Genomic DNA, 103,512 nt, shown 5'->3' on the forward strand with positions numbered 1-103,512 from the left:
ACTTACGTGAAGAGAGAAAGACTTGCTATTGCTGGGGAATCGATAAATTTCTTATTTCTCACATAAAATCAACAGAATTTTGAAAAGCTTGGTGTTGTCAATATTTCACTTTTGTTCTTCTATACTTTATTTTGTTGGAAAACAAACCTCAGCTATGTTTTTCAGTGCAGCAGAACAATTTGAGTAGTCATAGGGGTGAGGGTTAGAGGGTGACATGCAATGCCAACAATGCTGTTTCCAGCGGAGTGAGCAGGATGGGATAAAGCAGGTTGTTGCAGTGTCTGCCTAGCAGACCTGAAGTCTGTGAACTGAAGGAAATCGCACAGCTTCTCAGATGATAAGGTACAATTAGTGCCAAATGCAAATGTGCCAATTTTACACTAAATAAACATAACTCTGAATGATGAAGCTACCAATTGAGGAAACTTTACCCAGAGTAGAGAACACAAATGGAAGCAGAACTTTGACTTCTGTTCCTGCTCGTTTGCTGTGGAAGTCAGTTCCTGTGTTAGATATGTGATGCTGTGGTATCTTTATGAAATATTTTAAGACAGATTTTTAAAAATTATTCCTTATAAAAAACATTGCAAAGTAAATGACTAAAAATCATAAGCAGTAAAGCTGAGGATAAAGTAAGCAGGTAGTAAAAAAAAAATGCACCTTCTGAGGAAAATTAATTTCCTCTTAATAGACTGTATGGAGATTTGCTGTGTGTATGCACCTTATTTGTTGGGGCTTTTTTTCCTAATAGAAAACATGTGGACTGACATGAAATAATACTGTGCAGACGCTCTTAAAGAAATCCAATCTGACCCTGGGCTTTTGCCAAGATCTCTGAGAAAGGTCAACATACTAAGTCAAACTGCAGCATTTCACCTGCTCTAGAGGTCAAGGGAAGTGTTGCATAAAATGACAAACATCTGAGAGAAGAGTCTGAAAGTTATTTTCAGCTTTTGATTTCTAGATATTGGCTTGCCTTCCAAATACTGACTTTTCCTTAGCAGCGTAGTTGCGGGGTTTTCACTGAAGATTTGTAAATGTGACTCTTCTGAACACAAGTATTTAATCCTTTGCCCAAATACGCCTGTGTGCATATGAATTTTAGTGCAAATGAATAAAAAAGGCAACAGAAACTTCTCAAAACAACTCAAAAATAAAAGCACGCACTTCTTGAGCAGGTCTTTTTCATATTTGCAACTTGGAAGCCCCTCTGTCAGTAAGATTTCCCAGGAGAAGCTGTTGAAGCACTTTTATTTTTTCCATTGAACTAATCTTCCCATAACCAGTAGCGACACATGAACGTAACTTTGAGCTTCCCAAGACAGAATAACTACAGAGCTGCTGAAAGCATTCAAGCAATTTGAAAGCTTGTGAGTTACACTGTACTTGAAGGCAGTTATTTATGTGAAGTTGGCTTTAAATTGTTCTCACTAGCAATAAACTACATTCCAGACCTAGTATATTTTCAATGTCTTAACCTTGTATACTTAATGATGTTAAGAAGGGGTCTGTTACATTTCCTACCCTGTTACTTTTCTTTACAAGCAATTACAAAGTTTTGAGAGGTGTTTATACAGTTTTAGTGTACCAGTTGCTAAATGACTCAGTTCGGTCATCATCTAAATATAGAGCACTTAATCAAATGCAGCAGTTTCTGGCTGCTTGGCGCTGGGAGCCCCTGTTGTCCAGAACCTGAATATTTATAACTAGGTAAGCCTGCCGTCATCAGAGCTCTTCTATTTACAGGGCTTAGCGCAGTGCCTTACACGGCGGAGCTCGAAATGCCACCCGAGCGCGTCACCGGAGGGCTGCGGGGCGGATCTCTCCGGGAGCCGGCTGCTCCCCCCATCCCACCGAGCTCGGTCCTCCTCCGCTCCCCCTCTCCCCTCGGAGAAGCGCCAGCCGCGGCCGCCCTCGCCGCCGCTTCTCCCCGCCAGCCACCGCCGTGCCCCGGGACGCTGCGGTGGGGCCGGCAGCCGCCGGGCCCGCCTTCCCCCCTCCCGCCGCAGCAGGGCCGAGCCTACCGCAGGCCTCGGGGCGCTTCAGCGAGGCTGAGGGCCGCCGCGGCCCAGGGCCGCCCACCCCCGCTCCGCTCCGGCCGGGCCGCCTCAGCGCTGCCGCCCGCGGGCGGAGCGCCATACCCGCCTCCCCCGAGCTGCGGCGCCGCGGGGTGGGGAAGGAGGGGCGGGAGCGTCCGGCCCGGCAGCCGCACCGCGCTCTCGGCCCGCGGGGCCGGGGCGCCTCACCCACCTCCCACCGCCGCCGCCACCTCGGGCTGCCCCCCTCCAACAACATGGCGCCCGTGACGCCGGGGCCGCCGTCACGTGCCCGCCGTCACGTGCAGCCGCGACCGGAAGCGGCGCGGCTCGGCCTTCCCCCCTGCCCCGGCTGCCGGCCCGGCGCGCTGTGGGGCACCGGCGGCCATGGGCTGGCTGCGGGCGGCCGGGCAGCGGCTGCGGCAGCGGGCGAGGGGCGCCGAGGTGCTGCGGGAGACCTGCCGGCAGTACCCGCTCTTCTGCTGCCTCCTCCTGGGGCTGGGCGCCGCCACACTCCTCCTCAACCGGTAACCCGGCCCGGCCGGGAGGGTTGGGGCTGGGGCGGGGCGGGGGAGCCGGGTCGGGCCCAGTGTAGCACTGGTACCTTGTCAGGCGGTCATATTTCCTTCCTGCTTATTTATAAGGTATCTTCACGTTTTGATGATCTTCTGGTCATTTGTGGCTGGCGTCGTCACCTTCTACTGTTCATTGGGACCGGACTCCCTCTTGCCCAATATTCTTTTTACCATAAAATACAAGCCCAAGGTAAATAAGTCCATTAACATTCTTGTGCTTTCTTTAAATTCGCTAAGAATTTATACTGGGTAGCGATTCTTGTGTAATTCTAGCTGCTTTCAGAAACACTGCACGTCAATACAGCTCTTACCCGCCAACTGATAGATGTTTTGTAGCAAATATGCAATGATTAACTCTTTGGATTTTTCATACGTTTCTGCATAGTCCCATCAAATCTCCATATGGCTGTAAAGCCAGTTGTTGGGAGCGTTCATGGGTGTTATTTTCTGCTTCACTCATTTTTCACTTCTGGCCTTTGAGTAGCAAGTAGTTGTGAAATTATGTAGTTGTATTCCCTTTTATTGAGGCTTTTTCTTCTCTAAAGATGCTGTTCCTTTGGCAAGCCAGTGCTAAGTCTTCTTTGCTGAGTGTAGTCAAAGTTTAAGTAGTACTGCATTTCAAAGAAAAAAAAGCATTCCCAAAGGAAATTGCTGTTTTCTAACTTAAAATGGTTTAATGTAGAATTCCATAGGACTGAAAATGCTGTAGTTATAGTAGTAGTTCAAGGCTATGAGTAAGGCAAGTTTTGTAGAGAAACTGGCTGGTCTGTTATTAGACCAACTGATGTACAGGGAGATGACTGGAGATGTGAAAGGCCATCTATATCCTCAAACTTTGTTTTCAATAGAATCATTAAGGTTGGAAAAGACCCTTAAGATCATCGAGTCCAACCGTTAACCTATCACTGCCAAGTCCATCACTAAACCATGTCCTCGAGCACCACGTCTATCTGTTCTTTAAATAATTCCAGGGATGGAGACTCAACCACTTCCCTGGGCAGCCTGTTTCAATGCCTGACTGCCCTTTCAGTGAAGAAGTTTTTCCTAATATCCAACCTAAACTTCCCCTGGTGCAGCTTGAGGCTGTTTCTTCTCGTCCTATCACTCGTTACTAGGGAGAAGAGACCGACCCCCACCTCGCTACAACCTCCTTTCAGGTAGTTGTAGAGAGCGATAAGGTCTCCCCTCAGCCTCAGCCCTTCTCCAGGCTAAACAACCCCAGTTTTAGTGGAAGTGATCTTTCTGTTTGGTTCAGTTGTTTCTCATACTGTGCCTTGTTACCTTGTTTTCCTGCTGGGAGAGCAACTTGGCCTTTATGCTGGTCAGTGCTCTGTAACTGTATGCTCTAAAAGGAAATTCACGAAGGTATCAGTATATTAAGAGAGTCATCATTTTGAAGAATGTAAACTTGTTCAAATATCTTTTCTTAGCAATTAGAATTGCCGGAGCTATTTCCTCACGGGCACAGTTGTGCTGTATGTGGCAAGGTGAAATGCAAGAGGCACAGGTAAATTAAATACGTGGCACTGGTAAGCTTAGTATTTCTTATATTTTGCACATAGCAGTAGGAAACTTTCAATTAAATATTGTTACATCAACTTTTCCATGCTCTCCTACAGACCTACTTTGCTTCTGGAAAACTATCAGCCATGGCTGGATCTGAAAGTGCCTTCCAAGGTTGATGCATCGCTCTCGGAGGTAACTGCTGCTTCATTTCTTTAGTACGTTGAAATTCAGCGAATTTTTATTACATATATCTTAGACCTATTACTTCTGGTTCAGTAGGTAGTCAGACGTACTTCCCACGTATGCTAACTTGTTCCTGTAAAAGTCAAATGAAAAGAATAAATGCCGGGAGAGAGAGGCGAGATGGCCTACTTGTTAACACAGATGCAACTGTTCCTGTAGTAGTGTGTCCAGAACACAGAAAAAACATCAAGGTAAATTGGGAAGTATATAGGAAAGAACAGTTAGAACTGAACATGTCCAATTCTTGAGAAGTTAAGGATTTCAGCCTGCTTAGTTTGTTGAAGTGGAAGTTAAGAGATGATTTGCTCCAGCTAAAAAAATTCTGTAATGAAGATGGTAATGTGATGGTAGCTATACAAAATAGTCAGACAAAACTAATAAAATCTATCTAGAAAATAAATTAGTGGATTTACTCAAAGAAGAATAGCATAAATACCTGGTTTTTAAGAAGACTGTAAATCAGGAATTTTGTTTTGTTCTTTTCTCTTTAAAAAGAGCTATATGAAGAGCAATTTTTCTTTGGGTTTTTTTTTTTTTTCCTTTGATTGGTAATTGATGAAGTATATTGGCAGTTAAATAGATAATCTTTTGTCCTTTTTTAAAGCTAGGAAAATACACAAGTGCCTATGTAGCTTAATCTCCATTTATTCGGAATTCCAACTTTGGAGTTCTGTGGTAGGAGGATGAACAACTGGCATGTCAGAAGTGAGAATATTCTTGCATGTCAGCTCTCGCAATTAACAACGTGGTGTATGAAGTCAAAGCTGTGTGCGTTTGTGGTATAAGCTAACACTTTAATTCAGCTGTGTGTGATGGTGTCCCGGGCATGGCCCACAGCAAGAGTAGCAAAAGAGTGAAAACCTTACGGAAGGGGAGGGATGGACAATTGAGGAATGTTTTTTAAAAAAATACAGATAACAATGTGTTCACTTCCTTTGGTTTAATGTAGTGACTTCCTCTGCAATTTCAAAAGCAAACATTTATTGTTTTAAAATTACTTAATCTATTAATTTTTTTTAATAAGTTTGGGCTCAAGTGTATTAAAATAACAATATTGCTGAATATCATTTTAACAGGCTAATTTTTTTAAACCTCTTGTTTTAATAGTAGAATGTAAAATAAATGCTTTTACGCATGTAATATTTTTAGAACTTTGGGTAGTAAATAGCTGTGACAGTTTACCAAAGGATGTGGTAAATGCTAAAGAACTGGAGATTTTCCTGTTTAGCTTAAATGGGAATTTAATGCTAAAAAAGCTCTTTGTAGTATGTTATTCATAAGGGATACGAGTAGATACCATAGTTAGCTTCTAAGACTAATCTTTAAAATGTGTTGCTACACATTGGCATTTTGTATTTGATTGCTGTTGCTGTAGTTCTGCTTTTACCAAAGTGGTGTGGGCTCTACTTTGCTGTTTCTTTTTACTTCAGTGGCATGTCCCTGGCCCTGCTTTATTTAGCAGTTAGACATGGCTTTTGTATATCTATGCCGTGTTTCTCATTCCTTTCTTTTCTTTGGGCGCTTAACTAGAGGGGAAGGCCAGACCCAAGTTGTGTACCTTCCTGGGACAGTGAGCCAGCGTAATCATCTCTGATGGACCCAAACGGGCGGTCTGTTTGACCCGCCGTTTTCACTTGTGTAGGATACTATTTGGAATGAGAAATCTCATTGCATTGTTCCCCGTTGCAACTCTTCTGTACTGGTTAAAAGGGTAGCAGGGGTTCTGCCCACACCATATTCCTCTTGCTTGTCTGCTCTGGGGATGCAGCATGTAATGCGTGCCTGGAATTGGATAGCCGGCGTAGGGTTGGAAGGAGAGACTGCTCTTATTTTCTTTTGTGAGTTAGTCATACATTAGAGGGAAGCTGATACAGTGAGAACTGAATTAAGATTAATGAGATTCTGAAGGAGTGTGGAGTGCAGCCTGGTTCTGAAACGCAGATTCTTCAAATACCTGGAATAATTATGGGACTTTTTTTATTCTGGATTAGTTTTCCTTGTTCTTCCTTTGCAGGTTAAAGAATTTTGGCAATGTTCTCATTTCCAAATGTTTCTAATTTGAATCAGTTGTATAGTCTTTAAGCTTGTGTTTTCAAGTGCTTACAGAATAATTTAATACACACTTGAATCAGAAGAAATCCAAGTTTCTCTCACAACTATGGATTTTTCTCTCTTGGATTGTGATGACAGTTTGTTAATCTTTTGCAGCTTTGTTTTAGTTATCTAGCTGCTGTACATTGTCTAGAACAATAAGAAAAACCTGCGCTTGGACTTTCCTCCACCCTTCATTTGTGTTTATTGTTATAGTTGAACTCTAAACTGCCTCAACCATGCATCTATCAATATTCGATAGTTTGTGCTGTATCCTGTGCAAAAATAGTACCGTGACCTAAGTATAATTTTGTTTCCAGTTTCTAATCCATTGTGCTTTCTGTTAGTTTCCCCAATGTTTTCTTTCTTTTTGAATTAGGATGTGATATCTGTTGGCCAATTTTATGTTGTATATAATTTCAGGTGTTACAGATTGTATGAAGGAGAATTTAATTCTATTACTCAGTTAATGAACTGAGCTCTTTCCCTACAATCTCATTTTTGCTATGTGAGGGATGGTTGCAAGACAAATCTGTGGAAAGCTGCTCAGCTACTCTTGATCAGCATCATGAAAGAAATGCCTTAGTGGATCAAGGTGCTGTCTGTTGATCTCACAATTTTTCTCTAATTCTTAAGTTCTCAGGTTCTTGACTTGATTACGGGACCAGAATTTTATCTCTTCTTTTTTTTTTTTTTTTTTTTTCTTAGACTAAGAAATGGACAAATGCATGACAAGAAATCAGTTGTTGTCTGAACGTGCTCCTTGCCAGTCCTGAACTCTTGTAGCAATACAGTGGCCTGCATGCTTTCTTATTGGCAATTGCTTGTTCTACCTTCAGGAAGTGGTCTCGGCGATCTAGTTGTACAGTCTTTTAAGGCTTTTCAAATTGTCCTTGCGATTTACTTAGCAAATCCTTGCTCCTTTCTAATCTGATTCAGCCGGGTAGTTCTGACCTGCTACTAAATCATTCATCGCTCAGCTCTGCAGATCCTCCTCCTGACAACTGGGGTCTGTTCTATGGCAGTCCACAGAAAGCTTGTCTCGGCAGCAATAGACTGACTAGCTTGCAGTGTTGCAGTGCATGCTAGAAAAAAATTTCTCCTTGTTTTTTCTTCAGCTGATGCTTATATTGCTACCTGCTGCATTTGGTTTTACACATGTAATGTCTTTCCAATTCAAAACTGCTCACATGGAGTAGAACCAGTCATTTTGCAAAATGCTTGAAAAATAGGTAGGCTTTAAATGAAATGACTCATCGTTTGTATTTAAAACCAGAGAATAATACTTTGCAGAAAAGGAAATTGCTTATCCTTAGCTGTCATTCTTTGAGATGTCCTGTCTACTCTTTTGGCATGTATGCGTAGGGTGAGCAATTGAGCTTGAATAATATTGTTGGTGTTGCTAGAATGGAAGTGGGTACACATGTCCTTCTTTCCTAGTGCTTTACGAAAGTGCAGTGGCTGATGTGACAGGTTTTTTATGGCTTATGGAATCACACTGATATAGTCTGGAGGGCTCATAGGGTTCATGGGAAAACTGCATGGACTGTACGCCTTGAACTCCAGTTACTGGTACTCAATTGTCTATTATTCCTTGAGTGCTTGTATTTTGCAATGTGGATGATTTCACACTGTAGCTGTCTCTTAGCTTCAGTACAGCACCTTGGTGCAATGGAGCATCATAAGTAACTGCCTCTGCCATGCTATGTATTTAGTAAACGTGCAAAGAGGGACTGCTTTCTGTATGTCCAGGATCAAGGCATTTTTTATTAAGGCCGTATTGAGAACTTGAGTTCTAGTAGAATGTGTCTTGACCTTCGATATTGGGACCAGTGATATGTGGACTTCAAGTGCGTTTTTACTTAGTTGTCTGTGCATACTGCCTCTAGGTCTTTGGCTAGTGGGATTATCTGCATGGCATTGTCCTCTGCATTACCATAAAGCCCTTAATTACAGTGTGGCTGTGGGAGTGGGAGATAACAAGAGAAATACTGGCAAGTCTGTGAAATGGTTCAAGTGGAAGTCAGTTACTACAAACATGGGACGAATCTCAAGGAGTCCTTATCCAGAGTGGGATGGGTCTTGCATCTTTCCTTCTTTCCTTGCTGATTTAATAACCACAGGAGGATGATTCTCAGAACCATTTGTGTTTTGCTCAGATAGCAGTAAGACCGAGATGTCTCACTGTTGGAAACAATTCTTCTAGCAGCTTTAGAAGCCTCTGGACTGCAGGCGAAGAGAGTGCCGCCAAGTTACGTTAGCAGCTGATGCACTGAAATTGCAGTGACACATGCCTGATGGACAGGCTTTCGGTTCCAACGTAGTAGTCATGGATAAAGAAAGCTTTTTCAAGAAGAGTGCATTGTACTCCCTTTGAGTACACTGTCTTGTGCTTGAAGGCTGTCCAAGTGCACTTTCCACTCCAAGCAGAAGATGGCCTGCTGTCATTGCTCTTGATGGGGAGGCACATAGCAAAAGTGGAGATAAAAAGGAGAGGGTTGTTTTTTTTTTTTTTTTTTTTTGTGGGCCTTTGCTTTTGAAAGGCTCTTTTTTGAAAAAGTCTGCAGTTTGAGCCCTGAAAGAGGTTTATTTTGTTAGAGACTCTTCATGAACAAAAATAACACTGCAATACCTGCAAGACTGAGATTTCTATGGAGTAAACTGGTGGTTGGCAGTGCTATGGAAAGCATCAGGGAAATCCTTTTGAGTAGTCTGATCTATTGCTCTTAAGGCCAAAGGTCTGTGTTTGCTGACTGGACCTGGATGTGATCTCCTTCCTTTTGTCTGGAGATTAACTTCCAAAGAAGATTCTCTGGGACTTCTTGATCTCTTCTGGCCTGGGAACTAAAGCATCTGTTGTCATCTCCTACCACCCTTCCACCCTGCTTTTAATGGAAATATGAGATTTAGGGGCAAGGGTGGGGGTGACATTTAGCTTATCCATCCATCATCAACACATGACCATATTACAATTTCAAGATCTATTACTGCTATAGCACATAGGGGTAGGAGAAAGGACATTGATGACTTTGTATGATCCACAACACAGACCTCTAGTTATCCCAAACTGGAAAACATCCCTTCAGAGAGAGGGTGAAGGAACAACTTTTCTGCAAAAAAAGGAGCAAAATCACTGAAATGGAACAATTGCAAAAGGGAGAGTATCTTATAAAATTTGAGGAGGCAATATTCTTAGTAGTGAAGACAGAAAAAGAGTGTTCATCAACTGCTCAAGTCTGAAGAATTGAGAGGAATTAAAAAGGCTGTGGTGTGCATTTTACTGAGCGTGCTTTTATAATCATGAGTAGAGCAGAGGCACGTAGTGCCCTAAAGATACTATAAATTTAGCAAGTCTTGAATTCTTGCAGTGTACACAGTGTGAATGAGTGCAGCAGCAAATCTTGTAAGAGGAGTAATACTTATTCTCATAAATGACACTTGTATATCAGCTGTTACATTCAGCTTTCCTTTCAAACAGATTTGACATTTTTCTTTGAACACAGTGACTTCTTTTGCAAAACCTTTCCTTCTGTAGAATACGGCACAGCAGCCTCACATAGCGACACGCGTATTCTCTTTTACCGCCCTGATCAGCATTGATGCTGCTGAGCACAAACTGATCTCTAAAGCAGTGATTCAAGCTGAGGGATAGGCTGCAACAGGAGAAGATAATGTGGAGTATATCTTGGGGTTACAGTGAAGGAGGAGAAATCTCAAGAAAATTTCATCCTTTTCCTTCCTCATGTTTCTTTTTCTTGGCACTGCCTGATGTTTCCCCTTCCCTTCAGAAGTTTTCTTTTTGCTAATCATGGTGCAAGGACTGTAACAGTTACTTGAAACTTTTGTGTAGGTGTAAGGAGAGGTGCCAGAGCTGCAGTCCAGATAGCAGTACGTCTTGTGTATGTGGTGGTGGCAGCCCGTTGATTGAACAGGGATGGTCACCTCCCCTGCCTCCCTTCCTACTGTGACATTGAAAGCCAAGCTGAACCAGGGTGTGCCTGTGACATGGCTGCAACAGCACTGGTTCTTCCTGATTAACCCAGGTTTTCTGGCATGGAAAAGGCAACCATGGCCTTGGCCTGTCAGGAACAAGTTTGATGGAAAGGGTGGAAAAGATTCTCCTGCAGAGATCCGTGTAGGTGGGATATACAGGAGCTAGGAACAGGAGAGAGAAGGCCGTGAGGATACAGGTAGGACAAGGACTTTGGGAAGTGTGCTCGTTGGGGCTTCAGGAGGTGGCCAGACAATAAGCCAGGCTTTGTTGAAAGCTGTGGTGCAAGATGTGGAGAAAGGAGAATGGCTTTCATAGAAATTGCTTTTTAGGATTCTTCTTTTGCTTTCTTTGTGAGTGGTGAGCATACAAGATCAACTGTCCCACTTGGAGCATAAGGGAGAGTTGGAAAAAGTGGAGGTTTGGATGAAAAAGGATGGAGGTGTGTGTAAGCATAGGTTGGGTAGCTGTGCCTGTGGGAGACTCTACACTATGTCAGAAAAGAACAGGGACTGATCTGAAAAATTAGGGAAGGGCTGTTTAAGGTAAGACTACATTTTTCATAGCATTCGCCTACCAGTGGCTGTGGCACTGTGCTTCACGTTGTCAGTAGTACTAGTGGTAGCTGTTTCACGTTGATACCTCATGGAACAGATCCTCCTCTTGGAACAGATGCTCCTAGAATCTATACTAAGGCACATGGAGGACAGGGAGGTGATTTGGGACAGTCAGCACGGCTTCACCAAGGGCAAGTCCTGCCTGACCAACCTAGTGGCCTTCTATGGTGGAGTAACTACATCAGTGGATGAGGGAAGAGCTACGGATGTCATCTATCTATCTGGACTTCTGTAAGGCCTTTGACGCGGTCCCTCACAATATTCTCCTCTCTAAATTGGAAGGATATGGATTTGATGGGTGGACTGTTCAGTGGATAAGGAATTGGCTGGATGGTTGCATCCAGAGGGTAGTGGTCAATGGCTCAATGTCCAGATGGAGATCAGTGAGGAGTGGTGTCCCTCAGGGGTCCGTTCTGGGGCCAGTGCTGTTCAATATCTTCATAAATAACATAGCTGGATCAAGTGCACCCTCAGCAGGTTTGCAGGTGACACCAAGCTGAGTGGTGCAGTCAACACGCCTGAGAGACAGGATGCCACCCAGAGGGACCTGGACAAGCTGGAGAGGTGGGCCTGTGTGAACCTCATGAGGTTCAACAAGGCCAAGTGCAAGGTCCTGCAGCTGGGTCGGGGCAATCCCTGGTATCAGTACAGGCTGGGGGATGAAGGGATTGAGTGCAGCCCTGAGGAGAAGGACTTGGGGGTACTGGTGGATGAAAAGCTGGACATGAGCCAGCAATGTGCTGGAGTACTGCATCCAGCTCTGGGGTCCTCAATACAAGAAGGACATGGACCTGTTGGAGAGGGTCTAGGGGAGGGCCACAAAAATGATCCGAGGGCTGGAACACCTCTGCTATGAGGAAAGGCTGAGAGAGCTGGGGTTGTTCAGCCTGGAGAAGAGAAGGCTGCGGGGAGACCTTATTGCGGGCTTTCAGTACTTAAAGGGGACTTATAAGAAAGATGGGGACAGACTTTTTAGCAGGGCCAGTAGCGATAAGACAAGGGGTAATGGTGTTAAACGAAAAGAGGGTAGATTCAGACTAGAAATAAGGAAGAAATTTTTTACAGTGAGGTTAGTGAAACACTGGAATGGGTTGCTCAGAGAGGTGGTAGATGCCCCATCCTTGGAAACATTCAAGGCCAGGCTGGATGGGGCTCTGAGCAACCTGATCTAGTTGGAGATGTCCCTGCCCATTGCAGGGGGGTTGGACTAGATGACCTTTAAAGGTCCCTTCCATCCCAAAGCATTCTATGATTCTATGAAACCATCACTTTGTTGCTATTTGCCCAAAGTACTGTTTTTTAATGCAAAATGATTGATCTCACAATAGGATCACAACAGACACGTTTGTACGTTAAAATTTTATGATGTATGAATTATGTTCTGTGAGTTTTGGAAGATGTTTGTGTTTTTAAGTCTTGTAACAAGGATTTATGGTAAACTGTTTATTTTATAATGTGTTCATCTTTGTTCTGCACAGGTGCTTGAGTTGGTGCTGGAAAACTTCATTTATCCATGGTACAGGTATGAGCTTTACCTAAAAGTTACTATTTTTGAATGTCATAAATATCCATTGAAGTGTTTAAGAAATAGTCACCTGAAAATAAACATTTCTGTTTCTTTAATAAAATATAAAGCATACCTTTAAGTGCTACAGTTTCATCATTTTATTGTCTCAGCAGAGTAGAAGAGAGCTTTTAATAATTTAGGCACGATAGAGGTGGTTCTGAAATTTGTATTTCATCCTAAAAACACTTTCAGATTATTTATTTTTATATGCTAATTTTCTAATAACTCTTACTTAGAAGTACATATGGCTTGATTAAAATCTGTGTAAAAACTCACCTTGCCTGAAATTTATTTCCAGATTAGAAGCATACTGATCTTTCATATTGCTTAAAAAAAAATTAGTTTACATTTTTTGAAAAACAAAAATTCCACTTTTAATTGATATGGGAAAGGTATTTTGAATCATGTTGTGGCCACCTTCTTGCAGAACATCTGGTGATTTGCTGAGTTTTAAGGCTGTACGTGGTTATGCTGAGCTGAATAGAGAAGTACTGTGTAAATAACTTAGTGCATAAAGAAAAGGCTATGGCTAATTTTTTTTTTTTGCCTTGTACCTTTAATATATTAATCAGTGCTTCAGAGTACTTTGTAAGAAGATATTAAAAATATTTTTAATTTATCACGCTGGCATCAATGTGTTAAAACAAAATTTTGCCTTAATTCTGAATTTGACTTTTTTATTGGATGGAAATGTTCAGTTTTGCTAAAAGAAATTTACACTTTTTTCTTTTACTCTGCACTGTTTTTTTTCTGTCTCTCTGGGATCTAAAATTTTATGGGCAGACTTCTTTGCCCAATTGATTTTTAATTGTGGCCAATATCTGCATGTCTCGTATCTGTCTTTGTGTTATGAATACTCTGAAGTATAAAACTTAACTACTTATGGAAACAGCAGAGGGAGCTTTAGCACCGTGTATTGTGAATGATCAAGTTGGAAAACTCAAGGTTTTTAACTTCCAAATACAGAAAACTAGAGCATGTTCCCTTGAGCTGTTTGATAAAGTAACAAATGTAAGGGAACAGTCTTCTCTATTTCATAATTTCATAATTTGAAGTTAGATAGGATTTTTTTGGCTGGTGGAAGGTGTCTTCAGTGTCTTTGTTTTGGACTGACAAGGAAACTTGGATTCTGCATATTACTTACATCTCTGACACCCAACACGGTGGAAGTCTGGAATACATCATATAGTGGGGATAGTAATATGCGCTGTTAGAAGTGCAGTGGAAAATATACTTGGTATGGAGCCAGCCAGCCTAGATTCTGCTACATCTTGCCCTCTGGTGAGCTGTATAGATGTTCCTGCACTGTCTGTAGTGTTACATGGCTGCACCTCCGCATTTTGAACTAGCTCCATAAATTCATACCATGCTGATCAGACCTGATAAGCTTTCCATGAACCTGAAGTACTGAGAGTTTAGTGAGCAATAGTGCAGTGGTATCTGAGTAATTCTGCAGGAATTGGTCCTGAAAGGCTTACCAGTTTCAGCTTAACAGTAGTCATGTCAGATTTGGTCTCATTCCTTCTAGACATTCAGGTGTTTCTGTGCTTTCCTGTATTTCCAGCAACAGTCGTGCAGGGAGGCTTGAACTGTGTCTGTGTGTAGCTGTTTGAGGTCTGTCTTGTAGAGCATCTTAGTTCTGACTTTTCCTACTTGGGTGTACCTACACTGTTTGTATAGCTCAGCTCATCCTGGAGAAAGGACTCTTGCATTCATGAGGTGTTTTTTTGTGAGCTAAGAAACCTCACTGACTCCGGATAATTCTTCGCAGAGCCAAATCAGAAGCCTTTGCATCCAGACTATCCTTATTTAGCAGAGTGATTGGTAACCACCAGCAGGCAACTCAGACGTGCCAGATTGCATTGGTAAAACATTTTGCTACTTTCCCTTGCAGAAAAGTCTGGGCATAATTCCTTATAATCCTTAAACTTGTATCAGTTTAGGGGAATGAAGATTAGTGCTTAAAATCAAGTGAACTCTACTGAAATAGGTAGTTATACCTATGTACAGTTATTGTTTGGTATTTTTCATAGTATTTATACTGGCTATATTTTAAATATTTGCTTGTTAAGAATTTTTTCAACTATATGAGAAGAATAGAGCATAGTTGTAAGTAATCCAAGTTTGCAGAGTTACAAAACACTGGTCTGAGTCTATTGCTTATGCTGTACAATAAAACTATATAATATCTTGCTTATACCAACCTCATTTTAAATAGGAGACTTTAAAGTTTGAATGAGTCGCTATGCTTAATGACTTTTTTTGGTCATTGATGCTACTGCAACGCCAGTTCTTTCAGATTAGATTAGAATCCAGTAATTACCACACTTTTATAATGTATTACTGTGAAAACATTTTTCTTTGATAGTGAATAAAACCAGTGTGTTTGCATATAGAGCTGCTTCTGTTTTAAATGCAAGTAATGCAAGAAAAATTCAGGATTTTTGTTGAGTTACAAGCCATAGCTTTACAGTTTTGTCAGCTTGCAGCTTATTTTCTTCATCTTTTTGATAGGAGTTCGCCAAATTTTGTAAGAATAATTGACACATGGGGAAAAAATCACTTTGGTATTTGTATATGGTTTTCATTTATCAGTAGATCCCATAAGACTTTGCATGCAATAGCAGTTGGGTGTATCTCGTTTGGATGTTGGACTTAGTAACTGTTTACAATTAACAGACTGAGCCTTTTTCTTTTAGCAAATCTCTCTGTTATACTGACAGTTGTGTTTTTAAGTTTTTCCTCAAGTTCTGGGAAAACGCAGCCAATTTTAAAAATGTTTCCAAGCGAGTTATTTGGACCTTCCACTGTGTCACTAGAGATTTGAGATTTTACGGATTCTTGATGTTTTTTTCACCAGTCTTCAATCTGCTGATGATTAAAAGAATGTCTCTGCAAAGCTATGGCATGTTGTGAAAGTACGTGGCATAAAGTCACGTCCAAGTAGAATTAACCAAGATACTGGTTATCCAAGTGTCAATAAAATAACAACTTCTTGGTCCAAATTACTTCATGTATCTTGTTGTCTGTCAAATAGTAGTAATACAGCCATACAATTTGTTTGCTAATCCCTTGCTTCCCTTGACAGTGAGGGTATTTGCTAACCATTTTGCTTCCAAAATGTCAGCTGCTGATCTTAAAACAAACCAAAGCTTTCCCTGCAGTATTCTTATCTGCGTATGATTAGCTGTTGGAGGATGGTTGTATTCCTCATGCCAGGCTGCTTTCTTTGAGGTGCTTTTTCATGCAATTAGTTACATACTTTGTCAGGTCACCAGTATCTGTACCTAGCAGTTCATCTTCCACATGCATTTTAGTGCTATATAACCCAGGCTAACATTTCTTTAAAAAATTAGATGCTGAATAATGTAAAATGATGTTATAGACATAACATTTTTATTTTTCAAATGTACTACTGTTGCTTGTACTGATTTTTTTTTTTTAATGCAAATAATGTTTCCATTTACTACATACACAAACCATTTATTACTGAAAACTGTGATGGGTTTTACATATGGTCATTAGCTAAAGCAGGATGTAACTTTGTGTTATTACTCAGCTATTATAATGCAGTTTTACCAATATCTTTAGTCATGCTCTAATGTCCATATATTCTGAAATGCTGGTAGATTTTTATTCTTTCTGTTGCATTTTGTGAAATGCTGTTACCATGGTCTCTTTTTCCACTCAGTTTAGTTGCAGTTTCTGCATCTAAGACTTGGTGTATTTCCTATTTTCATTCAGTTTCCCCAAAAAAGACATGGAATTAGGTATTTTTCTTTCTGAATCAACTTGAAGTATTTTTACTATGATTTTTCACTGAAAATCATTTATTGCAGCAGATGGAAACTGGCAAGCCAGATAATAAGTTTAGATGAGATTTCGGCATAGTGATGTGGGAATCTGTTTAAATTCTTTATTTCTTTGTTTCCAAGCGGAAACCACATTAAATAATTTAAATTCTGGTCCAAGTGACTATAGTTTGAGGTTCTTGTTTTCTTTGTAATTGATGGCTTCACGTTTTATGCTACATCAAAAATAGATCAACTTTTCAAAAAATAAGTTCTGTCATTTGTTCGTTTCCTGTGCTATTCTTTCTTTTCCCTTCTAGGAAATGGCAGTCTTTGTTTAGACCAGAAATAGGCCCACTTTTATATTTAAAAAGAATATTATTGTATTAAATGGCATCTAAGTTTTAGAACTTGTTGAAAAAATACCAGTGAAAGTTTTCTTTTGGAAGAGGCTGAGCTGAAATGCATGGGATGTACCTATTTCATTAAAAGCTGCATGAGAAACTACCAATTTTATTATAAAACTTAAACAAAAGAGGTTAACAAAGCCAGATGTGTAATAAACCAGAAGAAAATTATTTGAAATCTTGGAGTATAGAAGGTCTTGTAGTATGCAATATGGAAAATCCAATTTTGACTGGCTTAACTGGGGTATGTGCTTGCAGTACTCTTTATTCCAAAGGCTCTGCTGATATTAATTCGGTTTCACTTCATGCCACTGAACTAGGAAGCGTTTACATATGTGGAAACAAAGTTAGATTTTAGTCAAAAATAAAAAATTTCAAAATCATACAGACAGTATATTAGAGCAAGAATTGGTATATGAATCCAGTTTACTGACATATTTCTTAAGCCGTTGTTGTGTGCACAAACATAATGGGAATCCTGCGCATTTTACTCAAATAGAAGACTGCTTAATTTGCCCACACTTGGTAGCTTTCATTTCAATTAATACCAGTTGAAGTGTCACTGCTGAACGTTCTTATTCCAGCTTTTAGTAATGCCAAATGTGTTGTGGTTGGAATAATATAAATGTATTTTATTCTGTTTTCTTACATGATGTGCTTTACAACACTGCAGAAATATTACTGATGATGAATCCTCAGTGGATGAACTGAGAGGCACGCTGCGGTTTTTTGCATCTGTATTAGTTCGGAGAATTCACAAGGTAAGGTGACTTAAAGGTATTAACATTTTTTTCCCATCAGAAATAACTGATATCCATCTGTAACGACTTCTTTGATTTTTTTAAAATAGCAATTCCAAAGTCAGTCTTACAGAGAGTATAGGCAGTTTCCATCTAAGTTTCTTCTTTGTGTTATCTGTTTCTTCCTTCTGGAACTTATCCCATTCCTGATTATAAACCATCTTTGAAGATTCATCATTGGAAGTGTTCAACATCAGGTTGGACACGGCTTTGAGCAGCCTGACCTAGTGAAAGATGTCCCTACCTATGGCAGGGGGTTGGGCTAGATGATCTTTGAAGGTCCCTTGCAACCCAACCCATTCTATGATTCTTGCAAATGGATTTATTTTTTACACCAGTGCAAGGCATTATTAAAACCTTAGGATGATCTTTTAGCTGTCTTTTAGTGACTTAATCCAAGTGGCAACAATTTTGAGAATTATTGAAAAAGAACTACTAGAAAATGGTTAGCAGTGTACCTGTCTCATAGCTTCTGCTTGCTTGACTTCTTTAAATGCAGACAAAGTCCTTACATTGTCTATAAAGAATAGACTGTCATTAAACGAGTAACTTACTATAAGAATTAAAACAGGTATGGTTCTTATATTAATGTAGTTCTTAAGAAACATTCTGAAGACTAAAGATTCAAATTTTTTATTTGCTGTGTTTAATATATTAGCACATATACTCTCTTTCCTGGGAACGTGCTTCAAGCCTGTTTTACAGGAACTGCTTCTAAATTTCTGGCTATTCTAAGCAGAAAGAGTTGCTAACTCAGTTTCCAGATTTACTCAGCGCTGGCCCCTCTGTTGGAGCAACTACCATAAATGTGTGTCTTTTTTCCCCTCCTTAGTAACAGCAATATTTTCTGAGTTGCAAGTTGTAGATGTACTCTGTCATGACTGATTAACAGCCTGATTCTGTCTTTGTTATGTATCAAATCCAGATGACTTTTGTGTTTACTCTAACTCAAGCATGTTGCTTTTTAAAGTGAACATGGGGGAAGATCAGGAAATGTCTGTGTAGCGCAGACATTATATGGTGGTGCAAAAATGGAGTAAATCTTTCAAAGTGAAAATCTAGAGCAAGGTCTTAAAATTAATTTGGAGTTGTAATACATGCAGGTGTTAGTTGCACTGTTCGTAGATCCATTGTTGATTCAGAAAATGATATCTCCTTTATTGATCGTGTAATAAGATATTAATCATGTTATCTCAGATCAGCTCTAGCATCTTGAAGTAGAGTATCAATTTATTGTGTCTGCCTTTGACAGTAATGAAGTAAATGTAATATATTCAATTCTATGTATCTGGGTAGACAGTATGTGCAAGAAAAACTCAAGATGTGTGCAAGTATTAAGCACTGTCAGGGGAACTACAAAATAAAGGCCATGACAGAAATGCATTTCTCTTTACAAATGTTTAGATGTACTTGTATCCATCCTACAGAATAATATTATTTATTTTATCTCTGTGTGTACACTCATAGTAACACGTGTGTGTGTGTTTTGTCTCTGTATGTGTACTTGTAGTAACTTTGTGTTTGGAACAAAATTGAAACTTGGCATGTTCAGTCATGCAGGGAAGCATGGTGTCTCATGCTATGCTATTTTTTCAGCTCATGCTTTTTTTTCTGCTGAACAAGTGTTTCTGTGTGCACACACCCACATACAGATTCAGACAACCTGAACTAGTAGCTGTGATACATATATTACTGAAAATGTTGTGCATAGAAACCAAAGTTGATATGCAAGTTGCAAATAAAATACCAGCGTTTTGTTATTTTAGGAATCCTAGGCTAAAACTTTAGTAGTTAGCTGAAAAGGGTTATGACAGAATGTTTTATAGCCTTTCAGCTCTGATACAGTGTGCTTTGTAACCTCATTTGAGGAGAAATTAATCACTGATCGCAAAATAAAATACATATACCTTTATGTATACCTATATATTTATACCTTATACCTTTGCCAAACAGCTGTATGTTGATTTGGATTTATTACTAAATGCTTGAAAGCAATAGTTCTAGCTAATAGAGAGAAATGTTTTTTAAATTCAGGAACTACTATGTGTAAGAAAAAACAGACTTTTTTTTTTTTTTCCTTTTTTTAGGTTATATCTTTATATTTTTTGCCAAAGAATCTACTTTTGAATTAAGACTTAAAATTATGAATTGCTTCAGTGAAAAAAATTCCTTTGTTTTCTGTCAAAGGCTGCCTGGGTGGGTTTTTTGAGGCATGGTTGTTGAACAAAGTACAAGCACTTCAGGCCAGTCAGCTCTGAAGTATAGCATGTTAAAATACTCTCTCTCTCCCTCCCTCCCTCCCTCCCTCCCTCCCTCCTTCTCTTTCTCTGTCACATATCTGGATTTTCCTTATTGTGGCTATTTCTGGGTTGGTTATGGGTTTTGAAGGGAAAGTGAAGGGTTTCCCTTTGTACGGTGTGGTGTAGATAGCCCTGCATCTGGTTGAAATTTTTGTCAAAAGTCAATAGTGTCTACTACAGTGTTGATAACAATTTGCTTGCTGTGCTCTTTGACTTACCTCTGCAGGAATAAGCACTCCCCTATCCCTGTGTTCCATAGGAAACTCTTGATTTATTGAAATTACTGTTGAAATGTGAGTCCCAAAGGACAGGGTTTTCCATTGATGAGCAGAAGCTCCTACTTTCTTGCTTGTAAATAGGAGTTGACCTTCATTTAGTTAGTTACTTTTAGGCAGTTCTAGTCAATTGTACTAGCTTGTCTGGGCTAGCCAGGTCAGGTCATAGCTGTGCACCTCAAATATTACAGGGGAATGTGCAGGAATACATGCTGTTCTCCTTGTATGAATGAATAAAAAACCCAACTTTTCTCTCAGCTCTGGCCTTTGCAATCACACTGTCTCCTTCCTTGTTGGCAGGAACTTTGATGCTTCTGTTTCATTACTTAGGGGCTTTATTTGACTTAGTATTGAGGAGGGACAAACTCCATTAGGAATAAAAAACATGCTCAGAAGTCTTAAATTTTGAACGCTTGTGACTGCATGCTTCTGTTTTTCTGCGACATTATTTGCTCTTGCTTAAAATGAAGGGCATGCAAAGTGTAAACCAGTTTCTAGATAAGTTTCTGTGGAAACTACTGCAGCTGATAAAGAAGAATCCCTTGAAACTGTACAGGCTGAGGACTGACTGGCTGTGGAGAGCACCTCTGCTGCAGAGGACCTGGCCCCATGGTAGACAGTAAGCTGAGTATGAGCCAGCAGTGTGTACTGGCAGGAAAGGTGGCCAACAGTATCCTGGGCTGTATTAACGGGAGCGGAGCCAGTCGATCAAGGAAAGTGATTATCTGCCTTTACTTGGGCTCTTTAGATGGCATCTAGGATACTGCATCCAGTTTTGGGCTCCCCATTACAAAAGAGACATCAATAGAGCGGAGCAAGTTCAACCAAGGGGCCATCAAGATGATTGAGGCCGGAGCATTTGACCTGTGAGCAGGATCACGTGGTATCGTTGGTGGCACTAATGGTCATCTTGACTCAGTAACTCAAATTTTCTTTTGGTTCTGCCATCACCTGAGCTGGGACATTCTTTTTCTGCATATACATAGAGAGGAGGGTTTCGCTTTGCTTTTAGTCCTTGTGGACATGGTTGTTGAGGGTTAAGATACACAAGTACTAGAAGCAGAGCATAATTAACTTGCTTTTGTTGGTTGTCAAATCTTCATGTAGAACTAGGCGTCATATACTGTGACTTGGAAATCGGGTTGTATTACTATAATTATTGCAATGGAAGAATCATAATGGTAACAAGTTGACAATAAATGTGTTAACAGTATTGTTTATGGCATTTAGTGCTACTTGATGTTGTATGCTTTGCCCAGAAGAATGAGCATACTGTCAGTTCACCTACAGAATTCATGGGTTGTTTCTTAAAGGTTCATTTTATGGTTAGAATGGGGACATAGAAGCAAATTAATATGTTTGATAATTGTTGTCTGTAATAAATTTTTGGGGAAAAAAACTAGAACAACTCTGTTTTTGTTTTATAACTATTCTTTAGGTGGATATTCCAACTGTTGTAACAAAGAAAATGCTCAAGGCAGCAATGAAACACATCGAAGTGATAGCCAAGGCCAGGCAGAAAGGTAAAGACTTAATATGTTGTTAGTTTCAAAGGGCAAGTATAAATGTTTGGTTTTGCATGTGTGTTGTTATATCTGCTAAATCTTTTCATCCTTCCTGCCTTCTCAAAAGAAAAAAAAAAAAGCTGTCCTTCTGCATTTTTCTTCTGGAGGTTGCAAAGACAAGTAGTGAAAAAGTTACAGTACAAATAATCTCTCGGTTTTGATTTTCATTTCCCCATGTTGAAAATACTAAATTTCTTTCTCTGTATGGTAAACAGCAATGTGGTTTTTGTCTATTCAGAGCAATCAAGATCATTTAGTAATGCTGCTAGAAGTTTTTCCTCTGTATTCCAGATGAGCAACTATAAAAGAAAGGATTTGCATGTCCGTGCACTGTACTGCAACTGTAACTCTTATAGCTAGAATGATTTCACATCTGCACACTAACATGAGCAGTTAGTGGAGTTGTTCAATATGTTGAAAAGTTAGGTTTATGTTTATAAGCCATGGAGAGACTTTGAGCAGTAGCATATTTAATTATTATCCAAATAAAAATATCTTCACAAGCCTAATGTAAAAATTATATTAAAACTGCACATTGAAGGATTATTTGGAAAACGGAACACTTGCTGTTGGAAAATAGTTATCTTTATTTTTTCACTGGCTGTGTTCCACAGTGCTGTATCTACTAATGTGGTTTCATTCAACTTTCAAGCATAGATATTTACTTTCACTGGAGTCATAAACTTTCCTCCCTCCCCTCAAAACGTCTGTTTGATATCCATAAATACATGCCATTGGTCCTGTGAGTAGTGGGTAACGAATAACATGAATAATGACATAGTGTGATCACATTACATGTTTTTCATGGCACAACAACAGTTTCAAGACACTAGATTATTTTGCAGTGTTGTTTATGCCAAATTTTGTGTTTCCTTTGATTTCCACTGAGTTGGAAACACTTCTCTTTAGCAGCAAAGAAATGTATTTTAAATATATGGCATTGAAAATATAGGCATTTTCTTCAATGTTTTAAAGGAAAAGACTCATTCCCTGAGGACAGATATGTGAAGTAGCAGCTAAAAATGACTTTTAGTAGTGCTTTCTAGTAAATGGTGCTAAACCAGCCACTGTAATACATGATTCAGAGGCAGCTTTCAGGCCTTGCTTTGGTTGCTAGTTGAGCCTAGCCTCTTCTGTTTGTTTATTTTCTAAATCCCTTTTCAAATTATTGCTTTAGGGGGCATTTCCTTTTTTCGTACTCTTCTTACCGTTATGTCTCTGAGTAATTCCTCACTATTTGCACAGACACCTCCATGATTCATTACCTGTCCTTGCCAGAGAGTGCATGCCTTCTCTCTGCTTTTAGTGACATCAACAAGGCAGATTTATCAGGCGATATACATTCCTGCATCCCCCATATCAGCTAATACCACTCATGGTTCTTGGTTCTGAAGGGCAAGCTAGCAGGCTTCTGTACTAAATTCAATATGCTGGAAACAAGCTTTAACCTTCTAGATAACAGGTATGTATTAGTTACCTCACCTGTGCCTGGTGTGATTCTTGCCATGAGGCTGTGCCGGATTGCCAGTGCAGCTAGGTGTGATTTATTACAGCTCAGTTCTTGCCTTTGAAGTGACTTGAAGGAATATAACATTGTTGCTTCTAATTAACATGTATAGTTTTTAATCTAATAATGCAGGTATTCTTTCAACTCCATATAGCTACTTATAAGAGGCAGCACTCTTGCAGATCCCCATGCTGGTTTTGGTTTGATTTGTGCTGTGTTTAAATTATATGTTCCTTCACATTTGTTTCTAAATGTTCTAAGCAGGAAACGGATATAAAAGGATTGAATAAAAGTTTTAAGTTTACATTGATTTCAAATTGTGTTGTAGGCAAGTCAATAGGTAGAAGACCAATAAATGAGAGACCGTGAAGGAGGTCAGGAAAAAAGCAAGTAGAGGCAGACTTCGGGCAATGCAGTTTTTTTAGAAGAATCAAGATGTTGAGTTCTTCAATAATTATAAATGAAAAAACATTCTGGAAACCATGCAAACGGCAATGGTTTGGTGAAGGAATTCTTATTTCAGTGTGAGGTTTTATTTTTACATAGCCAGGCTTCAAAATCTAAGCCAAGGTTCTTTTGTAAAGTTTCAACATTGTATCCCTTTGGCAGTTGTATACCTACTAAAAGTATTAACTTTTTAGGTCAAATGAAAAGCAATTGCCTCTTACTTCATGATAACAAAAAGCTGAAACAACTCATAATACCGTTTTTTACTTGCAGTAAAAAATGCAGAATTCTTACAGCAAGCCGCTTTAGAAGAATATGGACCAGAACTCCATGTTGCTTTGAGAAGCCGAAGAGATGAACTTCACTACTTAAGAAAACTTACGGAACTTCTTTTTCCTTATATTTTGCCCCCAAAGTCAACAGAGTGCAGGTATAGAAATTATTTAGAATAGTGTTCTTTAAAGTATCTGCATACTATGTAGTACAATGATTTTGGGGAGTGAAAGAATGAACTCCAAAGTCATCCTCCTCATCCCTCCTTCATATCCCTTTTCTTATGAGTTTTTTGATTAGTCATAAAAATATTCTAGCACGCTTAAGCTATTATTAAATACTGAAATATTTCCCCGTAAAATATAATGGCATTGGAAACTTCACTTAGAAAATTATGTAATCTAGTATTGGTTCTGATTTTTTCTTTTTTTTTCTTTCCCCCCCCCCCCAGATCCCTGGCTCTTCTGATAAGAGAGATTCTGCCTGGTTCTGTTTTCCTTCCATCAATGGATTTCTTAGCTGATCCTGTAAGACTTTGGAGCACAGGAGTAATCTTGATTTATTGAGTACTACTGTTTTCCTAAGTATATTGTGGTAAAGCAAATGATGCACAATGACTGACTTGCTGTGCATTTTGACTGGATAAAAGAAAAAGAAATCTTGTGGCCAGTGTTTTTGTTTCTTCTTTATAACTGGTGTGAGTGCTTAACTGACTGAACTGACTAAAATACAGTATTGGCATAATCTCTTAAGAATGCATGTTTAATGAAGGACTACAATTCCTGTCAAATGGGAGAATGCTGTGCTAGTCTAAGCACCTTCAAATTGCTATAACTACATTTAAACAAGGGCTCAATTACTTGAACTCTAGCTGTATGTATCTTTATAGCAGTGTAAGTAAACCAGCCTTTTTTGCAGCTGTATTGAAATCAATTCTTTTGTTCTTAATTCTGCAAATAAGAGGGCATTTATTTCTAAAGATGTAACACTGCCATCTTTGATTTTATTTATGCATGTGTTTTAATAGGCAAAATTGCAATACTTACGAAGGTATCACCTAGCTGCAAGCAGAGAGTACTGTAGCTGTGGGAGTATTAGTAGTTCATTAGGTCTGCACTAACAGTAAAAATACTTTGTAGATCTTTCCTCCACTGGGTAAAGAATGTTTCTGTGAATATCTCTTCAGAAATTCCCTGACTTGTAAATACTTGAAGAGACCGTGGAAGGTTAATTCTCAAACGTGTTGCCAGTTTGTTTTTTTTTTAAGTATTAATATATTCAGAGGTTTAAATTTGGGCATAACATAGTACTGAAATGGTTTTCGTCCGATTTGTTGAGTTTCTTTAATAGTAATTTTTATTGTGTTTTCCTGCAGGACACTGTCAACCATTTGCTGCTGATCTTCATTGATGATAGTCCAGTGAGTACTCAGAAAATTAAAACAGTAGTAATTTGTTCACCCATTAAGGAAGCTTTCTTACCCAATTGTCTCTTGTAATTTTTTTCTACAGCCTGAGAAAGCAACTGAACCTACTTCTTCATTGGTTCCATTCCTTCAGAAATTTGCAGAGCCAAGAAATAAAAAGCCGTCCGTAAGCAAAGGCAACATTTATTTCCTTTCCTGTTTTGAATAAGCATTTTAATTTACCTGTTGTTTTCATTCTACAACTCCTTGCGTTCTTTATGTACTCACTGAAAGTTTGAAAATTGGCTGACTGCATTTTTAACCTACTAAGGTCCTGAAACTGGAGCTAAAGGAGATCAGAGATCAGCAAGACCTTTTATTTCGGTTTATGAACTTCCTGAAACAGGAAGGGGCAGTCCATGTGCTGCAGTTCTGCCTGACTGTAGGTAAGATTGCATATGTGCGCTGAGGTATATTTGACAATCTTTAAAAGCTTTAAGCATTTGCACGTTGAAGTGAATATTCAGTCTCAGAACAAGGCAGCATTGTTAAGCAAGAGATTACCTTTCAGGATCTGTGTTCACTTACTTTAATGTGTCCTTATTCTTGAATGCTAATCTTGGCAACATTAATGTTGGCATGTACTGTAGGTCTTAACTGTATTTCTGTTTATTGATAAAGGTTGGACATTTTAAAATAGAATATTCTTGTAAGAAAAAAGTTCTGGCCATTGATACAAAGTACAGCTGCCTTTTTATAATAAGTGGTCACTAAAGTATTAGTAAAATGAGCTGTTCATCATGAAAAGCTTCTCATATTCTTTTAGCTTTAAAATTCTGATTTCTGTAAAGGGCAGAAACATAACAGGAACATTAAAGGTGTTGAAACCTTCTATTCAGTAACCTATACCTTGGTTACGAAGCATGCATTTGGTTTTACCATTACACAGGTGTTGTTTGAAAAGCCTTCTCTTTTTCAAGGATAAGGTTTTCTATGAAGTTTCTGTAAGTGTTAGAGTGGTTTATTTCAAGTTTTTTGGTCAACTAGTAGTTAATTACTGGCTTACCAAAAATAACATTTTTTTGTGTTTTTAGTAAACAAGTATTTCCATGTTGCATGGGAAATAATGGGTGTGTCTTCATATTCCAAGCCCATACATACATCAGGAAGATGTGAAATTAAATTAGACAGACTTTATCTTAAAGTACTGCAGAAATCATTAATCATTACATAAGAGAAATATAAATAATCTCTGTGCATGCAGCTTCTTATGTGCTCATAATCCTTCCAAACATGTTTGCTTTTTGTCAGAAAAACTCCTCACCAAAAAAACAGCAAAGCGATAACCTTTTCAGTGCTGGTGGTACCTGCAGGGGGTTCTAAGCTGCTTCCCCTAGCAGGAAGGTAACTCAGGCTGTGGCTATTGCCCATGATCAATCTTTTTTCTGGGTAAACCTCAGCATTTTCCTCCTTCAAAACTTCTCTTGCGTCCTCATAGGTGGCGAGTCTGTATATTAGCTTATAAAACAAAGAATGAGATTTAGGTCTTTCAAGTTTTGCTGTCCCAAACTGTCAACTGTAGGTGGTTCTTCACTTGATAGAAATATTTTGGATAAGAAGCACTTACTAAGGAAAATAAACCCAAAAAAACCCAGAAGGGTCTTGGTAGACTTTCTCTGAAGAAGTTTGGGTTTGTCTATTAATTGAAAAATTAATGAAACGCTACCTTATTTTCCCTTCTTTCTGGCCAGTAGTCATGCTATTAACGGGACGGGCCAGGCCAATAAATCAAGTAGGATTGCACAATAATTGTGGTGAATAGAATTTCTGTCAGGTGAAGTTCATTCTCAAGTTCATCTGATATTAAAGATATTGAAAATATTATGATGGATTGGGTCTTAGGAATGAAATAGCAGCAGAATAGGCAGATGACTGGTATAAAGGGCTGTTGGGGCTCAGTGTGTGTCTAGCATGAACTGGAAATCATGCTAAAAAGAAAATTACCAAATTCAGTAATCTACAGTTCAGTAATTGAGGAAGAAAAAATTCATTCTTCTGATTCATTCTTCTGCCAGGAACAACTTCACGGATTTATCCTTACTGTCATAAGGAATAATTAGTTTTAATTGCAATATATTTTTAGTAATAATTTTATGAACAAATCTGAATTATAGTTAATAAGAAGGCAGCTACTTTATTACCTGAGATTTTGAGATGTCTTCTGTTTCTATTCATTTTAAAGTTTTACAGATTACTATAGCTGCTGGAAAATGAGTTGATGTTACAGGTTGCTTCAAGGTGCTGTTTGTTAGCCAAGTGGATCAACAAATGCATTTTCTTTCCTTTACTTCTCAGAGGAATTCAATGACCGAATTTTGCGACCAGAACTATCGGATACTGAAAAGGTGTCGCTTCATGAGGAAGTACAGAAAATTTACAAAACTTATTGTTTGGATGAAAGCATTGACAAAATTAGATTTGACCCTTTTATTGTGGAAGAGATTCAAAGAAGTAAGTTTGAATTTGAAGGGAATAATTTATACTGGAATTTAAACAGCATTCTGTAATAAAGTGAAGACTAATTCATCCAAATATGATCACTCTTTACTTCTGTCACAGTTTTAAAAATTGTTACCCCCTTGCTAAATTGTGCTTAAGTCTTGTTTTGTCAGTTTATTTCTATTTATGTCAGACTTATGGTAGCTTGCAAAGCAATCACAAACTCAGACCAGAAAAAAAAAACCCAAACTTTGTATGCCTATATATCTATCTATTTATATTTACAAATTTTTTTATAGTTGCTGAAGGTCCATATGTGGATGTTGTGAAACTCCAAACTATGAGGTGTCTTTTTGAAGCTTATGAGCATGTACTTTCTCTACTTGAGAACGTTTTTACTCCTATGTTCTGTCACAGTGATGAGGTAAGTGTGAAAGATTTAAAGAGTAGTCTTAAAGCAAGATTGTATTTTTTTAGGCTACCCTGTTTACAACAGTCATGTGCATATGGAACTGAAAAATATGTCTCCATTTTCCACTTTAGTTAGCATGCCAGAGCTGGGACCAGTCTCAGTAAGGGAACTGAATTTATTCTAGTTCAACACAACATCAACAGAATACAAAAAACATCTTCATTTTTTGATTTAACAATTTGTGTATATCACTATTACAAAATCCTCTCCACCCATTCTTTTATGATTGTAAATTTGGTGCAAAAGTAATCTGTGTGATAGACATATGACACTTTTAAGAATCTCTTTATTTACTTTTTAAAATATAATGGTGCTTAAAGAAAGATACAAAGGTTGTATTTAGGTACCTTCAGCTGCATTCCAGCAGCTAAAAGTCAGGTGTCTGTTTTCAGGAAGGTAATTCAAAGCAATTTACTAGGCGTTTGAGGTTGTTCTATGATTGCATTCTGAATGCAAGTTAAAAAAAAAATCCCCACACTGGGCCAGTGGCTGCTTAAAACCTTTTTATTGGAAACACTTTAAACGCAGGCAGGGATGAGTCTGAATTCTTGTCCTTTTTAGAGTTTGTGTGTGTAAATCAGGTTGCATGTTAAGCTTCTTGCATTTATTTGAAGCAGAATACGTTGACTTGTCCTGGGAATGGGTATTTCTTACCTTACTTGGTGTTATTCTTAATAAAGTGTATTTCTCAAAAATGGTACTGATGGTCATCTTTCCCGTAATAGCTATAATGCTTCAAATGCTTGATTTTTAACAAGGAGGAGACATGGATTTTGGTGCTTAATTTTAGTTTTATTTCTGTTTTGGTTTTTGTTTTTTAATCCCAAGACTATGTAAAGTAAAATAAGTAGTCCTGGGAGCATGTATTGCAAATTTGGTCTGTCCTTTTCCAGATGAATATTCTAACTGCCAGATTATGAGCAGCTTGCCTTTTACTTCTGTTCTTGTTTCCTGAATTCTGCAATGTCGTTGTCCTTACCTCAGTTAACCCGGTGTTTTCTTTGATACCTTATTTTTCTATTGTAGTACTTCAGGCACCTTTTAAGAGGAGCAGAGTCACCAACACGCAATTCGAAGTTTAACAGGTAGGTATGGTAGAATCTTTAAGTGTTTTTCTTTGTTTTTTTAGTTAAAAGTGTCAAAATATTAAACCATAGCAATTCTGCTACTGCCTGATACTAATTTGACTAAATTTTTAGCTCTTCCTTTTTTTTTTTTTTAAAATGGACAAGATACTGAAGGAGCAAGCAATATTATACAAGATGTATCTTCGCTTTGAAGTGTTTTACGCCAAAGAATTTAAAATGTGATTTAGACCTTAACATTTGAGAAGGGGGAAGGGAAAAATAAATTTACGGTGAGAATAAGATAGCGTGGAAATAAAGTGGTGATTTAATTGACTGTGTATATGAATACCATTTTGTTGGTGCAAAGCTGGGTTGTCTTGGGTTTCAGGTCTTACAGGGATAGGTACAGCGTACCCTGCATCTAACCAATCTGGTCATGCAATGGGAATCTCCTCTTGCTGTGACAAGGAGGATTTGCCGTTTCTCCTAGGTCAAATGTGTCTTCTGTCCCCCGGCTCTCCCCATTCATTGAAGAAATATAGCGTCAGAAGCCTTGTTTCTGGGGTTGAGCTGTGTACTTATAAAACACCTTTAGCCCCCTTAGGGCCTGTGGAGAAGGAGAAGAGCATCTCCTGTGGTATGGATGGGTGATATTCCATTGTGGGGATGGGCTGAGTAAGCTTGAGGTCTCATCATTTCTTGTCTTTCATTTTATGCTGGATGGCTCAGTCATGGACTAGCCCAACTGAATTGCTCTTATGATCTAGCCAAAAGAAGGAAAACTTCAGTGAGACAGTCTTTAATTTGGATAGGCTTTCTTTCTTGGTATGAAATAAGATCCATGGTACTGTAGAAAATGCTAGTGTGTATCATCTTAAGAGTATTCTTCTAGAGGAGTAACAGCCATTTATTTAACTTTTTCTGCTTTCATTAGAGATAGACCTAGCAGCAGCCCTCTTGATTTGCAGCCTACTATGAGGTGTATTATTGTGAGATCCCTTTCTCCCCTACTAACGTTCTTCAAAAACTACTTGATTGTTCTCTTCAATATATCTCCACTGGTGACATCTATTATGTAGTTTTTACAGTTCTTGTAGATCCAGGACTCAAGCTTTGGTGTAGTGCTTTTTCAGCCTGGTGCTGACAAGCTTCTGTTTCTTAGCAAAGAGGCATGGAAGGCAGCTAGACCAAACTGCATTTCTCCCCTATGTGATACTCCACTACGAATGGTGACCTTAAAACACTCCAGCTTCTGCTGAAGATGGCTGCAGGGTTTCTTCTGGTATCTTTCCCAAAATTATTCATGTCAAGGGTTCAAAGTATCCTGTCATACACTTCTTAAATCTAGTTAAAATATGAAAACATTTAGGTCACCTCCTTGGCGCTTTGCTTTCACAAACAGAAAAGGCGAAATTACAGGCGGTCTCTACCTGGAGTTTTTGAAATATATATCTGGCTGCAAAATAAGCAAATTTTGTCTGGGGACTGTTACAACATATTCCCCTGGAGTTCAAACAGTATCCATAGCATTACTTAAACTGTATCTGTTTTATATTTTAGACCAATTTGAATGCCCTGAGTATGTATATATGCTGGTTTATGATACAAGATACTGTATGTTCCTGAAGTGGTGCCGCAGCGATAATTTCCATGAAGCAGAGGTCCTGTCTAAGGTCCTGTCTGCAAGTAGTTTGCCTGTTGCTTTGGAGCTTCCTTCTGCAGAGTCTGGTACAGACAGTCACTGCCAAGGAAAAAAAAAGAATAAAAAAATTTTAAAAACTACTTATGGAATTCTTCCAGATGTTATCCATAGGCAGATACCTTATCCTGCCTTCTCTTCCCTATTCTAGCATTAGTTCCAGTTGAGAGAAATTATATGCAAAGAGATGAGTTTTGTTTTCCATATCGTGGATACTTTGTGAGGGGTACTGTGTGTGTGTTGCATAGACACTGCTGGTTAAAAAGTCAGATCGAGTAGTAGATATGAAATCCCAGTGGAATGTACATGTGGGTAATGTGTTGAAAGATTTCACTTATTGTAAGACAAGAAAATTATAGAGCAGTTTCTAGAAAATACAAGTGGGAAAGTAGGAAGAAGTGACTGTCAGTGTGTAATTTCTGGTTTGAATCACTTCTTTGCAGTCTACAAAATAATCGTAGTTTTTTGTGTACAGATAGGACAAATAATGTGCTATGAATACTGCTAAGGTAATAGATGAGAAGTCCCAAGTATTTCTGGAGTGTAAAGAAGTCACATTGAGGATATTTTGATAACTAGCTGCGGTTGTCAACAGTTTAACTGCTTAACTGATCTTTTCCACCTAATGTTTAATGTGCGTGGCCAGTGAAAACTGTTTTAAGTTCCAGTTCTGGCAACTTAATTTTGGGTGTGTGGAAGGGAGGACAAAAATTCCCTCTCCCTCTCTCATATTTATGTATCTATAGTACGTTACTATGTTACTTAAAGGTATTCTGTGTTGGAAGTCTAACAAAAAAAGAAAAGCCATTGTGTGATATAAACTCCCAGATTTCTGGGTAGCTGTATATCTGCCTTGACTTTTTACACACCGTGACCACACATAGAAATAGACACATCCTGATTTCCCATCGTTGGGATAGCAATAAAATGAAAACATTTTTCAAGTGAAGGACCAAGTAGAAAAGATATTAACAATTTTGGGGAGTAGGTAGGAGTAAACCCCACAGAATTAAGTCTGTAAACAGTTGCATGCACTGTAATTGTTTGTCACCATCAGTTCCAACTTGGTAGGTTGTGTTTCCAGTTTCACAGTTAACATGACTAAAGACAGTGTAAGATGCCTTAGAATCAGTTCCTCTTGTAAAACAAAATCTAAACTTTGAATATTTTAATCTCATATCAGTTTGTCCAGAACTCAGTAGCTCCGGTGAATTGAAAACATGTGTGGTGACTGTGTTTATGGTTAATCCATTTAAACATCTTGGTTGGAATTACTGAGTTGATGGCTGAGGCATTGGTTCCGTGTACCAGGTTATGTAGAATGTCAAAAATACATGACAGTTCTTAAAATCTGTGAAATTAAAAAAACCCCAACTATATTTTAATAGTGGTTTTTACTGTAATTAATATGGGTGGGGGTGGGGGGTGGTGTTATTACATAAAATGAGTCCACAGCCTTTTCTTTGTATTGGCCAAATTAACAAGATTCCTACATGACTTCTGAACAGGTTACAGAAAAAGTTAGCTGCCTATTTGGCAGTACAGATAACTTTAAGAGTGAAAGTTGTTTTCTGTAAATTGGTAGCCGCTTGTGCTGAATGTCAGTGAAGACCTGAAAGTTTCAATAACTGAGGTTTTAAATTCAAAGGCCAAGATTGTGGTGATGAAATGTGCAAGTACTGGTTTGCGTTTCACTTTCTTAGGATTTTAGGCCAGGACCTCCTAATTGTACCACATTTTTATTCGTCTGTAGTGATGGTTGAAGCCTATTCAGTTTTGTTGGGATAGGTCTGTCAAATTTGGGTTTCTTTTTTTCTTTTAACATTATTTTCTCCTGGGCTCTGAGGTAATTTATGTGCCTGTTGTTGCAGAAGTAGCCTGAGTTTGGATGACTTCCGGTAAGTCTATCTAACACTCGATAAATGTTGTGTGTTAGTTACGCTGCATCTATCATGACTGCATCACACAGCCTTTATAACAGCAATTAACTGTCCATTTTATTTGTGAAAATGTGAATGTCTTCTCTGGACTAAACTGCATTTCTCCCCACAATAAGCTTTATTCCCCATATCCTCTTCACAAGTGTTTAGAAATTGCTTAATTACTAATTCTACAAGTTTGCAATATATTAATATTGTTTGCTGTTAACAATTTGTCTGTTGTTATTAGTTTTGAAATATATTTGCATAACTTGAAGGTTGTTTTGGTTTTTGTTTCTTTTTTTTTTTTTTTGGCCTGTGACTGCTAGCTGCTCCAAAATTTCCATTACTCCATGTCACATTTCCAGATGCTGTTTGAAGTTTTATCCACTTAACTGCTTCTTTTATCATGCACAGCTATGTCCAGGATGACCACTGCCTAACATTGCATGCAAATGTAACTATTTTATGAATATTATTAAGCACTCGAAACCAGCAGTTCCCCAAATTAGTTCTCTCTGCAGCTTTTCTTGTGTTATAGGTTTGATTACAACATATGCTATTTTTTATAATTTGCTCTAGGTAGTCTGTGGCCACTCATTAATGCCTTAATAGCTGTTCAATGGTTTGTTTTCTCATTATTCGTGCCTCTTTACATGCTGTCCAAACTCAGAAAACAATTTTTTTGTTATGGGCTTTTCCTTAGAATTTGTCAGAGCATCAGTATTTCATATATTACTCATACCATTCTTGAGTCTTGAGGGAACATTATTAACTTCATTTTACAGGTTAGGAATCAAGGTATATAGACACTTTTTATCTTTTATGTGCCACTTCAGCGTATGGAGCTATAATTTGCTAGAGTGTTGAGCAATAAGAAGTACTTGAGATATAAGTGCAGTTCATTGATTTGTAAGTGCAGCTCTATAAGCTCAGCATTTCTCCTAATTGGGTGTAGGTGTTAGTCGGCCAAAAGAAGATGGTACTCTGCCTTCACATGCATGTAAATATCTAGCTTGTCTGATACATACGACTTGTCTGGTACTTCTTGACCCACAGAGGTTCACAGTAGCATTCTTCAGCTACATAGCCCTGGCTGATCACTTGCAAAGACCTGTTCAGTGTCCTGAATGAGGCAGGGATCCTGTGGGAAAATTATTTTGTGACCATCCATGATTAAAGAATGCCACAGTGCATGGTAGCTCTAATGCAATCTTTGGTCTGCAATTCCCAGCTATAGAGTGAACAACAATTGCAATTTTTTAATGTCGTGCCTGTGTGACTTCTGGGGCTTTAAAAAAAAAAAAAAAAAGGGAAGAAAAATGTATTCCAACCTCTTGTTGTCACATCATTCATCAGAAATGTTGGAACCTGTAGAGTCTCCGCTCAGTGTCCTGCCAAGAAAGCAACTATAGTATGATCGTCTAATAATGCTGTTACATGGATCAGCACTAGAGGGAGTGGGATACTTTTCCCAATGAGTCTTGTGTGTGTGTATATATACATATATATATATTTGTTGACAGGTCTTGAAAGACTTGGTCTCTATTCTAAATTGGCCACCTCCTCTCCTCTTTTTTTCCCCATGCCTTGAACCTGACCATATCCTAGTCTCATCTCTTCCCTTTCACCTACCCTCAAGTTCTTTCTCCTATTTCTACTTAACCAGTGAATCTGTTAGATTTTCATCCTGATACCTGTTGGTTTTGTGTTTTTGTTTTGTTTTTTTCTTGCTCAGCATCCTCAAAAGATTGATCATCCTGTTGTCTGTCTGTGTCTCCTAACATCCCCAGATTTTTTCCATGCTCATCTAATCTGGTTTGTGCTCTGCGTGCTTGCTCAAGGGTTTTTACTAAACCACTCCTATGTTCTCTCCTTGCGTTGTCCACCATGTCTCTGTGTACCCTCGTACTCACCAGTGTTTGTTCTGAATTTGTGTCTTTTCCTGTGAAGAGATCCCATCCTAGTTTGTCACTTTATACCCGTTCCAGTTTAGTGATTGCTCTGTATTCATGCGCCATGATCTTTGGGCTCAGGATGGGGGCAGGAGGGGGTGGTTCCTAGCTATCAGGTTGAGTCCTGGCTCCATACAGCTCAGTACTGCAGTTACAGGCAAAGCTGTATTCTGCTTTCAGCTGGAGCATTATCAGTGTGCGAAAGAACCGATCTGAGCCTGGAGTACTCTTATCAAATCTGTGAGCTTGTGCAAATTAATGTTTTTGTTCAAAATCTTGAGAACTGCACAAGTTTTCACAGGAATGATGAAAACTTCAAGAGTCAAGGTGGAGGGCTGAAGTGTTGCCCTTCTAGAAAAGCTGTCTATTTTTGTCTGAATAAGGTTTGTATTTTGCTAGCCCAGTGATTAAGCTCTTGAATGAGATTCAGGTAGGTCCCCAATGTGAAAAAGTTCAGTTCATCACAATAATATGTAGAATAAGTTGTTTACAAATTGAGTTAAATTGTTCAAACATGGATTTGGACTACAAACAGCCAAGCAACCTTATCTTTGGTTAGCAGAAATAAGTAAGATAGATGGTGCATGTCTGCTTTGGAGCTGATAATAATATGAGATAGAAAAAGCAAAAGATTTGGAAAAACAGTGGCTTATTTACGCAATTTTAGTCATGTACACAGTCTGGGTAAAATTATAAACAGGAAGACGGTTAGTAACGCACGCACATTTTGAGTCAGCAATTGACGTTGTCAACATGGTTTTGTGGGCGATGAAGATACTTTACGTGCTGGTCTTTGCTGTTCTGTTGGTACTACTGTTCAGTAGTTAATAATTTTTTGTTTTAAGGGAAAAATAAACACTCAGGATATTTTTTGTCCTCTAAAGTACTAACTGTGCTTTTATTCTCAGTAATCTGCAAAGTTCTTTTGAGTCTTTGATTCTGCATTTCACTGTATTGATTTTTAACTTGCCTATCAGCTGTATTTATTGAATCACCATAAGTAACTTCAGGCTGATTCCATATTCAACAGAAACATTTTTTTGTTCCAGAATTAGTAGCATTTCTATGTAAGAAATAACCTTCGGTGTGTCAGGCCTTGTGTAAGGGGGCAAGAATGCTATAAAATCAGTTCTCTCAGTAAGCAGTGCGCTTCCTGCCCAGTTATCTTTCTTTTTCCATACCTTGCTTTTTGGATGCTTTGTCATAAGTGGCAAGACTTTTAAAAGTCTTCATCTTTCAGTCAGACTGGCTCTTCAAGCCAAGATTCTTCAGTTACATCTGTTTTCTGTCATGCTCAATCTTGATCCTTGCACATTCCTTTTGTGTGTCCCTAATGCTTAAAAGTCGAGATCTATCTTGAATCATACACGCTTGTAGAATTCTGGGATGTTTATGTAAAGAAATGCATCTAACTACACCATTTACAGTACTTGGCAAGAGTGGATAAATATTTAAATATGACTACGTGGAAAAGGACAGAGTTAGTCACCTTCTTGGTGTGCATGCCTGTAGCAATACAACAGTTTCTGCTGCCAGAACAAAATTGGTTTGCGTAGTTAATTGTTTATTCTGTGTCCTGCATTACTGGGATACTGTTATAAGAGTGTTAAATGTTTGCTCATGGTTAAGAATCTCATACCTCTTAAAAGCACAATCAAGAAATTTTGCTGATAAATCAGAGAACAAATTTGCCATAAATGAATTTCACTGTAAGTGGAATTGTAAATATATTGGCTATCTGTTTATAGAGTTTTTTCTCTTATCTGCAAATGACGTGGAGCGGCCTACTGAGCTGCTGTGTAATAATATGCCTTGTGTTGTGAACTCTGGCTTCTGTAATCCTAGGACCACACAGAAGAGAGGAGAATCATTTGGAATCAGCAGAATAGGCAACAAAATAAAAGGTGTATTCAAGAGTTCTGCAATGGAAGGAGCTATGTTGCCTAACTATAACTTAAATGAAGACGATGACTTTGTGAGTAAAAGCTTTAAATTTGTCTTTAAGTCTTTGTTGTTGGTGGTTTTTTTTCTTTCCTTATTTGAAAATGTTAAGTTTCTGCCTCTTCTGCTGTCTTACATCACTTCAAGGTTTCCATGTGCTGGCTTCTGATTAAGTTACATTGTTTTCCCTGTATTCATTCACAAGCCAAGGCCGCATCCCCAGTTAGTGTGCTTCTGAGCTTATTGCTTTAGTACGGAGAAGTACTAAAAATAGTGGTGTCAGACGTTTTTGTAAGCAATGACTTTTTCTCTAAAAACTTACCATGCAATTTATAATTCTGGATAGTAAGGTATGCATAGGACTGCAATGCATGGCTTTTCATCTGAAGCTTTCCGTAAGACTTTAAAACCATAGATAAAGTAGTGCAGAAATTGCTGTCAAGTTGGTCTGTGATGCAGCATTTTCTTTACAGATCATGAGGCAATAATCCTTTATCATTTGTCTTGGGTGTCTTCCTCAACTAATATTATTAATAACATTATTTGCCTTGTTCAGAATTGCTTTCAAAAGAGGGTGGGAAGGACTTTATTTTTAAAAAGGGTAAAAAGGAGGACCCTGGGAGCTACCAACCTGTCAGCCTCACCTCTGTGCCTGGGAAGATCATGGAACAGATCCTCCTAGAAACTATGCTAAGGCACATGGAGGTGATTTGAGACAGCCAGCACGGCTTCACCAAGGGCAAGTCCTGCCTGACCAACCTAGTGGCCTTCTATGGTGGAGTAACTACATCAGTGGATGAGGGAAGAGCTACGGATGTCATCTATCTGGACTTCTGTAAGGCCTTTGACATGGTCCCCCACAATATTCTCCTCTCTAAATTGGAAGGATATGGATTTGATGGGTGGACTGTTCAGTGGATAAGGAATTGGCTGGATGGTTGCATCCAGAGGGTAGTGGTCAATGGCTCAATGTCCAGATGGGGAACAGTGAGGAGTGGTGTCCCTCAGGGGTCCGTTCTGGGGCCAGTGCTGTTCAATATCTTCATAAATAACATAGCGGGATCGAGTGCACCCTCAGCAGGTTTGCAGATGGCACCAAGCTGAGTGGTGCAGCTGACACACCTGAGGTTTGGGATGCCACCCAGAGGGACCTGGACAAGCTGGAGAGGTGGGCCTGTGTGAACCTTATGAGGTTCAACAAGGCCAAGTGCAAGGTCCTGCAGCTGGGTCGGGGCAATCCCTGGTATCAGTACAGGCTGGGGGATGAAGGGATTGAGTGCAGCCCTGAGGAGAAGGACTTGGGGGTGCTGGTGGATGAAAAGCTGGACATGAGCCAGGAATGTGGTCTCACAGCCCAGAAAGCCAACCGCATCCTGGGCTGCATCAAAAGAAGCGTGGCCAGCAGGTGGAGGGAGGTGATTCTGCCCCTGTACTCCGTGCTGGTGAGACCCCACCTGGAGTACTGCGTCCAGCTCTGGGGTCCTCAGTACAAGAAGGACATGGACCTGTTGGAGTGGGTCCAGAGGCGGGCCGCAAAAACGATCCGAGGGCAGGAGCACCTCTGCTATGAGGAAAGGCTGAGAGAGCTGGGGTTGTTCAGCCTGGAGAAGAGAAGGCTGCGGGGCTACCTTGTTGCGGACTTTCAGTACTTAAAGGGGGCTTATAAGAAAGATGGGGACAGACTTTTTAGCAGGACCAATAGTGATAGCACAAGGGGTAATGGTGTTAAACGAAAAGAGGGTAGAATAAGGAAGAAATTTTTTACAGTGAGGTTAGTGAAACACTGGAAGGGGTTGCCCAGAGAGGTGGTAGATGCCCCATCCTTGGAAACATTCAAGGCCAGGCTGGATGGGGCTCTGAGCAACCTGATCTATTTGGAGATGTCCCTGCCAATTGCAGCAGGGATGGACTAGATGACCTTTAATGGTCCCTTCCATCCCAAAGCATTCTATGATTCTATGACTCAGCAACTTAGAACTCTAGATAGGGTGGGTTGGGTTTTTCTGCTTGTTTGTTTTCTTTTCTTTTTTTTTTTTTTTCCCCTTTAAGAGGAGAAAAAAAGGCAATTTTCTGTAGAGGCTAAACCTTCATGTAAGTCGTGTCTTTAAGGGGGCAGAACTGTTGCAATTAATGTCTTGGACAGTTAAGTTCTTGGTTTTGTAACTCTTCTCTTTAAGGCGAGATTCTAATGAAAATGGGTTAATTTTGCAGCATTACTGTTGTAGATTCTGTTAGCCAAAGGGTATGGAAGTATAATTTCCCTTTAGTAGAGGAATTAGTAGAAGTATAATTGAAGCAGTGGAGCTCAGAGAAGGAACATGTTTTTGTGCCAGAGCACAAGAAGTTACTTGTGAGAAGTTGCTGAATTCATCATGAGAGACAGACAATATAAAGTCTAATTCTTACTAAGGAAGGCTTTCAAATGGACAGAATGACTTTAGGTTAGGCAAGAATGGAAAGTTTTAAGTGCAGCATTGTCTCAAATCCCTTCATTAAATAAAGGGAGGATACTACATTTTTACTAAAACCACCTGAAACAAGGTTTTAGAAGTACCTAAGTCTCTTCACTTGGTAAGTGTGGATGGGAAGAAGAAATGAGAAAACACTGAATTGTTGTAAGGTTACCGTGCATCCAAACAGCTGGACAGAGCTGTGACTTCACTTCGTGAGTGGATACTGAACATACAGAGTTCAACACTAATAACGTCACAGTAAGTCCTGAGATGTAGTTTCCTCGCAGGCATCACAGGGTCAGAGGAAGAGTTCTCTGGGACAAGAAAAACGTGATCTGGGAAATGACAGTGTAATTGTAAGATAGTGGCAGTGGAGTATACAGCAGCAACTTTTGGATTAGCATATATATGGAGGATATGGGAGTTATTTCCTCCTATACAGATCCTGATGAGGTATTTAAGTAATTGGTGTTAATGTAAGCTTGGTGGATTCAAGGTAAATATAAGGTAAAGTATGGCAGTGTAATGAAGTTCTGTGCATTGTCACAGAAACAGAACAATGTTTTTTCTTTCGACGCCCTTCTTCGACTCCCTTCCCTTTTTTTCCTTTCTTTCCCTTTTTCCCCAAAGTCATGTTGGTTGCAGTTAAAGCCGATAGGAAACATCCATTTAGTCTAAGGAAGTCACATAAGGATAGAAATATGTGATAGCAGTTTTCTGTGGCTCTGGATAGCAGCTTTGTAAGCTGCTAACATGATAATAGTAATTCCATGAAACCACACTCAGTCTTTGTCAGCTAAATTTTAAATATAACAAAAGATACCCTGCATATTAAAGCACAGGTATTGTTCCGAAGGCAGCCAGATGACCTCTAGACTTGAATTTGTGGCTTTGTTGGATAAAACAAATGGAAAGATACTGAGGCAACCTATAACTATTATAGCTTGGTAATCTGTTCAGAAAGAGGATTAAAACCCCCAGAAATTCATGCTTCCTAGCTTACAGTTAATGTAGGCACTGTGGTTGTCATAGTGGAAAAGCCTGCAAATTTACATGGGATTATTACTAAAACCAGGCCAGAAGCCAGGTGGGGGGTCTGGTGAAAAGGTTATGAACGTGTGAAACTTTGCTGATGATTCAGTACCACCTTGGAAGGGCTGAGTGAAGAAGGCAGCCAGGGAGGTTACGGCCCCTTTAATGAGCAGTTCGAAAACAACTGACCCCTACCTGCCCTAAGCCCTTATGCGAACTCTGTGCAGTGCTGCGAGTGTAATCACTGTATCAACCGATAGGATAAATGGTAGGATATGAGAGCTGCAAGCAGTGGCAAATTGAAGAGAAGGAATAGAAAAATGTAGGCAAGAGTTGAGTTTTGATCAAGTCTGTTGCCTAAGCATTTAGTTTAGTGAAAAACTAGAGAATTGGGTAAGCCTGAGTGTTTCTAGAATGGCCTTGCATTTTTGCAAGGAGGTCCTTGTGGAGATTGTTTATTCAGTGCTAATGCAAATGTACACATTTAGTCAGGATAGATTATAAAGGGTTAATTTTGGCAGCTGATAGCTCAGCCCTCACAGGCTGAGCGTGGTGCCTGTGCAGCGGCAACTGGGACTGCTCTTTGCCTGTCACAGTTTCTCTTTTTATCGAATAGATCAGGTAAGTGGAAGCAAAAATGTGTTTTGAAAAGAAGAGATTCAGTTAGTGGATTCATGGAGATCTCTTTTGGAAGACAGCAGTACGCACTGTAACCAGCTTAAGGATCGTTTCAGTATTATGCAAAGGCAAAAGAAAACTGAACAAAGATTGCTCGTGTGTGTTGAACCGTTTATGCTTCAGCTGCAGTTGAGTCATGATCCTGTGAATATTGTAGTGCAGACACAGCCGAAATTATTTTAGGGGTGCTGTATTGCCTTAAAGCATTAATTAGATTATCCCAATACAGGCAAAACTTGTTAAGCCATGTAGGCTTGGCCTTTGAGGGAAATTTGGCTTTAAATTATGAAGCTAAGGGAAGAGGACTTGAAAGTGGGATTCATGCTGTCCAGTTTGCTGTAGTTTCGCATGTTGTAAATTTTTATGTTAAAATCTCCTATTTTAACTTTAACAAGTGGCAGTACTCTCAAGTCTCTATGTGAGACTGACTAATGTACTTTTGAATTGTCACTTAACCCTAACCTATCTCGACATAGTTAGTAGCTCTGTAAATTGTGGTGGGAAGAGTGAGGCGCTGAGTGCCGCTGCGGCGGGCACGGCTGGAGGCAGGACGATGGGCTTGGGTGTTGCTCCTCGTCAGGCGGTGCCTGCCTCCTTGCAGGGTGGCGATGCTTTAGAAGCCCTTGCAGCCTGGCAGCAGGCTAAATTAGATTCAGACAATATCAGTTTTATAACGAAACGGGACTTCTCCTTTTTAACCTGGTTGCCTACACTTGTGAAAATGCAAAGTGCTCTGGGACACAGGAATAATTCAATCCCAGTCGTGGCTGGGCTGCACTTTGCAGAGCAAGTCAGATTTGTGTGTCCACAACGTACTCCGTTGCACTTGGCTGCAGGGGCGGGAGACCTGCTAGCTTGGTGCGCTGTTGGCTTCTGTCTCTTGTTGTGTTTAGATAGCTTCTTGGCCTGACCTAGTAAACTCAAGTCTTCAATTTGGGTCCTAGTATGCTGGCAAATGCAGTGCAGCTAAATCTGCTGGAACCAAGCTGGTTCCTGTAGCATTCAGTGTGTGTCTAAGGCATTCTTCCAGCTGTCTCCTCTAGTACTTCTATTTTCTCTCCTCTCTCCCCTCTCTCCCTCCCTCTTCCCTTCCTCCCTGTCTTTCCTTGCTCTCCTCCCTCCCCCCCCAAAGTGTTAGCTATGGAACTTGATAGTGCTCTAAAAACTTTGAGTTCTCACTAAAAGTTGCTAAGTTCAAATTAAGTTGCAGTGGATCTAAAACCAGAAATTAATCTACATGAAAACTCCATTAATGAAATGGATTTTTTTGTTCTTCTATTACTTAGTGGCACATACTTAAAGACTCGATTTACGTTTCATTATCGTAAATAAGTTTTGTAAAGGTAGACTGAAACAATTAAAATAGAACTGTAGATCTTGATGTTTGAATCTTTACAGATTGAAGAAGGCGTTATGGTGATGGAAGATGATTCTCCTGAGGAGGCTGTTAGTACCCCAAATACACCCCGCAACCTTGCCGCATGGAAAATTAGCATCCCATATGTAGATTTTTTTGACGATCCCTCCTTGGAAAGAAAAGACAGAAAGGAGAGAATTCCTGTGTTCTGCATTGATGTAGAGAGAAATGATAGAAGGGCAGGTATGCAGTGTTGTGGATAAATAAAATGTCGTTTAAAAATGAACTCAAAATATTCTAGTGTGCTGCACTCTGATGGCTGTTGCAGTGTATTTTGCATACATGTTCTTCCGATTTTGAAATAATGACTTGAAAATTCTGAGGAAAGGTGTTTTGAGAGCTGAATGATCACATTTAGTATTTGCAAGTGGACAACTAACTCCTCAGCACGAATCAGTTGCATTTAGACTTCATGCCAAAGTTTGAGATTTTCTCTTTCCAAAAATATTGATCCTATGATTCATATTAATAAACACTTGGCATATTTTTCTTTTGCCCACTCTGAACTTTGGAATAATGAACAATAAATGACTTGCATATAATCTTAAAATATAGTTCTTAGGAAATGAAAATGTTTTGCTAATTAGGAGCCATCCTGGCTTGCAGATAGTTTATCAGTATTTAGATAGCAATACATCCTTATTGAGTGGGGAAAATAGCATCATCCTGGGGCTGCATAGATTTGTGTTAGTGAAACTAATACTTCCACAACAAGCAGCAAGTGTTAAGAGTTATTTAGTGCTATCTTCCAGGAGGAAGAATGATCAGGATTCAAGCTGATGGTGCAGAGGACTGTATTCAACAGTATTTCTGTAAATCGTTTGGTTAAAAGGTAGATCTAACATAGTCAGCCCTGATAAATTTTCAAGTTATGCAGTGCTCCATTGTTTACATTTTTGGGATCCCCTAAATGAGATGATAATTTTTGTGCTAGTACAGTGTCTGTCTACCAGGTATGCATTTTAATGTAACGCTTAAATTACCTGGCTGGGATTTTTTTTATGTTATGGCAATATGGGGGACTAATGTCATCGAGGTTTCTCCTATAATAATCCAACATATGTTTGCTGTTGCTTAATTCATCTCTCAAGTGGCATGAAACCTGATTTATTTTTAATGTTGGTTTGTTTGGGTTTTCCCCCCCTAGTTGGGCATGAACCTGAACACTGGTCTGTCTACAGGAGGTATCTTGAATTTTATGTGCTTGAGTCGAAGCTGACAGAATTTCACGGTATGTTCTCCATCATCTGGAAAGCCACTTTCCCGCTGCTCTGATTGTCATTCAGTACTGAGCTGAAATTTAAAATAATGAAACCAATATTTGCTAGGTTACAAGAATAATTTAATCTCCTTGATATCTTTATTAGGTACGTTTCCTGATGCTCAGCTTCCCTCAAAGAGAATCATTGGCCCCAAGAACTATGAGTTCTTAAAATCCAAGAGAGAGGAGTTTCAGGAATACCTGCAGGTATCAAACAAACTTTTGGAGCAAAGAATATCCTAAAATTAATAATACAAAATTAATAAAAGAATATCTGCTATTTTTTTTGTTTCTTTCCAAGTAACTTGGGTTATAGAAAGGATTGAAGTGGGCAAATAAAACTTGTTAAAAGTTTCATGTGACTGAAAACAGAAATCTTTTGCAAATGACAATATCTATGGTAATACAATGCTCTTTTAATATCTCTTTTTGCTGTAGAGAAACTGCATTTTAAAGATTAAAGTACTTATACTTCTTTCTTTCCTTCTGTCTCAAAGAAACTTCTGCAACATCCAGAACTAAGTAACAGCCAGCTTTTAGCTGACTTCCTGTCCCCTAATGGAGGAGAGACTCAGTTTCTTGATAAGATGTTGCCTGATGTGAATCTTGGTATGTAACATGCTCGCTGTTTATGCTGACAAATAGTAATACTGTAGATACTGTGATTGAATGATAGCAGTAATGAATAGATAACTCTCGTGTAAGGATATGGAGGTGGGAAATAAGAACTCTGCTCCTTCACCGCCCTTAAAATTACAGCTCAGCAAGCAAGACATGCTGATACTTTTTCCTTGAAGAGAAAGGATGTTTTGAGATGATGGAAAAGTGTGTTTAAGTAAGTGGTTGTTTTTGAATGTTTATGTCAGCAAGCAAGGTGATAAAATTCCCATAACGAATTCCATAGTTCAAGAAGACTTACAGTATTGTCACGAGTCAAATCTGCACAAGCCAGTCGTTGTTTACAGATGTGATAGTATAAACGATTTCTTAATATAAACTACCTTTGGGTGTTAGTTGATTAAAATCTGTTTATTTTAATCTGAAAACTGCAATATCTAATATTTCTAATATTAGCTAGAGTTAAGATCTCTCTTAACATGAGCTACTTAATAGAATTTGAGGCGGTGGTGTCTGTATATAGGCAGGCCAAATGGAAATTGAGAGGTTGAGAAATTCTTGATGTCTAATGTAACAGTTGATAATAAATCCAAAAAGTAGACTGCAGTATGACTTCACAGCTTGGCTTCAATGTAGCTGTCTCAGGATAATGAGCCTGAGCTGGTAAGGTCAACCTCATGGCCATTCTGTCTTTGTGTATTGTAGCAATTGTGGTTCTGGCACCAGCGTGGTCCAGGAAAACCACGTCTAAACTGTGCCACCGCATTTCTGCTTCTCCCAGTCATGGTGTAAACCTGCTGGGCTGGCCATTCTCTTAGTGTGCTAAGTTGTTGAATGAGATTTCGGTGGTCATCCTCCAGTTAAAGGGTTTTGTTTTGTTTCAGACCTCCCCTCTAGATCCAACTGTACGTTAAAAAAGCTTATAATTATGGTGTTTACTGTAATGCATCTTATGTCTGAGACTATGCTTCACTTCCCTAAACATCATTTTAAGAAGTCTTGGTATTTCAGTAGGGCTTTTGGTGAGAGCGAGTGATTTTATTATTATCATCATTGTACACTTTCCAATGTAAGTTCCAAATTTAATGACACGTAGATAAGACAAATAATACTGTAAATGTAGTGCTTAAAATAAAATTAATCAACTAAACACTAAATAAAACTAAAACACTTTCATTTTTCAGCATTCAGAGTTACTATGCTGTATCATGATAGCCTTAACAGGACAGACGAGCTGATTTTTAAGACCACAGCGGTAGCTTGTCCATTTTGTAAAACTTTACTCACCAGTATTTTCAAGACTGGCTCCTTCCAGGATCTCTCCAGATTAGCTGATCTTTTCAGGAAAAGAGGAGAATGTCACTTTTTGTGATTTCTCTTGTAATAAATTTTTATGAAGGATGAAGAACTTAGATACAGAAAATTGTGCCTATGCTGGTGTCGTATAGTACTGCTGTTATGGTGCTATAGCTATTTATGTTTGAGCTTCTAGAAAAATTACAAAGGCAGATCTAGAGTACTTTTTTTTTCCCCAAAACTATTCAGATAATCATCTGCATGTTTTTCATATTTTAAATATCTTTTCTTGAAAAGTACTAAGCATTAAGTTATAAGCTAGATATGTGGAAGACTTTATTTTCATGGCATTTTGTGCCAAATTAAAAAAAAAATACAGATTTTTAAAACTATTGTATTTTTAAATTAAGTACTAGGCTACGAGTACATAAAATGTAGCAGAGCAAAATGTCTTTAAGATCAGGCAGTGGTAACAGAAAGTTTTTGTTTGTTTCCAATTATAGGTAAAATTATAAAATCTGTTCCAGGAAAGCTGATGAAAGAGGTATGTCTTCCAGGTTGCCAACATTTTAACTTCAATGACTAATTTTATGTGCTACTAACTTATAGGCTAGTCAAAAAATTTGCTTGGAAACTCAGGTTTTTGTTTGGCTTTTTTTCTATAATTATGCAAGTGACAGGTCACTCGTATCTTATTTCAGAAAGGTCAGCATTTGGAGCCGTTCATCATGAATTTTATCAACTCCTGTGAATCTCCCAAGCCTAAACCAAGTAGGCCTGAACTTACCATTTTGAGTCCCACATCTGAAAACAACAAGAAGGTACAGTAAGTAATTTTCCTTCCCCGTATTACAGGAGTGGGGACAATTGACCATACTCTGAAAATGCAAAGAATAAACAGAAAAAAACATAAATATAACAGCTTACTTATTTTGTGTTGTCTTTTCACACAAGAAAGAGAATAGTAGTGCAGAGAGATTTGTCATCTTCTGTCTTGTAAATGTCTTTGAATGACTTTTGAAGGTTGGTTGTTGGTTGTTTGGGGTTTTTTTTGGTTTTGTTTTTATTCTTACTGGATTCGGAGATGACATTACAGAGTAGAGACCCTGGGAAGTACAGAGAGAAGAAGAAGGAAAGCAACGGTGTAAAATGGGGAATGTTTTAATACCATTAGGCAGTTTCCTTTTTGAAGTGAGATGAGCTTGAGTGTTTGACAAATGTGTGGCTTGTCAAAGTGCTACAAGCCAAAATTGTCAAGGTGCTGACACCCGTTTATCTGCCTTTGAAATGTTAGTATACAGTTCATTGATGTCTGGCGTACGTAATAGGTTAACTGTATAACTTAACTGTAGTTTCTCTCTCCAACATTGCCACAGCTTAAGTCCAACAATTCCAATTTTAACCTTTTATTTGACTATAGGGAAAAGTAGTTCCTTTCTTAATCTTCCTGTGTTTGCGGCTAGAGACTGGTAAAACTTACTTCCGTTAGCTTCAGGGGCTTTAAAAAGACACCGGTCTTTATATTTCTGTGTTAGATTGCTTTAAACTATTTGTGGAATTTACAGAGGAATATTGTTTCTGGACTAGGATTTCAGAGACCCAAGCTCAGTGTTACAGAGTTGATGTGATTCGGGACAAAATATTTAATGCGAACACACTTTGCCATGTGAGAGGTTCTAAAAGAAAACTCGGTACCATATGCTTTTCTGCTACCTCCTTAGCTTTGGGAAGAGGAGTTGAAAGTGGACTATGTAAGCTGGGACGCTTCATTTTGCAAAGTGATAAATTGGAGATGTATGATAGTCTAAAGAATAATGCATAGCATGAGAGGGCAGGGGATAAAGATTGCGGTTTTTTCTGTCTCTTCTAGTGCAAAAACTAAGAGGCATTAAGTGAAGCTGGTAGGAGCCTGGTTCAAAACAAAAAGTGGTAGCTCTTGCAAGGGTTAGTAGATCTGTGGAACTCCTTGCCAAAAGATGGCGAATACTTCAGAACACCAGAAGTTTAAACAACTATAAGGTGAGACTGGACAAATTCACAAAAAAGGAAATATGTTCAGGGCAAATACCTGTAGGGAAACTGCATCCAGCTCTTGAACTTTTTTTTAGTTGAAGACAATTGGAGGCTGGAAGAGTATTGGTGAAAGTACTGTCTGTGCCCGTTCTCTTCTTGCAAGAGCTGGAAGCCCAGAGTCCATTTATGGTTCTTGTTGGTGATGGGCTGTTAAAAAAGTGGACCTTTTGATTTCCCTTACTGTGGACATTTTTATAGTGTTATGACACTTACAGAATTTGCAGCTACAAAACTTTTATACTGATTAAGTACAATGACAGTTAAACCTATTAATTTGTTCAGATTTCATCATCTAAACCTGAAGTCTGAATTACTACAGCCAATGTTGTACTGTTAGCTTACATGTGCACACACAAAATTAGTAGGCTTCATTTCGAGTCCTTTCTGACCTTGGACGCTATTTCCAAGGTTAAGATGATATGCTGTTGCTGTTTATTCAGAGGGGTATAAATGTATCAGCAGTTTTAAAAATCAGATGTAGAGTTTTTGACTTGTGCTAGAAACAGTACATGCATAAATACTTCAGATGTTTTTTATAAAACAGCTGACAGCGTACTACAGCATAGTATGAAAAATCAGTTAATTTTTTTACTGTGATCTGTCAAGAACTACTGAAGTTAGTTAGATTTAATACATTTAACATACTTAAATAAAATTGAGCAACAAGCTTTGCAATTGGAAGCATTCCTATGAAGACAGGATTCTTTCGGTAGTTTGCTTGAAAAACTTTATTAAAAGATCAAAATTAATTCTTTAAAGTGGTGTCAGAACCATTTTGGATTGTAAAAGGTTAAAAAAAATGTATATAGCATTGCTCAGTTAAAATACAGACTCTGAAGTGTCAGTCTTATTCGTGTACAGAAATTCAGGCTCCGCAATGAGGTTTTCCCAATTCTTTTCAACCACGGTGATCCCAGGAAAGCGAATTGCTGGCTGCATTTTTGCTTTCATTTTGGAATACTGAAGTTTCCTTAAACAAAACGTAGATCTTTACTGCTTTCTGTTTTCTAATGTTATTTTCAGAAATCGCATTGTGGGAGAAACCTTCTTATCTCTGTTGACGATCTGTCCGTGCATGCGCTCCATTGGAGACACAAGCTTGTAGAGTCCGAGTCACAGTTGTTGCTGGTACTGCTGATTACCCTGTAGGAGGTGCTTTTGTCATGAGTTTCTTTGCAAACAGCAAAGGGGACGAGGCTAGCCCCAGCTCTCCCCTCCTTCTCGCTACCCATTGTGAGAGTGAGTTCACTGTTTTTCTAAGCAAGTTTGTTCTAGTTAGCTCTTTTGTGAATGAGTAATTGGTTCTACATGTATTTTAGATTTTCTTTTTTCTTTGCCAAAAGAAATATGTTTTGTTTTGGGGAGCCATTTGCTGTAAACGGATGGAAAGTTTTAGACTTCAGTATATCTCCTGCAGAGCTATGATTATTATTTAATGATGGGCACTCAAGACGCTTTGCCTGGGGGGGGTGCTGCAACACAGTTCTGTAATCAAATACTCAGTATCTGTGCTCAAATTATACCACCAATTTTGACCAGCAGAGTCCTGTATGGATAAGGAATTCATGTGCTGGCTGCTTTCTAACTAATTTCCCGTCCATCAGTTTAGCCAGAGCACACACCCTTACTCACACGATGATTGTAATTATTCGAGATCTGATATCCCAGGTTGTGCTGTGTTACAGTTTCTACTGAGTCTTCCCATGCACATTGTGAAATTCCTCTCTCTTGCTGATTGGTTGGGGTGCTTGTGCCTTCTTTGGAAGACAGTTTTCCCTTTCTCAAGTCAGCCCACGCTTGGGAAAAGCTTTGTGCCAGGTGCCAGGACACCGTGCCATTTACATCTTCTCACTTCTTGGATTTGATTTGTAAGCCACACTGGTTTCATCTGCCAGACTGTTTTAGTTCAGATCAGTGATGCTTTTTGGAAGCAAATTTCCTGATCATCTCTGCTTATCGCATTTTCTCTCGTACTAGGGAGGTGTCTTAGAACTCATTAACTGAATTTATTTCAGATGAAACTAAGCTGGAAAACGCTGTGTAGGAATGCAGGCACCAAGGAGTGCTGGTAGACTGAGGTAACACCTCTCCTTACCCCCCAAAATACATCTGGCATAGACTTCAGCTGTTCAGTTCTGCAGTTTCACTTCTGTTGTGCCATGTCTTTGTGAAGATACAAGCCTTGCGCAGCACCCTTACCCAGTAGAAGCTGGTGATAGAGATGAATGCTAAATGTCTGTACCAGGGTTGTGTGAGCTACCCGCATGGAGCCAGTGACGAGATCTGGCAGGCAGCTGGCGAGACGGAAGGTTGGCACTTTCTGAGTGCCCATCTGTGAGAAGAGCGTGTTATCGCATAGCAAGAAAGTTCTGCAACACAGAATCTTTTGCTAAATGCTACAGTCAACTTCCAGCTGATGCTTGTATCGCCACAGCGATCCCGTGTACCTTGTCTGGCGCAGATCTGTTTATTCCAGTATCAACATCTTGGAATCCGCTGAGAGTACAATACGCATTTCCCAGTGCTTGTGCTGCCAACTGTATTGCCGTGAACAGGGTATACCCAGGCTACCTCTTCGTCAACAGGCTGAATAAGAAATGCCTGAAAGTCCCTCAGGGCAGGTGAAGGCTTGAGTTCAATCAGAAATGTGCCTACTTCTCTGAAAGATTTTCTGCATGCTGCTTCCTTTTGAATATTCCTGGTGCATGTGTATGTTTTAAATACCGGTGGAAAGACTTTTAGTTAAAAATGCATAATGAACATGGATAATCGGCCTTAGTACAGCCAGTAGCAGTTGGGTTTTATCCACTGGATGGAAAGAGTTACCAGCCTCCCTGGTTAAAACAAACATGCGAACAAAAACCCTACACCCCACCCCGCCCTGCCCAGAGGCACCAACCGGATTTCTGGCTTTCCCAGCTGTGTTTCTGTTCTGAACGTCTGCAAGCAGCTCGATCGTCTTCCGAACATACTTTTGTCAGACCTGCTAGAATAGGTCAGGACTTCTCAGCTGATGCAGGTTTTGTGAAATATGCCTACAGAGGCACTGTTCAGCTGGCTTGTGATGAGCAAGAAAAACTGCTTGTGCAACACCGACAGTATAACGTGTGTTTCTGCACAGTTACTTGGAGGAAGACGTGCTTGCTTTTCAGTGCACTAACTGATGTGATTCAGACACTACGTACATTCTTTCTTCTTACCGTTTTGGTATAGTCACCTGTATGTTGCAAATGAGCGGGAAAAACGGTGGAGAGGTTAATGCCTCTGGTTGTGGGTGTTGTTCGTAATTATGGTATTGCTTTTCTAAACTTCACACCTATGCTGGAATGTATGGGCGTATTTGCATATGCATTCACTAACCGTTGAGTAACTTTCTTTTAGGCACTTTACATAAGCATGCATATTTACTTCGCTAGCTTTTCCCAAGGTTCAAAAGATAGCCTATTGTACAAGGGATTACTTTGGTCTTTTTCTTAATCATAGAATGCTTTGGGATGGAAGGGACCATTAAAGGTCATCTAGTCCATCCCTGCTGCAATTGGCAGGGACATCTCCAACTAGATCAGGTTGCTCAGAGCCCCATCCAGCCTGGCCTTGAATGTTTCCAAGGATGGGGCATCTACCACCTCTCTGGGCAACCCGTTCCAGTGTTTCACTACCCTCATCACGAAAAATTTCTTCCTTATAACTAGCCTGAATCTACCCTCTTTTCATTTAAAACCATTACCCCTTGCCCTGTCGCAGCAGGCCTTGCTAAAAAGTCTGTCCCCATCTTTCTTGTAGGCCCCCTTTAAGTAATGAAAGGCCGCAATAAGGTCTCCCCGCAGCCTTCTCTTCTCCAGGCTGAACAACCCCAGCTCTCTCAGCCCTTCCCCATAGCAGAGGTGTTCCAGCCCTCTCATCATTTTTGTGGCCCTCCTCTGGACCCACTCCAACAGGTCCATGTCCTTCCTGTGCTGAGGACCCCAGAGCTGGACGCAGTACTCCAGGTGGGGCCTCACCAGCGCGGAGCAGAGGGGCAGAATCACCTCCTGCGGTGATTTAGTTTGGCACCTGCTGGCCACGCTTCTTTTGATGCAGCCCAGGATACGGTTGGCCTGCTGGGCTGCGAGTGCACATTGCCGCCTCATATCCAGCTTTTCGTCTGTCAGTACCCCCAAGTCCTTCTTGGCAGAGCTGCTCTTAGTACAGGCCTTTTATCTCTCACTTGCTTCAGGAGCTTGGCTTCCATTGTTAACCAGTACCAATCCGTGGAATTTTCGCATTGAAAGCCTTTTAAGGATAATTCATGGTTATAATCACAGTTACTGTTTAATCTTAGAGATGAATAATGATGGCATTGGAGTTTGTCTTGCATGTCTTTTTTAGTCTAATTACAGCAGTGAGCATTATATCATGTGTCAAATACTAATATGCGCAGAAACATTTAAAAGCAAAATCCTGTGCTTATCTGAATTGTGAATATAATTTCAACTTTTGTATTAGATATCCAATTGTATGTTTTTCACTTGGCTTTCCTCTGAGCCAAAATCCTGGCAAGTGCAAAAGACCTTGTCAGTAGAGATACAGTGCCGCTTCGTGTTACGGCCGCTGCGTGCTTCAGGCGTGCATTGCTAATGGCTGTAGAACCCACGCTTGCACTGGAATAGTGCAAAGTATACACTTTAAAAAAAGCTGCTCATTGGCTCAGTAATTTTGGCACGCATTGATCTGCTGTTGCTTTCTGAAATGCCATGTGCAAGAGCCTAAGCTCTCAAAGCTTGACAGCAATCAAGGAACCGTTACATCTAAGGTGCAAGACAGATTGTTCATGTGCAGAGGTACGTGCAACACCCAGAAGATACTGCTTCTGGTTTGGGGTGAAAGTTGAAATAACTTTGGGAAGTCAAAAAGCTTTGCCCTAAGATGGCCTTCACGTGTTTGATTTTTTTATAGATCACCCACCAGACTGCTTTTAATGATTTAGTTTGGCCTGTACGCACTCCTCTGAACCTGTATCTTCATTGCACAATGGGCTGCTTTGAGTTGGCTCAGTATCTATCGCCTCTGTCAGGTCGTGGGGTGGATCTAAAAAATAAATGAGGCTTTTGTTTCAGTTGCAGTAATTCACCTAAGGTTTTCCCAGTGTCCTAGGATCAGTATTGAGGAAGATACAGACTTCAGTTTATACAGGGTTTTTAAACAACATACCAGGGATGCTTTCATACAGTAGGTGGGAATAATTATGTGTTCTTTTTAGGTTTGATACTTTCCTGGATGCCAGTCATCCACCAGTGCATTAACCGTATTTGCTCTTTCGTGTAACTTATGTAATAACTTGGCGTTGTTTAATTGGAGTGAACTTTGTGAAGATAATGCCCGCAGGTCAGCACTTAACAAAAGAGAGGGCATAAAGAAGTACAAGTCAAAACGCGAGTCTTGCCGGATTTCGTGATGCAATTTCTCCTGAGTGCAGAGCATTCTGTTCCGAGACTTGCACAATTCGGAGCCTGTTGCGATTTGGATGTTTTATGGCCTTATTTAGTTCAGGGAGGATTGCTCTATAGAAAGTGAACCACATACAAGCAAATTACTTCCTATTCCTTGCAACTATTTTTAATTTGGGAGTGATACAGAAAAATTGGTGTCAGTAGCAATCATCTCAGCCTAGGCCACACTGTAATTATGTTGCATTTGCTTCTAGTTCCAGGATATTTTTTTAGAAGCTTGGCCTAAACTTTTGAACTTTCTTTTCATAATACAGAGTATTTTGTATAAATTCTTTTTTTATCTTTAGATGACCAGTTTTGGGGATAAGATAATTTAAAGTAAACTGTTAATGGTGATTGCTAGGTCAAATGTGGAGAGGCTCAGGATTCAGAACCCCTCCTGCCCAGCTGCTGGAGCCCACGGAGTTGGGGCGGTGTGGGAAGGAGTACTGCCTAGGTGGTGTGGGACTCCTTATGGGATGCAGGGAAGAGCCTCTGGAGATTTTACAAGTATTATAACGCTATCTTTTGGGGAAAAAACAAAGGCAAGGAAATGGAGGGATCGGGGGGGGGACGGGGGACGATGACGAACACGATACATGGGAAAATAGAAGGATAAAGAAATAAAATGAGAAATGGGATAAATGGAAAGGAACCCGAACTTCAGTAACTTGCAAAGATTCATGAAGTTTTTGCTATAAATAGTCAAGCTGGCACGCAAAAAAGGGATTTCTCTGTGTAAAAAGTTGGATATTTTGTCCAGAAACCGCTGTACTTATTTCAAAATGGAAGCCAACAGGAAATTTTAGGAACACTTGGATGTCATAGGGTCCCCCTGTTTTTTAAGGCTGGCAAACTCCGTATGCTTTGTGCCCCTCATTGACAGAACGGGGTGCATCAAAGGAATCAAAGCCTGTGATAAAGGTCTAGATACATGAAGGTATCAGGAGCAGAAGGGCTCACGAATTAATGTCTTGGTTGCCCTGCTGATTTGTTCTGAATCCAGGTATTTTGGTTGTCAGGTATCTTGGCAACATGTGACATGCTCTTTATTTTTCCCCCCCTTTGGAAAGTGAAGAGTTTTTTTTTTTTTTAGGGTTTTTTTGTTTTGTTTTGTTTTAAAAAATGGAAAACTGATTAGTTCTTTGAAAGCTCTGGAAAAAAGCTACTTCTAAGTAAAAACAAACAAACAAACAAAAAAACCAAGAAAGAACTGATGGCTATCCTTTTGCCTTTGAATGCAGTGTTTTCAGTCTTATGTTTCTTTTTTTAGCTTTTCAATGATTTATTCAAGAATAATGCAAACCGGTCTGAGAATACAGAAAGACGACAAAATCAGAACTACTTCATGGAAATGATGACTGTAGAAGGAGTCTATGACTACTTAATGTATGTTGGTAAGAAGTGATTTCTCTTAATTATTCTCATCCTTCCTGCCAAATACGAAGTTTTGCTTCTTTGGTAAGAAATAAAATTCTGTTGTAGTAATCATATATGATTCAGCACTTGCAAGCTTAATATGCAATTTAGGAACACAGTCGTTCTTTGAAAGACGTTATTGCTGTGCTAAAATATCATAATATATCATTCATTATTGCGCAGTTGTTTTGTTATATTTCTTTTTGCATCTCAGAGTGTGAGCTTCTGGGAGTAGGTCCCTTCCCTTTCTCAGACGTGCCTAGGCTGGTTGTACACTCTGGGAACTAATTAATAAAAATAGTTAAAGGAAGTGTTTGATAAGCAGTCTGGAGAATAGCGATTTTTTTTTTTTTTCAGCATTGCACTAAAAACTAAAATATTTGCTTGTTTGCAATCTTTTCTTTCTTTTTTTCTTTTTCTTTTGAATAAGTGACTCCTTTATCATCGTTATTAGGAGAACATTATAAATGTGCGTAACTGTAACTTTGCAGGTAGGGTAGTTTTCCACATTCCTGACTGGCTGCATCACCTCTTGATGGGAGGAAGAATTCTCTTCAAAAATACATTGGAACTGTACACTGACTATTACTTGCATTATAAGTTAGAACAGCTCTTTCAGGAGCACCGGTTGGTTTCTCTGATAACACTGCTGAGAGGTTAGTAAAAATTACATCTTTGATGTGAAAATACTGCTTTAGTTTGACAGTCGAAATCCCTTCTTTTAAGTTTCCAAGTACTAAACTTTGCAATGCTTGACTAAAGCTAATGGATTTTTAAAAATCAAATTGGCCTATAAGAAGATTCCAAAAGCTGATTGCGGAAAGATGCTGAGTCAGCCATGTTGTCTGTCAATGATGATTACAGAAAGAAGTAGGATGAACAGTCATTTGCGAAGGTGCGCAAAGAACAACAGTAAAGGCGGCTTAATATATCAGAGCCTGAATATTTCGTGCAATCTTTAAATTACTTTTCACTTCTGTGCTGCATCACCGTCCTTTATTGTTCATTGTTTTGTTCCCTTTGTTGTGGTGGGCTTTTGAGAGGGCTTGAGTGTTCCTGACCTTCAAATAAGGGAAGGGAAGATTGGTTAAAAAAAAAAATAAAAAAAAAAAAAATCAAAAAATGACCTCACAAGTGTAGAGAAGTATGATCTGACTACAGTCTGATCTAAACAACACATCTGGCCAAAGCTCTGGAATCAAGGCAGCTCTGTCCTTATCAAGCCAAAAAGAAAGCTTGTGAAAGACAAAAAAGGAAAGGAGTAAATCTTTCAGAGCCTAAAACCAAAACTGAGTGCCTAGTGTTTCTTATGAACAGCAATTCTTGGTTTTTCATGCACAGGTAAATCTGAAATTTTTGACAGTTTCAGACAGTGTTTTAGCACGAGGTGTAAATACTGCTTATGGTTTTGAAAGTATAAGGGAAATTGTAAGTAAAGAGGTCATAACTAACCTAAAGTAGAATTGATTCAAACCTAGAAGGTAACACTTTAAAAATTCAAAAAGAATGGAAACAAATTGGCAAAAGGTTGTCCTCCACACAGGTAGGCTACTCTGGATTCCGTCAGGCTAATGTAAGCAAAAGACTATTATCTGGCAAGGCTCAAATTCCCTTCCAGTCAAGATCATACAGAAAAGAAAAGCTCAGCTTCAAAGCCATAATCCAAAACACATTTTGTATGTCGGTGATACGTAGATGCCTAAAGACTTCTTTTCAATGTGTCTTTGCTGCAGATGCCGTGTTCTGTGAGAATACCGAACCTCGCTCTCTCCAGGATAAACAGAAGCGAGCAAAGCAGACTTTTGAAGAAATGATGAGATACATGCCAGGTTCTGTATTTCGTGACTCTCTATATGAGTATGGTTAATTGGTCAAGCAGATATATAGCCCAAATACAGTCACATTAGCTTTCCAAATCCAATACTACTTACGCTGCCGAGATTTGAGTTGACTAGAGTACTAGGTGTAAGTACCCAGGAGTTTCATCACTGAAGTGTTGCTGACTAAGGTTGTAGCATAGTGATTAATAAAGACATGACGGAAAGGAAGAGTTTTAGCCATGTACTTAAGACCGTAATTTCTTCATCTTTAGAATGCTCCTATGGTTTGTGTGTTATCCAGATGAAAACTGGGTTAAAAAAGCCACACCATGAAGCCAGGAGATAAATCTGAGCTCTCCTTACACTGTATAAAGTAGGGAAGAGGGGCCCATTTGCTAGGTTATTCAGAAAGTAATTAAAAAATTTCAGCTTGTGGTTTATTAAAAAATACATTAGGACAGTACATTGATATTATAAAAAAGCGTAATAATTACTTAGGTGTGCAGCCCTGAAGGAAAGGGGCGAAAAAAGGAGGAACCAAAGGAGTCTTTGTTTTTCCATTTACCACTTTGGGTGGATAAAATTTGAACTCTTTAAACTTTTTTTTTAATTACTGGAGTTCTATAAGTGTATCATATAGCTGTTTTGCAGTGCTTCCTAATGACTTGTATATTTGTTGTTGGTATCTGGTCTAGATTTAATAGGCAAGTGCATTGGGGAAGAGGCGAAATACGAAGGCATCAGGCTTCTGTTTGATGGAATGCAGCAACCAGTGCTCAACAAACAGGTAACTTGCAACGCGTGAGGAACGTGCCTTTTGGCCCAGGGTTTCCTGAAGTGAAGGTATGGCTGTAGCAGAGGAGTGAGCTCTACTTCAGAGTCAAAAATCAAAAGCAGTCATGTTGCCTCGGAGTGTTCTTAATTTTCTTCATTTTCTTTTAGTTAACTTATGTTCTGCTGGACATTGGGATTCAAGAACTCTTTCCAGAGCTGAGTAAGGTATGTGCTAACTCTGTTCAAGAGCCGCAGAATTCTTCAAGCTGCTAGTGAGTTTGGAGCGCTGTGTCCACGTCTGGGCTCCCCAGCACAAGAGAGACACGGGCATACTGGAGAGAGTCCAGTAAAGGGCCGTGAAGGCGATGAAGGGACTGGAGCATCTCTCCGATGAGGAGAGGCTGAGAGAGCTGGGAGTGTTCAGCCTAGAAAAGAGAAGGCCCAGAGGATCTTATTAATGTATAGAAACACGTGAAGGGAGGGTGCAAAGAGGACAGAGCCAACTTCTTTCCAGTGATGCCCAGTGACAGGACCAGAGGCCATGGGCACAAACTGAAACACAGGAGGTTCCCCCTGAACATCAGAAAACACTTTTTCACTGTGAAAGAAAAAGAGACTGGTCCCTTTTGAGTTGCTTGGTACCAAAATGTCTTTGTAGGTACAGTGAAGAACAGAAAAATATTTCGGGTCGCTCAGCTTTTAAAGGGAAAACTGAGCATCCAGGAAGCTTTGCTTTGAGCACTGCTCCTTCAGCAGGGGAAACAGTGATGGGAGAAATGGGAAGAGTTTCGTTAGCGGGAATGTCAGTCTGCTTCCCACTCTTGAGATCCGATCTCTTGAAGGTCTATCCTGCTCCACGTACCAATGTGGGTATATACTGGATCACTTCGGATACGCTGTGTTAAATGGCAGCATGTGTAAGTGAACAAGTTCTAAGGATAAGAGCTGAAAAACACCTAATGTATGAGTTTTGCCTTTGATGCAGCGTACAGCCAGTCCCTTGGAGGTCTGTGAGACAGGATACAAGGAAAAGGGACAGCGGAGAGAGGAGAAGCATTCCTAGCAGAGGAAGGAAAGAAATCCAGTTGCAAAAATATCACGCCAGTGCCATTTCCAGAGCAGAAAGTTGCTGTGTTAAGAAAATTGTGTTTAGCAGTTAGGAATGGGGGAGGCGAGAACTTACAGAGAAAGAATAAAATACCTGTTTTGAGAAATAGTATTAAAAACTGGAAAGCAGTAGCCTTCCTCTCTCTTAACTCTGGTTTCAAGTGGGTGTTTTCAAATACCATTAATCATTGCAGCTCAGTTCAGTCCTTTACATGTAAATATGCATTTTCATACTTAATAAGTAATTTTTTTTCTCCATTACTGTCTGACAGGGTCCGAAGGAAGCTAGCGCTGTGTCATGTTGGATGTGAATGCAGGGACCTTGCCGGACACCCAGTAGCAACACCTGCTGTAACGGACATGGGACATTTTAACCTTCCACTGTATATTTTCTTGTAAATAACATAAAGTTTAAGTTCTAAAAAACCTCTTTATGCAATAAAGACATTAAAATTTAATACCAGTTACAAGTAAATAATATATCTCTACTTTTTATTTAAAATTTTAGCTGTTCCCAGGAAAAGTCAAATTAATTTCCCCCAAATCTCTGCATGTGGAACTCCAGGATGACATAAAATAAGACAGCTGGGCGACCAGCCAACGTATGCTTTGCTAAAAGAGCAATTACTGTTGTCTTCCTTAAAGGATATGTAGAAAAGTTGTTTGGAAGAAGTTGTAGAATGGTCCCATGAAGTTATTTTTAACTGTCTTAACAAATCTTACTGATTTTTTTTAAAACAAAATTACATGATTGAATCTACTGCATACAAGTAATCTCAGAACTATCTTTGGCCTTCATGCTGTCCCTGAGCATGGAAAATCATGTGCGTAGTTTAGTTTATTTAATATCTGACCTTCAAATCTAAAGTGCTTTTAAAATAATAATGGGTGTGAAAAGTGGTTTTGACTTTTACCTTAGCCTTTATTTTTCTGCAATTTATCTGGGTTTGTCAGGTTTTTTTCCGACATCCTCTTTATAGGCTTAGAAAAGAGGATGTGGGGCTGTTCATAGCATTTTCTAAAAATTTGTTAGTATAAAAATGTGTGGAAGATTTTTCCTGTAAATCTTAATTTGTTGGCCAAGCCTTTATAAAAGAGACTTTGAAAAGGACTTTCATGCGTGGATTTTTACCAAGTTTTACTCACAGAACAATACAGAGATATTTTAGTAGGCATCCCCCAATTTTTCTTTTCCGGGAAGAGCCGCTTTCTGCTTTGACAAACCCAACAATCCAACGCAGTGTTCGTGTTCTCTGTCAGTACAATTTGCATTAGATCTGTATTACTTTTGCATACCTTTTCCTTCTGTTTGTCAAAAGAAGGTAGAAGTGTTTGTTCTCTCTGGGTACACCAAAGGAGTCGTCACGATTCTTCTAAAAGCTGGCGTGCGGGTGCAGCTCGGTCCGTAAGCACACTCTGTCACTGGTTTTATTTTGGTTCGGAGAAGACGATTCTGTAAACGAATAACTTCAGGGGCTGGTATTGACAAATCATCAATGCCATGCTATAACTAGTGGTGTGTCGAGGTCAGTCGCCGTTTGTCTCCCTGTTCTCGCACAGCTTACCCAACGCAGCTGTGTAGTCCAGATCTTCTCGTGCACAACCCTTCAATTTATGTGGAAACTAATGGGGTCTTGAAATTTAAACGTACCGAATGCTTAGCTTAATGCACCTTCTCCTTGAGATCTGCAGGTGCAGTGAATTTAAGAGGTGAGTAGCTTGGGTCTGAAAAAGTGTAGTGCGCTTTCCAGAAAAACAAAGCGGGTTTATTCAAAACACTGAGAATCAGTTTAATACAGCAATAAACAACATGGAAACGTGTCGATGTCAAAATTCCAAATGTGAACAATCTTAGAAAAATATTTATTGCTTGCACTCATTTGTAAGCGATCACTTCTTGATAGTGTCAGAAATGCAGACTTGGCATTTAAGCCCATTTCTGATTTTCTACGCATTAGCCTATCTGTTACAATTACGTATTATTTTTTAAACACAGCCTCCCCTTAGAGGAGACGGGCTTCTGAGTTATGATCACAATCGTGAGAAAGCCAGGTTATGCTGTAAAAAGCCCCATTGCTGGGCAACTTCCAAGGGCTGCCGCAGTGCTGCAGGAGTCAACGCCTGTATCCGACCTTCTCTCGGAAGGGTGCTGATACAGAGCAACGCTCAGCAGCCCTGGGCTTTCATCTTTGGAAAAAGGTGTAAAATTGAGCATGTTGATATGAAACAGAATCCTAGGTTGTATTCTCACTCTAGATACAGTCCCCAAACCGGTCATGTTAAATAGTGAAGTTTTTATATACTCAATTTGTTAAAATCAATCAAAATCAAATCAAGCTTTCATTGCATCCTTTATTAATGGAAAACGTAAGTGAGATGCCGCATCTTCAAAAGTAAAATGGAAAAACTTTTTTTAATTGCATGTAAACGGACCTCATGCTTTCAATGATGCTGAGTTTAATCCAGCTCTTGCAGGCATTGCTGTAGGTATGATAAATATGACTGGAAGCAAAGTAGAATTATTAGCTTGAAAGCTTTAACCCTGAGTGTAGATCGAAGGAAAGTGTACATAATTTCAATAAATCTATTTCTAGAAGCTTGTTTACATTACTGGAATCAGATTCTTAATCAACTCACTATCTAAAGCAGCTAAAAGAATTTGAAAAAATAAAAATATCCCATTTCGGTGAGTGGTTGTTTCATCATGGAGCATTAGTATTCACTGGAACTTTGCTTCTTGAAACCTCAAACTGAATCGTGGGTACCTGCTGATTCAGACGAAGAGAAGTCATGAATTGTGCCCGCCCACTCTGCACGGTGTGCTTCAATGGCTCTACCTGATTAGACAATTTTTTGTGCTGTTTACCGATGACATGCAGAAACATAAACACTCATCCATTTTAAGAAAAGAAAACAGTTCTCTTTTCCCTTCATCAGCATCATCCCTCCTCTTGCCTTCCTCCAAACACAAATACTGTGAGCAAAAATCAGGCGTGCAAGAATGCTGCAGTGAACAACACAGAAATCAGGGTAAGACTTCCTTCAATAAGACTTCCAGAAGAAAATTTTATTCGACCTTCAACTGCTGGGTAAACTCTCTTCATTCTCTGGAGGTAACGGGAAACAACCTCAATATCAGGTTCACCTAAACAAACAAACAAACAAACAGAAGGTAGAGTGTTCTCTGCAGCAGCCAAGCTCTGAACCAAAATTTAAGAAACTGTCTAAAATTGCAGTTTTAGCTCAAGTCTTAAAGCAAACTGTTTGCCATTCTGAATTGGTACACATCAGGACAGCGTGGGGTGTGGAGAGTTGTTTCTTGGGCACAGATAAAACATCTGTGGTGGTTTGTAGCCAGAATTTTTGGTAGCAACTCAGATTTTACCAAAAAAAAGAATTCTTTTTGCATTGGCTGGCTTTTTTTTTGTTGTTGTTGTTGTTGTTGTTTTTTCATCTGTTACAATGGTGACTTCCAGTCAGGTGTAGGTAGACTGAGATAGTCTCCCACCTTTTTGGGGTAGAGCGCTCTAGATCTGGCAAAGCCACGGCTTACACCTTTTCAAATTTAACTTCACTTTTTTATTAGGAAGAACTTCTTGTCTGGGTGCTGCTTCGTGCACACACAGTACGATGTGGATTTTCTACAGGGGAAGACCCTCTTCAGTCACTGCTGCCAGCCATCTCACAAGCCCCTTCTGAGCCAAGCTCTTGCAATCCTGAAGTGGAACTCCTCCGTCTTAAAAGTAATTATAGTTTTGCCCTCTGGTATACTGGAAGACTTTACAGTAGCTTCCAAGTTGTTCCCTTTCATTATTCCTAATGATTTCTCCCTATGTGAATTTATTTCTGCATAAACAGATACTTGCTGAAAATGACAGCCTCACCAAATTTACATGCTGCAGGCTGAATTTGATTTAAAACACTGATCCTACCTGTGAGAATCAATTTTAAATTGCAACACACTGTAGAAGCAAAAAAATAGTCTGTAACGAAGGTCCAAAAGGAAAATTTTTTTTGGTCGAAGCATGCTTTTACCATCTGGAAGCAGAACATATGAAATTAAAGTTCTGTGAGATGTAGATGTGCTCCTAGAAGGTACTTTTTCTTTCTTTTTTTTTTTTTTTTAAATACAGCACTACATCCTTCTTGTGTTTTCAGAAAAAATGGATTTTAATCTCAAATTTTTTCAAGGTTCTCTTTGTCCTAAAAGATGTACGTGTCAATTGTATGAATGCTGAATTTCTAACAGTTTGCATGCAGCTTTAGCGGATCTTAAGACAGCGTTGTAAAACACTTCCTTTCTGCCTCCCTAGCGTGGCGTCTGTCAGCCCCCTGCGTGCTGCCGCCCGCGGAACTCGTGAGAGTCCCACTGCTTTCGGAGGGGCAGGCCAATTCCTGCAGAGCAAGTCAGCATCTTTCCCCTCGCCCTCTGTGTTGCTTGCCTGAGCTGCATGTCCTTTCGTAGTAGAGGTGACGATTCTGTCTTTGCAAATACTTGTATACAGCAGAAATTGAAAGTCTGAAGAGCTTTCTTTTTGATGTATTGTTTGGTAATGAGTACAAATGCAAGGCAGTACACATACTATGTACTCTCTATAGTGTGTTTTTTGCCTTTTTTCTGGTTTTCATGATCTCAGAACTGCTCTGTAGGCAGTGCGGAATTGATGAGGCTCGCTTTCTCTTTGAGACTTTTGTAAGTTAACTGAAAAAGAGTGTCGTTGCTGGCTAGAACCAAAACTAGCAATCCAGAGCAGTCAGATCACAAGCAAATTTAATCTATCCAATAAAAGCAGAAAATCTGAGACTTGTACTATAAAAAGATCTTTTAACTTTTAGGAACTGTTTGTCTGCTACCCTGTTGGTGCCCACACTTACCTTTACTGTATCCCAGATTTTTGTCTTTCAGCATATGATAGCCATCTCCTCCAAATAACATATAGGATGGAAGAGTCACATTGTATATTTCATCCATCTGGAGCGGGAAGTAGGCTGGGACTCGGCAGGCTGTGCAAAGCACTTCTAGGCTAATAACTCTGCTTCCTGGGTCTCTGGAGAGATCATAGACCACATGGATGCCTACGAAAATACACGTTTGAATGCCAGTTTATGCAGTGCCTATTGAACACATAGTGCTGGAAGCAGCATCCTCCACTATTTTCAACAGATTATTTATGTCAGCTTCTGTGACTGAGAGGTTATACTGTTCTGAGTGATACCAGTTAATGCCCTATTTTCTTTGCACAATAATCAACTTTCATCCAAGAAAATTCATGAGATTAGAGAATTGCTGAAGTAGTGTCCCACCTCAGTTACTTATCTGTTCTCTTCTTGTCACCACTCCCCAGAAGGAAATTACTAGTCTTGGGCTTAGGATACTGCAAGATAAAAATACCTTTCCTTATTTCTGTAGTCATATGCTTTCTCATTCCACTGTCTTTTTGGCTGACGTGACTTCTTTTAAAGCCAGCCAGCCAGCCACCCTAACTTAGCAACTATTATGGATAATAAGTACTGTCCTGAAAAAAGAAAGCCAGGCCAGGGCTGAACGTTGCGGTTTCTACTCACTGTAGGAGAAGTAATGTTTCTAGTTGTGAGCTTTCCTCAGTCAAAGCCTGGGGGGAGAGTTAGGCCCCCAGAACAGCACTGCCAAGAATTTGCTGATCAGGAAGCCGCTTAAAGCTAGTCCAAAGCACAGAGCCTCTTCCAACCCTGGCACGCTTCCTGCTCTGGATCTGCTGTCCTGAACTCTTTCCAGACCTACTACTTATCTTCTTTTTCTGTGAGAAGGCAGCAAGCAGAGGGGCTGCTGCTGCTGCTGCTTTACCTTAGTGGTACCCAAGAATGTGGTAATTTGTGGGAGCGCTTGCCTCGCATGCGAGAGGTGGGTTGTGTCCTTGGCATGTGGGGGTTCTAGACTGCATGGCGGGGAAGTGCCCCCATCACCAGGCTACGTGGCGGGAGAGGCATGGAGGGTGGGAACCCCTCAGCCCCTGCCCTTGAAGTTTAGCTTTTCTGCTAAATAAACAACAAAATCCACACTGGATTTTATTCCGACCAGGAATAAACATGACTGTAGCTTAGTACACATGTGGATAAATATACAGGGAGGTGCAATTCAAGAAATGCATATGTTTTTAATATTAACTGTTTATCCCTAAAATATTTACAAATTCACTGAGGCAGTTCCATAACCCACTTGGACTCACTCTAAAACTGTCAGCAATCATTAGACAATGGTACAAAATTATTTTGATAAACTGAACTTTGGCAATAACTGTCAGAGACATCCAGTCTGGGGTTTCAGGTAGGCTGCCGGTGAAGAACTGAAAACAAGAGTTTGTTGTAGCAATTACTGTGTTACAGCTATGCTCAATTATATCTTCCTGTAGTTAACTGAAGTGTTAAACTGCTGCTATTACAGGTTACTGAACTAACTGGGAATCCTGCCTCTGCTGAAGGGAACAGCAATGGCCTGCGTGCTGCAGCAGCTCAAACATACGCAGGATAAACAGTGTCAGTTAGCTGGGATGTGTGAGGCACGGAGGTAGGATGTATGGCCAACTTGATTTCCATTCTTAAAGCGACTTCCAGGTGGAATACAAATAGTGCCAACAGAAGGGATGGCTGGCTTGGAAAACTGAGAAGAGGAATGAAGAAAGCATACCTCCAACCTGCAGCAGCTCTCCGCTTCCTCTTCCGTATCTGTGCACACTGTGCTCAAAAGCTTCTTTCAGAGTGGAGCCTTTTACCCTTACCAAATCAAAACGACCTCCAAATGGCAAAACAGTCAGCAAATCTTCCACAGTAATGCTACCTGGGAGAATGAGACTTTGTTTACATTAGCTTTTTTTTTTTAAGTCTACAATATTATTTTAGGATTGTTTAACAGTAGATTTTTTGACAAGGAACGTGTCAAATAGAATTTGAGAAAATAAGGGCCAGTAGAGGTGAGGATCACATCCAAACCAAAGAACCTGCGTTTTCATCATCCAGCATGTATCAAGACCGACAAATCTGAGTTTGATGTAACTGCATGTATTGCTATTCAAATAATGCTACTAAAAGAGATTACAAACCACCAACCTAAGATAAACAGATATTCTTACCAAGTCAGACAATTTTTCCAACTGCTTAAGATTTACTCATGTAGTCCTACAGAAATATTTAGCTAAACTGAAAAAGGTGTTTGTTTTCAGTTTTCATTTATGTGGTATCAGGAAAATAAAAATTGTAAAACCTTACCATTCAGAAAACCCTAGAATTCACTTATTCGACAGCAGACTACAGAAGGCTCCCAGCGACCATACCGTATGACCCTCTGCAGTAGGAGGTGAAGAATATCCACTGTCTGTCTTTGTTCCAAGGCAGCAAGGAGAGAGGGAAATTATAAGAAGCACTGTGCACAAACAATGCTGGTAACTTCTATTAATGTCAGCCTGAGTGCAGTTGTGTTCTCATGATGAATAACCATTTGAGAAAGTTTGAAATCGCTTCCAAACACTCTGTAAATCCCATCAAAACAAGCCCATACCTAACAATGGGTTCAGGCTTGCATAATAACTTGATTCTTCCTTCTTGATAAAGTTGTCGTTCAGCTTGTAATTTTACATACCGTTAGTGCTCTGTTCATCAATGGGTGACCGTATCCCACCTCCATTCAGGATGCACATTGAAACATGGTTCCAGGACTTTCTATCCGGATGTGCGACATTCTCGTAAAGCTACCAAAGGAAAATGTTTAAACTGATTTTTAACCTTCACTTAAGTCTAGGCTCTGGAAATTTACATCCAATACAATCTGAGACAGAAAAGAGACAGAAAGGTTTTCTATCTTCATAGAATCACAGAACGCTTTGGGACGGAAGGGACCTTTAAAGGTCATCTAGTCCACCCCCCCTGCAACTGGCAGGGACATCTCCAACTAGATCAGGTTGCTCAGAGCCCCATCCAGCCCGTCTTCTTTGACATTACCTTCAGCCCCACTGCCAAATGCTGAATTATTACAGAACAAGGCAAAAAAACATTACAGTATTTCACTTTTTTTAAACTTTTAACAGGAAAAATAGTTGCCTTTTTCTGTAATGAACTCTTGGACTCTCTCATAATCTGTGCTTATATGACATGACCAGGGCAGGCCAGCTGAACAAGGGAAGGATGATTTTTTGATTCCAGCCACTGTGATAAAGACAAATGATTTGAGCGTATTTGGAGAATTCGGAAGTGAAGAGGCCCTTAAATATAGCTGTACATTAAAAACATGTAGGGGAATTTATAAATTAATCTAGCTCCTGTTGCACGTTTTAGGGAATTAGTATTTTTCACCTTCTCTGAGATAGATTGATTTTTAATATTTGGAATGCTCTTGGCAAACTAGAAAAATGTAGAAGAGTGGAGGAACAGGCAAATCAGATGAAACCCAAAAGTCTACTCCGTACAGCATCGTGTCTCCAACAGCAGCAAAACTCTGACAAAAGCAAGTCGCAAGGACAAGATAGTATTTGCTTGAGACATCCTAAGTAGTAAAGAAAATGGAGACAGGGGATTTACTCAGTAGCATAAGGATGATAAGCCTACAGTGTTGATCATCAGAAATAACTGAGTAGAACAGGAAAAGGCTGAGAAAAGAAACAAGGGTAATGGAAGGGAGGGACTGACTTCTGTAGAGGAATGACTGTGGTTATGACTCTTCAGTCTCACAAAGAGAGAAATACAGGAAGGACATGACAGAAGTCTACAAAATCAAGAGGGGCATGTGGAGGCTGGGTAGCAATCAGTGTGTTTTCTTATTTCAAGAATGATAAAAAACTCAGAAAGATTCAGAGGGGGGTGACAAGGCTGGTCAAAGACACAGAAAAGCTTCTGAACGTAGAATGATGATGTAGGTTCTGACTGTCTGACCTGGTAAAGAGACAACGGAAGGAAAATATTTGAGAAGCCTATAAAATCATGAGTGGTGTGAAGAGGGTGGACAGGGACCGAGTGTTCCAGTGCAAGGGCTACTCCTTGGCCTCCAGCAGGCACCCAGCCAGTGAGCAGCAGGCTGGACACAAACAAAAGATGAACACCCTGCCACCGGCTGTTGCCAAGGCTGAAGGGGCTCAAGGGAAGATGGGGCAAGTTCAGGGAAGAGAAGTTCCAGTGGGAGCTGGTAAATACCAAGACACCACTTCTGGCTTGGGAAGTCCCTCAGCTGCAAGCTGGTGGGAGATGGGGACAGATTTCAGTACAGTGTCTCCAGAGGCTTGTCCGGGTGTATGCTCTTCCCTCACCATCCTCCCTTGGTCACTCTTGGAGACATGTTGGGATGGACGGTCCTGTCGTCTGTTCCAGTTTGGCCACTTCTCTGCTGCACCCCTATGCTAAGCGTTTGCAGCCTCTGACTTGTAGGTAGGTGTGCAAATGCTTTGTGGCTCCAGCTTAGTGATCAAAGTTATTCCCTATAGCCAGATCCATAAGATACTCTAAAGTTCGTAACTCATACTTAATCAATGAATGGATTTTCTTCTGTTTGCTGATTTCAGTCTGAACTATACCCCCTAATTTACTGATTTTCCTGGAACAGATATCAGGATTACAAATCTCTAATTCCTCAGTTCCCTATAGAAGTACTTTTAAATTGTGGTACTACACTTGCTGCTCTCCAATCCTGAGCATAGAGGCAGTTTAAAACAAGAGCTCACACACTGATGTTAGCAATTTCACAGCCATTTCACGTTTGAGTTCCTTTAAAGTCCTTTGTAAAATGCCGTCTGGGTCTGTCAACCTTTCATTCTGAGGTTTTGGGCTACTGTTGGAGAAGCATCACTGAACTACATGGACCTCTGTTTTGACCCAGCACAAATCAATCAATATCTATCTTCCACATTTCTCAATCTCTACATTTCCCACGACAACTCTAAATATTAAAGCCTACGGAAGAGGCAGGTCTGGTTTTTACCTTCATACCCCTGAATGCATGGCAGCAGACAGGAAAGCAAGCGTAGAACTGGTAAGGCAAAGAACATGAAGGGTAATCCATGTATCAACTGATGACTGCAGATGGTTGTCTAGAGACATCCATTTACCTAAAGCAGAATTTGCCCTCCCAAGACAAAATGTATAGCAAGAAAATCTACAGACTTCTGTAAGATTACAGAGTTACTTTCTTTAAGCTTGAAAAGTGCCAAAGCATTTGACTGCATTTTTCAAATAAAAATATTAAAAAGTCTAGCAGGACTTGCAAAGGCATTGCATTTTTAGTAGAACTGTATGCAGAATTCCCAAATCTTAATCTAATTTGGAAATTAGCCCACAAACTAAGAATTATTTTAAGGATTACAATAAAAACAATCACATGGACTGAATAAATAGCTTTAGTGACATACCTAAATGAAAACTCATGATTAATTGGCTCCTGACTTTGTGGCAATGCTGCAGGACATTTATGGCAATGCTTATTTTCTGGAAACAGTCACGTTAGTGAACGTTTTTCCTTGGAACACCCAAAGGAAATGGTGCTGCTGTGGGAGAGTACAACAGTCAAAACCAACTAGTTTAAAAACTGGAAGTGACTTCTCGTAAAGAGACCTTCCGGTGTTATGTGACTGTTAAAGCCCAGCGATACCTGTCCGGATGCGGCAGGGGCCAGGGGCTCCCTCTGGGATGGGGTGCTGGGGGCTTTTACCTCTTCTGCAATGGGCTGTGTGTATGGCCTTTACTTCTCCTTTGCTTCAGCTGGCACCTTTTGGACTCTTCGGAGGGGACAATTCATATCAATAACTCAGCAGAAAACTACCCAGAATTTTTTTTCTGGGCTAGTGCATTAAAAAAGGGTGACAGCAGAGCCCCGTGAGTAATGATGGGGCAGAAGGTAAGTGCCGTGAGCAGGGTGGGAGAGGGGCAGGGGAGCCGAGTTCTCCTCCTTGCTTAAGGAATGGGCTCTTAGATCAGATGGCTGTGTCTCTTAAAACGGCAGCTTCAGAGACAGCTGTGAACAAGCCATTCAATATATAAGGATATACACAAAGAATAAACCGCTCCTTATTCGATACAGCAAGATTCATTATAGCCTTGCTTCTGCCAGATCTTTCTAGGGACGCACTAGATGTTGTGGTGTTGGAAAGCAGCACAGAGCCTGTGTGCTTATAAGTTTGGAGCCTGGGAGCATTTCATCTGATAGCTCTGGAGTAACACTTAGATGTGATTGCCACCTGCGGTGGGAACATCTTACCACAGCATCACAAAGCAAATTTCCCATGTTACATTCTTGGAAACGGCACGCTTGGCTTGTACCGTTCAGGTAAACACTAGTTTTTCCAATCTCTTTAGAATAACTCCCCAGGTTTTTCCTCCATTTTTCCACTTCTTCTTTAATGTGCTCATCTATAAAGTAGTATAAAAGTGTAAAATAAGCATCGCATGTATCTCATATTAATGACACTTCAGTGAATACAAAGCTTAGGAAAAAAACCCTACTCTTCATGATTCTAAAATGTTACACTTTCCCTTAAGCCTCTTCAAGCAACACAACATCTACACTCACTTCAAACAAAGTCTGTAAAGGGAGCAGGCAGGATGGGACAATCAAGTGAACAAGCTATTCCTGTGCCACAGCAAGGTTATCTCCTCCGTAACACTTAAAAATATTTTTGCCCAGTCCTGTTCTAACCTGTGCCCAATGGGGTTTCCAGCACCTACCTTGACAGATGAGAGCTTCTATACAAGAACTTTTAATATATAAGTGAGCTTGGTCTTTATGTGACATAATTTTTTTTTTCTCATTATAGCTTCTTCCCCTTTAATGTACTGTTAAAAGGAATGCTAGCTCAAGCATCAATGTCAAGGAATAAACCCTTTCTAGAAATTAATTCTCTATGCACATCTGTCTGCCAGGAGAAAATCTAATTCTTTCAGAAAAAAAACAGATACAAAGATACTTGTGTATACAGACAGATAATGTCACAACTGTTTTATATCAGCTATTAGTTTTAAGCAATTTGCCATGTAACTGTCAGCAACAGCAACACTTATGAAATGAGAATACCTTTGTATCTGAATTTTTACTTTTACTGACATCAGAGAGAGAACGTAAAGTCTCTTTACATCATCTCATTACATTAATAGATCACTGAGAATAACACAGTAAATAAGACTATCTATGAACACATGATTTTTAAAGGATTTATTTTATAAATACTCTGGTAGAACCTAGGAAGTCTGGTAAAAGCTCAGAGCTTCATACAGCAAACCCTGTACAAGAAACAAAGACTAGAGAACCAGCCCCAGGTAATTACAGAGCTGACAAAAAGCAGGTAACGGAGCTCGGACAGAGTTACGAGCAGAAAGCAACAGAGAGACTCTCCTCCTCCCAGTTCTTTAAATGTTTCAGAGCTGACACATTGAACACATTCGGCATTGAAAACAAGAAGCCGTGGGGTTTGTATATTATATTTGTGCATTGCCAGAGTATTCCAATTTATTTCTGGAACATTTCCACTTTCCTCTATTGCCCTAAACGCTGTTCTGAAGAACCCAGCCCCCAGCAAAACAGTGTAAATTAGTCCTCATAATCTTTTAAATCATAATTACAGGGCTAGCTAAAATGGGCTCTACTAAATGGTAAGGTAATGTATCACCTGAGTTTCGACAAAAGGACTCTCAGTGATTTGAAATACACTGAATTTGTGCATATTCAAAGGCCACTGTTCAGAAAGAGAAATAGAGGCAAATGGGTACAACTGTAACACAGCCTGAACTCTACACCAAAGAGAACTGCAAGATCAGGAAGAAAGCTGAATTCTTCTGTGACACTGTACTGTGTATTTAACATAATAACGCTTGAATTGTAGTAGAGTGCTGCAGGCAAATTCAAACACCTAATCCACATACCTTCAGGAACACTGCTGTCCAGCAGAATGGGGTTTCCAACTGCTTCAACAACATTTCCTTTCTTGTCAAATGTAACATTTAAGTAACCAAGATATTTTCCATAAGCATAAGCTTGTACAACTGGCACCTTCCTCCCATCATCTGAGTGAACCATGAACGGATACGGGCCCTCTGGCTGTTCAGTAGAGGGTGGGGTACCTGCATGAAACAAGCGTGTAAAGTGGGTCTTCAGCTCACGTGAACTTTGAGGAATTATTAGAATAATATTTCAAATGTTTCTCAGCCTTAAAAAAAACCAAATAGGATATTAAGCAGAAACAACAATGAATGTATTGGATGACAAGCACACATTTGACTGTTCAGTTATGTTATTCCATAAGAGACAATGTTGTTTTCAGGACATGAGCTCTAATAACTGCCACAGTGTTTTTTAAATTGTGACAGCACACTTCTCCATGACATCATGTCACAACAGCAACAAAGGAACATTTCATTCCAATTATTTCAATCTAAACTTCTCAGTAACGCACACATACCAGTCTCTGGCTGAAAAGTTTATTGTTAAGCCTTCACACTACATTATTCTGCATCAGATGATAAAAAATGAGAATGTTAGTAAAACATACATAGAATTTCTTGATATGAAGAAGTCTAACTAACTAACTAGTCTAACTATTTTTATTGATAATATGCAGTTAGAATACCTACAAGCAGTTCTGTGAATTTTGCATACACCCAACTGATTTTTTTTTTTTTTTACTATAGCAAGCTTAGCCTCCAAAATTTCAGACAGGCTGCACACCCTCTGCAAAAGCAAACTTCATTAGCATTAGAGTTATGTGGTCATGGATTTAAAACTCTTATCAACCTGCAAAGTTTGAAGGGTGATTAGATGTAGGACTTGGAAACAGATGGATTAAAGCAAGGCATTTACAGAGAAAAGAGATCTCAGCTCAATTGGCATAGGCTACCACATGATTTAGAAACCACACAGGGGAAGAAAGCAGCAGAATTGCACAACACAGTTCTTTTCTCAAGGGTACCAGCCTTCTCCCTGTCTCCTTGACAATATTATCTGAGTAGTATGACTCCCCCCTGTTATTCCTGTCAGTATTTCCAGCCCACCGTCAGCAAAGACCAAGGTCAGGCAGCTCTGCGAGGCATCGCGTGCTGCATGGGAGGCCCCACTGCAGAGCCCCCTCAAAGCCTGCTGCTCGCTCCTGCCCCACAGCCAGCGGCATTTCCCATCCACACGTCGGCGAGCGCTGGGGTGCTGGTGGCGCCGGGGGACAGGGCAGCGGGCACAGAGGACATGGATCCAGAGGAAAACAGGCTCTTCACTTTCACTGCTCACAGAACAATGGGTTTCCTTCCACTTACTTACAGTCGTTTACATAATATGAAATCCTGCGATAAGCAGCATGACAAATGTTCCTCCTAGAACTCCAGTACGAGTCATATTTATCTCTAATCCCTCCTCTACTCCAGGGCTATAACAAACTACAAGCTAAACCAACTTTACCAGAGAACTAGTTCTTCTACTTTCAGCCCGGCCGACAGAGTTGGTTTCTTGGTGGTGCCTCTTCACTATTCGATATTTATTTTGGGAAGAATTTAAGAAATCCTGGAGCTAATGAGTACCCTGGAGGATTTATGCATGCAAAAGTGGCGTGGGGTTTTTTGGAACTGAAAAAGGAATTGGTTTTGAACTCTTGCCCTTGTGTATTCCTCGAATGAACACAGCATTAGCAAGAGAAAGTTATGCTTTCTGGTTATCATTTTAGTTTACATCAGCTGTGCACGGTTAAGTGCTTGTCCAGAGCCTTATTCATTTCTTGCTTTCTGAAGAAATACTTTCCGATACTGATACTGTCTTGCAGGATTAATTATCACTACGACATTATTCCGTTTTAAGATAGATGTGTTCCTTCTGAAATGAAAAGACATTTCAGTACATCTTATCCCTAAAGGAAACAGCACTAGAGTTCATGCACGCATCTCAGTCAAAGTGTGAGATGCTGTTTCATTACAAATGCACAAATTCATACTGGGTAACTGAAGAACCTGTAACACTTTCCTATTTTCTTACCTTATTTTAGCCAACACACTATGTTCTCCGAACATCCTTTCTAATGAAACCCAGAAATCAAAATGCTCTAACCTAAAACTGCCATTACTGTTTGAATCAGTTCTACAAATCCAAAGCACACCTGAACAAGTCAAGACAACATTTGCCACATAATCTGGGGATAAACTGGAGATTTGCAAATGTCTTAGAGTCAGATAGGTTGGACTAGTCCAAGATTATATTAAGATATCTCTATGGAGGTGTCTGCATGGGCAGTATGTCTCTCAGCTTCCACGACAGCCAGAGATTCAGCTGACCAGCTGGTACATCTTCACTTAGATTGAGCTGAAACATTCTCCCAAATTCTGCTGCCAGTTATTGATTACATCTCTTGATTTAAATGAGATCTTACAGGATTAATGTACACGTAGACATACACAAACAGACACCTAAAATTAGATTTTACTCTGCAGTCAAATCACCTCCACAGATGTGGCTATTTCATTGTGAATGTTGGCTGACGGCTTTGACTCAGAAGGGAATGGTTCACAAATGCACTCATGGTGCTCCTGGACAGATGAGCAAGTGCTTCTCAGCACTTGGAATAAAAATTATAGACTCAGACCACATTCTGTCAAAAAACATATTTTGACTGAATAAGTGGATACATATTTTTTGGTGTATCTCCCCCAGATATTTCTTCTTATTTTTTCTCACCTCTCCAGTGTTAATAAAAAAGTAAGAAAGACAGACAGACTTGTCTTATCAAAACAGTACAGCCCTGGAAAAGGGACCAGAATCTACTACCAGCTGAGGTCTTTAACCTGAAGGCTGCGAAGTCCCATCCTGCGTGCTCTCTCTGGCCTTGTGAATCTTGAACAGCTTCAAATGGGGAGACATGGAACAGCTTGACCTAGTCTAGTCTGACAGTGGGGTACTCTCTGGGATGACAAGAGATGTGCATGTGAACTCCTACAGATCTAGAAAGGATATGAACACAGATATCTCAACTCCTGGAGCACTTCAGATCACGATTCCAAGTTGTGAACAGTGGCGCCTCTTTGAACCACACCCAATAAGGCACTTTGACTACTATGGCTACCGCTTCGAGGCACAAACTCTCTACAGGCATTGACCAACAAGCCTGTGCAAAAGAATCTGGATTTCACCGTGTAAACCCACAATGAATGCACACTTTGAATACTGCATGCATCCTTGGTTTTCCCATCTCAAAGATAATTCAATAAAACTGCTGAAAAATGCCACCAGTGGGCAGCAGGCTGCACACAGAGAAAAGACTAAGGTCTGCAGGATGTGCAGGTCAGCAGTGGAACACCCTGCCACCGGCTGTTGTGAAGGTTGAAGGCAGTCAAGAGGAGATGGGGCAAGTTCAGGGAAGAGAAGTTCCAGCAGGAGCTGGTAAATACCAAGACACCACTTCTGGCTTGGGAAGTCCCTGAGCTGCAAGCTGGTGGGAGACGAGGGCAGATTTGCGTACAGTGTCTCCACAGGTTTGTCGAGTCTTCCCTCAACATTCTCCCTCAGTCACTCTTGGAGACAAGACGTTGGGATGGACGGTCCTGTTGTCTCTTCCAGTTTGGCCACTTCTCTGCTGCACCCCTATGCTAAGTGTTTGCAGTGACTTGTAGGTAGGTGTGCAAATGCTTTGTGGCTCCAGCTTAGTGATCAAAGTTGTTCCCTGAGGCCAAATTCAAGAGATATTCTGAATTGTTTAATGTATAACTGTAGCATGCAATTGTTTCTCTTTAACAAGTGGGGCAGTAAAAGGTGAGAGCCCGGATAAGGCAAAAAAGGCATAAGGAAGTGAGAGGAGATGAGTAGGAGGAGGACAGGATGAAACTGACAGTGCAGAACCTTTAAGTGGTTAAGTTCCTAGGGTATGTGGTGCTGTCTGTCTCTGCCATCACGTCACAAGGGAAATTTTGCTGAAAATTACAGAAAGTTCCTGTCATAGTCTCAACCAGTTAATGAAGTTTCTACTAAATTTAGTGAACTATCTTTGATGGTTTAAAAAAACCCAGCCTTTCTTTTACTTGTGTCCTGGCACAGGGAAGGCAGCAGTACTGGAGAAGCTGCTGATGGCAGGTTTTGCCTAAAGTAGCATTGCTGCAGAAGAAAGCAGATCAACAATGTTTATCTCTGGAATGATGTCTACCTCTAGGGAAAAGAAGAATAAAGTCAGAGATTAAAAGAAAGACTGAAAAAGACAGAGTTAACTTGAGAAAAGTTTTTTAATGGCAAGGATAACGGAGACCTATGAATACAGCGTAAGATTCTATGGAAAATGAACATCAGTATCACTTTTGAAGTCTTATACGATTGATTTTTTTGGTTAAGTCATATACAAGTTTAAATGTAAACATCTTATTTACTCCTTTACACGTGTGAGCTTGAAACAGCTACAATATGTTTGGCAGTAATTTACCGGTATTACTATCTTTATTCCTCTGTCCCGCTTTGTATAGGTCATCTTGAACATCCACAGCATTAAGGAACCTTCAGTGAGTTAGGGCACTTCTCGCTCACAGACTGTTTTAAATTAGTTTCTTCCATGGAAGTTATGGATAGGTGCCAGCTGTGAATCTGGCCCAGTACAGCCAGCAGTAAACTATATTTGTGAAAGTTCTCCAAGTTTAAAGAGAAACAGTTTCAGCCTTGCTTTAGAAGCAACATTTTAGTAAGAAGTAAAATACCTGTATAGAGAAATGTGTTTGTGTGTCCTCCAATTACAACATCCACTCCTTTCACTTTTTGGGCAATAGTTTTGTCCACAGTAAAACCAGAATGTCCTAGAGCAATTATTTTGTTCACTCCCATAGCAGTAAGTTTATTCACTTGTATTTGCAATGCTTCAATTTCATCTTCAAAGATTACATCATCACCTTAAAAAAAAAAAAAGAGAGAGAACATGAATGCATTTACAAAGTACCTTAATTACTAGTTAAAACAAAAAAAAAAGTAGTTGATATCAGATACTATTTTGTATAATTAATGGAACTTTGAATGTCAGTGGCTTTCAAATGCCCTTAGTTGGTTCAAGCTCCTGATCTGATGTTCTCCAGCCTCTCAGGAGCACCTGTGTGCTTAGACTAATAGAACGATAGAATCATAGAATGTCCTGAGTTGGAAGGGACCCACAAGGATCATCGAGTCCAACTCCTCTCCCTACATCAGACAACCCCAAAATTCACACCATGTCTGAGGGCGTTGTCCAAATGCTTCCTGAATATTGTCAGGCTTGGTGCCGTGACTGCCCCCTGGGGGAGCCAGTTCCAGTGCTCCACCACCCTCTGGGTGAAGAACCTTTCCCTAATGTCCCACCTAAACCTCCCCTGGCATATCTTCCTGCCGGTCCCTCGGGTCCTGTCATTGGTCGTCAGGGAGAAGAGATCAGCAGCTGCCCCTCCTCCTTCCCTTGTGAGGAAGCTGCAGACCACGATGGGGTCTCCCCTCAGTCTCCTCTTCTCCAGGCTGAACAGACCAAGTGACTTCAGCTGCTCCTCGTACGGCTTCCCCCCGAAACCCTTCACCATCTTCGTGGCTCTCCTCTGGACACTCTCTAGTAGCTTCGTATCCTTTTCGTACTGTGGCATCCAAAACTGCACACAGCACTCAAGATGAGGCCGCACCGGTGCAGAGTAGAGTGGGACAATCACCTCCCTCGACCGGCTGGCAATACAGTGCTTGATGCACCCCAGGACACAGTTGGCCCTCTTGGCTGCCAGGGCACACTGTTGGCTCGTGTTCAATACAACATTCCTGCATTGAGCTGTATGTACTTGCCTATACTAAACAAATCGAAACTCTATAAAAAAATTCCAGTGATGCCAATTGTGGGATCAAAAATTGAATGGCTTTTATTATTTAACTAGAGAAAGGAAACTAAGTATGTCAGTAAGTGTTCAAGTATAAACATTTGTATTGTACTATAAAGCTTTTTTTCTTCCCAAATTATATTTGAGATCTTCTATCTTCTCCCAAGTTAAATCTCTCTTTTTACTCCACACTCATCTCGTCCTTCCTCGTCTCTCCCTGAGGCTTTAAACAGCAGCTTCTTCAAAGTCCTGCACTGAACTCTGAATTGCCTTTTTACGCAAATTATTTCACCTAATGTGAACCACTCTCAGTAATACCAATACAGCACAGCACACAATTGAGCTACCATCCTGAAACGAGAACATAAAGAATGGAAGTCTGGAAAGGAGAAACCTTTTTGGGACCACAATGTTGGGAAACTGACAATCTTTCAGTAAGGTTTCTTGTGCCTGCTGAAATTATTCTAACATGACAAAAAGTTACAAGAGCACTAGACAAACATGCGCTGTTATCCTGGGCACAGTGTTTTGGGTTGCACAAAAGGACTTCCTATGTAAGAGGCTAATTTCTTCGACAAAGTTTTAAGAATAGAGTTTAAGAACAGAGTCAACAAACTGTAATCCTAAAGTTTCCGGTGAAGACAATTGAGGAACATCTCTACCAATTCCCCCTCTACCTAATTCCTCTCCTTCCTGCAGAGTTTTTTGATCAAACTATTTTGAAATACGCCTTTAAAATCAAAAGATTTACATTATTTCATAACAAAGGGAGGAGTGTAACGAATTCACAATCCAGTGCAAAATGTCTCAGGAAATGAAGAGGAAGCTGCTACAATGGAAGAGATAAAAGAGGGTTACATAAATTCGTTCACCACCACACCCACTGAATAGTTCTGTAATTGCCAGAGGGAATCTCTGTGCCGCACATTGCAGAGTGAATTGTGCAGTGCATCCCCACATTTTCTTCCTGTAGACCTCTTCTTAGAATCAGAGTCGTAAGTTAAATGAGGTTGGAAGGGACCACCTACTCCAAAACCTGCTCAAAGCAGGAACTCAAAGCCAGACGAGGATGCTCAGGGCCTTGTCCGAGCAAGCCGAAATTCCACAGCCTCTCTGGGCAACCTGTTTCATGGCTTAACTGCTCTTACTGTGCCAAGTTTTTTCCTTACGTCCCACCATAATTTCCTGTGCTACTACTTGAGCCCACTGTTTCTTGTCCTTTCTCTGTGTCCCTCTGGGAAGAGTCTGTCCCTATCTTCTCTATAAACCCCCTTCAGACAGTGGAAGACTGCACTTAGTTCCCCCTTAGCCTTCCTTCTCCAGGCTGAAGGAAGTCACCAGCTTCAGCCCCTCTTTGTACATCCTTGTGCTTGACAGAAGCTGGGCCTGATGCAGAGCTACTGGCAAAAGGGGAAGTCTGAGAAATTCTCCTTGAGCGTAGGCCCTTCACGTACTCATCTCGCCACCCATGGACCAGCTACAACAGCCATGCATACCATGGTGTGGGGACCAGTTCTGTAAAGAGAGCCGAGCTCTCTAAACGAAGAGCAAGAACGAGCCACTGGCTAGCTGTGCTAGCTGCAGTTGCCTGCAGGCTAACTTCTCCCATGGCATGCAGCCAGGTGGCCCATGATAACCAAGCTCTCCCCATCAGCACCACCTCTGTTACCCCTCTACACCACTGCAGCCTACAATGCACCATACACTGAAGACATATTATTATTAATCTTCAATCCACAATAAAACAAACAAACCTACTTTCATAATGAGAGGAAAAACAAGACCTGTCCCATGCCAGTAAGTCCATCTCTCTCCCGGGACTGTTAGAGTAGAGCACAGGCAGCCACCGGCGCTGGGGCAGGCAGCGGTGCTTCCAACCCACCCACCCAGCAACGGCCTGCTGCCCACCTCGCCCTCGGAAAGGGATTCCTGCTTGGGAGCTGCAGGGGCTTCTTGCACGCCCTCTCCACAACCTAGCCGTGGCATCTCACATGGCTTCCTATCCTAGTCATCTCAGCACTGGATCTAACAGAGCTGAAATGGGCCAGCAGGTTCAAAAGTTATACAGTGGAGGACTGTAAGAGCAACTACACAGCACTCATTTCTGTAAGAAACCAGGCAAAAAGCAATATACTCTCAACTGTGCATTTTTCAAAACAATCTGAATTGAAGTGCTTATTTAAGAGTTAGTTATTGCTCATGTCAGTATTTCACTTCTCTTTCAAGGCATTAAATTCATGTGACATCCTTTTCTCTTTTTAGCTGGGGTAGAGTTTCAGATAAAACATCCAAACTGTGCTATAAACGAACAAGGAAAAAGAACTGGCTGCATGTTAAAAACATTATGCAAGCTAGCCAGAATAAAGTGGAATAAATGGAATTTAAAATTTGATGTTAGAACACCCTGCCAAGTTGATAGTTTTAGTAAATATTTTGCTGCCTGTAGGGTTACAGCGTAAGCAGCTTTGGGTTTCCACCTTATACAAAAAGACAGCGGACAAAATGAGATATTATTTCACAACACCGAATGTGTATGTAGTGTCTCTCAGGACATGTAAAGACATTAACTATTTTGTGGGTTTACAACATCACTGCAGAACTAAAGCAAGTGAGCTGGTACCATTAAATACTAGAAAGATGGTCTTGGGATTATCAGTGCAAACCAAGTACATGGATAACTCTGTCTATGTGCCAAGTTACGAGCAACTCTTGCAGGACATGGAAAAACTGGCTGGGCATTCATCTGAGATAGCTGTATACAGCAAAACTGAGGAGCACTTTAGAAAAGCTGCCAATTGGCTGTAATCTATAAATTGTGCTAAGAGTTCCCCAGCCCTGTGGTTTCCAAACAGTAACATTAACAGTACCTTCAGCAGGGATTAATTGTTCCTTCACAATCGAAACACTGAGATTTAAGGACTTTATACTCTGTTCAGGTATGTTGATAGCTGTTTTAAGCAGACTATGAAAAGTACAAGTTGTAATTTCATAATTGTGTGGAAGTTATTGAGATTTAACAATAGAAGAAATCACACTCATGGAAGATTTCCAGGGAAAGCAGTCATGTAGGAATTCACGTGTTTCAGCACTTTCAAGCTTCCTAATTTGAAGCCTTGAGAATGCCCTAAGAGTGTACAGCATGCCACAGCAATTGCTGCAGAGTCTGAGAGAACTGAATCATCTGGAAGAAGTGTGTACAGATAAGCAAGGTGCTGAATTTAAAAATCATAACGTATCATCTTATTCATTGAATTAAGGAATTAGGTTGATAATTATTTTGCCACCAACCCACCTCTGCCACGATTTTATCAGTCTGAAGGACTGCTAAGTCACGGGTGATATATAGTCACTGAGTTATATTACCAGATCCTGAATTCACATTTTCAAAGCTTCCAAATGTTCCTCCACACATTGGGAAGGCAAAGCGGAAAATGACAAAAACTCTGATCACTATAAATGCTGCTGTTAGAATTTGCCCTGCTTGTTGCTCAAATACACTGTGGGACATACTTAGCTTAGGGCTGCTTCAGCTCCATCTATGGAGCTAACAAGACTTTGCTTTTAACACTGTGTTTTCTAGTTGCAGCCGCTGTTATGTCTCAGCATACTGAGGCATTCAATATGATGTCTAGATGCCACTGGAAATGCATTTAAATGCTTCAGAGAATCATTCCAACACCATCTGTACATTTATTTGCAAGAAAGTTAATTTGATGATCTCACCACACCAACACAGTTGTTTGGAAGAAAAGCTGAGATCTATTTTATTAACCCTTAATGAAGAACAAGATTGGCTGTCTGTCCATTTTTCAAACTTAGCGGGATGTCAGATGATATCTACCCTCATGCCCTCAAGCACAGCTGAAATTCTACTGCCTGCAAAAAACACAGATCAATTTTCTTTTACGTTGGCGGAAAAAAAGAAAGGAGTCCAAAAACACATCACTGTAAAAGAGAAGTGAGATACAGAAGTCTATTCTGACCTCAGCCGTCCACTTCCTGACAGTTTACACATACGGCATAGGAATTAAAAAGCACAGAAGGAAGTTTTATATTCTAATATTTCCTCAAAGTATTGAATATTCCTTTCCTCAAGAAAGCTATGTATTACTTCTTCATTACTAAGCAATGGAAAGAGAAGTAATAATATGAGGTCCTTTTTCAATGTGGAAACCAGGGAAGAAAGTCTGATTTTGTCAGAGGGGGGCTGAGCTTTGAGCCGGCAGTGACTCAGATCTCCTACAGCTGATTTAAATGTGTTTCTCATTCCAGTAGACCATTTTACTTTACTAAAAAAACTCATCAACAAACCAAAACCCCTTAAATGTTGGAAAAAGTAGTCAGGAATTGAGAAGTCTTTTTCCTCATCAATTCTAATTTTACTCATGAATGAAGCAATTGTGGTAAAAGCTGAATGGGTGTTCCTTCTGTAGTCTAATTTCTGGAAATATCTGAGACGTTAAAAACATCTTAGGCAACTTCTGCTTCAAAAACACATATGAAGCTCTTCTTGTTTTTACTAGGACTTGAGCGTGGAGGCATCCAAGAGCAAAATTTCAACACACACAGAAATGTCTTGGTTTGAACACATTTCACTCTAGAGACAAGCTGTATTCACATTTTAACATTTGTTTAAGTGGATAAATAACAATAAAATATAAAAGAATATAAACTTAGAAACCCAAACAACAGGAAAAACCCCAAAGGCGCCCCCAACTCTCCTGCAGTCTCACTGACCTTCTTATATTCTTAGATAATTCAGTGATGCTAAATAATTCATGTCTGTATGAAAACGGCTTTTAATGTTAACAAGCCTTCTCCAGTTTAGAAATCAGGCAGTTACAAAGTTGAGTAATACAAGCAATACTGATAAAACAACAAACTTCTCACTTTTCAGCTGAAAACATTCATCTCTGAATACAAAAAAGTGGGCAAGTAATAAAATAGTAACAAAGGATTTAAACTTATATACTAAAGAAAACATACCTGGCTGTGAAAGAAAAGAAGTTTCCGTTGTAGTGTAGCCAACAATTCCTACTGATTCTGAGTCAAAATGTACTATTTTAAAAGGATTAACATATTTCATCATTTCCTTTGCTAATGGGGTTTTCCCCTTAATGTTTGCACTCAGGATTGTAAAATTAGCATTTTTAAGAAGAGGATCCAATAATCCGCTCACACCTTCATCAAACTCATGGTTCCCCAAAGCCTGTGAAAAGAAAGAAGAAAATGTAAGACCCTACCTCCAGTATTCAGTCTAAATACTCTCATAAATGATATACAGGGTATGTTTGAGAAAACAAAGTCTATGTTCTAGGGAAGAAAACCCTCTCTTCTCTAAAACAGCATATTCCTGTTTCTCACGAACACAGAAATGTTTTTTTCTTTCAGGTTTAGGTTTTTGCTTTTCAGACTCTCTTATATCAATACAGATGTGAAAGCTGAAATCTAAAACCTATCTAAATATGTGTTTGTAATCATATACCGGATTAAAACCCACTGGTTTTTCATCCTTTAACTGCAAAAAAGAAGATTAACAATAACCACAAAGGAAAACATGTATTTTGTGTACAGAAAATACATTTTTTAAAAAAATACTGAAAAAAATGTTAAATGCCAATGACAATATTTGTTATCTTTAAATAAAACATGCATTTTAAGAGTTTGTGCTTGGACTACAGTTTTTAAACCTATTTCCTTCACATTTAGTAAGAGTTCTTGTGTGCTTTAACACGTAACAAAAAAATATCATTTTCTAGCCATCATCAATATCATTACCTAGTCGTCAGGGATGAGTGGAAGCTCTAATGTTTATCAACTAGGGAGAATCTCCATAGACAATCCATTGTAGGTGTGTGCGCACACATGCAGGTGTGTGCATAACACTGTCACTTGCTAAGACTATCACACAAAATGAGCAGTCCAGGTTATTTATTAGCAAGGTAATACCAGTAAGATGAGAATGTTTAGTTGTTCTAGGTTGGTTAAGCAGTCAAAAATGGATTTACTTTAAAGGACCATGGAACTTTCTCCTACCCACCCCTTTTTCATGCTCAGCCTAAGTTGCCACATGCCTGTGCCTGCAAGTTTGGCAATAGCCAGCAAAACCTCCACAGACAGCAACTTTGCAGAAGCACAATATATGCAAGAACCTGGTAGCATATTGAGATGCCAAATTGTTTTCATGCTGCTGCAACGCTTTTCCAAAAGAACTGAGAATTACCTTTAAGAAAATCCTAATTTGGGAACACACAATGCACTCCAACTACATTCCATTTCTAACCGTACTCTAACTGCAATCTAATTTGCTGTAAAAAATAAGAAGTAATAATAATAAAAAAGAATAACATTCTAAGGAAACACATTTTGATGCTGACTGATGTTCTGAAAAGACATCCACAGACTAGTAGAGCACCCTTTTGGCTGATGCATATGCCTTCTGTTCCTCCTAAATATGCAACTACCCCCCCCCCCCCCAAAAAAAAAGGTTGCATATGAAATAAGAATTTGAATTGGATGTAACTGCTATTAGCTTACTCTGAAAAAACAACCCAATCAACTACTTATGAAATCCTGTTTCTCTTGGCTTGGTATCTTGCATTTGGATTATTTCATGTCCATTAGGATACCAGCTTTGATCAAAACTTTTCCCATGGTGTGGGTGGTTATGAAGTCTCTTGTTCATGAGAAATCACTGGTGGCTAATAATGCAGTTTTATTTTTGATGCAGCTCCTCCTCTGGGGAGGAGGATGTGGACCATTTTGGGTTCCTGTATTCTACCTAACTACCCTTACACCCAGAGCTTCTAGGACTCCGTACCTGCGCAATATCCCTTCACCAAATCTGAATCTATTGGCCAACATAAGTTTAAGTCGCAAGGGGGAATAGACAGAAATATTCAGGCACACAGCATGTGATCATATAATCCTCCTTTTCACAAGAAACCAGGATAAAAATATTTCAAAATCAAGATACAAATTAACAGAAGGACGCAGCTTAAAAGTAAAACTAGAAGACTTCTACCACCCCTCCAATTACTGCTTTTGCGGTACTTAATTTGGATTTTGGTGTTAATTACACCAAAAAGCAAAGCTAGTGCCAAGAAAATTTGGAAGGCAATACCTAGCTAAACAAGACAAAATAGGCTTGAGGTGATAATGGGCATAAATGAGAAAAGGGCAAACCTAAAAAAGGAAATTTGTCATATTAGTGGAACAAACCCCTAATGCTGCCAGGCTGCCCTAAATCGCCCTATGCCTCCTGCCCCCATCCTGTAACAACTTCTGTGACTCATGTTCCCTCCTTCATCCTGTTTGTAATCCTACTCCTGTATCTCACTTCTAACCGTTTCAGTAATCCCCACCCCTTCTGTCAGGGATGTGACTTCCCAAATTTTACTTAAAGAAACACTAGCTCACCCTTTTGCAGTGTGGCTCCTACCTCACTCCCTTTGCCCCCCGGCCACCATCCCCACTGCATGGTCCCCATGGCCCACAGACAGAAGAATCAAAAACGATGCTGCAGCACTGCCCAACACTCGTCATCTGTCCTCAGGCTCTCTGGTAGCAAAGCAAGGTGCTGAAGTCTGTAGCGTCTCAGTCTATCCTGTCCCCTTCTATCCACTGACAATATTCAAATTACAATATGCAGCACCTCCACAGAGAGCAAGTGGTTGACTACTTCACCTGAGGCATTAGCATCCAGTAGAAGCCTCTGGCTATCCAGTACAGTGTGGAATTATTTTTTAGTCTTATTCTGATGAAAAAAGGGATCTCTTAAACAGGCAGCAGATGCTTCCTACATAACGTGTTTCTACAACTGAGCACTAGTTCAACACTGCCGATTTTGCCTGAAAGAATTTCTTCTTGTGATACAATTAGGAATTGTACAAGCTCCCAGCCTGCCCATGAACCAGTCAAACCAGCAAACGCAAGGCTGAGAAATGACAGCCAGCAGCAAGCTTTGGGAAGAAAGGTAGGAAAAACCACCATGAGCTATTTCTGCATTGCAGAATCCCAAAGTGCTCCCCAGCTCTCGGTGAGGATGAGTCCTGAACGCACACACTCCTCCCCGTCACCATCGGGAGGAAAAACCCTGTTAATGTTAGTTTTACAATTAGGAACCCATTCGTTAGGCCATGTGAACAGGGAGCAGTATCCTTCACAGACCTGGTATGAAGTGTGTTTAGGCTAGGAGAGGGCACTGGGGAATCCCTTTCCCTTCCGTAGCTGTTCTGAGGCAGAGGGAAGAAATGGGTGAAGCCATTTTTACCTGGGAAAGTGCAGTCCTTTCCAGAGAAAGCAAAAAAGATGAAGACAGAGGATGTGATATGCACAGAAGATTTTTTCCCTCAAGTTGTCAATTGGGATGAAATAAATACGCAGTCACTCTCAAACATAACTTTAATCTCTCCTCCTTTCTGGGGCTGTACGCAAGCAAAATAAGCCACAATAATTCTTTATATATTAATAGGCTATTGCCCTGAGACAAAACATTTCAGGACACGGACTGACATTCACCAATCTCAAGTCTCAAATTCTTCTACCTTCCTCTCAGTACTCGGACGACCAAAAGAGACAGAGTAAAGGTGCAGGACTGGCACCGTCTCAAAGAGCTCCCTCACAGATGCGCTGTTACTCACACACAGCCCCTTACACCCTGTCATGACCACAGCTTTGGTGGGACTGGACACAACCAGGGTGGGACTGATGAAAACTAAAAATCCTTACCCTTCAAAACAGCACTGCCAACATGTGCCATCTGTCCCTTCCCGCAGGACCAAAGCCAAGCCAGCAGGGCAGGCTGCGAGCCTTGGCCAGGGTTAACCCCTCTGTCACAGGCCAGGCTCCTCGCCCGGCTTTTGCTGGGCTAGCATCCATGCCTCTGCTGACCTCTCTCCAACAAAGCCCGTCCAGCCCCTCGACTGCCCCAAGCCCCTGCCTCTCCCAAGGTGAGCTCTTCCACTACAACACTGCCTTTTCCTCTGTCTAGCTTTGGCATCAGCTCCCAGTTTCTAGCTGGTCGTGGTGCTGCCAGCTCACGACTTCATTTGGCCAGGTGCCCATCACCTAGCGCATTGCTACTCTTCTTGCTTACCTCCAGCTACCTTTGACCATGATTTTAGTGTCACCTACAGCCTTTTCTGATGCAGGGCTAGGCACTCAAGGAGGCGGCAATGCAAAAAACGGCAGCGGGGGGGGAAGAGAGGAACAGCCCCAGCACCCAAGGTGGGGAAGCCCCCCACCGACCAGCTCGCCGCGCCCCCGGCCTGCTTTACCATGGCATCGTAGCGCAGGAGGTTCATGAAGTGGGCCACCTCCCGGCCCTTGAAGCGGGAGAACCACACCGTGCCCTGGTACTGGTCCCCGGCGTCCAGCAGCAGCACGTTGCGGTGCGCGGCCCGCTCCGCCGCCACCCGCGCCGCCCTCCGCGCCACGCCGCCGAAGCAGCCCGCCGCCCCCTCCGCGCCCGCGCAGCGCCGCGTCCCCGCGCCCTGCGCCTCCACCCGCCCGTGCACGTCGTTGGTGTGCAGCAGGGTCAGCCGCAGCTCCGCCGCCGCGCCCAGCACCGCCGCCGCGCACAGCCACAGCGCTCCCGCCCGCCCCGCCATGCTGCGGCGGCTCCGCGCCGCTTCCGCGGGACCGCTCGGGAGAGGGGGCGGCTGCGGGAGGGGAGGAGGGACGGCGAGCGCCGCGGCGGGGCGGGCGAGCCGCCGGGGAACCCGCGCAGCCTGCGCGCCTCCCCGGGGCGCCTGTGGGCTGGGCTGGGCTGGGCTGGGCTGGGCTGGGCTGCGCGCCCCCGCTGCCGCTGCGCGGGGCCGGCGGCCGGCAGCCGCCCGCAGCGCAGGCGCTCGCCGCCCGTCGGGCGCGGCCGCCGCAGGTGCTCGGCGTCGGCGGGGCTTGTGGAAGGGCTGGGGGAGGCTTCCCTCGGTGCGCCGGGCGGCCGGCACCGCCGCCCGCCGGTCCTCGGGGCTCCCTGAGCCCCAGGCACCGTCCTGCGCCCGCGTACGCCCCAGCCCCCGTTGTCCCGTCCTCCCCGCACCGCGGCACAGCTGCTGCCGGGTCGAAGACGGGCTTTCAGCCGGCTGCGGGAGGCCAAACGAGGCGAGAATTCAGGCAGCAGCGAAAGGACAAGCACCAATGCTTACAGACAGCCGTGGTGACTGTTCAGTACGCTGAAAGGAGTTTCCAAACCTTGACATGAAAATGTTTCTTTTAAGGGATCCACCCAACCTCTCTCCTCCTCTTTCTCCAGAGGTGCTTAAAATAAAGAGTGCTATTTCAGCCCTAAAATGAGTTACACTCATTTAAGAGCGGATTTAATTATAGCTCTAGTGTTTTTAGTGTAAAATCATGCATTGCTTTCAATACTTTCCTTCCGTGGTTAAATGCTAAGCTTTTAGTTGCGGTTTGGCACATGCACGCTGAGGGGAAACCTGCCAATGCCTTAAATAAAGAGCTCTTTAGGGGTACAGCGTGGGGTGATCGCCACTTCGGTAAATCAAACTGACCGGCGGCCCCACCTGCTCCTTTAGGTTGTGCCTCCACAGCGTGGGTCCACATCTTCTACCACTATTCAATGATGAAATTATTCGGAGAAAGAAATTCTTTCAAAGTTAGCTTTTGAAGTGCTGTAATTTCCGTATACTTTCTTGCAACTTTCGGACAATCGCGCATTGTAAGCACTGACTGACCAAATTTTGTCTTAAAAACAGAAGCTTCCCCACTGTGTAGAGAAGTGACGGTTTCTTACAGCATCACAGAGGCCGTAGGAGCTGCTGTCTCCTTTCCGCCGGATGATGTCATGCCCCGGTTTCCTAGGTACCCGAAGGCCGCGGGATGGAATCCGAACTCATTTGGCCTGTTTGTTTCCTCAGATGGCTGGAAAGCGAATGAACCTGTATTTTCTTCCATGATGGCTATGCTCCACTGTCCCCGTGCTCCCATACGTGACTTGAATTAAAACAGCTGTGTGGTATCTTCTCATTCCCTTGGTGACTGTGCTGCGCGCTGCCTACCCCGTCCCGTGGGAATCCCTACTGGCATGAGCCGCGCTAGCAAAAACTGGAGTTGTGCTTCCTCTCCTCCTTTTCACATCCCCTTTGGCTACGCCTCCCCCCTCCGCTGGCCTGTGCTGACAGCCTGGCTGGCATTCAGTTCAAAGCCAAGACGCATTTAGGTGCCCACAAGTAGGTGCCTACATGTGCTCTCATTTGTGTAAGTTTTCATCGTGGCCAACGGAAATCTTGTCAGGACAGTCGCCGGCACTTAAGAGAGTGATCCGGTCACCCTAAAGCAAACAGACCGGCTGGGATTCATCACTTAAACAAAGGTGCTGGTGCTGCTTGGTGGTCTCCACGTCTCCCTCCAGAAAGGAGCATCTTGTGTAGGTCTTCCGTCATTGTCGTGGTTTAACCCCAGCCGGCAACTCAGCACCACACAGCCGCTCGCTCACTCCCCCCCCAGCGGGATGGAGGAGAGAATCGGAAGAGTAAAAATGAGAAAACTCATGGGTTAAGATAAAGACAGTTCAATAGGGAAAGCAAAAGCCACGCACACAAGCAAAGCAAAGCAAGGAATTCACTCGCTACTTCCCATCGGCAGGCAGGTGTTCAGCCATCTCCAGGAAAGCAGGGCTCCGTCACGCCTAACTGTTACTTGGGAAGACAAACGCCATCACTCTGAACGTCCCCCCCTTCCTTCTTCTTCCCCCAGCTTTATATGCTGAGCATGACACCATATGGTATGGGATAACCCTCTGGTCAGTTGGGGTCAGCTGTCCCAGCCATGTCCCCTCCCAACTTCTTGTGCACCCCCAGCCCACTCGCTGGTGGGGTGGGGTGAGAAGCAGAAAAGGCCTTGACTCTGTGTAAGCACTGCTCAGCAGTAACAGAAACATCCCTGTGTTATCAACACTGTTTTCAGCACAAACCCAAAACATAGCCCCTTACTAGCTACTGTGAAGAAAATTAATTCTATCCCAGCCAAAACCAGCACAACTAAGTAAACAGACCAGCTGGGATTCAGCACCTAAACAAAGGTGCCGGTGCTGCTTGGTGGTCTCCAGGTCTCCCTCCAGAAAGGAGGATCTTGTGTAGGTCTTGTGTCGTATCTGCCACGTGAAAAAGCATAGAAATACACCTGAGGCTGCTGGAATTGAAGCTAGAGAAGACAAGAGAGCACCAGAAAGTGTGTGTCTAACAAGTCTGTGAGAGAGGGGGCTAAAGAGAGGGGAAAAAGCGCTTCATGCGTAACTGTTAGTTGACTCCTTCCTTTCTCCTTCTGCTCCTCTGAAAGAAGCAATTGAGCCGTGCTCCAGGACGTCAGTGGCACATCCCATGACAGTGGAGATTGGTCTTTGTATTCGGCACTGGCATATGTCTCAGGAAAGCTCTTCCAGAGCTTCTTTAATAATTTCCAAAGTGCTCACACAGGACTGGTTCTGACATGGGCTAAAGTGTTGCAAACCTTGGTTGGGCAAGGGTGAATTCCACAGCCAGCCAGCGGCACCTTGACAGAGCACAGGTGTTACCACTCCTCCGTTGTGGTTTCCCTCTAGGAAGTGGGTTGCTCTGTATTGTTCCTCTAGGTCACTCAGCAGAGCTGCATGGGCAACGAGCTTTTGGTCTTACTCTGGAAGCCAGCATGAAACAAAGGATAATGAATATGTCTTCACTTTTTGGGTTAAATGTTACTAGAAGTAATTTCTGGAGCTTCTGCAGAGGGCTTCCAGTAAAAGGCTTCTTTTGTCACTGTATGTCTTCCTTGGCACCTCTGTCACAGGGCCCAGCAGCTCCCATCAGGCACTGCAACATAACTGGTTTCAAAATATTCTGGAATGGGCCACTCAGCTGCACTGGATGGCTTCTAGAGGAACTTAGGACACTAAGGTCAAGGGAGCCCTCTCTTCAGGAGCTGGCTCTGCGATGACTGAGAGCTGCCACAGACTCTGGCAGCGAGCTGGGCAAACATCCCACGTGGGTGGAATTTCTCACGCTCTACCACAAGCATCCCAGGGTGGTCTGCCTCAGCAATCAACTGAGCTGCTAGGAATGGTAGTTTCCGGCATTTCTCTGCTTGGAGGTGTTACGGGAATAATCAGACTTCCCTTTTTGGCCTTTATGTAGAAAGGGGCTTTCTCTGCTATCCTTCTAGCTGTATGATTGACAGAGTCTGAACTGAGGTCAGCCAATTCTTACCCAGAAGTGAGAACCCAGAAACAATGAACTGTCTCAGAGGACTTCAGAAGACTGTGTCATAAGCAACATCACTGGCTTCTCATACAGCTCATCACCCCCACGCATGCCTTCATTTTGCCCCAGCTCACATAATCTCTGAGACACGCTGCCATTGCTTTTCCAGGGCTGAACGAGCCGCACGTCCTCCTTGGGTACACTCCCACCATTGTGGCAGTGGGCTCTTAGGTATGCCTTAGAAGACAGAACGATCCCCACGCTGTTCCTTCCCTCAGTAAATCCTTTGGACATCATTCTCATTTCCATCCCAGTGGAGATCCTCACTCCTTATCTCCCCCTCCTGTGTCTTACAAGTATGAATTTTCACTGTAATCCTTAGTCCAAACAGACTCAGTCCCTTTGGATGCAGCTATATTTCTTTCTTTTCTTGCTATCCCTAATTGTTGTTAGGCTTGTGGCATTAACCCAAGTAATAGCTACTGCTTTACCTCTGGCATAGTGATTTTACTTTAATAACATCAAAAGGTGAAGTACTTTGCTTTTATTGAGAAGTATTGAGAAGTCTGTGCATGTGATTGAGGGGATAGGGAAAAGGAGAGAGTGGCTATCTACCACCTGTAAATTTTTGGGGGGGGCTGTACACAGGTTTCTCAAGCAGTATGGCTACTCAGAAATATGCAAAAACCCTCGCTAGAAAAAAGGCTACTTCTTTCCCACAGTAGAGTAGAGCTGGAGTGGGAAGGGGCCATCCCTTCCAGCTGGTAAGGAACAGTCATTACTTCTTCCCTTAAAATGGAACAGCAACTCCATGTGGTTGGCTGAACCCTGTGCTGCTGCTGCAAGCAGATTTAACTTCCTCACTCTCTGTTCCCATTCCCATGGCGCCTGCACACCATGGTTCACTGTAGACAAAGGGCATTTCACCAGTTATTGCTTAGACCTGGATGCAGTGCCTAGATTCAGCCATCTATCTTTGGCATACGGTGCTTCATTTCTACTTGATTAGAGACCATTATGATACTGGTGTTATGAGTATTTATTGTCTGTTCTACAGAAGTGCTTAGATTCCAACCCAAGAAGTGTCCCAGATGTTAAGTGTTACTGAGACAGGACATAAAAAGAGCCCTAAGGCCAGAGTTTGCAATCCAGATTAAGAGTATATGGAGCAGGCTGTTAAACAAATAACTGGGTAGAGAAAAGTACCAGATGGAAAAAAGGGTATGGGAAAGACAATGTAGAAATCTAAAATAAAAAAAGTTTTGAGATCAAAGTTGAATTTTACTTATGCATTTATGGTTTGGTCAGAAAATAGTTTGGAAATCAAATCCACAGACTAGCTGGGTCTCTTTTTGCCTGACCTGTTAAATTGGGTAGTTGTATATTTTGCACCTACCATTAATAAAGTATGCTGGTTGTCACGAACAATGTGAAATATCATAGTATTTTTTAAGCCATGATGCAAAATACCTAGTTCTTAAATACATTTCCCATGAGGAAACAGCTAACAAGTAGTCAATGTGGAGAAACAGGCATCCTACTCTCATGAGCACCTCCTTTAGAATAAAATCTCTATTGACTGCAGCAAGGCTAGATGACTGAAGTTAGGTCAGACAAATCCCATATGCATACAGGATGTAAGCACACCTTTCAACATACACATGCCATCTTATACACTCCTAACATGCATCATAGTGGTATATAAAATTAAGATGAAGATGTAAGATAATTTTAAAAGATGAGAAATCTCACAACCAACATTGTCCATACAATCTTAATTTGACTTCACTGTGCATATGTACTATGATTGGGTTTTAATTATAAGATCATAAAATATGCTTTCAATTGGACTCCTGATTCACGTACTGTGCAGGACTGACTATGGAATCCCTCACTGCTATACCTCAGTGCTACCACAATGTTACTTAATTTCTAGACCAGCCCTCTGGGGTAACGCAGTGATCTCATCACTGTTTTACAAACCAGGGATTTACGATGCACCGAAATTAAGATTAGAAGTGTCACCTTCCCCAGCCTCAGTCTCCTAAGACACAGCTTTTCAGAGTACTCAGGTGAGTGTAGTCCTTTTCTCAAGCACGGTACAACTTCAGTTGTAGCCTTTGGTAGTCCCACACTACTGATCCTCAAGTCAAGCACCAGATGACATGACCACAACTTAGAAAACAAAATTGTGACTAGCAAAAGTTTTCACTAAGTGAATTCCCAAATATCATGGCGAGCCTACGAAGGTGCAAAGGTGTTGAAGTAAAGTGCTGTTCTTCCGGGTTTGTCCAGTGACTCTAACCATGACACCATCCTTCTTCTATAAACCCCTACCTCATGTCTTACATCCTTTGTACTTCTGCAACAAATGAGGTATGAAGGGAGGGAAAGCACCCTCCTTCACTGTACAAACCTGATCACCCCCAAAACAAGCTTTTTGCATACAGAGAATGAAACAGAATTCCAGTGGAGAAATACCAGGTGGCTGCATACTTCCAAGACCCCATCATAATGCCTTTTCACAGTGGTCTGGGTAAAAACAATTTTAATTGATTTTTCTAGATTTGACTCCGCAACCTTAACAAGGTTTTTAAAAATCATTTTGTCTGCAACGTCCTGGGGTTTTTAAAAAAGCAAATGAGAACAAAAACAAAACCAGAAGTTCTATCATGCATATTGTTATCTCCATGGTGCCACAGTTAGTTTGGAACCTCTAAATCCACAGCATAGACCTCTTCTTGCTGACTTCTGCCAAAATAACAGGCAGCGATGGCATGTTTGCATCCCTGGTGGTGCAATATTTTACTAGGTCAGACATGGGGTTTCAGAGAGATTTGCAGGAAGCAGAATAGTGTCCCCCACTCATCCCAAGGCCTCTGTAGAGAGATGGGCTTTACTGGTTAACAGAACACCTTTTCTGCTTGTTCCTTCCCTCTTTGATCCCTCCTGTCTCATCCCTTTTGGCATGTTTTTTTTTTTCCCTCTCTCTGGCTCCAGGTACTAATCCCATTCTCTTTGCCTGTACTACCTCTCATTTCATTTTCTGCTCTGTCAATCCCATGAGTTCATTTGATTTCAATGTCCTGCCCTACCAGCAGGCTACCAGTCAACTCATGATTTCTTCGGCTAACCCTCTACTCCTCCCCACGTGTCCAGCCTGCATCTTCCTGGCTGCCACTTCCAACTCCAGTCCCAGATTCTTTCTCCTACTTTCCATCCCCAAAACATTTATTTTGAAAAATACAGCCAAACACTTAAGAGCATCTAAGTATTATTCAAAATGCATAAATGGAAAGGTATCATTCTTTTTCTGGGAGATTTGCTTATCTGCAACCGACACTGATTATTTAATCCAAAGGCAAACGGTTCACAGCCGTCACGCTCATGCACTGTTTGTCTAGGGTGATGCTGCACTCTGCTGGATGCGGCTAGTTCCATCACTTGCGTTTTTTAGTCTCCCCTCCCCTATTTTCCTGCAATTAGTTTGTATTCAGCACTTTTCAGTACAAGTACAGTTTTAGCACAAATCATTTCTACTTTGCAGCACTGGTTTTCATGAAAGCTGACTGACATCCCTCTTTCTGATTTGGCTTCCATTATACTCAAATCCTAAGATATAAGAAAATTAGAGGAAGAAAAAAAGATGAAGGAGTGGAAATACATCCCACCATCCAGGTGCTTCCTTTGTGTTTGCCAGACCTCAGTTCTGCAAGTGCCATCTCTCGTGAGAGAGGTCTCCATAGTCCATGCCCCTTTGACCAAACATCCCAACTATGATAGGCTCCAGGCATCTTTCTTCCTTAGAAGCACCGCTAAGGAAAAGTCTGCATGAAATTTGCAAACAATCAAGGACTCAACCGGTCTAATTAAAACAGAATGTACTAAGAATGTATAGGAAAACCGGAGTGGACCGAGAGGACTTGTCTGAGTAACTAACTCAGTTTTCTCAGCAAATGTCAGGCCAGGGAGGTACATCTTGGATTCATTACAAAGGAAGCAATATCTTACTTGTCCTCCGCTCCTATCCTCAGGCAGCTGTCAGCAAGACAATCTCTTCCTTCCTCTCCTTTCTGATCCTCTTGACTACAGCGTCTCAGAGACACAGCCTCTAGTGTCCAACATTTCTTGTCCCTACTGCTCCCACAAACACGGTTCCTTTATAGCCTGTGACCACTTTTGATGTTCAAGTTGTGACAGATTTCATTACCTTATAACATGGGCTGGTCGCAGTTATATTTCAACAATGAAATGTCTGCACCATCTGGGATAAGAGTCTCTCTTCTCTCTACAGTGGTTAACACCTTCTAACATGACCCTCATCCCTGCCCCCTCCAGCTAACTCTGGAGTTATATTTCCCAATTTCCTTTCTCAGAACTTGGCATTTCAAAAGCCTCTTTGATCTTGCCATCACCTCGGCATGCCTGAAGGGTAAAGATGTGTAGACCATGGTTTGCATGTCAGTCTCCCCTCATTCAAGGTGTTGGACTGGCTAGGTCGATTTGTCCATAAAGCAACAAGGCTGCTTTTTTCATACCATTTTATTATTGATACTTTTCCTCCATAACACCGATGAATTATTGACAAATTAAAGTCCATCCATCTCAGCGGCTAAGGACTTTACTACCTTTTGGTCCACAGAGTTCTGTTTCTGGGTTGTGTTTAATTCTGTATTTTTCGTATCTAATGCGTTTGCTTCCTGTTTGACCTGAATTGTCAGCAAAGCAACAGAAGAATCCATCAGTGGAATGACAAGCAAAACAAAAGTGCAATACTGCACTTCTGACTCCTTATTTATGGCAGAGACGGGGACGCAGGATCTGCAAGGCCTCACCTATGAAGAGCAAGGCCAATCAACCTTTGGATTAAAAACTTAAACCATGTGTTCACACAGGAATGGTGTCATACTACTTGGCTGGCAATACCCACGTTCTCTAAAAGTGTAAATGGCATTAATTTTGCTCCCCCAGTGCTATGCAGCAACAAAGGCAGTATTTTATTCTATACAAGCTCGGGACAATTTCAAGCTGTGAAGATTTCACTATAGGACAACCTGAAAAATCTGTAACTTTCTTTCCTTGGTCCCAGTGCTGGTACTTTCTTTCTGATGTCCATAACATAATTGCTTCCCAATCCCCAAAGGCCATGCACACAGGAAGGACCCAGTAGGCCTCCTCTTTTGCCATATTATTTTGCACATTCATAAACCAGCTGCTGTTTTTGAGCTATTCTCATACAGCTTAGCACCACTGCCAGGAGGCTCCTTTTAGAAAATGACAAGTATTTCCCGTTAGCTCATCCCTTTCATCCTCCGTCTCACATTTCAGAAAGTTTTTATTAAGCAGCTATGTGCTTATTCTGCCTGTTGAGATGCTACCACCATAGCTGAACAGTAACAGTAGTTATTGCCCACTGATAACTGTAGATACTAGAGACATGGGGATTTCAGAAGAGAAGTGGGATCTCTCGGTACTTGTGATGCCAAATAGTGTTGGCGACTTATTATTATTCCACTAGACAACAACACTGACTTTCGAAATAAAATGCCATGCTGAAAGGATCAGTTCCCATTAATCTCCTGACTGTGTGTTGAAAAGATGGTAAGAGTTACCAGCATAACCTGTTTCACATTTTAAATGGAAACTGGTTTTTTTTAATTTCAAAGTGCACATTCACTTGAAATTTTAGCTAACTGATGCTGAAATGGGTGGAAAAGTATTAAGGTCAAAATAAAATCATCCTTTACATTTTTCAGTGGACCTGGTTTATTTTCTGTTCAGATTATTAGTTTACGAAAATGTTTAAAACATTGCCTTTTTGACTGGTTTTAGAGCAGGACTTCCAGTTTTGTGCTATAAACACTTCCTGCACAGCTACACCACCACTCCCCAGGGGCGCCTACGTAGAAATTACCGGCAAGGCCCACAGACAACAGCAGGCCTGTGGGTGACAACAACCCCACTTGGGATGAACGCAAGAGAGTACAAAATAAACGCGGAGAAGCATTTAGGCCACGAGGCAGGATCTGGACTCAGGTGGGCCTGGATCAAGTCCCGGCAGGTGCCAAGGCCATGGAAAAGCCCCGAGGCTTGGCATGGCACCTCAGCTTCTTCAAAATGGCGGCGCCGGTGGCAGTTCCCTCCCTAGCCGTTTTCCCGCCTTTTCTAACGGCTCTGTAGGCACCAAGGGCGCCAGGCAACGGCGGGCGCCCCGGCTCCGGCACCCATTGCTCTTCGCGCTCTTGAGGCAGTGTAAGGTGCTGCTAAGGCTCGCTGCAAGCACCGACCCTGCCTCCGCTGCCCTCCGCGCCCGCGCAGCCGGCTCCGCCGCCCCCTGCACACCTGCGTCCCGCCCGCTGCCTCCCCGCCGCTCCGCGCCCCACCGCGATCGCGGGTGTGGGGGCCCCCGCGGGGTGGATCGCTGCGGGCTGCAGCCGACTCACCCTCCCCGGCGATGAGCCCCCGAGCCCCAGCTGGCAACGGCGAGGCAGAGCGCTGCGCGGCTGGGAAAGGCGGTCGCGCTGCGGGACGCGGCGCACCGTGGCCCCCGAGCGGCGGCAGGGCGCCCGGGCGGGCGGCGGAGGGAGAGCCTGCCCCTCGGGGCGCCTTACCCCCGATCTCCATGAGAGGGGGCTCCGGCTCTTCTCGTGGCTCCGTCTTCCCACCGCTGCCTCCTTCCCGCAAGCGGGCATCCGCGGCGGAGGCTTCAGCCTTGGGGCGGGATGACAGGCGGGAGCGCTAGCGTGACACTTCATTAGGCGGCATTTGGCTAGTTGGGGGACGTGGGCAGCGGAGAGGAACCAGCAGCAGGTTTCCCCTGCCCCGTCGCTAGCGGGGGAATTGCTGCTCCCTCTTTGCGAGGCTGGTGCCGGGGCAGGAGCGGCCGCTGGACAGAGCCGGAGCCGCGGCGGGTAGTGGCGGGAGCCCCTCGCCCGCCTCGGCTCCCGCACGGCCCGAGCAGGGCCCCTGCCTCCTCCCGCCTTCTCCCCGGAGCGCCCCGTCGGCACCCCGGGGTGGAGAAATCCCCTCAGGGAACAGAGGCTTGAGTAGCTTTTCCTTCAGAAGGAGGCAAAACTAGGGGTCGGAAGAGCCCTCAGGGGCCCGGGGGGCTCCCGGCAGCGTGCCCTCTCATGTGGGCGCTGGCCGGGCTGCGGGGCTCCACACAGGAAGGCCAGGGATCTCTCAAAGCAGATGTTGCTGAGGAGATGCCTCATACTCCGGGTCAGTGTCAGGATAATCCCAGTCTGAGTCTCAACCGATTGTAATCCCAGGTGGAAAAGGGGCACTCAAATCGTAATTCCCAAGTATTGCTATATTTCAGAATATTTGGGGTTCTTCAGTAGATCTAAAACTGGAGTAAAAGCTGGCATGGAAAAGGCTTGCTGCTGGTCTCTTTCATCTGAAGCTGTTATCACCTCTCCTGCTTTCATCGTCAGAGAGAAAATCTAAAAATGGCATTTGGTTTAGATTACTAAAATAACAACAAGATAAAGTAGCCGTGAGAGAGCAGAGCTTGTGTGTCTATCTTTGCTAACAGAGTGCAAGAGACCTAGGAACAAAATGGCTGCTGCCTTTGTACATCAGCAGCAGCGGTGGAAAAGTTGGGAAAATGCACACAGCGCTCTGCTCCCTGGCTACATCCTTTGATGCCATCCATCCTTCTTTGCAAGTCTAAGGAATTGGTTTTGCACTGAAACTGATGGGTGTTTGCATTTGTAACTTCCTAAACAACGTGCAGTTCTTAGTAGCTTTCTTGACTATTTTTAAGGGTCTTCAGGTGGTCAGACTAGTATTAACCCTAAGATGCAGTTTCTGAATATTATAAGGGTTTGCATATTGCAAATTTGCGTATCATTTTCCAGTGCATAATAGGGAAAGGGTGCGGTTGATACCAGTTTGGGGGGATTTTGTCTCACCAAAGGTGTTAGCTCCAGTCCCGCTACTCCTTCAGTTGGAGGGAGAGGTGTGAATCTATTATGTAGTAGGCATAATGGTTGTCTTCACAGAAAGCTCCAAGTCTGTGGCTCTCTTGAAGCTACCAACTCTGTTTTGAAAGGACAGTTGATATTATAGGTGACAAATGTTAAAATAATAAGTAATCCTGAGAAGCTGAATACCTGAAGGACAGGTAAAGTCACAGGTGAGGGGAAAATATAAATTGATTTCCTGTTTTTCTCACAATTCTGTTGTGATGTACTAAGAATGTAAGTGAGGCAAAGTTTGTAGAGAGAGTTAACATGTTTTATTAGGTTAGCTTATATAGCTGGAAAAAATACGTACAAGCTCTTGGGCACATAGGCACTTCTTAAGAGAGCTTGCCTGTTTCTTCCGGTTATATCCTGTTTTCTGATATTCAGCTGAATATCTGAATTTCCAGGTGTCTGAATTTGTCAGAGCCTTTCAAGGCCTTTCTCAGAGCCCGTTACAGAAATCCTCTAATTAATGTCTGAAATTTCTTTCAACTTATTTCTTTTAAAACTAGGTGTATGTATAAGCAGTGCTCTGATTGCATCCCTAATATGTGTGTCTGCACCCTTAAATATCAATATAAATAACTGAAATGGAAACAGAAATATGCAAAAAATTATTTCAAACAAAACAAGGTTGTTTATCGAAATATTTAAGCATACAGAAGACCATAAATGTATAGTGCAGGAACTGAGAACATTTTGTACTGCATACACAACTTACGATGTGCCGCTTTCCAGTCAACTCCTACTTCCCAGTAATAGATATTAACCGTCAGAGGGCACTCCTGATCCTACAAAGGAGTAATGTGGTTTGCTAGAACAATAGTGAACAGTCAGACTTTCCTAATCTGGAAACATGCTTTACATGATTTATATCCCATTGGCATCTGGATTATGAGTCAACAGATGATAAAGTCAGATATTTATGACACCTCCATTTACCACCCTTTACAGCACAGTGCTAAATACCGTATAACTGATGCACTTGATTTAAAAGTCACTTGCAGCATAGTAGTTCTAATGATTTCTTCACAATTTAATATAGTGCTTAGCTCAGGCTGTGAAGGAAGTTTGCTAAAAGAAATGATTAACAATTGGGTCTGCGTTTCTTTAGCAATGTCCTTAGCGTCCATATAAGAGTGTTAGTCCGGGTCAAGATGCTGTGTCTGGTATAGTATAGTATGTTCTTACTAACATTCACCTAGGAGCAGCTTATTTGGCTGTACGTGAGAGGAGAGGCAGTCAGATAGGTTAGGTGTGTGCTTAGCAGAGAAGTGTGGTAAGCTTTAATATTTCCTTTCACATGGTTTTACACCCCTGCAAATTTTGCCTTATATGTCCTTTTGTAGAAGCATTTTTTTTTTCCTGTGAGAAACATTCCTAAAGTATGCATTTCTTTTTTTTCAATTCACGTCTATCCTCTGTTTGAAAGGGAGCACTTTTTTCTCCTTGCAAAAGCAAAAACTTGAAAACGGCGCAATTTTTGAGTTTATAACAGAACACTCACAAAAACAACAACTCAACTACCAAAGCGTTTTTCTTTTTTCCTTTTTTTTTTTTTTTTTTTCCCCTTGAGAAGCTTGCCTGATGGCAACCTAAGACAGGCATAAAAAGTGGGAGGAACATCATACCTTTTTTTTCACCCAGCCTCAGCTCCGCAGCACATTAGCATGTTTATTCCTCGAGAACAGGCAACTTCATGCAATTGGTTCTACACACTCTCCTTGTAAAAGTGTCAAGACTGCATAGAGGGATATGCAGGAAACGGGAACGTATCCAAGCGGAGGGAACAGCAGGCACTGCTTACATGTATGATCCGAGACCTCAGGGGTAGGATTCTTGTTTCGTCTCTGACCTGGGCTCTGTATTCATCCCAGTGTTCCCATCTGTGTTTTATCTGACGCTGATGCTGGTGCTTGAATCCAGAAAAAGATTTCCATTTTAATGGGTAGATCCTGTTGCATCTTTTTTGGGGGAGACAGGTTTGGACTGTGTGTTCAGAGATCTGTTGTGCCATTCAGTTTCGCTCCAGTACTCTGCTGTTTGAGCTTCAATGTCCATGTGGTTTCAGCAGTGTTGAACTTCCTTCATGCTGCTGTGACGGTACAAACTGGGTTGGCATCTACCTTGACCCAAAATCCCAAATCCCAGCCCGGATCCATGGGTCTCCGGAAGAGTTCTGGAGAGAATTTGCTGGCTTTTGCCACTACTATTCTATGTCAGCTGATGGCTGGAAAGCTAACATATGTAGGCAGTTTCAGAGATAGTTTTTAAGTTGCCTGGAGTGCAAAAGGGAAAGTTGTCTCCTTGGTATTGTTATAATAGGCTTATTAAATCAGATTTTACTTTTCTAGAATTCATTTGCATGCTAAGGCAATGGGCAAATAACACAAGGACTGATTACTTATTACTGTGTCTCATATAGATGACAGAAATACCCAATATGAGAGTAGCGTTGTTTTTTTATGACTAAAACTGTCTTGTTTCCTGCATGTAACTTACTGTTGAGTACTTGGGGTTTTAGGAAGTACTGGTGTCGAGTCATCTCTCTGTTTACAGTGTAGATTCAGAAATGCTTTTAACTAAGCAAAGTCATTCCAGAACTTCTCTGTGGCTTGTTAAAATGTCTTCACTGATAGCAAAGAATATGAAAACAAAGTGTGGACTGGGAGGACTGAAGGGAGGACATGCCAAAGGTTGATTTCTCTTCAGCAGGTCAAATGTTTCCAAGCTGGGAACAAGGAACATTTTTAATGGCCTGGCACACTCACGGGGAGCTGCCTGAGGAGTGTGTGTGTGTGTGTATACGCTGCGCTCCCAAAGGTTTACTGGAAGCTCATAGGCACAGATAGCCCCTGGGCTGGGTGAGTTTTTGGCTGGATCAAGGATGCATGATGGCCAAGCTGAGCAGAGACAAGCAGTTGTCACCTGTTGGCAGGACACTTGGACTCTTTGCTTCAGGCCACGGTCAGATACCTAAATCCCATCTCAGCTTCCCTGTCTAGCCTATGGGGAGCTGGGCAGCTCTGATGGCTTCTGGAGAGCAGCCCAGAGAGTCTAAACAAGACAGTGAGCAGGGAGATACCTAAAGGAACAGGGAAGAGGAGTTGGTTTTGGTCAATAGGAAACACGGACCAGATGTCCCTATGTGCGGAGAACTGAGATTTGGGTGGAATCGAGGCTATTAGAATATAGTTCTTCTGTTTGGTAGTCTCTCCGACCTTAAGGAGGGAAGTACACAGCTGAATGAACACAGATGGGAGTACACAGCTTGACAAAGAGGCCAAAACCAGTCATGCTACTTATGAGAGGGGTAATACCCAACATATCTCAAGATCCATGCAGTCAGGGGCCAAGAACTGCTGTGGACCGTTAAGCTTTGTGTGATTATAAAAGCGCAGCCCTCCTGTTTTGACATCACTTCTAACCTTCCCTTATAAGGACAGTACAACAGGTTTTCTGTGGGTCAGACTTGCAGATTGCTATGTATTTGGTTTTGACTTTTTTTTCACCCATGGGAAATTATGACAGAGAGCAACTGTGATTACTTGGCTAGAAAATGACTTTAAACTGTCTGGTGTTGACTGTCCATTTCGAAAGTATTTCTCCTATCAGTGTCTCCTTTTTTTTTCATATTTCCCTCACACTTTCACAAGATTTATTAAATGCCCGCCTGCTGGAAAGAGTTCTGCAGGGATTTGTGCTCCTCTTAAATCAAGGGCAGCAGTCATAGGCCTTACACTGCATCTGATCATAGGACTGTTTTTTATATTTCCTTGAAATGATCCATTCAGGCGGAAAAATGATCCACGGAAAATGAGATTCGTTGAAATTCAGAGGTAAAGTCCATCTGAAAGTGGACTTCAAGGGATTTAGGTGTGGTGATGGCAGCCATTATAGCCCGCGCGGTCTGCTACCCTCTGCTGCCCCCAGAGCAGAGAGAACTGATGGGAGGTGTTGGGGCACACCGGTTTCTGCCACCTCAGTGCTAGGAGTGGTCACGTCTAGGATCGGGGAAAGGCACACGGTGGGGCACTGGTGTCTTCGGCTGCCTCCGCTGGGCCTGGCAGAGCTGATCCATAGAGCCCAAGGAGAGTAAAGGCGTTGTTCGGTGCCATTCTTTCGAGCAACCCTGATAAAGCTGAGATCATCCTGTTCATCAGTACTACAGAAGTGATGCCTGAGGTTGGTTGAAACATTGGGAGTGTGGAGATGCTGGAGAGGGCCTAGTCGAGGGCTACCAAGGTGGTCAGAGGCCTGGAGGACATGCCTTTTAGGGAAAGGTGAAGGGAGCTGTGCTTGGAGAGCCTGGTGGGGAGGCAGCTATGGGGCAGTCTAATAGCCTGCAACTGCTTGAGGATAAGCTATGGAGATGATGAAGCCAAACCTTCTTGATAGTTTCAAGGGGCAAAAAAGGGGCCACAGCATCAAACTGTAGCTTTGGAGGTTAGAATGGAAGTGAGGAATAATCTTTTCTCTTTGGAAGGTAGTGCAGGATTGGAGCAGGGTACCCAGAAAGGAAAGGGAATATCTATTCCTGAAAGTTTTCAGGACTTGACTAAACAAAACCATGGCTGACTTGGTCTGGTGCTGGTGATAGTCCTGCAGGCAGGCAGTTGGACTAGATGACCTCCAGAAGACCCCTCAACATCAACGTTTCTGTGATTCTGTGAAAAATGGAAAGATTTTGCTCAAGTTTGACTTCGAAATAACATACTGTTTGCAAGCAACTTAGAAGAGGTGATTTCTTTATTAAAAACGATAGGCAAAAGTGTTCGCAGAAAACTTACACTACCACTTCTCAGTGTTCTAAACAATGCTAGTGCTGCTGTAGGCTTTGCTTAAAAATTACTTTCTTTTCAAACAATCTTTAAAAACTAAGTCTTGTCACTTAATTCGCACAAAATAAAGAACTCCTTTTCTTTTCTTACCAGTGAATAAACGCTGTAGTTGATTAGGTACATCTCCTTATGCAGTATGAATAGCTGCTGCACATGTATGTGTGTGTGTATATATATAGGATATCTCTAAAAAGGATAAACGCAAACATTTTTTCACTCAGCAGACTGCTAGCTCTCAGTTGTCACCTCATAACTATAAATAATAGCTTTGGAGCTAGGTATATTTCAGACAGAGGCACAGAAAGAGTGAGCAAATAGAGTTATTTTTTTCCGTATCGTTGGCACACCATTGTTCCGCTGTGGTCAGTGGTAG

The 103,512-nt window shown here is 41.3% G+C and overlaps 2 protein-coding genes across 22 annotated transcripts; one reads left to right on the plus strand and one right to left on the minus strand.

Annotated features, from left to right (window-relative positions):
- Positions 1-2,156: 2,156 nt before the first annotated feature.
- On the plus strand, positions 2,157-58,827 carry SNX14 (sorting nexin 14). Of its 21 annotated transcripts, none has more exons than XR_015708054.1 (29): positions 2,157-2,563; positions 2,649-2,801; positions 4,042-4,118; positions 4,231-4,309; positions 12,538-12,581; positions 17,498-17,585; positions 21,638-21,722; positions 23,992-24,148; positions 24,443-24,518; positions 25,367-25,411; positions 25,503-25,583; positions 25,728-25,842; positions 27,752-27,907; positions 28,195-28,319; positions 29,394-29,452; positions 33,005-33,031; positions 36,853-36,982; positions 42,510-42,711; positions 43,676-43,759; positions 43,896-43,996; positions 44,287-44,398; positions 46,207-46,247; positions 46,405-46,524; positions 54,518-54,641; positions 55,155-55,319; positions 56,397-56,492; positions 57,179-57,326; positions 57,426-57,482; positions 58,637-58,827. XR_015708054.1 is itself a non-coding variant. In XM_087773957.1 (29 exons), exons 1-29 carry the CDS (start codon positions 2,294-2,296, stop codon positions 58,673-58,675), a joined length of 3,000 nt encoding a protein of 999 aa, XP_087630083.1. In that variant the 5' UTR covers positions 2,157-2,293; the 3' UTR covers positions 58,676-58,827. The 21 variants fall into 21 exon arrangements, 13 of the variants coding, with proteins under 13 accessions (XP_087630083.1, XP_087630088.1, XP_087630086.1 ...); XM_087773957.1 differs by having other exon boundaries at positions 57,179-57,270; XM_087773961.1 differs by having other exon boundaries at positions 2,339-2,563; positions 2,681-2,801; positions 57,179-57,270.
- A 1,858-nt stretch (positions 58,828-60,685) lies between these two features.
- On the minus strand, positions 60,686-86,761 carry NT5E (5'-nucleotidase ecto). The gene is made up of 9 exons (XM_009475667.2): positions 86,414-86,761; positions 82,122-82,344; positions 76,014-76,202; positions 71,232-71,429; positions 69,574-69,725; positions 65,977-66,085; positions 65,029-65,178; positions 63,240-63,440; positions 60,686-61,509 (listed from the first exon to the last, which is right to left on the minus strand). The coding sequence occupies exons 1-9, from the start codon at positions 86,744-86,746 to the stop codon at positions 61,352-61,354; spliced, it is 1,713 nt and encodes a 570-aa protein (XP_009473942.2). The 5' UTR covers positions 86,747-86,761; the 3' UTR covers positions 60,686-61,351.
- Between the last annotated feature and the right edge of the window lie 16,751 nt (positions 86,762-103,512).

This window comes from Nipponia nippon, unplaced genomic scaffold, assembly GCF_047370975.1.
Source record: "Nipponia nippon isolate SJK-2023a ecotype South Korea unplaced genomic scaffold, ASM4737097v1 scaffold_4, whole genome shotgun sequence".
In the NCBI taxonomy this organism is placed as follows: Eukaryota; Metazoa; Chordata; class Aves; order Pelecaniformes; family Threskiornithidae; genus Nipponia; species Nipponia nippon.

Bases quoted from the DNA above. Each gene is read 5' to 3' on its own strand.
- NT5E (XM_009475667.2), bottom strand. From the start codon at position 86,746: ATGGCGGGGCGGGCGGGAGCGCTGTGGCTGTGCGCGGCGGCGGTGCTG. The intron at 71,430-76,013 runs GTATTTTACTTC...TGTTTCATGCAG, and splicing joins AAACACATTTCTCTATACAG to GTACCCCACCCTCTACTGAA. The intron at 66,086-69,573 runs GTAAGATGTTCC...TTCCTTTGGTAG, and splicing joins ATTTGCTTTGTGATGCTGTG to CTTTACGAGAATGTCGCACA.
- SNX14 (XM_087773957.1), top strand. From the start codon at position 2,294: ATGGCGCCCGTGACGCCGGGGCCGCCGTCACGTGCCCGCCGTCACGTG. The intron at 24,149-24,442 runs GTATAGAAATTA...CCCCCCCCCCAG, and splicing joins CCAAAGTCAACAGAGTGCAG to ATCCCTGGCTCTTCTGATAA. The intron at 46,525-54,517 runs GTACAGTAAGTA...TTCTTTTTTTAG, and splicing joins CATCTGAAAACAACAAGAAG to CTTTTCAATGATTTATTCAA.